General features: G+C 40.3%; 9 protein-coding genes across 38 annotated transcripts; 5 read left to right on the top strand and 4 right to left on the bottom strand.

Annotated features, from left to right (window-relative positions):
- Nucleotides 1-1,542: 1,542 nt before the first annotated feature.
- Nucleotides 1,543-3,826, top strand: LOC1279351 (cyclin-dependent kinase 8). The gene is made up of 6 exons (XM_319061.3): nt 1,543-2,027; nt 2,109-2,360; nt 2,426-2,829; nt 2,904-3,288; nt 3,355-3,393; nt 3,457-3,826. Exons 1-6 carry the CDS (start codon nt 1,806-1,808, stop codon nt 3,700-3,702), a joined length of 1,548 nt encoding a protein of 515 aa, XP_319061.4. The 5' UTR covers nt 1,543-1,805; the 3' UTR covers nt 3,703-3,826.
- A 1,369-nt stretch (nt 3,827-5,195) lies between these two features.
- Nucleotides 5,196-56,865, top strand: LOC1279352 (ankyrin-3). 12 transcript variants are annotated; one of them, XM_061653785.1, is made up of 17 exons: nt 5,196-5,670; nt 7,113-7,509; nt 34,790-34,897; nt 34,967-35,263; nt 35,351-35,506; nt 36,580-37,433; nt 37,500-38,527; nt 39,363-39,470; nt 43,430-43,679; nt 45,191-45,286; nt 46,078-46,302; nt 46,407-48,100; nt 48,161-48,430; nt 50,241-51,395; nt 52,562-52,906; nt 53,887-54,022; nt 54,095-56,865. In XM_061653785.1, exons 2-17 carry the CDS (start codon nt 7,309-7,311, stop codon nt 54,582-54,584), a joined length of 7,413 nt encoding a protein of 2,470 aa, XP_061509769.1. In that variant the 5' UTR covers nt 5,196-5,670; nt 7,113-7,308; the 3' UTR covers nt 54,585-56,865. The 12 variants fall into 12 exon arrangements, with proteins under 12 accessions (XP_061509769.1, XP_061509768.1, XP_061509770.1 ...); XM_061653784.1 differs by having other exon boundaries at nt 5,196-5,354; XM_061653786.1 differs by having other exon boundaries at nt 5,196-5,354; nt 50,244-51,395.
- A 7,381-nt stretch (nt 56,866-64,246) lies between these two features.
- Nucleotides 64,247-68,758, top strand: LOC1279354 (inhibitor of Bruton tyrosine kinase). Its single transcript, XM_061661888.1, has 6 exons — nt 64,247-64,600; nt 64,669-65,214; nt 65,298-65,398; nt 65,473-65,787; nt 65,866-66,741; nt 66,806-68,758. The coding sequence occupies exons 1-6, from the start codon at nt 64,364-64,366 to the stop codon at nt 68,613-68,615; spliced, it is 3,885 nt and encodes a 1,294-aa protein (XP_061517872.1). The 5' UTR covers nt 64,247-64,363; the 3' UTR covers nt 68,616-68,758.
- Nucleotides 68,759-73,168: 4,410 nt separating this feature from the next.
- Nucleotides 73,169-97,099, bottom strand: LOC1279355 (stathmin). 7 transcript variants are annotated; one of them, XM_061661890.1, is made up of 8 exons: nt 90,033-90,120; nt 88,797-88,887; nt 88,577-88,727; nt 82,931-83,014; nt 77,189-77,544; nt 76,956-77,105; nt 75,855-76,010; nt 73,169-74,276 (listed from the first exon to the last, which is right to left on the bottom strand). In XM_061661890.1, exons 3-8 carry the CDS (start codon nt 88,650-88,652, stop codon nt 74,199-74,201), a joined length of 900 nt encoding a protein of 299 aa, XP_061517874.1. In that variant the 5' UTR covers nt 88,653-88,727; nt 88,797-88,887; nt 90,033-90,120; the 3' UTR covers nt 73,169-74,198. The 7 variants fall into 7 exon arrangements, with proteins under 7 accessions (XP_061517874.1, XP_061517873.1, XP_061517876.1 ...); XM_061661889.1 differs by having other exon boundaries at nt 88,577-88,887; XM_061661892.1 differs by lacking the exons at nt 82,931-83,014; nt 88,577-88,727; nt 88,797-88,887; nt 90,033-90,120 and adding exons at nt 94,771-94,973; nt 96,872-97,099.
- Nucleotides 97,100-97,684: 585 nt separating this feature from the next.
- On the bottom strand, nt 97,685-99,695 carry LOC1279357 (prolactin regulatory element-binding protein). The gene is made up of 3 exons (XM_319071.4): nt 99,365-99,695; nt 98,171-99,302; nt 97,685-98,082 (listed from the first exon to the last, which is right to left on the bottom strand). The coding sequence occupies exons 1-3, from the start codon at nt 99,503-99,505 to the stop codon at nt 97,997-97,999; spliced, it is 1,359 nt and encodes a 452-aa protein (XP_319071.4). The 5' UTR covers nt 99,506-99,695; the 3' UTR covers nt 97,685-97,996.
- A 709-nt stretch (nt 99,696-100,404) lies between these two features.
- LOC1279356 (LHFPL tetraspan subfamily member 2 protein) lies at nt 100,405-101,872 on the top strand. The gene is made up of 2 exons (XM_319072.5): nt 100,405-100,774; nt 100,858-101,872. Exons 1-2 carry the CDS (start codon nt 100,416-100,418, stop codon nt 101,345-101,347), a joined length of 849 nt encoding a protein of 282 aa, XP_319072.5. The 5' UTR covers nt 100,405-100,415; the 3' UTR covers nt 101,348-101,872.
- On the bottom strand, nt 101,866-104,029 carry LOC1279358 (dnaJ homolog subfamily C member 21). Its single transcript, XM_061656970.1, has 3 exons — nt 103,700-104,029; nt 103,006-103,623; nt 101,866-102,932 (listed from the first exon to the last, which is right to left on the bottom strand). Exons 1-3 carry the CDS (start codon nt 103,888-103,890, stop codon nt 101,996-101,998), a joined length of 1,746 nt encoding a protein of 581 aa, XP_061512954.1. The 5' UTR covers nt 103,891-104,029; the 3' UTR covers nt 101,866-101,995.
- Nucleotides 104,030-126,538: 22,509 nt separating this feature from the next.
- LOC1279360 (retinal dehydrogenase 2) lies at nt 126,539-128,711 on the bottom strand. Its single transcript, XM_061661956.1, has 3 exons — nt 128,231-128,711; nt 127,368-128,148; nt 126,539-127,293 (listed from the first exon to the last, which is right to left on the bottom strand). Exons 1-3 carry the CDS (start codon nt 128,264-128,266, stop codon nt 126,641-126,643), a joined length of 1,470 nt encoding a protein of 489 aa, XP_061517940.1. The 5' UTR covers nt 128,267-128,711; the 3' UTR covers nt 126,539-126,640.
- LOC1279361 (trans-1,2-dihydrobenzene-1,2-diol dehydrogenase) lies at nt 128,535-131,597 on the top strand. 13 transcript variants are annotated; one of them, XM_061661962.1, is made up of 5 exons: nt 129,020-129,305; nt 129,375-129,427; nt 129,917-130,255; nt 130,323-130,864; nt 131,032-131,597. In XM_061661962.1, exons 3-5 carry the CDS (start codon nt 130,048-130,050, stop codon nt 131,299-131,301), a joined length of 1,020 nt encoding a protein of 339 aa, XP_061517946.1. In that variant the 5' UTR covers nt 129,020-129,305; nt 129,375-129,427; nt 129,917-130,047; the 3' UTR covers nt 131,302-131,597. The 13 variants fall into 13 exon arrangements, with proteins under 13 accessions (XP_061517952.1, XP_061517954.1, XP_061517953.1 ...); XM_061661959.1 differs by having other exon boundaries at nt 129,027-129,305; nt 129,883-130,255; XM_061661963.1 differs by having other exon boundaries at nt 129,027-129,295.
- The last annotated feature ends 12,582 nt before the right edge of the window (nt 131,598-144,179 follow it).

A 144,179-nucleotide genomic window follows, 5' to 3' on the forward strand; every position in this document is an offset into this window, starting at 1 on the left:
CATGCATTCTAAAAATAGCGAAAAAGCTGGTGGCGCTCTCTGTTGGTGGGATATCCCAACCAGTTGAGCTTCATCGCTTGGAGGAGAGCTTTCTCATTTCCTCTATACTGTTGTATGGTTTCGCATTGAAGTTATGCATCGCTAGAACTAGAACGGCGATACGATTGTTTAAATACTAAACTCCAACGGAAACCACCAGCACTGAAGCACGTGAGATTTGAGTAATGGTTGTTGGTGTCGGTACCCACGTATCTGACCACACGACCATTCATATAGATTTTTGCTCGGAAAGTTAGAAGGCTATATAGGTCATGATAAGATGAAACTTGTCGAAACACATTGCAAGAAAAGGATAGCAATATAATGATGAGTTGTAATACGCCATCTATTGATCAAACCAATGAAGCTGTGGAGCTTTCATTTTTTTCTATGGATATTCAATTTTCCAGTCGTTTAAGCTTAATCTGTGGCGCTTGGGTAGCCATTACAGATTTTTTTCCAAGGCCAAAAACGTGAGAGCTCAAATAAAAAAAAATAAAAATTTAGGCTGTAAAGTTATATGTCCCTGGAGTGCGATAATGTGACGCATTGATCCGCAGTCTTGCGATTGACTCACACCGATTCATTGACCCCAAGCGCCACAGATTAAGCTAAAACGACTGGAAAATTGAATATCCATAGAAAAAAAATGAAAGCTCCACAGCTTCATTGGTTTGATCAATAGATGGCGTATTACAACTCATCATTATATTGCTATCTTTTTCTTGCAATGTGTTTCGACAAGTTTCATCTTATCATGACCTATATAGCCTTCTAACTTTCCGAGCAAAAATCTATATGAATGGTCGTGTGGTCAGATACGTGGGTATCAACACCAACGATCATTACTCAAATCTCACTCGCTTCAGTGCTGGTGGTTTCCGTTGGAGTTAAGTATTTAAACAATCGTATCGCCGTTCTAGTTCTAGCGATGCATAACTTCAATACGAAACCATACAACAGTACAGAGGAAATGAGAAAGCTCTCCTTCAAGCGATGAAGCTCAACTGGTTGGGGTATCCCACCAACAGAGAGCGCCACCAGCTTTTTTGCTATTTTTAGAATGAATGAGTCGTTTGCCGTCTGCTAAACGAAGTCTTTCTATATTCCGTTTAGGTAGAGAACTTGAGTCGTTTAGAAGCCGTTTAGTGATCGTTTAGTGGATTTGTGGCACTTGGGACGTGTTCTGTGGTATTGAGTTCTATCGGAAAACCCCGTAAAAAGAAGTATTGTAATTATAGTAACATAAAATATGTTCAATGAGACATTTTTCCACCAATAAAAATACAAATTTTCTTATAAAATGTATTACCTATCCGGGTAGGTGGTCATAAAGACAAGTGAGCATTTTTGGTCATAGAAACGAAGGATGAATGAAACAGAGCTGTAACTGTTGTAAGGCTTTCTCAGCACACCAATTCAGCAAAAAATCTCTCGTCTAACCACAGCTTGAGCGCACAAGCGACGTTGCTTCGTTTTTTGGCCTAGAGATCTTCCATAGTGCAACGATGCTGTCAATTCTTCACAAAGCGGTGAACGTAAACAAATACTGTCTTGACTAGCACCGCAAAACAAACTGAATTTATTATTTTACTTCTCCTAAACTCACGATACGAATCATTTGATAGTAGTTGCTGTGGCATCATTGTATAAATGGTGTTATACATCAACGAGAAATAGATTGATATTCTTCACTACGACCACTGCCCAGATCGTGCCTTGTGTGCCAGTGAATTTGTCTGTGTGTCAGTGCTAAACTCCTTACGATGACTACCGCTGTAATGATGGATTACGAGTTTAAGATGAAAACGCAGCAAGAGCGAGCAAAGGTGGAGGATCTGTTCGAGTACGAGGGCTGCAAGGTGGGCCGTGGTACGTACGGACATGTTTATAAGGCCCGCCGTAAAGAGGGTAACGATGCCAAGGATTACGCACTCAAGCAAATCGAAGGGACCGGTCTATCGATGTCCGCTTGTCGTGAGATTGCGGTAATTGTGAATATGGCTTGAGAGTGGTGCATACATTATTGATAATCAAAATATTTAAAAATTATATACTTCTTTCGACAGTTACTGCGCGAATTGAAACATCCGAATGTGATAAACTTGATCCGCGTGTTTCTGTCGCACACGGATCGCAAAGTATGGCTGCTGTTTGACTATGCCGAGCATGATCTGTGGCACATTATAAAGTTTCACCGTGCGGCCAAAGCGACGAAAAAACCAGTCATGGTACCGAAGGGAATGGTGAAAAGCTTGCTGTATCAAATATTGGACGGAATCCATTATTTGCATAGCAACTGGGTGCTGCACAGGGATTTGGTCAGTACGGTTGGTGCATTATTTATGGGTAAATTTTTAATTATGTTGCAACTGCATCCTTCCAGAAACCGGCCAACATTTTAGTGATGGGTGAAGGAAACGAGCGTGGCCGTGTCAAGATAGCCGATATGGGGTTTGCCCGTCTATTCAACGCGCCGTTGAAACCGTTAGCAGATCTTGATCCGGTGGTCGTCACCTTTTGGTATCGGGCACCGGAGCTACTACTCGGAGCCCGCCATTACACGAAAGCGATCGATATATGGGCGATTGGATGTATTTTTGCAGAGCTGTTAACATCGGAACCAATTTTCCACTGCCGACAGGAGGATATCAAAACCAGCAATCCGTACCATCACGATCAGCTGGACCGCATATTCAACGTGATGGGCTTTCCGCAGGACAAGGACTGGGAGGATATTCGGAAAATGCCGGAACACCACACACTTACGAAGGACTTCAAGCGCTCAAAGTAAATTTGCATATTTTCATGACTGTTTTCATGTGACGCACAACTTAACTCTTGTTTTTTTTTTATCTTTTTAGTTATGCCAGCTGTTCCTTGGTGAAGTACATGGAGCGACACAAAATCAAGCCAGACAGTAAAGCGTTCCATCTTCTGCAGAAGTTACTCTTGATGGATCCGAACAAACGTATAACGTCGGAGCAGGCCATGCAAGATCCATACTTTTCCGAAGATCCCATGCCTACGGCCGACGTATTTGCCGGATGCCCGATACCATACCCTAAACGGGAATTTCTCACTGATGAGGATCAGGATGATAAAGGGGAAAAGCGACAGCAGCAACAGCAGCAGCAACAACAACAACAGCAGCAACAGCAGCAGCAACAACAACAGCAACAGCAACAACAGCAGCAACAGCAGCAGCAACAGCAACAACAGAATAATCAGCAAAATCAGCAAGGAAATGTACGATTGTCGCATTAAATCATTTAGTTTTGTTCACTAACCCAGCTATTGACGTTACATTTTTAGCAACAGCAGCAGCAACAGAATCAACAACAATCTGGCAATGTAATTGAGCAATTGCGAAGTAAGATTGTGCAGCAAATTAACCTAATGCCTTTTCTCTTGTAGCCAATGCAACAAGGCGGCGGCGCAGGAGGTGCAGGTGGCGGCGGCCAAGGAGGTGGTGGAATGGATCACAACAATGCTAAAAGAGTGCGACTTGCGGGACCGAATGGCCATCCGAATAATTCGCAGGGTGGGATGACACAGCAAGAGTATCATCAGCAACAGCAGCAGCAAAATCAGCAACAACAGCAACAAAATCAAATGATGTTTAACAGCGGTCAACAAGGTGGATTCCAGCAGCGGTATTAATATGAACTGGAAAGCAAAGCACATTATAATAGGCAAACAAATGCAATCTCTGTATGGAGAGACCCGAACATAAAATCTAATAAATAAAATTTCAAATTTTTGCTACAATTTTAAACATGACTGATAATACTCTGTTTATTAGATGTACTGATTTAAAAGTCACTTAAATATCAGAATGGTAAGTTGTTTTTTTCTATTGTTCTTGTCCTATGTTATTAAAACTTTTCTAAAGATAACAAAACAACCATGTAATGCATCGCTATTTTTATTTTACCATTAAATCGGTTTAATTAAATGGATTTTGGAAAAATTAAGCAACATTTGTTTAATGTAGCTTGATGATATTAAAACAAACCCAAGAGATTTAAAACAAATATCATCTCGATTGTTGTTTCAACTGGTAACAGGGATAAACAAATTATACGTATTTCGAATACCTACTGTATGTTCATCAAGTTCATATAGACAGTGTGGCCAGATTATTTTGGCGGTTTTCGGTAGGCGCATCAAAATTTTATCGGTAGTTTTCGGTAGGTTAAAACTCAAAACTTAACTGAGTTAAAAAAAGTAAAAGCGAAAGAAGTGTTAAGTGGGATGGGGAGGGGGGGGGGCCTAATGCGCAAAATGAAAGTTCCATCTCACGAGAATATGCATCCTTTATCTAAGATATGGATTAGATTTGGTTCAGCGGTTACACAAATGAGGGTCTTTCTGAAGTGTCGATGTGAAAATTGTACTGCAAATTCTAAGCCAAAGAAGAACTAAGATGCACATTTTTTTCTCAGTGGTGGCAAGTTCTTTTTCTCGGGGCTCTACCCGACCGCTTAGGGCCGCAGCAGTGCTCCATTTGATACAACTTCATCGTACGTGCTGTCATTTGATTTTCGCTGGATTATTTAGATTGATATTATTGTTTAGCTGAGTTTTATAGTTCAATGATTAAAAAAATTGAAATCCTAGATATATATATATATACATCAGTATTTCTGGTCACTCTACAGGGCCTCACTGTGGTTTGACAGGTTACCATGATGATTGTGAGGCTTCGGTCTGATAATCATGCTACACAAACTGACTGTTATACTGCCATACAATTTAAAAGATCTTTTTTCTCATATCATTTAAGTTTTACTGATTTCGCCTTAACGAATATGTTAAATCACTCTCAAGCAACTCACGCTCACAAAATTAAAGTGCGATTTGGACTATCCAAATTGAAACGAAAAAAATGTGATGATTTAGATGATGATACAATCATAATATGAAGAAATTTGATCATTATTTTTTTCTTCATAAAAAAAAAACAAAACATCAATCAGCTCAGATATGTAAATCTGACCGACTCTCTTTACCTGATATGAAACATCTAACCCAAAGATAAACCAGTTTGCTCGATGCACTGTATGTTATGTCTGTCCATCTGAAAGAGCGTTGCCTCACCACATTGGGGGTGTTGTGTATGTTTCCCCCTTGCAGTTGCTTGCAACTTTTGATGTAGCACAGCGTCACTTTTTCGACAGTCGTGAGTGCGGACGGACGCTTACTGCTTGTTCTTCGTAGTCGAGTTTCAGGCAAAAGTGATTTTTGTTTATATTTGTGTCGACCGTGTGCATCGATAACCATCATTGGTTACAAAAAAAGTGTACTTTAAGGTAGATAAAATTTGGAAAAGCCCATTTTCAAGATTTAACTTGCGAAACGCTAAGCTTTTCGGCGCCTCCTGGGCGGTTTCGATCCGTGTTGTGAATTGAAGCCGTGCAGTCAAACACATCCATACCCTGATTTCCCGTACAGAAGGAAAAATAAAGCATGTTTTCTGAAATTGTTTAATGAAATTGAATAACAAACGGTGTTAGAATATTAGAGAAAAGTGTAACCTTGGTCAGCAAGAGCACAAGAGTGCGCTGCGGAGCGTGTTTTCGTGCTACGTTTGTGTGTGTATGTGTGCGTATGTGTGTGCAACCGTAGGTAAGAGAAAAAAGGGGCGTCTGGATCTTTATGTTGCGTTTTTATGTTTGGCGGCGGGCCGTAAAAGGGTGGTAAAGAGTGAGTGAAACAGTGCGCCGAAGTTTTTCACGCTTCGAAACCCCGTAGACCGCTTCGAAAATAGCGGAAAAGACCGTTCACATCCAGTAACCATCCAGCGTGATGGGGCAGTGAGAATTTCCGCCCAAAACTCACGCATGGATGACAGTGAGATAGGATTGGGAAAGGGCACACTCTGCAGTATGGTGCGTTCTATGCTCCGCCATGCTTACAACCTCGATTGAATTCGTTTCCCGAGCAAGTGTGGCTATGTGGAGATACATTTTTGAATCCAAAACAGCAGTTTGGAAAAAGTGCGTTTATGAAAGGTTTTGTGAATTGGGGAATTTATGTGTGTTTGTGTGTGCTATGGAGGTCAAAGAAAATGCGTGAAATATAAATTGGAAACTTCGCTCCGCTTGGTACACATCATCGGCATGGCTTGTGGCTGAGAGTGAGATGAGGTCATCTCCCTTTGACATTTCTTCGGGGGTGTTAGCGGCACGAAAGCCAAATCCTATTCCTTCCAACAACGCAGCAGTGAAACAAAAATCTGATGTGCACATTCAGACCCGTTAGTGGCACCAGGCACAGACACCATGACGGCACGTACATAAATTGGAGTGAGATGGGGGGGGGGGGGGCGGAAATCGTTCGTTAGTCGATTCGATTTTTCCCGTCACCCAGCTTTTCCGGCCACAACATTCGTCCGCTCCCCCTCAGCCCCCCATTGTCAAACATTTGAACTGTTGTTGTTGATATTGATGTAGTGATAGTTTGCGTGTGTATGTGTGTGTGTGTATTGCGGTTGCGTGTATGTGTTGTGTGCTTCGGTAGATATGCAGTGAAATGTAAGTTCGCCCAGCATAAAAAAGAAACCCAGAGCGAGAGAGAAAGGGAGAGACGGTGCACGCCTGTGTGTGTTTGTGAGAAAGAGAGAGGGAGAAAGAGAAAGAGAGAGAGAGCCTTTTACTGTGCTGCGGTTGGAAAAATCGATACGGTCGGTGACTGCTTTGTTGATTTTTGTTGTTGTTGTTGTTGTTGTTGTTGTTGGTTTTGTTAGCTGATTGTCGTCATCGATGTTCTTTCTGCATTTAACCAGAGCATACTGCATACGTACTTACTACATGTTCGTGTGAAAAAGTCTAGTACAGAAGCAAAAACAAAGTGCAGGCTGTGGCTCCAAACTCGGGAAATCCATAGTTGCCCATGCTTTGCCCGGTGAATTGCAGTAAGCGTGTTCAAATGCTACGTATGTGCTCCACGAAAATCTAAATTAAGTCTGATTGTCGTTCCACGTTCGTCCGTTTATTGGTAAAAACTTGATCCTTGCACAGAGTGTGGCAAGTGTTTCAATTGATATGTTTTGTTTTCACCTTTATTAGCTCGATTTAATAGCAATTAATCGCGAGTGTCTGTGAGTGTGTGTGTTTGAGTGTGTGTGTGCTAGTGGTTCCGGTTATTACATTTTGCGAAACTGTATTGTACAGAATATAGAGAGGAAACAGTCGCCGCTACGTATCAAAACACCGCAATACGGAATCTATTGTCGAACGCGGCTCGGCTAGCGGAAATCACAGCATGGCACTTGAGGAGACCCAAAACAATGGGTCCGCGGTGGCGGTAGCTCCCAAGGAAACGGTGCCACCGTCGCTCAAGCAACAGCAGCAACCACCGCAAGGTCAAGCGCAGATACAGCCGTCGACATCCAACGAAAAGCTGAACAATCTTGTCAACGGTGGTGGCACCACGACGGAAAAGTCTCGATCCAACAACAAACAGGTAAGAAAATGCGGGGGCGAGGCGGCTGAGAAGAGAGGGGGGGGGGGGGGGAAGGTAGTAGTGCCCAGGGGTTCACGAAAAGATTCCAATTTTTTCCTGACCATATGATATTTTTCCTAGCCATTTCTTTTGTGCTTTTTTGTTTTCTTCTCCCGTAAAAAGAACTAAACTACGCGATCAATAACAAAAGAAAAGAAGTTTTGTGCGCTCCAATAGGCCAAAAACTCTTTCAATCATTTGTATCTTTGCTTTTCGAATAGTCTTTTCAATAAAATCTTTCGTGAATGAATTCATAAATTCATTCATACCAAAATGTGTAAAATAAAAACATCGGAGAACCACTTTCAACATTATCGATTACATAAACGTACATTAACAGTTTGTTATTAATCGTGCTGTTCGATTCGTTTGAATTGTGCCCTTGGGTGAATGGGTAAATATTTAAATGCTTTAATGCATCGCTACATCGACAATCTTATCAATTGAAGCATGCAACTGTACGTGTCGACTTTACCATTATCAATGAAATTTGTCTCGCGTTTAGCGCTTCGCTTGCACTGTGAAGCAAAACAAACATTATGCGGCACACCATGTGGAATGTTTACCTAACCTTGTCACCCGTACTAAGAAAGGTTCGCTGTTCTTTTTTATGGCGCTTGAACTCGTGGGAACAATTGAGATAAGGCCTAACGAACACCACATTTACCACCAGAGTGTTGACAAAAAGCTAACCCCCTTTAAATAAATAATTTAGTCTATAGAAATTAATATTAAGTTGCTACCAAAAAAATTGAATCATATTAGACGGAAAGTGGCAATTGTTTCACACAATGTGCGCAACCCCTTTTTCGAGATCACACACAAGCTTGCGAATATCTATCTACACTCCCAGCGTTACATACTGCGCGATTTGGGCACCAGTATGAGAATATTTCAAGGTCATCCCAACGATGCTCATCGGAGCTGTTCGCAGTCGCTTCTCTCGCTTTGAATTGAATCGAGCAAAAGTTGGTCGTTTCATAGCATCCACATTCTTAACCACCCTAGTGGTTTTAACTTTCTTGTCTTTTTTTATGCCTCCCCCCTTTTTTCATCCGGTCAACCTGGGGCAGATTATCAGAAGAGAAAAGACCACAGTGAGGAGGGACGCTAGCAAACGAAGCATAGAAACAACGTAGGTTTGCGCAAACACGACGATACCGGCACACCAAATTGTGTCTGATGTCATCGTTGAATTTGATCTCAGACTGTGGACTAGGGACGTTCAGCTAAGGCAAGTGTGAATTGCCATATCTTCAAGCGAATGGTTTTATTTTCTGTTTCTCAAAACGTTGGTGGCTAAACGTAATTGACTAAAATGTTTAAATGTTTATGTATGAAATTTTGCGTTTTAACCTCTGTATGGTTCGTTGGCTAATGTTAATTATTTTCTTATTTACTGAAGAATGTTTATTCTAAAAATAAAAATAAAATGGTGATGATATATATTAATTGAAGCGACCTATTGTTTAAGTTGAACGAATTGCCCAAAAAATTGATTAGAATTCAACAAGTAAAAGTGCCCATCCCAATTTGTTGTTCTCCTTCAGCAAGTTAATCTTTAATGAAATCATGTTCATTAATGAACACTAGCCACAAAAAGTACTTAAAAGGGAGTACCTGCACGCTCTCAATGACCCTAGCTAGCTGAAAAGTGAGCAGATATGTCTTCATTTAGTAAGAATGGTCTCGTAATCTATCATCCTTAATGGGTGACCATTTGTATGCCACAATGAAATGGATCTTACACTGGCGGTATATCAGTCGTCGCTGATACCGCTGATCGCAAGGCCCATCCAATTATGGGTTGGTCGGGTCTTTTACTGGCAACGTTGGATCCGATTTCTTCAGGGATCCCAACAATTGAAAGCGCTTTAAATTGCAGTAAGAAGCAAAACGACCTCGTTTGCGTTCATCATCTTGCAAAAAGGGTGAACGATTTTATCTGTGCAAGTATCAATTCGTCGTCGGCGGTACCCGATACTCGCTACAACCAGGGAAGTAGACATCCCCTGCTGGAGCTCTTTCACGGTTGACTGATGGGCAGAGTGCATCCTTCCCGCATGGTCGCGCATCTTCGACGAAACAAGCGGAATTAATATGTTTATTTTTCGTCGTTAGCTTCGACATTGAAGACGACGCGCTTATGTCATCGCATCGAGCGGAAGCACTCTAAATTGAAACATATCTTCACAGCAGCAGCGGCAACTACCCCAATGGTGGTGGTTTAACTTTTTGGCCAACAATGATGCTGGGTATTCAAATGAAGCGATTGGTTGATAGAAACGGTAATATAACTGTGACCCGTTTTCTAGGCCGCGCTAGATGTTTATAAACATCAATAGGAATCATCTTCAGTGTGCACTATAGCTCTCAAGGGCACGCTGTACGTGGTGATATGTTCGGCCTGTGAATTAAGGAAGATTAAGTCTTACAATTGGTATAAGTCTCGTAGTTTTCGCCAAGTTTATTCGAAGGCGATCTTCTGCGGCAGCATCGTTGTAGAATGATGTTCATTAGTTTAGCTACATTTAATGGCGGAAATGCCGTGGAGCATTTCAATGAATCTCCTTCAAAATTGCACTCTCAAGAGCCAAAATCATGCTGTCAGTGCTTGTCACATCTTTTTTCCTTCCTGCAGTGATTTGAAGCGTTTTCGTGTCATTTGGGCTGTTTTTGAGGCTCAACTAACATGAACTTCAATTTAGCAGGTTTCTGCTACAAAGTATACCGTTCAGGAAGGAAGTATGCCCTTGAGGCTAACGACCATTTTCAAGAGAACGTTAGAATTTTGCACAGTTGAGTCTATTAATACCACTTTATTGCGTCCTGCTCATCACGATCGTCTTCAGCAAAACGTCATCACCTCTGATGGTGGCATACTCTTTGCTTGTTATCGTGATGGTTCGCTGCTCTTCAACATTAGCTAGGAGCGGATATTGATGGCGTTGATTATGTGGTGCTGCCGGGAATTTGACCAAGACGTTTGATGTTGTCGGTCGGCATTGTATACAATGCAGTAGTACCTGTTGGTAAATTTTAATTTCTTGGATATGACGCTTTTGACACCTGACACTTTTGAGCAAATTACCCTTAAAAAATTATCAAATCTATGTGAAAAAGAAAGTTAGATGCTAGCTTAAAATATCGTGTAATAGTCGTTTAGTATATATTATTATGCATAGAGATTCTAAGAAATATGTAACGCCAAATAGTGTCATCAGCATTAACCAATGCTTGTTTAAATTTGACCTCAGCTTACTGAGTCAAACTCAACTCAGTACTCAACTCAAGTTTACTGAGCTTCTTTTTCATATTGTTCGTATTATTTAATGTGTGTAGTTTAGTAAGGGATTATGTGCGGCTTGTTTTGAGAACAGATTGAACTGAAACTGAAACAAACCAAAGGTTATCTAACAACCGTAAAATAGGACTAAATGAGAAACGCATTGCAGCTACACAGTACTAGTTAGTTTGGATGAAATCATTGTTTGGTCTGTTCATACAAGCGTTATTAGCTGGGCGGATGTGTTGGACATAAAACTATAATTACAAACCACTTTCGCCTTTCGGGCGGACGGACGAGTGTAGTCGAAACCTCAAAAAGATGGAATGTTTGTTTGGTTGTTGCATTGCTCGAACTCTTAGTATTTTTTCACTATTTCTAGTTGAGAATATTTTTTAACTCTTTTTTAACCTTAGATCTAAATTTTCCTGTTACTTTATTCCGATTTTACGAATAACCAGGGTTTTTGGCCTTTGGATTAACGATAATCATAAAATTTTTGACCTAAATTACATATTTGAATCGTGCAATAATGAATGTTCAATAAAAAATACGCATATTTTCTATTTTCGAAAAAAATCAGAAATCGGAATCAAATCAAGAAGAATCTTAGCTGTCCTTGTTCGCTTAAGCATATTGTTTGTTTTTAAATTTGATTCTAATTATTGCCAAAATTAGAATTAAATTTAAAATACAAAATATATGCTTAGGCGGAAAAGGATAACGTGGGAGGTTAACCGATTGAGATATTGATCAGAATCAGGTTTTTATAGTGAAAAGAACTCCTCGCTTTGATTCATCCATAATTTCAAGTATTTAGATTGTGCTCAAAACGTTGTGATGAATGGTACGCCATTTTGATTGCACTACACATATTGGGATTGAATGAAATACTTGTTGTCGGAAAAGGCGTTTTTTGTTGTTTAACTTCTTTAGCTAATCTTCTCATTATTTTGAGATTTGTGCGGTAATGCTAAGATGCGTGATGCAAATTTCCGCTTCAATAATATACCACACCATGTACATTACAAACCACAAAACAAACGTCATCATCCAATGAAAGCAAACGCGTCATTCGACTGTCGGTCAGAAGGAGAAATAGAATTAAAACCCGTTTCAAGACGACCCCTCAAACATTTACCCCGCAACTCGTAACAGCCAGGCTCATCGCGAACGAAAACTTTGGATCAGCGTTTCGTGGTTTGGTGGCTTGGAGAAAAAAAGGGAAGACATTAAATCACTGCGACCGCGAGTCCACGGCAAGAGGTGATTTCTTTCCCGTTCGCCTTGGAGCATTTTTTTCCTTGTTTTGTATGTTACGTTATTTTATTTCATTTTCGTTACTTTCCTCGGAGCGACCATCATACGACCATTTTCTGGCCATTTTATATCACCGCTTACTTTTGCCTCATTTTATTCAGTCATTCCAAAAAAGGAGGTACTGGCCGACTTGGAACCGGTTCCGTCCCGCCAGCACAGTAGTACGAGATTCGAGATGATGCTTTCCTTATCATTCGGTCACCACCGAACCGGGTTGATGGTGAAGAGGAAAAAAAGAAGAAGAAAAGCGAAGTGCTCAGCACCAGGCAACAACCTTCACATCAATCGATAGCTCGTGTTGCGTTTGCGTGTGCCGTTTTGTGCTTATTGGACCTGGGAACGATAGTGAGTTGATTACGCAATGCACAATCCGCCCGTGAAAGGGCGGTTCTGAATCGCACTTTTCACCAGCACCCCGAGTATGACCCTGTCGTGTCAATCGATAATGGGTGGCAAATTTGCTATGACCCGTACTCTGGGTCGGGTCGACGCGGATCATAAACGAACTTGGCTATCAATGAAAAAACTGACACTGCAAAATGCGTCATGTATTATTGCAGTGTTTTGATAAAATTTTAATTTTGGGCTATCATACAGTCTTGTGACAGATTTATATTTATAGTTGTTTTTATTTATAGGACAACATAATACTTTACAATGCTCACTGATTTATAAAACTAGAAACATTGTTGTAAGGCATTATAAATAAATGAAATATGCTTCTGCAAAAGGAACCTGCCAAGTGAAACGTAGCCCACCGAAGTACGAAGTAGATAAAACTTCACATTTAGCTGTCAATCTAGCCTACGAACAATTCAATTCCACTTGTAAATATTATCGCTCATGCAAGGGCTTAAGAAAACGTTGCTATCTTATCATCGCTGCTTGCAAAAAAACCACTGCAAGATTGAACTCGGGAACACACGCAAAGGTTTATTTGAATGCTCACCATAACGAGCAGTATAGGACAAGGGCAAACGGTGAGCGCGAATGGTTTATGGTGGCGACAAGGCGTACCGGTTTGACCGTATGCTATGCGAGCTTCAATTGTTGTATTTACCGCATTGGCTGTGCATATTACTTCGATTATCGCTTTAGTGCAGCAAAATCGCATAACATACTTAAGAGCTACTTCACATTTAGTGTAATTGTACTCGCCAAGAAGTCAAATTGGTCACGACCGACAGACAAATGTCCCTCATATTCTGTTTTATGGAGGATGGAAAAGTTTTTGAAACAAAAAACAGATACAAATATATGTTACGGTGCGAGTAATAAAAGCCGCCAGATTCTTGCTATCAACAGCTCCAGTGGTTAAGATGCAAACACCGTGGGGCAAAAGTAATTAAACATAAAACGAAACTTTCGTACCTTCGCAACTCGCCTTTTCAAGGTTCTAGTCTGATGGGCAAAACAAGCTGCAGAAGCTGTTGGGCTAAAGACATTAAATTTAAATCAGTTTTATTATTCCTAAAGTACACGTTGGGCCTGTTTCTTCTGGAAAATAATAAGAATATTATTAAGGTTCAAAATGATTCATATTTCAGCAGCGATGTTAAAGTCGTTTCACAATGTATTTTCTGAACATAATTCAACCCATATCCTGTTGCACGCGTGGGACGTCAAGTCAACTGTTAAAGACGAGTTTAACTAGCCCTATATTCCGTCCCTAGTGGTTGAAGGGACCAACAAAATGCAGCGGACGTCCTGACTACTTGCATCTGAGTCGTATTCGATTGACGTTACTGTTTTTGTCCGTAGCCAATTAAGGTAATTGTAGAGTGTGGCTATTTTATTACCCAATCGAAAGAAAGGTTCAGTGTTCTGTTGGTGCAGTGTGTAAAGATTTTTTTTTCATTTGGGAATGCGACTTCGGCTAGGCTCGTCATTCGCGCCTAGCACGGATTTTGTCGTTGCTCGCGTGACACGAAAGGAGGCCGGCCGTATCTTTTATTGATTTATGACCCTTGATGGTTAAACGTTCAGGAACATGAGCGCAGACTAAAAATACGTATGCGACTACTGGTTGATTTGTTTTCCAATTTCTATTTATATTATTAAAAGTAATAGAGAGTAAAACATCTGCAAACTCCAAAATTAAGTTGAATCTGTTTGGAAAAAATATCAAACTGGAATAAAAATCCCCATATAGTCGCATTTTTTTCTCACTAATTTTGTCAGATATACAATGTGTTAAATTTGGATTTGTTTTTTGTTTGGATTTTTGTACTCAAGAAATCAATAGTGCAATTTACGCAACAAAAGGTGTTAATCGGAGAGCTGTGTTTTTGGTGTTTGGCACTTAAGTGCTAATCTCGTGAAATAGATCTTGTATATACAACATCTTTCAGTCCTCGTTCATATTGCATTTTGAAACAAAGATGATGTATAGTTACAGAAAATATATTCTATGAATAAAACGTTGATTACAACATTATGCAATACCTTGCATGAAATTGTTTGTTCATATTTTTTTTTGTCATGTTAGTTGGCCTTAACTTCGTCAGTCTGTTTTTTCAATTTTCTTTATAGTTTACTTGTATTTTTTATTTATTTACAAAACATTTGCTAAGTTATATATTTTCTTCTTAGTTTTTACACCATAACGATCGCTACAAATGATTTTTCTAAGAAAAATATAATATGAGTATCTCACATGTCAATTATATATAATACTTATTATTTGACGGATGTTCCATATTTTATTGAATTACTCTTAATCGTTGATGCACAAAATAATTTAAAATACAATAGTTCAAAATATAAGTTGAATAAGTGATGAGTTATTCAACAATCTTAACTTAATCGTTTGTTTATGTTGATTTCCATTTGTTATACTTTTTTGCAGCGATGTGTAAATAAAAAAAACCTAACAAAACTTAATACGAGGAATGTACAAAACACTTGCTGTCGGTGCCTCACTCATCGCTCAACTTGTCTGTTCATAGAAGCTCACCACTTCTTGATTCGCCTGTTTTATGCGTCTAACAACGGTTTCATACTTTCGTGCGGATCAATGAATACGGAATTCATTTTGGTTTCTTCATTATTTATCGAAACTCATTGAATTTTACGATTTTATGCCCGAGGTATATTTAGCAGAAACCGCATCAATAAATAGACGACCGTGCTAAGCAGCATAAATCACGGCATAATGCCGGTGGAAAAGCCCAGTAACTGCGTAAAGAGGAAGTCAAGTGAAATTGAAAAGAAATTTTGTTTCTCTTTTTGATCTTGACCTGTCATTTCTGTGGAATCGCTCAAGCACTGAACAGTAAGGCATGTTAATCTTTCGGAGAAAACTGTGCTCATGGCGGAAAAAGGCAGCCATCGATGGTCAGTTTGACCTCCATATTCATATGGGCTTTGCAGGTGTGCAGACAAGCTATCTGTTCGCACGCTTGTTGCTATACTGGTTCGCTATTTTCACGCTCAACAATTTCATCCCCCTTGCCAGTTGTGTGTTTGTTGAGGGTTTTTTTTTTCATTTTTCCCCTTTCTAGTACTATGATAACTATTATCGCCACTAAACGGTCGATTAACTCAAGCAACTGAAATTATCAGATCGTTATTTAATTTCTTGCCTGTATTTGCGACCTGGGTGGAAGGCTCAAATGTGTATAAAAATAAAATAAAACGAAACAAAACTAAAGAAATAATGACAAAAGTATAGCTTATTTTTTTGCCAAAATCCAAAGGAGGATGTCATGCATGCAGTAAATAGAAAAAATTGGCGAAACTATAAGAGGCGATAACACAAAAAAATTTCATCAACAATTATGTGTGATCTTCTACTTGCTCCTATTTTGGTTTGCACACATTAAAGAAAACAATTGGCATGCAAATTTCAGTCAGCTGTGCATAAGCTGTTAATGACCGATTTGCTCGGTGTGGATGTTGCGACCGATCTGTTAAAATTTCTCCCCTTTTCGAATGAAACTGATCTATGTGGGGATCGGTCTAAAAGTGGATGGTAACAGAGATTGGACACGGAATGGGTAGGATACATTTCAAAAACATTTATTCCACTTCAATATTTCCGATTGGTCGAGATTGTTCGTTTTGAAAGAAAAGTGGCAAAAAGAAAGTATGAGAACGTGATGCAGCAATTTCGTAAATGAGCATTTATATTTATTAAATTGAATTGCACTGCAGCAATCAGATCGATAGCACGATCGTGACTAGACTTTTCGTTATTAGATTCTAGAACGCTATTTTGTTTTGACTAGAATAGTCAACCGTGACGGTCTTTGTATCAATGATTTACATATTTCATTGTATGATCATAATTGTAGTTGTTAACTATTATCAAAAAAGTTATTTAAACATAATTTTTGTCTGATCGCCAAGAACAACTAAAAATGTTAACCAAAAGTGCAGAATATACACTATACGTTAGTTTGTAGTGCAGTTGTAAAAGTAGTTTATTATTGTTTGGAGAAACCAGCACACGAAGGCCTAGTTTAGGCACGTCTCATGCACATCTAAAAATAATCTTTTCCGGGGTGATGGTTATGCTTGTTACGCTGACAGTAGCAAATTTGTCTTTGCCAAAAAGAGAAGACAAATTAAACCGTCTCCAAGAAACAGATAAATCATCTGTGCATGAACGTGTACCAGGTTACAGCGGCCCGCTGGTAGGTGATGTAGGGATAACGAGTCTGGAACACTGTACAACCGTTTCACACCCGGCAAACGCTCCTCCGGGTTGAGGAATTTTTTAGGTCATCCTTTGCTTTGAGGGTTTTTTTCTAGCGTATTCTCACTGTTGCATACAAAAATAATCTCTAGTCACATCGGAATCAACGATTCGAAACAAAGGCCGAAGGAAAATAACTCTTGCCTTTTCTAACTGCTATACGCGCGTCGAGATTCGAATGATTCGTCGCTCAGGTTTTGGCTGCCTTAAACGAAGATCGAGAGCCAGCATACAGAGGCTGTTAAAGTTGGGAAACGCATTCTAATGTGGCTTTTGTCAATTGTTGAAAGGTCGTCGTTTCAGTCGTTTGTTAATGTGCGAGACATTCGTCAGGTTGTTGGCCAGCAATGACTTTCAGGAAGCAATGATCGTGTAGGCAGGATAGACAAAGCATTAAAGAAGCATTAAGCTGATATAGCTCCACTTTGTCAACGGAGCGAGTAATATAACTTTGTTTGCTGCTCACGTGGCGTTTAATGTAGTGAACGACGGGGATAAAATGATCACTCAAAATCTGGATTCTATGATTTCAATTAAAACTGTAACAAAGACAATATTTTGTTGGAAAACAAAACTAAAAAACCGTGACGGTTAAAAAATCATGACCCTTTGGTTTCAGATTGGTTAAAATAATGAAAACCATCTCGAAACAAAGACAAACCGAAAGTGTCTGTGCGATATAGCCGTAGTGAAAGTTTCTCGTGCCGGATGAGGAAAAATAAAAGATTCAATAAATGATTATGATCAAAATTAACGCAGGCTGGAGTGGAGATTTGGGTCAAAAGAGGTGTAGTGAGTGAGAGTGAATGGACTCATACCACGCTCCGGTGGAAGACTTCGAAGAAAGAAAAAAAACAAAGGTACAAAACTGTTCGGTCCTTTCCGCAAGGGATTAATGTGTATGTGTAGTTGTGTTGCATTGGAGAAATAAATTTCGACATGCCTGACAAGATGCCAGCGCCAGCGATGCAACGAAAATGTGCATCCGCGGTAACGAAAGTGGCTGCGAAACTGGCTAGATCCAAACATCGTGATCAGCAACGGCGATAAATCTCATCATCAAAAAAGTGCCCTTTTTGTGTGAGGGACCCCTATTTCTCTGACTGCAGTTGCTTCATGAACCGCCCACACACACGTACTCTGGGATCTTGGCAGTTGAGCTGTACTCTACTGTCGTTACTGCTACATTTGTGTTGTGGAAGAGAGTTTGTACGGAACGGAGATCCCTCCCGGTGAAAGGTAGTTCCCCAGAATAGTAGCCCATTGGGGGCAAAACTAGCATCATCGGAATAGGGAGGAAGCAGTGAGTTGTCGAGGCAATGGAACCCCCAACGCAAACTGGTGGTTCAATTTTATTTGCCGACCGAAACGGTGCTTTCCCTTTGGTTGTCTGGTTTTGTCCAGGCAGCGCCGGTGATTGTTTCCGCGGCACCGGAACATGCAACAAGCTGCTGGTGTAAGGGTAGTTGAAAGGTAGTCGTGTGTATACAGGGAACGAACGTCCACAACGTTTCGTAGCCACACTCAACTATCTCGCTACTTTCAACCAACTAAACAGCCACCCACAGCAGCCATCAATCTGTCAAAGTGGTCGATTCTTGTGTTACTGCGTTCATACAGTGAGCTCATACTGAGGAATGAAGAGTAGCGTTCGCAGTTTCCCCTCGTCAGTCCCGAGTCTTAGTATGGAAGTAATCTTTTTTTTTGTCCATATTGCCCGATTCGATGGAAGAGTTTAAACAGTTTTAAATAGACTGCGAACGAAATTGTCGGCGTGGTAAAAACGCGCACACTAACATCGTTGGCGGTCTTTGCAAGCCGTACCAAGACGCGCTGGATTCGTATAAAAACCCCAAACAAAATTACAACAACAAAAACACAGTACAAACCTGTTTAAATTTGGACTCTGACGGAATGGCAAATCTTCGCACCTATTGGATTTGGCTTGTTTCCTGCAGTAACGCTGGATACATTTTTAAAACGTCACCCTTCACGCGGGTACCTTGCACACGAATATGTGCGGGGATAAAAGTAAACTTACCGACCATATTTTCGTGAAATGTCGGCGAAACACCGGTAACGTAAATAAAACCGTAAACCTATTGTGCCACATCGCGCAGTAAATTTAAAATTCCAAGACCATTCGGTACACAACACAATAAAGAAAACGAATTTCTTTATTTAACTCTATACTTACTATAAATTTATACTTTAACTATATTTTACTCAATTCAGGTGGTTCGAGACAACCAAACCAAGCTATAAAGGTTGCAAGATTTGAAGATTAATCTAATAAATTAAATTCGCATGATCAATTATATTTGCTTAGTTTGCGTAAAACGTATCGTTCTAAAAAAGAATTTTAATTAAAAAAAGGGTTTCGAGGGGACTTTTTGATACGCAATCTCAGTTCAGGTTCAAGCTGTCTTTAGTTTTTGTCTCGATCTGTAAGTGGATCGGGATAGTCCCCAGAGAAATGTGTAATTACCGTGGCGTTTGTCTGTAGCCATATACCACTACCATCAGTTTTTTGAGAATGATTCCTATTCAAAATATCCCAAGAGAATTTCGAAATCTTAGGCTAAGTAAATTAGTTTATTTTTAAGTAGCTAACTGCGGAAAAGTAGCATAGAAATCGCTTGTTTGTAACCATAGAATGAGCGTGATTTGGTCTCCAACGAATCTACACTGTAATGATGGGTTAACATATCTTGCTCTACTAACGAATTGAGACAATCGATTTCCTTCAATCGGCGCATAAAACGTTGCACAGGAAAGCGAACCTAAAAATAATCACCGGAATGCACGATGCCACTGAAGCTGTTTGTGTAGTTGTTAACGTTTTCCCTAGCAAGTTGTCTATATGGGTACTGCAGAGTGATCGAAGATCCGATGCCATTTATCTGCCAAAAAAGGGGTTACTCGTACCAACCCTCGACCGTCGCTCTATAATTGTTTCGAAAGCCTTTGGCTACCTTCCGCGGCGATGGTGTCTGAACTTTCTTCTTCGTTCAAGCTATTTATGGCAGACACAACAATTAGCTAACGGTATATTTCCCTTTTTTCTGAACGCTCGAGAGGCGCCATCCAGGTGATGGCGTCTTAGACCGGTATGGACTTTTTACTCTGTATTCGAGTCCGAAATGGGCCAGTAATACGTAGTTAGCTTCAACAGCAGTGTATGTTACTGTACGGGTATCACAATATCTGTACATCGATCAGATCCCAGCTTTCTGTATGGTGCATCCGTCCAAAGGTGTAACTTGTTCCGTACGGCGGTTAAGCGACGGATTCAGTGGCAATGAATTTGACAAAACCCAACGCAAACAAACAATGGCGGTGCTACACGCTTGGGTTGTTGTTATGGGCAGTACCAAGCATCAATGTACACTGATGGCTTCATCTGTAGATATTTTTCCACAATTCGTGCTGTGTTTATAGTCATGATCAAATCGAGCAGAAAACAATAGCTGCCATGCACTATCTACACAAAAAAGGAATGCTTTTAATGTGCTTTCCGCTGTGGCCAACGACACGGAACCGGCATGATCACGTGCGTTGCGCGGTAATCTGTCAACAACCAAACATTTGACGGAATGCATGAAGCTAATGCGTATGATGATGTGTAGTGATGAGGCGAAGTAAAATGAAAAAGTGTGTCGCAAATAATCAAGCAAAAGAACTCACTGGAATATAATACGGATAATATACTTCGTTAAAATAGTGTAAAATGTAAAATAGTGTAAATTAAATTCATTGCTTTAACATGTCCATGTTTGCTTGTGCAAACCGGGCGTCACTTTCCGTAATTGTTATTTTACGACTCTCAATGCACGCTGTGTAATACGCAACAGGGAAGAGGCTTTTCGGATATTCATGGATGGAATCAAATGTAAAACTCCAACAACCATGATACGCAACTGTTACCTAACGGTACAGCGTTTATCCGGCATGCTCATTTAAGGTGGAAGGCCCGTTGAACATTTAACTGTTGTGTTGTCACCCTCTGCGCCCCGGCAACATTTGCCATTTCCTGTGTGCATACATTATGCGTCTAACGAAACGACGTGGACTTTTCTTCTAAGGTGTCAGTGGAGATTTTAGTCCAGCGACCTGCGGGCCATCGTTTTTGCGTTTTCTATTTAACACACGATCAACTTCGACATCCATCGCATATTTACATATGTGAAACATTATAGTAGGTAGAGAAGAGAGGAGGTCCAATCGAGATATGGTGATCTGTGCTTGTCGAAACATCAAATTCGATTCCGAGAAGTGAGAACGATTGCTTGCAAAAACAGATTTTGAGGTTGGTTTTAGGCATTGCGTTTTCGGAGTTGTTATTGGATGTGATACGCAGGGCTTCAGTTTGTTCTCCGATCGCACGATGTCTGGCATCACAGCTTCACTCACTCGCTCTGCCGAATGCTCAACAGCTGGTACTAATTTTAAATTTTAAAACGTTGTTTATTTATTCCACGCGCCGGGTCACCCACCCAATACCTCGTCGGCGTACCGACCACCACGATTGAAGTGGGTATCATCGTCCGATCGAGCGGATGTCGGAAGGAAATACCAACCACTGAGACGGGTGGTCCAGGCAGGTTGAGCAGTGCGGAGGTTATACCAATGTGCTTTGCATTTGGTTTCAATCTGAACACATATTTTCCCAGCCTAACCGTCCTCGGCCGCCTGACGTAATGAGCGAGGAAATACAGTGAGAAACACAAATCGTTTCCAACCGAAAGTTCGAGTGTAAACAAAGCTGTTGCGGTCTAGCTTCAATAGGGGCGTGATGAAGGTGTGGACCCTTCGGGCTTTCAGCGAGACGGTTCACACAAACACGTAAACGCAGCCGCGGGAGAATGTTGCAAAGTGTGGCTGCAACGATTGAAACGCGCTTTCGCACGATCTTTAAGCCAATTGCATATGTTGCGGGAAGTTGTTTTGCGTAAATATGTATGCTTTACTGTCTACCAGTGTGCATGTGTAGCTTTGTTATGGTCATTTTGGGTGACATGATAGTATGCAAAGTGTTGGGAAATAATGTTTTGCGGCAATAGTACAACAATATCTGTGGTGCTCGTGATTCTAAATCCTTTTTTTAATGACAAATTGTACAACGATGACGGTTATGAAGAATTATAATTCTACCATGTGGAGGTATTGTCATGAATGAGTTAGTAAAATTATTATATCAGTTATCTAGTTAATTATCAATCGTTTTAAATAGTTGGTCCTATTAATCAAATAAGCTCGTTAGATCATTTTTTTAAAGGAACGGCCCGGCCGAATTTCGGTCAGATAACATTTTAACATGGTAAGGAAGAGTTTGAAAGGAAAGTGAAACGAACTAAAGCAACATGTACCATGTGCGATAAAACAAATGCTGCTACTCTGTGATGCGTCATCACTGACGATGCTAGTGTATGTGTGCGTGTGAGTTAATTAAGTGGAATACCCTTTTCAATTAAAACACGAACCCTCCTCACGCTGTTCGTGTGTCGCAACGTGCAACCTGCTATGCTCACTCTATTCTCGGCCGTATCATTTACTGCTAGGGAGCGGTAATTGAACGCTATTGAGTGTGTATGTATCGCAAAGCGCTGCGGTGCAGTAGTCGGCTCAGTTACTCTTCATAACATCTTACAGAAAACGGAAGGAGTAAAAGAGCAATGGCAGTGTATCTTTACCGAAGTACAGAGGCGCCTCACTTTGGATATTTTATGTTTACCGGAAATTTATTGTATACACTGTCACAGGTTATTTTTGACGTCAGCAACCGTTCTAATTATCTCTTGCTTTATCATTTGAACTTGAACGGTGCTCTATCTACTATCTATAACAAGCTTTTTTGCCATTCTGGTTTTTTAGATATATTTTACGTAGAACATTATTTGTACCTACCATTCAACATATACAGTATCAATTCAGCAATGAATCACCGTTTCAAATCTATTGCCTGGGATACCATATTTTTATTCATTTTTCATCACAAAGGTCTCATTTCATGCGTTGTAATTAAAAATAGCGCCTGAATTAATGTCAAATATTTGAATGGTAAGGTGAGTTAGCTGGCTCACGTATAAAATTAGCATTTCAGAAATAAAAGTTTAAATCTCTGCACCATCATCATATGAATGACGTTTAAAAGAAATTCAGATTTTTGCAAACAAACGCTACGTATACCTATTATTAAGCACAAAGTTTAGTATTTTTGAATGAGTGTTATTGTAAATGTAGCTTCTTGAACATAGAATATAATATATTTATGATTTAATGGATAGATATCAATAATACTGTATCAATATTGATGTTAAAAAAATAATTAATATTTCTAGTAGTTGAAAGATATTATACAACATCTGTAATATTTATCTGTTGAATATTACAACTCTCCAGACCAGATGGTTTCAACAAATGTAAAATGAAAATGTCACGCTTCCATAAGTAAGCCTCCAGAAATAGTGTCCAATAAAACGTGACCCAGCCAGTGCGACTATGTGACAGACTAATGCATACCTCGTCAAACGTTATGGCTGAGTGGCTAGAACAGTTTAGGAAAGAACCGATAAACAAAACGACAGCTGACATTGAGGCCTAGGAAAAAACAATCTTCCAAGAGAGTACCAATTCCTAAAGATCCACCACCTGTGCCGCATATGTTTTACGGAATGGAAATAAAAGAATCTGGTCCGTTCAGTTGAATGTTTAGTGGAGGTATGGGTTAGGCTTCGCTTCGGTCCTCAGACGTGCACTTGTTGTGGTTTGTCGACGACATGCACGAACTCTTAAGATGTCGCTATACTACAGCAAATTAACGTACCACACTCATCCTCGAGACAGTGGGAGCGACTTTCATGTGTTTGTTTTTTTTTATATTGTAACAGAAGTATTTCTTCTTCAACATGTCTACGTCTCGCATTGCGCTGTTAACGATATGTTTACGAAACACATACTAACACATGCAGCACAATTTTGATGTATTGCAATATTGTCGTTCCTCTCTCATGTTGCTTTTCAACAAATAAAACACAATGGAGAGAGAGGACTTGACAACAGAATGTGCTTATTTCTAGTGTTAAGTTGTAAGAAATAATTAGAATATATCATAGTGCATTGGGTAACACCTGATAGTTCTATATTGGCTAACAATATTCGAACCGATGAAACATATCAAACAATCAAACATGGGAATTGTTCTCATTTTTGAACTCTTTTTCAATGTTTATTAGCCACATAATGTATTATACTCATGCGAATTGTACATTATGTTTCAGGGTACGACATATCGATCGCACTTTTCTTAGTAACTGTGGCATGTGGAAGTAAATAATATTAATATCTAAACCATGTGTGTCACCATGTTCTGGTCAAACATCTAGGGTGAATTGTTGGACGAAATTGGTGAATGGTTGTGGAGGAAATTGGTGTGTTGTATATCTTCTGACTCGTCTTTCGTAGACGCAGTCATAGTGTCTGCTGCTTTAATGGGTTTTCCAAACGTAAATTGGACATTGCGCCGGAACGTTCAAAATTTATACTGTGTGTGCCTGCACACAAAAGAGTATATGAAAAAAGAACAAGGTTTTTTCAATGATAGAATGAAAATGCAGAAAAACGAAAATCAGTTTGCCTCTTTAATGATATTACTGTCAAACATTATTAATATTAGCCACTCTTTTATAAGAAATTTTGTTCGTTATTTTTTAACTTACTTTTCATTTAAAGCGTACGTGGACAAATGGAACTCCCTGATATGAATCCTTTGCTATATTTTCAATTTCACCCTTGCCATCAAGGTCATATTACATTTACTATATTGCAAAGCTTTTTTACTTTTTTTGTGATTAATAATAGTAGTTATCAATATTTTAATGTTAATTTATATATTTTTTGAATGAAATGAATGAAATGAGCGGAACGGGTGAGAAAAGAACAATCATTTTTAGAGTAAAAAATTTCTCGGACATTTGTACTACATTTTAATCGTATTTGAAATAATACAGAACAATTTTAGACTGTGTTGTACTCATTTTGCTACAATTTACAAACAAGCGATACAATTTTCATCATTATCATGTACACTGATTCTCCCATCAGCGGTGCTGTAGATACTAATGCATTTTAAATTGTTTCATTGGACAAAAGTCGTAAAGATTCATTTTTCACTAGCATCTGTTGCTTTGACTGACACTTTGCATGACAAAATATGGTAAAATCAAATGATTGCGTTGCTGCTGAGTGGCAAATGTATGTCCAAAACGGCATCGCGAAATTATGTGCGAAAGTGGCCATCACATTGCCCCTCTCGTAACATTCTTGGAATTAAATACATCATTAACAAGCTAAGTGGCGAAATGTGTGCCATTTCGGAAGCGATAAAACCGCAGTCATGGCACTGGTGTAGCAATAACCCCTTAAAAGGAACGGGATCCTTTTTTCGAACCCCGTTGGTGAAGACCGCAAGGTTCATTTATCATTGGTTCAATCAGACGACTCAATGTTTATGTGTGTGTTTTTGTTTTTTTCAGACGGGTTGATCTCTTGATACTTCCAATTTGACGAATTCTTTGTCATTTTGTAATCATCTTTCCGAATGTAATCATCTTTGCAATGTATTACCAAGGATGTGTCAGAAGCAACAATGTTCACACGACTAGGGAGACAATACTGTTAGGGGGATAAAACATATATTAACAACAAAAATTGCCCCGTTTTGGCTTGCAACGCCCACAAGATGAAGATCTTGTTAATGTGACATCAATTTATACATGATATGTTATATCCTCCATCCTTTGCCGTTGCTGGACAATCAAACAGAACAACATTAAATATTTTATATTATACTCAATTGCTGACAAGAAAATATAACTTATAACATAAATTAGGGGTGGAAAGTCGTCAACTGGTGGGACATAACATGCCCGTCGTGGATTCAAGCCTAGAAAGAACCGTCCACCAGTAGCAAGAACTGACTATCCAGTTGCATGGAACTGAATAAGTCTCTAAAGCCTATATAGGCATGTGCCTAGGACGTTACGCCGAATAAATAAAGATTATTGAACGATATCGCAGCTGGTGTGTTTATTTCATACTCTTGCAAGCAACAAAAAAACCAACTCGACAATCAATGCAAACTACTGACCCAAATGCAGAATATAGTTTTGCACTTACATAACAATCCGTAGTGTATTAGTAGTAACGCTCAAAATAGGGTCTTGATTAACCTTATTCACAACGATCCATCCCTACTAGATGGAGTATCGATACATTCGCTGTGAATGGAAGCCATATTAATCGGCCAATGGCTTCCCGGCCAACTGACACTAATACTGTTCGCTTTCCCTCGGTTTCGATGAATTGTGTCGACACGAAAAGGTAACGGGCAAGAATGTAAGCAGCACAGGCACACACCTTACACGTAGATCGCAAACAAACATGCCCTCCCCCATGCCAGCCCGCGGTGATGTCACTAGTCAGCTGCTTCGTAATGCAGGACTAGGGAGATTCGCGTCGTTCCAAGCTTCAAGGCAACTCTCAATATGGACACTTGACCCTGTGGGGAGCCCTCAAAAAAGGTGTGGACTTGTGCAGTTAGTGTCGTTAGGGGTGGGATATAATCAATTTGAAATCTATTACTCGTGGCTGCGCTCGACCGACTATCAAGCGACATTCCTTTCCGATAAGCAATGGACTGTGTAGAATATTGATGATGTGATCTTGGTGTTTGTCAAAGGTCACACCCGCTAACCGAATTTATTGACTTCTTTTGTGTACCATAGTAAAAAAGACTGTAGCAAAACTACAACCTAGGCAAGTTTGAACCACGGTGAATGATGTCATACGGTCGACAAGAGGGATATCTTGGGGCAGAGATACAACAAAAAAAACTTGTCCGGTCACTTGGTGCTTCAAACCAGCTGGCTAACGTCCATCCATCGTTGCTTATGTATTGGGTTTTCTAACACCCTGACCGTGTGTGTTAGTAAAATCAACCGCACGTCACATCGGTAAACATCGCAGGCAAATGGACATTCATCGGTACAGCTAAACGTAGTTTTACTGCCTTGGAGAATGTTACTTCATGATGACGCCATCTTAGCACAAACTTGTCATCCATAGATACGAAAGTGAGTCACGTATGAATACGTAGCCTTACCGAAGATACGTCAAAGATTGTGTTTACCATTTATTGGTAAATAAGTTTTCATTGTTTTGTTTTGATTGAATCTTTCGCCGGACTGTTGTTTTTGCTTGTTCCTTTCGAAATAGTTCACTGGGGCAGCAGTACGTTTTGGGAGAAGATAGATGATTGATGCCACCTTCTAACTTTTAAACGATGAATAGTATTTTTATTAAAACCTCCATCACGCGTGTCCTTCAATGAATGGTTATTACAAATGTTAAAGACTGCCCACATCTAAGGTATGGATCGTTTACTACTGTAGTGCAATGGAAATAAATCGGTCATTAATATTGGTTACACCTTCGATGTTTGATGGTGTAGGACATACCTTAGTCTTGCTATGTACTTGCATTATTCTCACAGTGAAGGCATATTCCCTCGTCGTAGTTGTCCGATGTTCATTAAGAACACTTACAATAATCTAACCAAATCGAGCCTAGAGATAAATCGTAGAAAGTCCTCCTTCACCAGATGACCTTGATAAACTGTGGAACCGAAGTCTCAACGTTGCCGTTAGTAGCTTTTTTTTTTTGTTTAGCCTAGCTAAAACTGGTTTCTCTCAGCTAAACCTAATCAAGAGAACAGTTCAGCATTCGGTCAGGTGTGTACTTAAATGTATGCTAATTAGTCTTGCATTCAACTGAATCAAATATAGCCTTTATTTTCAATATGATATTTTTGAGCTTAATGAAAAAAACATTACTATATTAGACACCGACGTTTAGAAGTTTCTTATTAATTCATTAGATAAAACGTAATACATAACTTAAAAAAAAACTGAACTTGTTTCAATTTCTTTATTTAAGCATATGTACGAATTTTAAAAATGAAGATCAATAATGATTATGTGAATCGTTTCCCGTACCACAGCCTGTGCATTGCACGGGTGCAATATGTGAATAAATTAAAGAGTAAATGCTAATTGATTGTGCACACAAGACCTTGTCGTACATATATCTTGTGTGACTTATAAACTAAAACTCTGGTCAATATTTGTATATAGCCCAGATTCTTGAATTTTCCTTATATTAGTCTTAGAATAGTTGCACAATAGTTGCATAACAATAATTTATTAATAGCAACGCCTTGGTTTTATAAACAGTGTTTATCGTACATGGTTATTGATTTAATTTTTTTGTAAACTATAAACTGAAATGTTGTTTATTAACTTTTGTTCATTGCGTTATACACCAGACGATTGGCCAACAATATCCATTTTTATTCTATCGTACTGATTATGGTCAGTTTTAGCAACCGTACTATTATTAAAGTATAATGCAGCTATTTCGTTCGCCATTCTAGACTGCCCCATTATTGGTATGAATGACAGTAAACTTCCACAGTTGATTGTTTTGTGGCACAGTCAGATGGCTTCGGGTGGCCACTGCTTTGTTATTAGAGACGGATGGTGATCCTTCTCGACCGGCCCGGAATCCATTTTGACCCGCCATCACACACCACCACCCTTCCGATAGTTACCATCCACTCGGAATCTGGGCCATTATATACCCTCAGGAAGGGGGGCTATTAGTTGACTGTGCAAAATGGAACGTCGCAACACGTCCATCAGCCGCGGGCTGTCTCTCTGCTCCTGTATCCGTAAGCTGAATTATTCATATTCAAATTGTGCGATTGTGACCGCAAGTTTCTAAAAAAAACTGAAGAAGAGCAAAAGGAAACGAACTAAAGAGAACAAAACTGCGATCGGAAGCGTTCGTTCAAGTGCTCCAACCGCTTCGCGTTGGCGTCATTCGACCGGCCACGATTCTGTCCACACGCCAGCTCTCTTTCCCGTCTGACGTGGAGCTGCTACTACTACTCAAGTGTAGGTGGCTAAAAGGGTGGCGTATCAGAGGCCGAGGCATGTTGTGAAACCAAAGCGGTCTAAATTATCGATCGTCTTGATGTGTGGTATCGCACCGAGTCGAGCCTAATACTAATGCCGGAGAGTTTAATTTATGCGCCTTTGTTGTGTTGCCACAAGTATCCAGAACACACGTTCTCGAAACTGAGCCACTTGAAATTTTGGGAAACATGCATGTAAAGATCTGTAAATCGAACATTCCAAAGAATATTATAAATTCAAGGTTACTGTTATATCTCATCAACATGTGTTTTTTTACTCGAATTATTAAAGAGACAAATGAAACAGAAATGCTCAAAGTCTCTATAAGCCAAACAACCAACCAATCAACTCTACTTGTTCTTATAGATTACATTTAAACAATAAGAGCTCTATAATTGGGATTAATTATGTTGGTTTCCGTCTCTTACGCATGAATTTTCTTATTTTTTAGATATATTTAATTTGTTTTAATTACTTTTTGTGTTTCTTTACATCATACATTTTCTAAATCATATAATTAAGTGCATTTTATTTCCAAAACATTTCAACGGAAAAGTAAGTTTGGAACCGAAACTACAAAAACAAAAACTTATCTCCATGTTTAATTATAGCTACGCAGTCCCGGCATAGGGTATTGCTAGTCTTATTTACTCGTAATTACCCGTTATCTTACAGCAAATAATGAGCAAATATTATAGAATCGCTGTTCCTTCACGGCTTCGTTCAAACGCGAATGGACGGCGAATTAAAGCTGTAAACGCCGTTAAAAAATTTCGTTTTGTTTTGTCGCGATCCTTTAAACGCAGACTAATTGGACGTGATCTGTATCGCATTGGAACCTACAGCCATTGCACCAATGCGGGTAATTAGACATGTCTCAACCTCTCTCCAGTTTTTCTTAATATTTGTAGTTTAGTTTAGTTTTTTTTAGTTTAGGAGGATTTAGGATAATTTTGCTTTTAGGAACTAACACGGAAATTAAGTGAGTGTCGTATGTGAAGTTTGAAGTGTTTTTTTTCTGTTAAAAAGTTTGCTCATCTATTGCTCACTATGCCATGCTGTTTTTGTTTTAAAATGAGACATTTATCGCATGTTTTGAAAAAAACACCTAAAAAATAAATGCATAAGTACTTGAGCATTTGCTCTATTCACTCATTTCTCATTATCAGTTTTGTTATTGTCGATGAATTGACGCGCTACTAAAATATTCTCTGGAAAATTGCAGAACCTCTAAATATTAGTATCAATCATCCAAAAGTATGTCTCGTGTGCGATTACATTGAAATTGTCTATTTTATCTATTTAATATTCAATAGAGACGGCATTCAATAGGATTCAAATGATCTAAATGACAAAAAATAGACGACGAAAAGCATACATAATGCTGATTAGAATGCGTTTTGTTTTCATCCAGTGGCGTTATTTTGTGTTGTTTGGCGTGACAAAAATGTGTGTGGCTTTGTGGCTTTATCCAAGTAGTAATATAATTCAACAATGTATCCTAGACGGGTATATACGTGGTTTTGTTTGTTCTCTGATAAGCCGTTATTTTACGGCTTATTGGTGGTTAGCTGGTTAGGCTTGACTGAGTATCATGTGTAAGAGTGTTTATAAAAGGTTGAACTCACATACGGAATCGTTGATTTGGTCACCTTGCTGCTGGTATAGATCTAGATTATGATACATCTATGACTATCTATCCATCCACACGCTTCCACCTTTTCTTCATACATGGCTTTCATGTCCAGCCGACATTAAGCTAACAAAAAAGTATATAATAAAACGAAAACCAAACCAATGCTTTTGTCATATATGTATTCATGTTTCATAAATGAACATGGTTTGTAGGTTTTCAGTCACAATGATGCGATGCGACCGCTGTGTGTCAAACGGCCACCACATGGTCAAAATTCGCTGAACAAATTCATTTCAGAGGTTTCCTTGAAAGCCTACTTCACTGTTTCTTGTTATTCTATATCATGTTCATTAATACTCCCTCTCCCTTTTTCTTTTTGTCATCGTGCGAAAGGACTTCCTGATGGGTGTGTCATTTCCGAAATAACCATCAAACAGAACCTTATCGCATATTACGCTCAAACTTCACTGTGTGAAATTGTTACGGATATTTTACAAATATTAGGGACATTATGTTTTATAATTAAAATTTATGAAATTAAATCCTTCGTTCAATACTTCATAAGTCTAACCTTTTATTTTACATTATTTCACTTTTTCCATATACTAACATGTACAAAAACGTTATGTAAATTCAACAATGTCACAAGTGTAGCATGTGGAAAACCTTTGTGGCTGTTCAAATTCCAGGTTGCTCTTTGTTTATCATTAATTTGTTTATATTAATTTTTGTTCATGATTTAATGATAACTCAGTATAGACGAACCTCTTCACATTCTACCCACGCCTCGTAAACTCATCAGAAAGTTTAATGTTCTTCATGTGAAATGTGGTGATATATACACACAAAAATAGCTGTATATTCCAAGACATAGGTCAAATATGTTAAATTCACCCTAATCGATTATGTCATCAGTAAGATGCTTTACATTACGTCGTGACTTAATTCTTTCCATGAAATTTGTTTCCCTGAATGACACCACATTGAACAATAAAACAAACAACTGCTTGTATCGTTTGTGAAGTAGCTACGGTTTATTTCATCAATAGCAAAATCCAAATCGAACGACAGTTATTTTCAAAATCAAAATCTTTTCTTATAAAAACGACATTTTTATAGCAAACAGCACCATTAGTATCATATAAATATAGTTCATACAAAATATAAACAGACATTGGGGCCCTTCACGATTCTAGTCAGCTTTTTGTATGGAGTTTGACAGTTGGAGGCTGAAATCATGTAAACATTCCATACAAAACTAGCCTGCTATTTTCAGTGTAGATTATTCTAGCCTCAAAGCTAAATTTAGATTCGAATACCTGCTCGAAAACACAGTGTTGTTTACATTAACCCCAAGGTGCATTAAAGAGATCAGGTGATGGAATATAGAATCAAAGTGTATGTAGTCTAGGTGGTTTCATAGCATGTTTTTTATAACCAAATTTGATTTCATTTTTTGACAGAACGGGTGAAAACTTTTGCACAAACAAGCATTCTGGAAGCTTGACGAATACACAAAACACTTGTAAAATCTTTATTCAGAAACTGAAGCGATAAAAATCAGACTTCTAAATTCATACACCTTGGGATAAGCTCACCTGTATATTATACCGACTTAAATAGCTGCTCGAAAACTGCTATATAATGCAAACAGCTGACAGGCTGAAATTTCAGCCTACGAACTTAAAACGGAAAGGGCCCCATTATCTGTTTTATTTTGAAAGTATTTATCGATAAAGCATATTTTGAAAACTATGGGATCAGGCTTTTTCAGTTGTAGTAAATTGATACACCTTGGAATTTGATCTCTAATATAATATTGTATAATATAATAATATGATATTGTACTTTTAAGATGTTTGCAATTACAAATTCGGTTAGAAAACAAATTCCTATTGTCATCACACGACTTAGGAGTGTAAACGTCTCATCACCTAGTTGCTCCATTATGGATCGTCACGCAAACTATTGACAGATTAATTACTTTTTGTTTGAATAGCACATGCAAGCAACGTACTGACGAAACGGTAAATGTTCCCATTTGCTCTATCGGAAGTACTTAATCAAGCTTCACTCTCAGCGGCTGAACAATTGCATAACCAAACCTCCCTAACGGATGACAACCGGTTTCTACAACGGCTACTTACTGACACTGACGCTTAATGTTCTATTTCTGCTCTCTTCAACGTAACGAAAAGAGATTTTTTTTCGAATAGTTGTTTTTTTACATAGTGAAAATATTATTACTATTACTATTACTATTAACTGTATTAACTATATTATTTTACTGCATCTATCACGAACTAAGTTTAATGCTAAGACGAACATAATAACTTTATTACACTTTTTTTTTATTTTAAATCCAAAATTTATGATTACATTTCAGTACAGACTACCAAAGTATTCATCACATTTTAAACTTATTGATTTGTATGTAAGCTATCGATGCATCAAAAGCTAACCAGCAACAAAATAGCCAAGAGATTAATTCACAGCGTAAGGTTTTGAGTGTTTGAGTAAAAAAGTAATTTGTGTAGTGTATTTTTTTTATTACACACAACTGCATGTAACGTAAAGGGTAAAGTCATGAGAATAGTACCTGGAGACATAGTTTATGAAAAACACGTACCAGTGTGATCGTTCATAAAAGGAATGCAAAGGAATGACATGATCCTTGTTTCAGCCCGCACAGTGTATTACGAACCTGGCGAGATAACCTGTTAATCCCCCGGTTCGTCTCAAGAAGGCCAAAGCACGAACGCGATAATTGCTGTCTTGTTATTTGAGAGCAATTATTTTTTCCCCAATTAACAAGCGGTTCCATCGTTGGACGAAAGTGTATTGCCTTGGTGCAATTTCGTAACTGAAAAAAGCTGTGCGAACGTTCATAAGCATTATCAAGCATATATTTTATTATATATATATTCGCAATTTGGGGTTTTATCTTAAACGTTCATCTTTTATAACATTTTTAAGCTTAAAATTCAGCTTCCATCACGAAATAAAGCTGTAGAATTGAAATGGACCCTGCAAAATGATGTTCATTTTATCACAAGTACCTCGATGAATTGAGCAGCACAAACGAACATATAATCGAGGTCACAACTCTGCCTGGTTGCGTCAAACGAACGCTTGAGCATTTCTTCTAAACTTGTCACAATCGTTTTCATACAGTTCTGCTATCACTCATTGGCGAGAATCAGTATGATGAATGATGGGGTTTAGTTTATGTCAAATGTTTTAGTGGTATTCTCAACCATGATTTTAATTATCGGTCAGATTTTATTCGTTGATGCAACAGATTCTCTCAGCTGCTCAACAATTTTGTAAAGCTGCATGTTAGCCACCAAACATGTTGTTTGCTGCCTATTCTTTCTATTCGGCCCTAGCTGATGAATTCCGTAACGGCAAGGTTTGTAAATGAGAGCAAATGCATATCTTTGAACACCAAAATAGGATTATTGCTGTAAATAGAATAAATAATAGTGTACACAAACATGCTTCAGCCCTAGCCAAGCAGTCGTTGATGGAATCCAGATGGCCCACTAACAAGTTGGAAGAATATTGATGCCGTCTCGTGCATCGAGAAACAGGCCCCTAACCTTTGCCCCTCAATCGATGGTTGAATTGCATGAAATGGACAGTGTTGCTCTGTTTCCGATGCACATTGCTGATATACTGGGAATCTACTTTTTTGTTCTCTATAATCATTCATTTTTGGTTTCATAGAAAAGCATATATAAAACCTAGAATTTCGATACCAATTATTAAAAGATGTCGTATTGGGGTCCTACTTCCTTAATACTTATGTGGGGTCCTACTCACTTAACTAATTGAGTATTGCAACTGTTTTTAGACAGTCTAGCCATGTTACAATTGCCATCATCTTTCAATTCAAGCTTAAGGATTAATAAACGTCTTGCATGGTGTAATGGTGACTTGTCCGCCCTTGAAGACAGCTCTCAACACATATTCATGGGCAGATTTTGGTTCCAAAATTAGCTGCATACACAGTAAAGTTGCAAGCCACAAATGCCTAAGGCATTACACATCTTACGTTTGAATTTATTAGTGTCTGTTTTCTTTGTGGTATGAGCCGATTTTGCACTGTTGTAATTAATGGGTTTAAGTACGACAAACAATACGTTTACGTGCAAGTGAGCAAAGGTTAACAGCAATGAGTTTCGTTGCTATTTGTATTTCACAGGTTAAATATGTCAGATCATTAATTTCGCTTTCTATTCCTTTTTTTCATTTACAACTAGAACGACACAAACACAGCGTTCCTGAGAGCAGCGCGGGCAGGGGATCTACAGAAACTGATAGAGTACCTCGAAACCGGTCAAGTGACCGACATCAACACGTGCAATACGGTATGGATGGAAAATTTGGTGCAGATGAAACAATCAGCTCTTATGTCCCTGTGTCTCTTTTCATTGTAGAACGGTCTGAACGCACTGCATCTAGCGGCAAAAGATGGACACTATGACATCGTGAACGAGCTGTTGAAACGCGGTGCGCTCGTCGATAATGCCACCAAGAAGGGTAACACAGCGCTTCACATCGCTTCATTGGCTGGCCAAAAGGAAATCATTCAACTGCTTCTGCAGTACAACGCATCGGTTAATGTGCAGTCTCAGAACGGATTTACGCCGCTCTACATGGCTGCGCAGGAAAACCACGACGAGTGTGTGAATTATCTGCTAGCAAAGGGTGCTAATCCAGCGCTAGCTACTGAGGTAAGCTTCACAGAATAGTTGAATAATGAGTGTAGACAATGCAATACCACTCTTTCAATTATAATAACATTTTTCTATTGTTTTCAGGATGGCTTTACACCGTTGGCGGTAGCCATGCAGCAAGGTCACGATAAAGTAGTTGCAGTGCTCCTTGAAAGCGACACTCGTGGAAAGGTTCGATTACCAGCTCTTCACATAGCAGCTAAAAAGGATGACGTAAAAGCGGCGAAGCTGTTGCTAGAGGTGAATATAAATGAATATAAGAACTTTTAATAAGAAAAGAGCTGTTAAGAACGATAATTAGATAATGGGGGCCTTCACGATTCTAGTTAGTTTTTTGTATGGAGTTTGACAGTTGGAGGCTGAAATCATGTAAACAATCGATACAAAACCACACAAAAAACTAGCCTGCGATTTTCAGTCTAGAAAATTTTAGCCTAAAAGCTAGAATTAGATTCGAGTACCTGCTCGAAAACACGGGTTTGTTTACATTTATCCCAAGGTGCATTAAAGAAACCAGGTGATCGAATCTGGAATCAAAGTGTATGTAGTCCAGGTGGTCTCATAGCATTTTTTATAACCAAATTTGAATAAATCTTTTTGACAGGATGGGTGAACATTTTTGTTCAAACAAGCTTTCTGGAGACTTGACGAATACTCAAAACACTCTTAAACCCTTAATTCAGAAGCAGAAGCGATAAAAATCAGCCTTCTAAATTCATACACCTTGGGATAAGTTTACCTGTATATTATACTCACTTAGATAGCTGCTCGAAAACTGCTATACAATGCAAACAGCTGACAGGCTGAAATTTCAGCCTACGAGCTTCAAACGGAAAGGGCCCCAATGTCAGGTTACCCTTATTCAGTACAAATAGTTCTCTATACCACCATTCATTACTTCATGTGAAATCGAATGATGTAAATATAGATTTTTTTTAATAATCTTTGTGTTAGGTCTAACTTTAATAATATATTTGATCTTCCCGGCTTAAATTAGATTAGACCCCTAATTATACGTTTTATCGATTACTCAATACTTTTTTCGTCGAATGTGGTGTAGTAGAACTACGCGTTTATGTAACAATTCAAAACGAACGTTTTGTAATAACTTTATGCCTTGTAAAATATGCAAGATGTAAGTAAATAGGGCATCTTGAAGATGTTGTTGAACGTCGTCCCGGATGTTTACATAATGTAGCTTGATTGCAATTTGTATCTTCGTAACAAACATGAATTCCTCGTATCCTCATAGCTGAAATGTGTATAATTTAATCAATTAACTAAATTCCATCTTATTTCATCCAAATTTACAGAATGAACACAATCCAGACGTATCATCCAAAAGCGGCTTCACTCCACTACACATCGCTGCTCACTACGGCAATGTAAATGTCGCTCAACTATTGATTGAGAAAGGTGCAGACGTGAACTTTACTGCAAAACACAACATCACACCACTACACGTTGCGTGCAAGTGGGGAAAGCTGAACATGGTAAAGCTGCTGATCGCTAACCATGGTCGCATCGACAGTATCACCCGGGACGGTCTTACGCCTCTTCACTGTGCCGCCCGGTCAGGCCACGATCAGGTGATCGAAGTATTGTTAGAACATGGGGCCGAAATCATTTCCAAGACCAAAAACGGACTTGCCCCGCTGCATATGGCGGCCCAGGGCGAACACGTCAGCGCGGCTCGCATTTTACTAATGAACAAATCACCCGTTGATGATATTACGATCGACTATCTCACTGCGCTCCACGTCGCCGCCCACTGTGGTCACGTGAAGGTAGCAAAGCTGCTGCTCGACCGAAATGCCGATCCGAATGCACGGGCACTGAACGGTTTTACACCGTTGCATATTGCCTGCAAAAAGAATCGTATTAAGGTGGTGGAGCTTCTCCTAAACCATGGTGCAACAATTGGAGCAACAACAGAGAGCGGCCTAACGCCGCTGCACGTGGCCAGCTTTATGGGATGCATGAATATCGTGATCTACCTGCTGCAGCACGATGCAAGTCCGGACATACCGACTGTTCGCGGTGAAACTCCACTTCATCTGGCAGCACGTGCTAAGCAGACGGACATTATACGCATATTACTTCGAAATGGAGCGTACGTAAATGCACAAGCTCGTGAAGATCAGACACCGCTTCATGTCGCTTCAAGGTAACAATTATTTTGTATTGCCTTACTTATTGCTCGAAATTAATCATTCTATTCTTTTGGCAACAGAATTGGTAACATGGAAATTGTGATGCTGCTTTTGCAACACGGCGCAAAGATTGATGCTGTTACGAAGGACAACTACACACCGCTACACATCGCAGCAAAGGAGGGCCAGGATGAAGTGGCAGCATTGTTACTGGACAGTGAAGCCAACGTAGAAGCGGTTACGAAAAAAGGCTTTACACCGTTGCATTTGGCGGCAAAGTACGGTAATCTTAAGTGCGCCGAACTGCTGCTAGAGCGCGGTGCCCAAGTGGACGTACAGGGCAAGAACGGTGTTACCCCGTTGCACGTTGCTAGTCACTACGATCATCAAAAGGTAGCGCTTTTGCTGCTCGAGAAAGGTGCTTCACCGTACTCGCCAGCTAAGAACGGCCATACCCCATTGCACATTGCGTCAAAGAAGAATCAGCTGAACATCGCAACCACGCTGCTGGACTACAAGGCAGACGCAAATGCGGAGAGTAAAACTGGTTTCACACCGCTTCACCTATCTGCCCAAGAAGGTCATGGTGATATGGCCCGTGTTCTGCTGGACAATGGGGCAGATCCAAACCATGCCGCTAAAAATGGGCTAACACCATTGCACTTGTGCGCGCAGGAAGACCATGTAGGCATTGCCGAAACGCTGCTGGAGCACAAGGCTCGCATCGATCCGGTTACAAAGACTGGCTTTACACCGCTGCACGTAGCGGCTCATTTTGGCCAGGCGGGAATGGTGAAGTACCTGATCGAAAACGATGCTAACATCGAAATGAAGACCAATATTGGCCATACACCGTTGCATCAGGCTGCTCAGCAAGGGCACACACTCATTATTAACATTCTTCTAAAGAACAAAGCTAATCCGGAAGCAGTTACTAATGGCGGCCAGACAGCGCTTTCTATTGCGGACAAACTGGGCTACATCACAGTGGTGGAAACGTTAAAGGTAGTCACAGAGACCAGTGTCACACAGACAGTGGATGAAAAGTTTAAGATCGTTGGACCGGAAACTATTCACGAGACGTTCCTGTCGGACTCGGAAGATGAGGGTAAGTTGATACAATGGTTTAAAACTGGACTATATTTACTTTGGGCGAAGCTTGTAAATTATGCTTAGAAATGTATGGGTTCAATTGAGATGAATCTCCCCATTAACTATGTTCTGTTGTTAGCGTCATACGTAAAATGCTTTTTGTAATTTGTAAATATGCTCCCCAGTATAGTATACGAACCATATCAGTATACGAACGTAAACTTGTCGTGGGAGGTCTTTGGTTGGGCTCATGGGGGGAATTGCTGAAAAATCTAGCAGTTGAAGGATCTGTAATTCACAAGATATATCTTTTGTTGTTGTAATTTGCAAAACATAAGTTGCTATGAATCCGCAATCACAAAGGACACTCTTTGACACTCTGCAGTGATCACGATCTTTTCTCTGAAATGCTTACTAAAAAAATCTTGCTGCTTTAAGTGCAATTGCTTTATTTGACCTTTAATCAAACTATCTATCCTTATTTCATATCTCTAACTACTTCTCTCTTTCTATCTCTTTTACTTTCCCTAACCTTCTATGATCCGTTGTATTGTATATTTCCATGTCCTTTATGTTTTCCACCTAATGTTTGACCACTACAATGTCGTTCTCTTACAACGATGTGACGTTGTACTGTCCATTGGAATTCAACAACAATTAAATACCCCGTGATTGGCTATGTCAACTAACTTTTCCTCTGCGTTCTGGCTATTTTGATATGGGCCGGTATGCAAAATTAAATAACTTGTGGTAAACAAACAAATTTTGCCACATAAATCCGCGTATCCCTGCTATTCCTCTCACTAAATATTCCCACGGCGGTTGGCCGTACGTCCCCGGAGGGCCTGAAGGAGGCACACCACCCCCACCGACCGCTATGAAAGCCCTAATGCAAGCGCAGCAGTTGTATGGCGGTAGTGGTGCTATCAAGTACTATCAATCGCAAATGCGTTACACACGTAAGTTTGTCGTGAACTAATCAGCCTGAGTCACACATACACATACACGCAACACGTACAAAACAAAATTATCTCTTTTTCTCTCTCTCTCGCGCCAAATTACATGCATAATCATACATACATAAACTAAGTTACAACAGCACCTCGCGTCTTCGCGCATAATTTAGGTTCTTTGTTTTGGATATTGTATTTTGGTTTTCCATCGACGTCGAAAAAGGGCCGATGGGTTGTTCCCTAGTTGCAAAAGGGTCTGCTTACCTCGTTTCGTACCCATTCATTCAATCACACATAACGCATTGTTTTTACAAACGATCCAACAGCTCTTGACACATGCTTTCTCCTCTGACCCTCCCACGCTTCATTCATCATAAATCGCCGCGTGTTCTAAATCATTCACTCGCTCACCCTTCAACGTACCCACCCTCGCAATATGTTATCCACACATACACACACATACACACACACACAACCATGCACTGTGTGCAAGACCTATTGGAGCAGTTTTAGTATACTGCCAACTAGCGAGCAAACCGAAAAAGAGCGTTTGGAGTCAGCATGCTTCTCTACAAATACGCGAACATCGCTTAAACAGTGCAGCATGGTACAGTGTGAGTGCCGCAGTGCTTTCCACGCTCGGTCCTAACCAAGTTGAGCCGAACGCACGAGAAGCACGTTGTTGTAGTCAATCGTGTTCATCGGTAGTAGCCTCGCGCGTGTCCGGTTAGCGTAAAAAAAAAACGTTTAGTATCCCCTTGAGAATTCAATCCTAGCTAAACACGCCCCAAGTTAGCGACCTAGAATCGAAACGTAGCGGATGTTTTCGGCGGAATTAGCTTCCATCGCAAACTCTCAGGTCAGATACTATATACAAACTGTGACCCACCGAAATCAGATTACGTGTATTACATTCATGGTGGAGAATGATTTGACCCCGCAGCTAAGCATGTTTGTGTTTATTCACGTGGTTGCGGTCAGCGGACCGGCACTGGTCCAAGCAATAAAATAGCACATGCCACTAATTATCGTCCATTTGCCGGTTTGATTGTTTTTCGCAAAGGTGGCGAACGAATCGTGCACGACTATTGTGACATTGTGAGCTGTCCGCATCGTGTCGAGTACGAATAATGGTCCCTGGGGAAGGGAGCTAAGCGGCGAGCGCGGATGTCCAATCAATTCATTTTTCTCCGGATCCGCAGTGGCCACGGCCTACATAGGGCAGTTCGCAGTGTGTGTTGTTTCAAGTTTCAATTTGAAGCATTTAACCAAACAGTTTGGGCGTGTATGAACACAGTCAGACGGTGCGGGATAGTATACGGCATGTTGTGGACGCTTGTAGATGAGTGTGTAGGTTTTTCATATCAGAAACACTCTAGATAGACAGTTCGCTAACGGATCAAGTGGTTCTAAGATGTGTTTGTTGTTGAAGTTCAAAAGTATGGAAATAAAAATATCGTCCTATAAAATAAATTGTCAACAAAAGGGGGCGATCTGAGTCACGTGTACTGTAGAATGACGAACAATTTTACTTACTAGCAATATGGGTCGCCGATTCTGTGAAAACAAAACTTGTGATATATATGTATGTAATACGTTTTTCTCAGGGTATTATACTGCATTTTTTACATGAAGAGAAACTATTTTTCACCTTCTTTGTCTTAAATACCCAGAACCGACACGACAAATTGCCGTTTTATCAACATGTTTGTGGTCAATTTGTGATATCACGTCTCTAGAATCAAGAAAATTATCTTAAATTAAATAATTTTATGTGTGATTTTATTTTTTCGGCAAGATAGATTAAATCCATGTATCAAGCATAAAAAAATAAAAAACGTGTCATAGTTCATTGATCATTGAACTGATACCGAATGTCCCCCTTTAGGGCAAGTGCCTCCTTACTGCCAGGTAAAAGCAGAGAGCTCCGTAATATTTAAACGTTTTTCTTTTGCCGAACAGATTCTCAGCCATCTATTTACCCGTAATGAGAGATCTGGGACATGCGTCATTTATCATAGTCTGACTAAGACGGCACATATTCTAACGCGGCACAGTTTTAACTAATCATTTATGTCACTGCGACACGAACATGCATTGCGTAAATGAGGAAATGCATGCTGCTTGAACTGGCATGGTGGTGCATAGCTTATGTGAATGCATTCGAGTTCATAATTTTGTGGAATGCAGTCGGCAGTTGCGTTCGTTCATTCGTTTTCCATGAACTCTGTGCTGGCGGCTGACCGGTGGGTTGGAATCTTAAGCAGCGCCAGTATGGTCGCGTTTACTGTTCGATTTCGGTCGCTATAAATAAACAGACTATGTACCACTGAGCAACAGAGAGTTCCGACATGAAATTGTCCGTTTAAAAGAGAGAGAACCGTTATTGCACGACTGGTATGGATGGAACCTTAGGAACCACCATCATCCATTCCCCACAACGCGCTGTACCGGAAAAGATGTTCGCTATTCGATCGTCTGAGCTTCGCAGTAAAAGAACCCGACAAACGAATGATTAGTGGGAAAAGTTGCCCGTGCCCCTGTGAATCTCTCGATTGAATAATGAGCGGAAATATGAGGAAACCAGCGGTCTCTCGAGTAGTCCTCACCCTTCCCATGCCTAGAGCGAATAGGATTTTATCCAAGCGAGAGCGGTTTTAGGGAGGTTTTTATTTTGACTCACTTTGGTCCCAAAGTGTTGGCACCTTCTTTACGACACTTTTGGAAGTGGTAGTTGAGAAATGCATCGATACGCGACTCAGCATCCACTTCGCTTTCCGTGCCACGTATATGTCTTCCATCGTTGATGTTTTGGGAGATAAAAATAAACTTTCTCTTTGAACTCGACAAAATCTGGTACGAAATGCTGATGACGTGAGATGGGAAGTAGATCGTTACACGGATACGTACAATTTCCGTACATACGGTTCACGAAGAATGCGGCAAGTTGGTATATAAAGACTAACTTATATATAACACTCTCAGCTTGCACAAACAAATCAGATTCGTGTTGTATAAATGTTTTCATTTAGTGTAAAAGATAATACGATGGAATGGATATGTAATATTATAAGTAAATATCATAACGGTTTGTGGTTCGTTTATTTAGTACAACTGTACTAAACAACAGGTTAACGACAAAATAGAGCACATTTATAGTCCCGCTCTCCCAGTTGTGTATCATCTTTGTCGGCCTGCTGCTCGGTGTGCTCTATATTGAGTACATTACCCGCGTCTCTCATAATATGTGTGTATTTGTAGCATATGGTAGCACGAGTGCGTACATCTGAACGATTGTTTGTGTAGGAGTTTTCACGGCGATCACGCGTTCAGACACGATCACAGTACAGTACCATATCGTTCCTTGCAGAAAACGCTAGTGAGACTCTGCCCTTGGGTATAGAAGGTGGTGCAGCGTTAGAATTTGCTTACAGAGTGACGCATGTTTTGCGATTAATGGGCTAGCACACGATCAGACCGTTAAAACATCAACAATCCTTCATTAAAACAAATATCTTAGCTAACATTTTTACTCGTCATTTTTATACCTTCTAGATAGTAAAGTGCATAGTTTCGGTATCGTCCCAAACCTTTATAAATCCATTATTGCACTTATACACAATGCCAAATTAGTCTATTTGCACGTTGTTTCAATAACAGTGGAAATTCGCGTTTTACGTTACCAGTAAAGCTAATTGTTTAGGTCGTAAATAAGATAAGTGTTTTTGACAACACCAGGGACTCTCGAAAGCGAACTCTACGAACATATCAACTTCCAGTGTTTACGTGTTTCAGTGCATCTTGAGATCATCGAGCATCATGTCGAGTGCGTTCATTGTGCTAGAACGATTGTTCATCCAAAATCAGCCATCATCGTTTCAATCGTTTAACTACATATATCTAGCCACAGTATCTGATTTGTTATCGTATTTTAATGTTCTCTACCCGTTGTCCTCATACGCCAGGTGAAGATCCGATCATGTCCGACCAACAGCAATACAACTACATGACGAGCGATGAAAACAAGCAGTTTGACGATACGAACCTCACCAACATGAGTATTGATCCGTTGAAAGATGACAAATACCTGGAGAAAATCATTTCCCGCGCAGAGAACTACACCGTATCGGCCATGGATCGGTCGCACACGCCCAATCCACTTGACATTACCGTGACTGATAATGTCAACATCACTCGCAAACCGATCCACGTTGGGTAAGTAAGGGGGTGGGAGCGATGAAATTAACGAACAACCGAAACGGTCCCAAATCCTACAAACACTTATTCTCTGGAGCACAATTAATGAACACATTCGGTGAAGCTCATAGCTGCTGGTTGAAACTATTTTGGTCAAGGGATTATACAGCTTGGCTTCATTTTTATGATCCCAACTTAAAAGGCGGATCAAACTTCAAACCAAACAAAACTCGTAAAAAATACTAAATTTGAAACGATCATCGATTAGTCCATTGCTTGAGTTGCCAAAGCTGTTAACTGCTGAGCTTGCTCGGGGAGATGGGTTGGCTTTCATTGGTTCATTATTATTGTATATGGAATTTTATTTTATTTTGCTATGTGCGCATTCCAGGGTGCTTTCTGGTACATTCGATATTTTTAAACAAAATTCCAAACGATTTTACCATTATACGTGTAACGAATCATACATGAACAGGATTATCATTTCCATACCATTTTATATACAGAGGTTTTAACTCAAAATCATAAACTTTCAAGGTATACATAGCACTATCGATGTAGTTGACAAATACTGGTTTTTTATTTAGTTCTTTTCTTATGAAGTACCATGCGGCTCCATCAAATCATTTTAATGCAACTAAAGATCTGAAAAAGAACAGGAATTTGGCAGTGATAGTTTTTATTTAATATTACTTTAAACACAACAAAATAAACGGGTTTAGCAACTTAGGAAGATTTTGTCATGTTGTGCTGTATCATTATAGGTTTTTTGCCTCTAACATCTAACAGGCGGTTTGGTTTGGAGTGCAAATTAAACTCTTCTTAGCTTATAAATATAGAAAAATATAATAATTCAATTTAATTGAGACTAACCTATTGCCAAACCTGTTAGATAGGTCAAATGGTACAAAACATGGGTGGTTCTTACTGTGTTTACACTACAGGCCATATTGTTTTGTATCGTAGCACATGAATAATTAGCACACTCACCATCTCATATCTTAATAATCATATTAAGACAATCTCACAATCTCATATCTCATTATCTTAAAGTAAAAAGCACCAAAAAACGTGCTCGTAACTTTAGCATAATTATCTTATTTAAAAAAATCATATTAGAAAGTATGTTATTTGGGATAGTGAAAACATGTTTTTAATTTTAAATCCATATTTCTCTTTTTCTCTTTTTTTCCTAAACCCATTTATGATCGTGCATCCCGTTTCATATGTTTGTGTTATTTTATAACGGTTTTGCCTTGAACAAAAATACCTTTTCTCTTCATTACCCTATATTATTTACAACATCTTTCCCATCAAATTATCATTCTATTTTGGCAATGTTATGTTTCCTTCGCTTTCGTGTTTAACCATTTGGTTGCAATACTGCCCCATGGAAATAAAATCATATGAAACATCTTCTTTACAAATGGTGTTAAATACAATCATCCCGGTTCCCGAAACTCTGTCCCTATCCACAACTATCCACAACGATGGGCCATAAAACCACACATCCAAAATTTGATCCGTAGGTCACATAGCAACGATGCACTGTCGTTGACAATCGATCGATTGGCCAACATTTATTGTGGTGATCAGATAAAGTTTGTCCCGATGTGTAGGGAAAGGTATACAAAATTTGTTTTGCTTTTTATTTTACTTTTTTTTCTTGTTTGGTTGTTAATGATCGACTGCAACTAACACAGAATAATAATCCGCCCGGTTTGCGTTTGTTATGTGTGAGACCTTCTTTTTTTTTACTTTCTGTAACGTTTTTCTTTATTAAGTTGGATAAATAATCTATATATTCGAATATAAAATGCATGTATATTAGAAAAAATGCTTGTTTCCTTTTTTGTTTGTAATCATTGCTTCCTTAGCCGCCAATTTTAATGACAAATGTTCTATCGATGATCAAAGAGAAATAGTTAATGTATCTAAATGATATGAAATGTAAGAACTCTTCAATAACGGAGTAATTGTTTTTACAATCAAGCGTTATTTTTTAAGTTATTGTTTATAACTAATATTCACGTGATCTAGTGCAAGGGGCATTTGGTGAATATATGAAAAATAATAAATCCTATATTCAACATATTCCCGGTTCTAGTTATCAACCTTTATTAACATTTTTTTCCATTGAACTAAAGACGACTAAATTTGTCTTAAAATCAGCAAAATCGAGTTCAACTCTGTTGTTGGTGGCGGTTAAAATAAATTCATAGTTGGCACTTTATAAAACATCCCTTCCAATCACATTTGGTAGTACTTATCATGTCCATATTTGTAGTAGAATTATAGAAAAGAGTGTAACATTTGCCAGTGCTCTTGCGACATGTATCGCAACGATGTTATGATGATATATTAATACGTTCTTCTTATTTATTTTTCATAAATCTTTGGCTTGTTAATTTTGCAGATTTATGGTATCGTTTTTGGTTGATGCACGTGGCGGCGCAATGCGTGGCTGTCGCCACAGTGGTGTGCGTGTGATCGTACCACCCCGATCAGCCGCACAACCTACAAGAATTACCTGTCGCTACGTGAAGCCTCAACGTATTACCAACGGTCCTCCATTGATGGAAGGAGAGGCCCTGGTAAGCCGTATTCTCGAGTTGGCTCCAGTAGGTGCCAAGTTCCTTGGGTGAGTAGTATGCCATACCGGATATACCGGATAAATATACCAAAACGCGGATTTATGAAGCAAATCGGCTGATCGTTCGTACTTTCTTGTCTTTCATGTTACAGGCCCGTTATTCTTGAGGTTCCACATTTTGCTTCACTGCGCGATAAGGAACGTGAAATCATTATCCTTCGATCTGACAATGGAGAAACTTGGCGTGAACATACCCTATACGATAGTGAAGAAGCTATCCATGAAGTGTTGAACGAGACGTTCAAGGGTGATACGTTAAACTTGCTTGAAGATTTGCATACAAATAGGATTACGCGCATCGTCACCAATGACTTTCCGCACTACTTTGCGATCGTTTCGCGCATCCGTCAGGAGGTTCATGCTATCGGACCGGAGGGTGGCACTGTGTCTGCAACGGCTGTCCCACAAGTACAGGCGATTTTCCCGCAGAACGCGTTGACCAAAAAAATTCGCGTTGGACTGCAGGCTCAGCCGATTGACATGAACACGACGGCCAATTTGCTCGGCCGTAGCGTAGCCGTCTCGCCGGTTGTCACAGTGGAACCACGACGCCGTAAGTTCCACAAGGCAATTACGCTCAGTATGCCGGCACCGAAGGCTTACAACTCAGGCATGATCAACCAGTACTCGGGCAATGCGCCTACGCTGCGTCTGCTCTGCTCGATCACGGGAGGCCAGAACAAAGCCGTCTGGGAAGACGTCACTGGTTCTACGCCCCTAACGTTCGTCAACGATTGTGTTTCGTTCACTACGACAGTGTCAGCCCGTTTCTGGCTGATGGACTGCCGCAACATTGGCGAGGCAACGAAGATGGCCACTGAGCTGTACTCCCAAATGGCGCACGTACCGTTCATGGTGAAGTTTGTCGTGTTTGCCAAACGTGTCGATCAAAGCGAGGCAAAACTAAGCGTATTCTGTATGACAGACGACAAAGAAGACAAAACACTGGAGCACCAGGAGCACTTTACCGAGATTGCAAAGTCTCGGGATATCGAAGTATGCGAAGGGCGCACTGTCTATCTGGAGTTTGCCGGTAATATTGTGCCAGTGATGAAATCGGGAGAACAGCTTTCCCTGCAGTTCAACGCGTTCAAAGAAAACCGGCTCACCTTCACGGTCAAGATCAAGAACAACCTGGACGATTTACTTGGACGTATTTCTTTCATGAACGAACCGAAAGTGGCCAAGGGTGAGCCGATTCAGACCCCGCTGTGCACTCTCAACTTTACCCTTCCCTCCGAGAAGTTTGGTCTTGGTGGGGACGACCTGGAGACAACTTCCGAATTCGATCAGAGCTCCACCGAGGTGCTGAACAGCGAACAGCAAGCCGTCGTCGCAGCCGCCAATCGCGGTAAAACGCTCAACTTCACCTTCCAAAATGGTGACGGTGGGAGCGAAATACACAAGGCAGACATAAAAATCACCGATATTTGCAACCTGCTCGGATCGGATTGGCCTCTGCTAGCTGATGAGCTTGCAATTACACCGTCCGACGTCGAATTGATACGGGCGGAGTACCCGAACGACGAGCCACAGCAAGCAATAGTAATGCTGCGGCTATGGTTACGTCAAGCCGGCAGGGATGCAACTGGAAATGTGCTTGAGCAGGCCCTCATTAAAATCAACCGGCCTGACATTGTGAACAAATCGATTACGAATTTGGAGCCTGTAACGGACGAATACGAGCGACGAGTTGCACAGCGGCAAATCGGTTCGATGAATGGGCTTGACGAAATTGACCCGGCAAGAGTTAACGGAATGCCAGTCGCTAGCAGCTCGATGCACGGTAAGTGAATAATAGCGAATGCACAACGCATCTGCAATTATATGATCGACTCCTTTACAGAATCAGAACATGAACCGACCGAAGAAAAGCAAGAACACGAAGCAGTAGAAAAGGACAAACAATTACCGACGGACAACAATTCGCCGACGGGTTCGGTGTCTCCAGATACTACCGAAGCGTTCCAGCAGATTCGTCGTGAGAGCGAAATTCTCGGAATAGCAGCGATCAAAAAGGAGGACCTTTCCACGCCCCCACCCAGTCCGGCCGATTTCAGTACCCAAGTCAGCCAGAACAGCAGCAAGGCAAGCGCGGATGAGGGACGAAACGATGGTAAGTACCGCGATATCCTCTGCCGTTGAGTGCTTCTCCCTCAATTGTTTCTATTGTTTAAATATATTGCATCGACTTTTAACTTCCACCTCAAGTTGAATCCTTTCCCGTCTTTGAAACTGGTCTCATGCTCCTTAGCTTTACTTTCGATATTCATAACTAAGAATTTTGCGGAGTTTTTTTACCGTTTTTCGATGATATGTGTTGTGGTTTTAAACATTCGTTTTTCTTAACTTAGTTTATTTTTATTTGGATTGCCTGGATTTTCTCATTTTTTAAATTTATTGTTGTTTTGGTGTTGCAGTTTTGTGTTTTGTTTTTGTTTTACAGAATTTGTTCGGTTTGTTTTGTAAAAGATACCATAATCTTCTATCTTTTTTCTGCAGTAACAGTTTTCTGACTGTTTTAACACTTTGGTTAATAATAGTGGATTTAATTATTATTGTTTTTATTATAATTACTTTTATTTTCTTGTCATTTTTCAAACCAGTTGTCATATTATAAATTAATTTTTGACATTTATTAACTAGTTAATCTTTCTCTAAACTATAGAATTTTTGTATAGAAATGAAAGTTTGGGAAATTGTTAGTGACATTTTCATTATCCCATGCTCTAGGTAGAATATTACGTATGATCAAATAATCGTTGATCAATGAAAATCAAGATGTTTTCTTTTACTCACTGTACATTTTATCGAAGAAATTCATTATAATGATGATATTGCATCTGTCTGAGAATCCTATACTGTAAGTAGTTACATTGCGCTACGTAGATAGTAAAATATGGGACAATTTCCTAAATGCGAAATCCCGCGTGTTGGTTAAATTAGTTTATTATAGCGCTGTTGCCAAAGGAGGAATATTCCGGGAAATTAATTTTATTTCCACCATCCTCGATGAAAAAACAATATCGTGATAAAAAGTTTGTGTTTGTGGTTTATTTTATGTATATTTGTGTTGTTCATATCTTGTTAGTGTACTTGTCATGTTTCCATTTTCGTGTATGTAGTATTGCTTTTGTTCGGTTTATGTTTTGTTTTGTGAAAGTCTTCAGAATTCATTCTTATGTTTCATGATGTGTCATTCCGATCTGTACAAAACAGTGATACGATGTGTTTGTGAGCGATTTGAAATTTACTCTACATTTCACGTATCGTGATGTTAATCTAATTGTTTACCTTAGATCAACATGCGTTGATATTCGGAAGTTTTGTTGCGAAAATCAGTTAGGCTTGGAAAATAAGATACATTGTTGATTATGCATACTTACGAGAGTATTGTAAAAAACAACTTCATCTGATACTTCATAAAACATCTGCCCCAAACACCCTGCTCGATTGCTCGATCTTTTGTGCACTTTCACAACCCGTCAAATATGCAAACAACCGCACAAACCAGTGTGTAGCATCGGTATTACCATTTTTACCTCCTGGTTCTATCTCCTATCCGTGCTCTCTTCTATGCGTCAAGTTATTTCCTACCCAAAGAAAAAAAAATCGAATCCGTCATTCCTCTTTCTGTGAATGTTTCGTTTTGCGACATGTCCTTGTCATTTCCCGTCTCATGCCCTTAACAACTTCATTTAAGAATTCACAACATCCGACAGCTAATCATGAATCCGCTCTACGTGTTGTGTCATATTTTTGATAAATCTTTTGCGCCACTGCTTTTCAAAATGAGTTGTTCGAAATTCGGAAAACTCCCAACCAAATTGTACTTGCTTACAAATCATGAAATGAAACACGAACAACCATCTGAACACAACGCTCAACAAACGATCATCCCTTCCAACTCCTTCACTCTTGATCAGCAGTAGCCGAGGATGTGCAAGAAATCATTCAGCAAGCCATCAAAGATCATGACACGCATGACGAAGACGAGGAGGAAGACGCTCCGGTGGCGGTGGGTGCGGTTGGCAGCGATTCGGCTATCAGTGATCGCGAGGAAGATTCCGAAGGATTCGAGCTGGACCTCGAGACGGACAAGAGCGGCAAAGTGAAGACGATCAAGAAACACTCAAAAGTGAACATAAAAATTAACAAAACTGTCGCACAACGTCCGACTGTGGGAGACATCGAATGGGAAGCGCCCGGATCGGAATGCCCGCGGCAGCCACAAATAGAGATTTCGTCAGTAAACTTGGAGGACGTTTCGAACGATCGGCGGTACAGCTTGGATCACATTGATCCGATTGCTGAAGGACTGACTACGGGCGTTAACGCGCGTGCTTACGAGAAGTCTCTCTCCACACCGGGCGAAACTGAACAGAAAAAGTCCGAACAGATCGTTATCATCTCGTCCGATAACAACATCTCGGAGGTGCCGGCCGACTACTCGGGTGACATTGACGAGTTCATTTTCGTGCAAACGTCGCCGGAAAACTTTGCCAAGATGGAGAAAGAGCAAGCCGCTGGTGGCGTTGTGACGGATGAGGACGACAACAGCAATTTAGTGATCATTACAGAGGAGCACTATGACTATGAACTTACGAGCGATGACGATCGACGCTCGTCCAGTGTGCTGGAGGATCCTTCTCCGCCCGAGGAGAAAGATCTCGAAGGATACACAGTTGCGCCGTCTTCGGATTCCAGGCCAGAAGCTCAAAAGCGCTTTATTGTCGGTGGTAGCAGTAGTTCGGAAAGCGACGAAGAAGCCCACCAGCGACAGCACCATCATCAGTCCGGATCGACATCGCTTGGAAGGCGCACGATGCGAACTAAAGCCGTTCCTACGGGTCTGACCATTACCGAGGACGAAACGGTCGTGCTGAAAGGCGATCAGACAAACCAGACCAGTACCACCAGTCCCGCGATAACCGTCTGTCAGCCGACACCGCCACCGGTGCAGCCACCCTCTAGTAGTACCAGCAACAACTTCTCCATCCACACAGGACCGGGATCATCGAGCGGGTCAGACGTCGCCCTGCACGAAACGGCGGGCGAGCTGAGCGATGACGATGAAACAGGTAAATGGCGCTCCCAGCTCAATCCCACTCTTCTCTCTAGTCCCTGGCTGTTCATTAGTTCTAGTCCTGGTTTAACTACTACCACCACCTGTCACTTCCCATCCTCCCATCCTACCCATCCTGTTCTTTTGTATCACATTTCTACCCTGTAACAATCCAAGAACGTTACACACCAACGAACCTATCTTCATTGTTTCCATCCTCCATTCCATTCCTACCACCCACATTCAGTTTCGAAGCCTCTACTATTTATTTGTACACCTACTCATTAGCGCTCATCCGTTTCCGTTTCTTAACTTGTCTCAAGCGCGTTATATGGTGTTGTAAAGATGTATGTGCTAGCGCTTCCCGTAAATGGATCATGTTTTGGCAAGTTCCTTAACGTTGGACGGGAGATTTCGAAATTATTTCCCCGTTGTATCACAACGGCCCTATTTGAGTAAACTTGAGAAAGTATAATCGCTAATCACACATACACTTCACTTTATCATACCTTCGATAAGACACTATTACCACAAATTGCTTGCTAACCCTCCCAAGCAGGGGCTAGTAAAGGATGCATTTTTTAGCCAGGACGCTTATCCGAAGCGTCTCATGGGCATTGCAAACCAAATTTGCTTGAATTGAAAGCTTTCTGTAGTAGTAGCATTAGATTTTATTTATTTACCTGTTTTGTTTACGTATCACTTGACGTCTGTTCCCCCCCGCTGCTAGGTTGTTACGTGAAACGTGTTAGTCTATGTATGATTTAACAATCACTTCATCAATAATTCAGGGTTGTTGTACATCGTGTTGAATGGCACAGGAATTCAATAATTGCTAACCCCTCAACATACTTTTCAAACATTAAGATCGCTTTTTGGTGATGGTTGAATTAGGTGAACAACGCAAACTCTAATACTGGAAATCCCCAGTCCCTGTCTAGAAAAACACAAAAACACAAACTTTGAAGTAGGATTAAAACTGATAGTTTAAAGGTTTGATGTATCCTTCATGTCAGGAAAATCATCGATTGCTCAAAATTATGCATCAGACCCTGTCGAGGTGTACCTTTCTTTTTTATTCCCTTTTCCATTGTTTCTTATCTGCTGCTGCTTCATCGGAAAAAAACGTGCTCAAAATCTCTATCTTCCAAATTGTTTTATCCTCAATTTTCCCATCCCAAGGTAAAGTCAGCAGCAATGCCGCGGTGGCCAATAGTGGTCAAACCGGTACGGTTGAACAGAAAGCGGAGACTTGTTTAGCAGAGGAATCGCAACCTTCTTTCCCTGTTAGCACCTCGGGTGTGGCGGTGATCGTAACCCAAGTATCCAACGATCTGATCGAAGACGAAGAGCCTCCGCAGGTAGCGGAGGAGGACAATGATGATGTGTTGATCGATTTTGGTGGAGGAGACAAACCGAATGATTCTGGCGTCGATAACACTGACGATAATCGTGCCACTGGTACTGGTGGTGGCTCTGTACTTGTTCAAGCAGGATCGGACCTAGCAGAAGACAGTACAGAAATTAGTATGTAGCGATCTTACTACCTATAATAGTCCTTCTTTGCTACTGTGTCCGACGCTTTCTACTGTCACTATCTGCAGCTCCTTGTGTACTTTACGATGTTTAGCACTTCTTCAATGTCGACTTTTATCCCTCTATTTCTATCCAACTGTCTTTTGACCTCTCTCTCTCTCTCTCTTAAACAGTTCGATAGCTTTTTGTTGTTTTTGTTTATATTATTTTACTACGATGTATGAGTTACTGTTTATATATTGTTTTATAATTTATTTCGTTTATTTCGGTTGAAACTTTTGTTTCGATTTTCATTGTTTACGTCTTGTTTGTTACTCCCAAAAATTACCAAAGCGTTTATGCAAACTGTTTCTTTACCTTTCTTTTTCTCCCTAACTAAAACTCTTTCCTGTGTAAACTAATAACATGCAGTTCTGAAACTAAATTGTTAATTGCTAGTAGTACCAGTTTATTAATCAACATCAAGCTTGTTTAGCGAAACATGAACACTAATGCTAAGCGTTATACATGTTTTTCTTTGCACAACTGAAAACATGCATGCATGGTATTTGATGTTTTAATGATTTTGGCAAGTAACATTACCTCAAAAAATACTGTAGACTAATTTTATTGATTCGAGACGATTGGTGATTTGAGAATTTCAAATTCGTTTAATGACATTGTATGTTTCTGTAGATAATTAAGGTAACGAACAGTAGCTAACAATGTGTAGAATATTATTCACACTTACAGGAAAAGTAACGCATGATATAAAACTGAAACTATGCATGCGTTTGAAACGACAACTCACAACAACAAAAAGTATTTTACAAAACAAATCCTTTTTTTCTATACGATACATTTGATACTGATCGTTGGTGCTGCAAAATGATACTATTTCTACTAAAGCAACTTTCTATTTCCATGATTGGTGTAAGCCGACGTGATGGGTGTAGTGTTTCTTAACATTTGTTTCCCTTACAACATTTCAGAAAACTATCTTGTTCAGAACAATGATCAGATGACAGGAATGGAGCCAACCGAACCGCCAATGGAGTCCGCAACTCCGCTGAACGATGGTTCCACTCGAACCGAAACAAATACTATCGTTGACGAATCGGATGATGGGTATGTTTGAAAAGAACAGCACAACGATTATGAAAAAGCGCCTTATGACAATTGTTTCATTGTTCCCCACAGAACTGTTCGTACTACGATTATCACTACAACGACTACGCTGAGTACGACCGGCGACGATATACCGGAGGATTTGGAAGAACAGCTACTAAAACAGCTGCGCGATCAGCAGCTGTTGCAGGAAACCCAGCAGCTGCAGCAGAACCAGCCACAGTCAAACGCACAGGAAGGCAATCAGGTGGTCACAATAACTACAACTACTGCGGAGGAGGATCCGGACACGGGTGTAGAAACGACGTCCACCTCGACCACACGAACCACAACGACGACTAAAACGATCACGCTGACTCCGGACGGAGATTTCCCCGAGGATGAATTGCTGCAAAAGATCACAACGACCACGACGCACACCTCCCAGCAGAATATACCCGAAATGGTAAAGGAAACCACCGTCACCGTAACGGAAATGGTGGACGGCCGGACGCTAGATGGTGCTGCCAAAGCACTCAACAACATAGTCGACGACTTTATGAACCACGAGCGGAAAAACTAAAATGTGCGATTTGATAGTTTTAAACGTTATTATGAAGCACCATCACGAAGAATTGTCGTGCAGCCAAGTCATGTTTCGACACCCAGGTTGAAGGCACAACATCCGTAGGGTACGATGAAATGCGAAATGAACCTTTCTATATTGCACTCACGAGGAGGTCTTTGCGCACAAGCTACAAACTGTTGTAATCTACGAAGGTAGAGGTAAAGGTTTTTTTATTTACTTGTGCCTATAAAGTATCTCGCACACCCTAGCAGCCAGGAGTGGTGCTCTTTTGAGTTCACCCGAAGGACGGGCTTTTTTCTAGTGCCTGTATAAGTTTTTTTTATTACAAGCGTGTGATCGCAATGACAACGAAAAGCTTACAACAAAGATGCGTGTGCATGTTGATGCTCTCGCTTAGCAGCGATCGATGCAGATGCAGCAAATGTGTTTGTCCCTGGACCATTCAACTCTTTCTACAAGAAATAGGAGTTGTAAAATCGCAATCATATACAAAACTGGTCCCCGGTACTACTTATCTTTGCGTCATACGGCATTAGCTAATGTAGTGTGTGTGTGTGTGTGTGTGTGCAGTTTTTTTTTCTTTATAAAAAATCACTTCGCACATAATATGAGCCCGATCATCATCGTGATGCTAGATGGCAGCGAAGGTGTGAAGACAAAATCAGAACTAAAAATCCATGGAATTAAGCTTAACGTACAAATTGTCATGCAAAACATCATTGAGATCCCGAACTATAAAGATTCACTATATTTAATGAAATCGTCGCAAAACAACAAAACATGAAAATACAAAACTCTAGTTAGTCGTGCACACGTAGATGCAGAGCAAAACAGCAAAATTCTTCGAGCCGTATATTCATATACATATTTATCTTAGATGTAAGGAATACCAGTTACAGCACGTAATGCAAACGAAATCAGTAGCTTTACGGCTATGGATGTAAGAAAATGACACATCAAACTGTTTTCTGAGTCACAGTTTCACTGACCATAGATGCAAGCATGAAACGCAAACAACAACGCTTGGGCATTGATGAGCATAAAAGTAAGCAAAAATTCGCATAATTGGAACCATTAGACAGCATTACAAATCGTAGCACAATATTAATTGATGCCGAAATTTAGGGTCCCAATACATAGGCAAATCGAAAAGCTTCTCATAAAAAAGCAAAATCAAACTATTTATCGATTGATGGTAGCAAATCGTACAAAAAAAAAAACAATAATATTCTCGCTTTGCTTATCATACCCAACTAAGCCAGGTCAAATGAGTGCAGACAGCCGATTTTGAAGATATTTGTATTTGTTTATCCTATTTGTTTTGGGAATAATAATTCGTGCTCTGTTCAGACGTATCAATTGTTACGCTACCGCCCTTCTAATCCCATTTTTTACCAGTGATTTCAAATTGAAGGCAACCGCCGGGGCAATCAAATAGTTTTGCTTTTATTTGTAAAGATTTATTGTGTAAGATTACTGTTTTGTTGTATTGATTTATGTATAATTTTATTGCTTTGTGAAAATCAAACACTATTTTGCTTGACGTACTAATGTTATTCAATTTGTATCATCAACATCAGCATAAACTTTAAATGGCAGCTCAAGTTGCGGAAACCGATTGATTGTGAGTGATGCGTTAGTTTTAATCGAATGAAGCTATTTATTAATTCGCTGCGATATATATTACACAAACTCATTGCTTTGTGAAAAGTATGAAAGTATGTTGGCCAATTGCAATGAAAGCAGCGAAGAAAAAAGTGAACTGTTCAGCAGAAAAAGATTTGACAAAGCGTGTGTAATTTTTAAAACAAGTAGAACGATGAAATCCAAAACATAAAGAACAAATGAAACGATCAAGTTTATTGAGAAAAAAATGGGAGAATCAAAACAAAGGATTAATGAAATGAAAGTACGATACTATATTTTTTAAATTGTGTATAGAGTTTATTTACAAACAATTGCAGACAAATGCGCAAACAAAGGCAAATGAGAAATAAGCTTAATGAAATAAAACACTGCACTTGATTGATCGTGCGATCAAACTACATGTGTGCTAAATAGCCGACAAACCGTATCTGTTTTGCATTACACACATAAATGCACCCGAGTGAACGCGCGTCAAAAACGTACATATAATCGATTGGTTGCTGTACGTTATGATGCTAAAGGATGCTCCCAAAATCCTAGCTGCATTAGAAAATATCATTTGAAAAGGAAAACCTTGTGACCTAAACACGAACTCATGATTACGAAATATATTCAATCAATCACCTGACTTGAAATTCTTTTACTTTGCCGTAGTATTATTGGTTGTGATGGTGGTTGCGTTTCAATACACATTCTACTAATTGAACTAATGGTAGCAAGAAAACTATATTTTTCAGGAAGCTGCCGCAACTAATATTCCGATGAATGTTACCGTAACTATTCTAATTTAAATATTTGAACGGTGCCTTAAGTTCTGCCTTTTTTTAAATTTCAGCGTTCTTTAAACATATTTAATCAATCCAATTTATACCCCAATTCAAAATCGATTAATCTGCGAGCTAAACGGTTGAACGGTTTTTTGTACTAAATTTTAAATGCGAATCATATACAAACCTTGGGCGCCCCGCATCCCAAAAACGGATTTCGTGAGCTCGCCAACGCTCCAAATCGGTGCGATTTTCCCTCGCTGGCGATTGTTTTTGTAAGTCGTTGTGCGGGTTTTTGAGTATTAAGATGGCTGCCAAAAATTTGGTGCTGTTGTACGATTGTGTTGGACGGCAAAATTAAATGGCCAAAAAATAAGTACATTCCAGAACCTCCCCCCCCCCCCTTGATTGATCCTACATTTCATGTGTGTGTGTGCCATGCTCATACATGTTCCGGTATGTGGTATTCGGTTTAGGCCTCCAAATTAATTATTTGATGTAATTCTGACTGACTTTAACAGTTTCAAAACTTTTTGAAATGGTTTTTTACTTTCGATCAATAGGGAAATTATTTAGCATTTGACAACCCAAGCGCCACAGATTAAACGTAAACGACTGGAAACTCGATTATCCATAGAAAAAAACGAAAGCTCCAAAGCTTCATTGCTTTGCTCAATAGATGGCGTATTACAACTCACCATTATATTGCTGTCCTTTTCTTGCAATGTGTTTCGACAAGCTTCATCTAATCATGACTTATATATCCTTCTAACTTTCCGAGCAAAAAACTATATGAATGGTCATATATGTGGTCAGATACAGCAATTATCCGCAATACGCGATGATCGATATACGCGAGTTCGCTGTACGCGATTCCTCATAATGTGACAGCTCAATATGTTTTTTCGAAATATATTTATATTTTGAAATATTTTACGCTCTTTTTTAATTTTTAATGTTCAAAAAACCATGTTGCATCAAAATTGTGGAAAAGATTCGGAATTTAAATATTTAATTCAAAATTCTTTTTCGGTATTTTTCGACCCCTGAACCGGTACTATAAACTCTTTTTGCATTGGAATACACTATACGTGAAAACCCGAGATACGCTATTGCACTTCCCAAATAGCCAGCTCGTACTTTATAGCTGATTTAGGGCTGTTTAACGAAAAATCGCTCCGATGTCGTACTTTGTGGCTGATTAAGAGATAGACGGTACTTTGCGGAACTATGGAGCTTTTTAACAGGCACATGGCACTCTTTGAAACTTTGCGGCTGATTAGCACTATGTGTAGGGTTCATGATGGAACTTGAAGGCTTGTTAAGAAAGGGTACTGAACTTGGAGGAACTTTATAGCTTTTTAATGCATGTCATCGGTACTAGGTGGCTCTTGTCAAAGTGTCAAAGACTGACGCCGGCAAAAATCTCATTGCTGCTGCACAAGTTAGATTCGTTAATTGAAGAATGAATATTGATTGAAGTGATTGTGAATTATCAGTAAATTGTGTAAATTTGTTTGTAATTCATCAATACAAAGAAATTAAAAATATACACATGTGTTTAAACGAAAAAAATCTTGTTGTTTATTTCATCGATGACGCTTGCTTGAAAATAAAACACAAAGAAAAATAATCCCTGGCATTGTGGCATAAGGAAGCTGCTTAGGCGCTGTTTGAAAGACCACATAGAACTTTGATGCTGTTTATCTACTGCAAAAGGCGAATTAGAGCAGCGATCTTTAGCGTGCCAAAATGAGCTGCTTAAGCAATTCTGGCTATTTGGGTTGGTCCCGTACGATAGCGTATATCGGATAATGACTGTATATGGGTATCAACACTATCAAAGATTTTGCAAATTTTGCTCCTGCACAAATGGTTCACATTTGAGTTTAGTATTTAAACAATCGTATCGCCGTTCTAGTTCTAGCAAAGCAAAACTTCAATGCGAAACCATATAACAGAACAGTGGGAAGTTCTCATAGTGAGGAAAGCGCTCCACTGGTTGAGTACAACCCACCAACAGAGAGCGCCACCAGCTTTTTTGATATTTTTAGAATGCTTCAGTCGTTTACCGCCTGCTAAACAAAGTATTTCTATATTCCTTTAGGCCCGTGTCTGTGCTCCATCGCATGCAATTTTATCGCACGTGCTGTCAAACGCTTTTTCGTATAATATTGCGATTATTTGGATGATTTTAATAATATAACGAATATGAAAAATTAAGTTGAGATTGTTCCTACAAAACACCACACATTTAGTTTGACAGATAAAATCCCCAAGCGCCACAGATTAAGCTTAAACGACTGGAAAATTGAATATCCATAGAAAAAAAATGAAAGCTCCACAGCTTCGTTGGTTTGATCAATAGATGGCGTATTACAACTCATCATTTTATTGCTATCCTTTTCTTGCAATGTGCTTCGACAAGTTTCATCTTATCATGACCTATATAGCCTTCTGACTTTCCGAGCAAAAATCTATATGAATGGTCGTGTGGTCAGATACGTGGGTATCAACACCAACGACCATTACTCAAATCTCACTTGCTTCAGTACTGGTGGTTTCCGTTGGAGTTTAGTATTTAAACAAGCGTATCGCCGTTCTAGTTCTAGCGATGCATAACTTCAATGCGGAACCATACAACAGTACAGAGGAAATGAGAAAGCTCTCCTCCAAGCGATAAAGCTCAACTGGTTGGGGTATCCCACCAACAGATAGCGCCATCACCTTTTTTGCTATTTTTAGAATGCTCGAGTCGTTTGCCGTCTGCTAAACGAAGTCTTTCTATATTCCGTTTAGGTAGCGAACTTGAGTCGTTTAGAAGCCGTTTAGTGGTCGTTTAGTGGATTTGTGGCACTTGGGTCGGATGCGGCGTCCGACGAAATCAAATTTTTTTGATTCCGTCGTACGACGAAATCGCACGTCCGACGTTATCTGTCAAATCTCATATAAAATTTTGACAGGCCTTCCGATTAAATCGCATCTGATGGAGCACAGACACCCCAAGTGCCACAAATCCACTAAACGACCACTAAACGGCTTCTAAACGACTCAAGTTCTCTACCTAAACGGAATATAGAAAGACTTCGTTTAGCAGACGGCAAACGACTCATGCATTCTAAAAATAGCGAAAAAGCTGGTGGCGCTCTCTGTTGGTGGGATACCCCAACCAGTTGAGCTTCATCGCTTGCAGGAGAGCTTTCTCATTTCCTCTGTACTTGTTGTGGAGACGGACAGCGTCGCGCAACATTGTGGCTCTGGGTTGTTCGCAGAGTGCGACAGCCCTGGACGTCACCCGAGCTGTCCGTCGAGGGCGACCATGTGACGGAGCGAAAGGGCCGCGCCATCGCGGCTAGGGCACCACGGCCGTTCACCCGGGGCATTCGGTTCTCGGGTGATCAACGAGTGCGGTAACCGTTACGCGGCTGCGCCGAGGTTTTTACGTTTCAACAAGTATTTAATGTGTTAGGAATAAAGTTTGCATGTTTTGTTTGTAACCTTTTAATTGTGCTTAGTTCAGTGGTTTATTCAAATAAGTGAACGGACATCCGAACACAACAGTGGCGACGAGAAAAAAAAAGTAGTATAGAGATACATACACATAGACACATAGAACTACAGTGCAGTGCAGTGAAATTCGGACGCCTTGGTGAATTGAAGTGAAAATTAAGCGCAAACGGCGAAGGATGAACAGCCCCGAAAACTCCGCTGCGGATGAGCAGCGTCGAGCATCCCAACATTGGCCAACCGATTTCGGCGCCAGCACCTCGCAGCAGCATCATCCGCCTCCTGGACAAAATGGAACTGGACCGCCATCGCAGAATGTTGCCCCTGCGCCATCATTTTTATTCCCGGGGGCAATGCCATCTAGTAATGAAGCAAACACGGTAGTCCAAGTGTTGCAGCTTCTTAAGCAACAAATGGCACAACAGCAGAAATTAATGGAGCAGCTGATGAGTCAGCAGCAAGTTTCGTTCCAGCCGCAGCAGATTGATCCGCCTCCGCAGCCAACCCCCAGCAACCCCGAACAAATTTTGGACACCATTGCGAACCAAATCGTGGAATTCCGTTTCGAACCCGATTCGGGAATAACATTCGAGGCCTGGTTCGCCCGCTATGAAGATTTGCTGACCAAAGATGCTTCAAGGCTCGAAGATGCTGCCAGAGTTCGCCTTCTGATTCGTAAGTTGGGTCCCACGGAACACGAGAGATTAACAAATTTTCTTTTGCCTAGCTTGCCACGCGATTTCACCTTCGACGCCATCGTGGACAAACTAAAAAAGCTTTTTGGCAAAATGGAGTCGCTTCTCAGCAAACGTTATAAATGTTTCAACATTGCAAAGCACGCTCGGAGGATATGCTGACCTTCGCCTGCCGCGTAAACCGTGCTTGTGTAGATTTTGAGTTGTCGAAAATGACGGAAGATCAACTCAAAAGCCTGGTGTTCGTGTGTGGCCTCAGGGAAGACGAAGACGCTGAAAGCCGTACTCGCCTTTTGTCTCGCATCGAGGAAAAATGTGATATCACTCTCGAGCAGCTGTCTGCCGAATGCCAGCGAGTGGCTAACCTTAAGAAGGACAGTGCGATGATTGCTGATTGCGGTGAACGTGTTCTAGCGGTAAAAAGCAGTCATCAACGACGTTATCCGTACCATCCGCAGTCGAACGGACAGGCGGAAAGATTTGTCGATACGTTCAAGCGAGCTCTGGCCAAGATAAGAAATAGTAGAACGTCTCTGCAAGAATCTCTAGATATATTTTTACAAACATACCGGACGACTCCTAACTTCCAAAACCCGCAACATCAGTCTCCAGCGGATGTAATGTTTGGCAGATCCATTAGAACATGTTTTGAGCTTCTTCGTCCACCTTCCAAAATGCAGTATGAATCGTCTATGAATACCAGCAGAGTTTTTGCGAGGGACGATCTGGTTTACGCGAAGCTTTATCATCGCAATGGTTGGAAATGGGTTCCCGCAGTGGTAGTTCAGAAGCGCGGCAACGTCATGTACAAACTAAACACAGGTCAACGGATGATTATCAGTCATGTGAACCAGTTGAAGCGCCGCGGCAACAGCATCGAGCAGCTTGATACCGAAACTGCATCCGCGTTACCACTTGAAGTGTTGCTAGAGGCATGGAACCCATCGTCATCGTCATCGTCATCGTCATCGTCATCGTCATCGTCATCGTCATCGTCATCGTCATCGTCATCGTCATCGTCATCGTCATCGTCATCGTCATCGTCATCGTCATCGTCATCGTCATCGTCATCGTCATCGTCATCGTCATCGTCATCGTCATCGTCATCGTCATCGTCATCGTCATCGTCATCGTCATCGTCATCGTCATCGTCATCGTCATCGTCATCGTCATCGTCATCGTCATCGTCAGCGTCCGTGTCGCAGCCCATCTCGGCTAACAGTAGGCCGCAATCGTCATCAACAGTACCTTTGAATCCCGTTTTACCAGCACAACCAATGGAACCGGTCCCGCATGCTTCTCGTTCGTCGGAATCTAAGAAGGTACCTCTGCCTCGACGCTCTTCTCGTATAAGAAGAGTTCCGCGAAGGCTCCGCCCGTACTTTCTATCCTAAAGCGGGGAGATGTTGTGGAGACGGACAGCGTCGCGCAACATTGTGGCTCTGGGTTGTTCGCAGAGTGCGACAGCCCTGGACGTCACCCGAGCTGTCCGTCGAGGGCGACCATGTGACGGAGCGAAAGGGCCGCGCCATCGCGGCTAGGGCACGACGGCCGTTCACCCGGGGCATTCGGTTCTCGGGTGATCAACGAGTGCGGTAACCGTTACGCGGCTGCGCCGAGGTTTTTACGTTTCAACAAGTATTTAATGTGTTAGGAATAAAGTTTGCATGTTTTGTTTGTAACCTTTTAATTGTGCTTAGTTCAGTGGTTTATTCAAATAAGTGAACGGACATCCGAACACAACAGTACTGTTGTATGGTTTAGCATTGAAGTTATGCATCACTAGAACTAGAACGGCGATACGATTGTTTAAATGCTAAACTCCAACGGAAATCACCAGCACTGAAGCAAGTGAGATTTGAGTAATGGTCATTGGTGTTGATACCCACGTATCTGACCACACGACCATTCATATAGATTTTTGCTCAGAAAGTTAGAAGGCTATATAGGTCATGATAAGATGAAACTTGCAAGAAAAACACATTGCAAGAAAAGGATAGCAATATAATGATGAGTTGTAATACGCCATCTATTGATCAAACCAATGAAGCTGTGGAGCTTTCATTTTTTTTTTCTATGGATATTCAATTTTCCAGTCGTTTAAGCTTAATCTGTGGCGCTTGGGACGGGCCTTAGCCAGAGAGCTTGAGTCGTTTAGAGCGAGTCCATGTGCGCGAAAGAGATGGTACGACAAATCGAGCGAGAACATACACTCCTCAGTATATGATGCGCGTAGATTGTCACCAACACAACGAAAGGCTTATGGACAAAGCAAGGTGGATTAAAAATATCAGGTGGTGGATTAGGGCCTTTGGGGGGTCGCCATAGTTGAGGGACTTTACGTCATTTTAGAACCGTTGACCATTGGTTTCCGCACACAAAGCATAGCAAATATAACAGATTTCTTTGTTATTATGTGCATTTTAGTGTGTCTATTGATTTTATCGAAAAAACGTAATATATTTACAAAAGATTTGATGATTTTTTTATGCACGAAATTTAAAATCATGCTAGCATGAGTTCTAATCTCAAGTAAATTGTCCATGCGGCTCGTAGATAATGAGGAATTAATGTAAAAATTGAAAAAAAAATAGTGATTTCTTAATTTTTATCATCAAAAATGTCGAAAACACAAAGAATTCTAGAATAAATTTACAGAATAACACAAAATAACACACTTTAATGTATGTTTCAATGTTAAATAAGAACTCACAAAGTCCAAAATATATTTTTAAAGAATATTGATTCGAAAAAATGGGGTAGATAAATTATATGAACAAATTTAATTAATGTAAACAAAGTTTGAATCCTGGGAACCTTACGTCAAGTGACGAATTGTCAAAATGCACTAGAGTCCACCACCTGATATTTTTAAATTCACCTTGGGACAAAGGTTGACGAAGTGTTTGGAGTGAAATGGGAGAAGGGGGCACAGAAGCTCATCTCGAAACGAGCACTGTAAGCGAGTAAAGGATGGCTAGAGAAAATAAACGAGATGCAGCAATTTTTGAACGTCAAAAACACTCGCCTTGCCCAACGGGATTCAATTTTTTGACGGTTCCAGGGTAGCTGTTGGGGGCTTCGAGTTGGCATCTTTTGCGGTGTTTGTTATGATTTTGTGTAGAGTAGAAAATAAAAGTTTGTATTCGTTCTTTCAATGTTTACCATCACCGACTATGATTATGATTGCACGAAAAAGTGTCGTCTAGTGAGACATGGTAACGCCATCACGGCGGCCCTTACCAAGCGCGCTGTTTCGGACGAGTTGCTGGCTGCATACATCGCCAAAACATGTCGCAACTTTACCCACGTCCTCGACGAATATGGTCGATCGGCACTGCATATGGCCGCTTCGGTCGGTCGTTCGGCCATCGTCGAATGGTTAATAAACCAGGTAGGATAGCAATTACAAGCAACCTGAGAGCAGAATGTTTACACACGCCCTGTGGAATTGTGTTTCAGGGAGCCAGTATAACGCAAAAGGATCTAGAGTCCGGTCATACGCCGCTGCACCGTGCCATGTACTATGGCAACGTCGGAGCGGCTGTTGCGCTTGTTAAGCATGGTGCGGCACTCGATGCGCCGGATGAAGACTTCGTTAATCCGATGCAGCTGTGCAGCAATGTGTCTGAGCAGCGGGCCAGCAAGGACAGTGGTGAGCGTATTGCAATCGGATCCGAGCTGATGATCTGGGGACAGAACAAAAATTACAACCTAGGCATTGGAAACGCACAGGATAAAGGCAATCCCGAGAGCATGGAGTATTTCCGCAAAACGCGTACCACCATCCGGAAGCTAGAGATCAGCTCGTACCATAGCGTGTTTTTGACACACAAAATGGGAGAGTTGTATGCCGCAGGTCATGGCGTCGGAGGACGGCTGGGTCTCGGAATGGAGGACACCATCGCCTACCCGATGAAGGTCCCGGTGCCGCTGAGAGATAACGAGCGTATTACGGACATTGCCGCGGCGAAGCATCATACCCTCATCCTGACAGATAATAATCACGTAGGCGCTTGCACGCAGATTTGCGATTGGATCTAAGCAGAAGAAGAAAAAAAAACGTTGAAGTTTTCTTTCCCGCATTGCAGATTTATTCTTGTGGCGAGAACAAGCACTGCCAACTGGGACTAAAGCCACCGCCAGCAAATCTGCTTAGCTTCAAGGAGATTACGGGTCATTCCAGCTTATCGTAAGTTCACTCGTTTCAGCGGCAATTTTACAGTAGAACTTAAACCTGGTGGCTTTACATTTACATCTTTACAGAGGGAAAACAATCAAGCGTGTCATTGCGATGGACTACCATTCGATCGCCGTCCTGGAGGCGGACATTTATGTGTGGGGTCTTAACGGCGGTCAGTTTGGCTTGAAGCGAGATTCTCGCAGTGACATGATCGTGCTGCCGAAACCGATCCCGCTAATACCGGAGGGAACGATGCTCAAGGATGATGGTAGCGCCATAAAGCGTGACACCACCATCAAGCTGATCGAGTCAAGCAATGGAGCCATCGTTGTGTATACGATGAAAAACTTTCTGCACATTTTCAGTGGCTTCAAGGTGAAAACCTACAAAAAGCCCTTGTAAGTGTGTTTGTGGTGCGGCGGAAATGCTTTTTGCATATTATTTTTCTGATCATTTCCTTTATCGATCGTTTCTAGAATGGAGAAAATAGAATGCCTCTCGGTGGCGGGTGGCGAGCTGCAAACCGAACAGGAGGACGTTGTGAAACGTTCAGGGGATCTGCGTGTGCTAGTCTTTACAACGTCCCGTAACATCTACATCTGGTACGAAGATTGCCAACAGTTTGTGCGGTGCGTGTTTGCCCAGTCGCGCAATCTGGAGGTGGAAAAGATTCGCTGGTGCTCACAGAACGCCCTGGTGCTGCTGCTTGGCAATCTGTACCAGGGCATCATCACCAACAAGCTGCCCCGTTCGGCAAAGCACCAGTTCAGCGAGTTCAAGGAAACGTGCACACGCAAGGAGCTGTGCGAAACAATGCAAAGCCGCATAGAGCTTCGGCGCATACGCAATTTGTGCAACGTGGTGGATTTTGCTTGCGATGCGGATGGTGAGAACTACGCCGCATTGGTGGAGAATACGCGACGCTGCTTTTGCGTGCCGGAGTTGGTAGAATCGAACTACGATTACGGCACATTGTTAGCCGACACCACCGAAATGGACGGTGTGCACGATGTGGTGTTCTACGTCGAAGGTGAACCGTTTCCTAGCCACCGTTTCATCCTGTATCATCGTTCGGAAGCGCTGCGTACACTGTTGCAGCAGCACCCAGCACAGAAAGAATACGATCTACAGGACTACGGGTTCGCGGGCATGACGACGGGAGCGTTTCGACTAATCATGCGTTATCTCTACACCAATCAACTTATCGCACGGGCGGACGTCGAACGATTACTGATAAAACCAGGCACAGATCCGACCGAGGTACGAACTTCTGAACTAAGTGGCATGTGTCGCAAACTAAAGGAACAGTTCGACAAGCTCCAACTGGATGTCTTATCACAATCGGTTAAAACGTGAGTATAAATGATGATAACGCCGCGAATTGTTTTCAACTTGCCATTGTATACGTGCTTTCAGCTTACAAGTCGAGCCTCCTATCGAACCGTTTCCGAAGCTGCGGCACGATTCCTACCCGGAGCTGTACGACATTGCCATTGAGCTGCAGGACGACAAGAAGCTTCGTGCGCACAAATGTGTGTTGGTCGCACGGCTCGACTATTTCAACATGATGTTTGCCCACAGCTGGATGGAAAAGCGCACAACGGTCGACCTGCGGACGGTGCCGCGTGAGTATATGGACGTTATCGTACCCTTCCTGTACGATAATGATTATGGGCGCGTTCGAAGGCAACGTTACTCGGAGAATTTTATTCTGAGCATGATCATCATATGCGATCAGTTTCTGATCGAAGAGCTTAAAAGCATCTTCGAGACGATCCTCGGCCAACGTGTGCACCTGCGCAACGTGGGCGAATTGCTCGAGTTTGCCTACCAGTACAACTGCGAAGTGCTAAAGAGCGTGTGTATGCAGTATGTCAGTGTAAACTTTGCCCGGCTGCTCGAGTGGCATTTACTGGACGGGCTAGATCCCACCATGCTGGCACAGATCGATCGGTTTTATAAGGAATTCTTCCGCCTGTCCGATTGCCGTACGATCACTCCCTTTGCGGATGCGATAGGCGACGAGGAGCTGGAACAGTTTGTGAGCGACTTCCGGATCGATCTCGAACAGAAGGCGACAGACCACCCACCGAATGCGTCCGAACGCTCCGCCAAACTAACTCCGAAGGGTAAACAGAACAATATGCCCGCTCTCTCGAAGCTGCAGCGCGAGAAAAGAAACTATGAAAAGGAAGCGATGGCGTACCTGGAACGGTTGGTGCTGGAAGAAGCCGCTGCCGTGAAGGAACGAAAGACTTCGGCCAGCAAGACAACCAACAACGCTTCTTCCATCTACAGTCCACCCTCGTACAAGGACGATAAATCTCCCGATCGCCCGGTGCCGGAGGAACGATCGGCGAACAAATCGTGGCAAACGGTGTCGGCCGATGCGAAACGGAAAGCTGCCCTTACTGCCGCCCTGCGTGCGAACGAACTCATGAAGGAGGAAGCGAAACAGCCGGCTAACGAAAGCTTCGCCAGCCTTCGAACGGTGCTGGAGCGTAGTCCTACAGCTCCGCAGCTGATACCGGTCCGGTCGCCCGATGAAGGGTACGAATCGGCTAGCAACGTGCCGCGAGCGGCTACACTCAATCTGAGTGACTTTACCCTTCAAAACGGGCGATTGTCGCAAAAGCAGCGCAAGCGACTCAATTCGGAAAAGTCCAGGTTGGCCAAATCGGCCAGCCAGGAGGCAAACGGACAACCGCAAACGCCTGAAATGCCAGTAGTGAACCCGTGGAAAAATGTCGCGAGTCCACCGGCAGCGGATCTGTTTAAATCCGGTGCCGATCCAGTCCTGGGTTCCGATACGGCATTATCCGCCCGTAGACAGCGGAAGAGCAGCACAAACGAGCAGAGCAAAGCTGTCGGATTGCAGCAGCCGGACGACGACATGTTTCCTGCAATTAATTCGACGGAAGACCAAACCACCGGTACAACGGCCGTTAGCGTGCATCCTCAGCGGCATCGGCAGCGAAGCTCTCGGTACAGCGAGGGAGAGACCGATTTTAACGTGATTCTAGAAGACGAACGACGGCAAAAGCGCTACTTTGAGAAGATCAAATCGAAGTCCCTCGTTGATACGCAAATCGAGGAGCAGGCTATCGAAGAGCTGCGCGCATTCTACAACGTGGACCATGTGTTCGATGAAACCATCACTATCGAACGCTATCGACCGCCGTTGTTGGAGAATGGGCCGAACTTAGCGGTGTGGCAATATCGGTAAAGTTACCGGGGGTGACGGGGTATCCCAACCCAACCATGATACTATGAGCTCACTTGCAAAACCTGTATTTTGATATCAGGGGGTTTCTACTGTAATTTTCTGTGTATTTATGTGAATAGAGTGACATTATGCGCAGCATCAAAGTAAATTTGTTCGTATATTTAAGGTTGGAAAGAAATGGGCGAGTAGCGTCTGTTCCCGACGCGGTAGTGCGTCAAATCGATACTATTTTCTGCAAGAATTGTCTAAAGCAAAATAAATTAATATTTTGCTAAAAAAAATTACAGAAACAGTATAAAAGACACGGTATATTTCAGCATGAATCGTGTTACTCAGATAATCAAATAAATAACATTAAATCAAAATAACCATTTAAAAATGATATTCGATTTACGCGAATGTCTTAGGAATACATAAACCGCGTAAATTGAAAATAGACTGTACTAGTTAATTAGATCCGGTTACAGAGCTAAGAAACGTAATTCCGAAGTGCTCCATCAATCTAATGGGCATCGCAAGAGAAACCGATTCGGAACCCATACTGCTGCTGAAACTGATCATGATCCCATACCGGTTTTGAAACTGATTCTGACCCCATCCCGGTACTGGAACCGAACTCATCCTGAAACTAAGTCCTCAAGCTGGTACTGAACCCACATTAGACTCACAAAACCCGTAGCGGTCTGTTAACGGAATACAGTCTGAACTCACTGGTTGAACTTCGATTCCCTTCCAACTATTGAACATGTACTTTTTAGTTGGCACGTTTTTCCATACCGTTTCATTCCATTGACGATGGAGAGCTAAAATTTTGAGTTATCGTTATCAGTCTTTGAGGCAGTTTCCAATGACCGATCGATGACGACCGATAGTTCATTCTGTGCAATGATTCACCGATGAACAGGTTTTTGGTTCATTTTTAGCCTAAAATTGTCCACTGGGAGACCGTTGAAATTCATTTTTGTTCATTTCAGAGTTTTTATAGTTCATTTTGGTTCATTTTTTATTCATTTCATGAATTTTTTGTTTCCTGGATCGTGTTATACATATAACTGAAGTTCATTTTTGTTCATCAAGTTCATCGTAAACTATCGATCATCAACGATCGTTGGTCAGAAAGGGTCTCTACGTATCGCGAATGATAACGATAATGATAACGTGTACGAAACGAATTCGACAGCAAGACTTGCACTGGTGAACTAACAGGTTGTTAAACCTTAAACATAGATCAATATAAATAACAATACAGAAAGAAAGTCCAACTTCTTGTTATTTTCTCGTTTTTGTTCCGTTGTCTTTATTGTTGAAATCAATGTTTTATATGCGTTTTGCTCTTTCTCTCCTTCCTCTTTCATCGTTTCTTTACCGTTGTTGTTCTTGTTGTTGATGTGTGTCGCCGTGTGTGGTTGGATTAATTATGTTTTAAGTGTGTTGTTGTTTGCATTTCTAGCTTGCATGCTGCTTTGATTTGTTTTCTTCTCCTACTTCTTTGTTAAATGTGTTTTGTGTGTGTTTTAATTATGTTCTTTCAGATTATTTGCTCCTTCTCAAATAGGGTGCGCTAATAGCGGCGACCGAGACTTTTCACACCTTTTTTCTTCCCTTTCTTCATCCTCTGCTGTGTTGTTATCGGAGTTTCAGCTCAGTGCATTGACGCTACGATATTCATAAGCGATCACACCTCTCACCTATATTATATTTACTTGTTTGTTTTTTTTTTAATTTGCAAATCTTATACTGTTTTAACTGGTGCTTTTCACAAGGTTTTATGTTTAACCAGTTGATGCGCGACAGCTGCGCATGTATCTTTATAGTGATTCTAGCTAACACTTCCGCTGCTGCTACGTCTGTTTGCTTTATATATGCTAGTTGTGTGTTTTTATGCTTGCGTGTAACATTGTGCCTTGTTCGCTTGCATCTGTTTCACTGCATTTTTTTTTCTTCTTTTGTTGAGTATTATTGTTTTTGCTGTAGCTGTGTTATGTGTGTTATTGTTTATCCATCTTTCCATTGCCATTTACCATTCCTCCATCATTCCATTGCACCACACCACTTCGCGGACGTTTCGCTTCTCGAGAGGCCGTGTGCACGACCACACCGAGATGATATAAGTTTGCTAATGCGTGTTTAATTATAAAAATATAACATTTTTAGACAAATGTTGTAATCAATCCCTTTCGGACGATATATTGTTCTGCTCTGTACTCTTTTTCTTAAATGAAAGAAGAGAAACGAACATATCATTCTTTCCAACTTATTTGTGAGCATGTTGAGTGAAATATTTAATTTCTTTGCTTGGTGGGAAATAAGACGCAAATGCGGATATTTCCCTCACATCACCAGTGAATATAGTAGCGATGTAAAGCGCACTGCCCATTGAAACGTTGCGATGAAGGTGGCCAATTTTAAAAGAAGTTCAACCGGTAAACGCGATCACTTTCCACTGGTACACGGATGCGTGAGAAAGATTGAAGGAGATTGGCGAGAAAAAGCAAAATATAATAAAAAAATACATTAATAACTCGTGCCCAAATATATTTAGCACCAGCAGTAGCTCACTAAAGCATTTATTTCCTCACGTCGAAGAACAAAGACGTTTTGTTTTCTTTTTATTTAAAAAAAACATGCACGAAAAGCTCCTACGCGCACACCAGCAGTAGTTGTAAAGGTAGAGTTAATGTTTAAATATGGTCGTAAATCCGCCAACGGCATTTTGTTTAATTTTTGTTCACTTTCGCTTTTCCTCTCTCTCTCTCTCTCTCTCTCTCTCTCTCTCTCTCTCTCTCTTTCTCTCTCTCTCTCTCTCTTTATCTTTCTCTCTTTCTCTCTCTCGCTCTCTTTTTTTCTCTCTTTCTCGCTTTTTTTGCTATATAAGTAGCTGTTGTAGTGCAGCGCAGCAACCAGCCGTTTGATGCAAGCGTGAAGGATAGATTCGGGTCGATCAACGCAGGAATCATACGGTTATGTATCACAAAGACACGCACACAGAAACACATACTTCTCTCCTTTACCCTTTACCCAAGATGCGCTGATTATTATTTTATATTACACAAAAGGCGATTCTCAATCGGATGCACAGTTCTATGCCCTCCCACTCATACACTGTTTTATTATCAGCTAATCCAGCAGCAACGAACAATAAGGGCGAAACTGTTACTAAAATGAAACGTAGAACGCAAGGAAAATTTACAACAAAAAAGCAGCAACAGCAGCAGCAGCCTTTTCTCTTGCAAACTGGGGCAAAAGCTATCTTCTCACTGTTGTGTGCATTTTACACTCACGACAACAGCAAACCCGAGAGATCCTTTTCCTGTAGCATTTGGTTGTGGCATCATTTCGTTTATGGCAAAGCACTTAACATCAGCAAATACGGTACACTCTTAGCATCCCACACACTCGCTGTTTCCTATCTCATTACTTCCTACTTCCCCACCTCCCCGTTTGCTCGTTTAATACGGTCCTTAATTCCTGTCCTTCTTTACTACTTATCATAACCGGGCACTCTCTCTCCTCTTCCTCACAAAAGCGTAAAGAAACTTGTAAATATATGTATTTTTATATATGTGGGTGTACTTATATATGTGTCAGTATATGTGTGTGTGTGTAATGTTTTGCGTTCTTCTCTTAACGTTCTTTTGAACTCATGTGCACTTGCATTGTCGAAAGCGGCTCGAAAAGGAGAATCAAAACACGCTCAAGTCGTTAGGATGTAGCGCTCTGTTTAGCTAGCCTGCTTGATGATAGGGCGCGTATGTTTCCTCCCCCTGGTTTGAGTCCACTTGCACTGTTCTCGTGTTTCCCTTGTGTGTTTTTAGTTTTGTTAGAATAAATGTATAAATAGCGGCACAGAGGCGATATATGTATAATGCGTTTTGCTTGCTGTTTTTTTGCGCTTTCTTCTTCCATTCGATTTGTTTCATTTTCTCTCTCTTTTGTGTAGCATAGATTACGCTGCGTAAGTACGCACCTGTGTTTTGTTGCGCTTTTTAACTATCATTACGTCTTGTTTGCTTCTCTATCCTTTGCACTGCTCTGCATAATTCTGAACCTGTTTAGATAGGCTCGTCTTCATTTGTCATTTCTTTTATTCTCCCACTCCAACAACATTGTTGCCATCGGTCATTCCCATTCCAATCGCTTTCTATTGCCATTGTTTGCAGTGACGAATGTTTTCGTTCTTCCAACTCATTTTGCCAGTGTAATCGAAAATCACACTATTGCACCCATTTTGTTGTTGTTGGTGTGCAAAAACAGGGTGAATTCTTGAATTCTTTCAAACTTCCTTCTAGAGCAACACACCACATCACATTGGACAACCATCATATGCAGCATCAACAGGTGCCAAAAGCAAATGCATTCACATGTAAGTTCATCAATCAACCCAGATCGATGTTTTGCACGTTATTTTCTCTCGTTGAAGCTGCATCCGAGCACATCCATATCCTTGGCCCTTTTACATGTCTAATATATCAGCATACATATGTGTGTGTGTTTTTTCTTCTATAGCGACTTCTTTATGTAGTGAAAAAAGAAAGGATTGGATTGGGTAAATATTTGTTTCATTTAAATGTTGTGTTTATTTAGCTTCCTTTTTGCTTGCTCTATTATTACTACGCTTCCGGTTAGTATCGTTTTTAACTGCTTATGTAAGTGCTTGTAGGTGTTAGTTGCGCTCCAGTTCCTCTGCGAATTTAGAAGGTTTAAAAAAATGAAATTCAACATATTCAAACACGATTGATTTTATTCTTTGTATCATAAAAAGCTTTAGATGGAAAATATTGTTCACTCAAATGCATGCAATTCTTAGAAATTCTGATTCCAGATCATGATTTCTTTTCCTTTCTGAAACAATCTTCTTTATACGTCGATCTTTTTAAAAAATAATCCCGCGCACACATGCAAAAGCAATTGTAAATCCATCTTTAGATAGTCTGTTTTCACTGTTTTGTGCTCATTTTTTAGTACCTTTTAGTGTACCTATTCACTTCCGGTTGCGCTAGCGCTTATCTTTCACACACATCTTATAAATGGGCTCACTTTTGTAAAAGTATAATACATTTAAGAAAAATTAAAAAAAATGCAGCATTGTGGCTGTGGGTTTTATCATTCCTCCTGCATACATATCATAAAGATGATGATGTTCGTTATCTAACTATCTACCTGGGTCAATGCGCAACGGTTAGTACAATAGCAGATTTGCGTTACACTTGTTTTATATGCTAAGTGTTAGACACGGCTATCTGATAATCTTGTTCAGTTGGTTCTTGTTTCCACCCATCATTGGCATTTCGTAATTGGTTGCCACTATTTTATCATCATCACACACTCGGGGGATAGCATCTTTATTTCATTTTGCATTTGCTTTTTAAATTTAATTTGGTCTTCTATCAACAAAAATTTAAAATCAATCACGAATCGCTTTAGAATGGAAAACAAAACTGGAATATAGGGTAAGACATTTTATGACATGCTATTTCTTCTTGCACTCCTCCTTTACACACACACACACAATTCATGCAAAACTTCTTATCCTTGTCCGTTTAGCTCTTGGAGTTTTTTTCGCTTTTTAGTTCACTCCATAACTTAACCGGACGAAGCCGTGACATCGGTCTTTTGAGCGAGAGCCGCCTTATTTTGACGGACCAATTCCGCACGTCTTTCCTGGAATTAAACAGAAACAAGTAATCAAAAATTGAGTATTGCGGCAATATTATAACGTTGTTAAAACATGTATGTGTTTGAGAAAGTAACGTTGCAATGACGTGGCAAACAATGACGTGTTTCTCACTGATTATTTAATCATCAAGCAATGTAGTCGACAAACTTACAGCGCCATATGACATAAGCCGAATATGGGCTATAATTGGTTGTGGTACTACAGCAGCATGTTTAATTTGGCATGATTTTCAATTTTAATTTGATTATACTGAATAATGAAACATTTTAATTTAAATTTTCTTCTTACAGGGTTTTCCAAATCAGTTTCGAATGTTATTAAACATGTTATTAAAAATTGTTATACATCGCGTGTCAAATGTTATTCTACATCGATCTGATATTTCATTTCCATCGTAATAATTTTTAATTTTTTCAGCATGATTTTCAACACTTCAACCCGTTGTTTTTTCACCGGGGTTTGAATCCGGTTCTCATCATCCGTTGACAGATGAAGTGTTGAAAATCAAGTTCGAAAAATTAAAAATTATTATGATGAAAATGAAATATTAGAGTGATGTTGAATAACTTTTTAAACGCGGTCAGAACATTGTTTACATACATTACATTAAAACAAAGTGACTTGGAAAACCCTGAAACCCTGGACATTTCATTTCCATCATAATAATTTTTAATTTCTTCAGCATGATGTTCAACGTGTCTAAAGCTGAATTGAGTTTGACAGTTCTTTGTGATGTGTTGAAAATCTTGTGTAAAAACTGAAATTTTATTATGAAGCAAATACACCATTTGACAGCTGTTGAAAAAAATCTTGCAGGCGATGAATAATGATATGCACATTCGAAAATGACTTGGAAAACCATGTATAATGAAATAAAATGTCAGAGTGATGTGGAATAACATTTTGCACGCGGTGAATAACAATGTTTACATTCGAAACTGACTTGGAGAACTCTGTGTTAGATTATCTGCTGTCTTTGTTAAAAAGTATTCAATGGAACTTTTCTGCTCTTCAAATCTTTAAATTGTTTATTGATTCACTCAACAGAAATTCATTTGATTTTTTTCTCAGTTCAACAGAATACCAATTCAGACAGAAATGAAAATAATGAAGTTGCAGAATTTCCTACCTATTATTGTTTTGCCTATTTATTTATTTTTTGTGCCAAAATTTTACCCACATCCTACCCTGGTGTATTCGAAATGTTTCTAGTTCTTATTAAAAATTAGCTTTGCAAGCGCAAACTAACAAATATGGTAGTTAGGTCAAAGAAGAAGCAGGATGATTGCATTATTGTAACTCGACTAGTCGATTAGTCGAATTCGCCTGATTTGAACAAATTTTACCAGATACAAGTGTTTTGTTGCAAACTGAGAGACCTTCGAACTGAATAGTCTCGCTAATTGTATTACATTTTAAACTGATAGTGCAATAACATAAATAAATCAAATGAATACACGCCATTAAACGAAATACAACTGCATATGAAATAATTTCTCAAATAAATCTCAAATAAATGTTGTGAAAAGCATATGAAAGTACAACAACTGAAGGAAACCTACGTGCTTGCGAATGTTTTCCAATTTCTTCTGGAGCTCCTTTTCGCGGTTTTGCTCGGCAGTGGACAGCTTGTTTTCGATGATACGCGTCTTTGCGGTGGTTTTTAGTGCTTCGATCTGGTCGATGGTTGCGCGGACTTCGTTCAACTTATCAGTGTTCTGTACGTGTTGTGTGATGATGTGGATGATTGTGATGATGATCAATGAGATGAAAAATTAATTTATTATGAGAAAGTATCATTCAACAAAAGATTGCATCGTTTAAGACAAAAATGTAAAAAAAATAAGTAGATAAAATATCAATAGACAAATAATAAATTACATTGTGAAGGAATTACATTGCATTTTGTGATAAATTACACACAAAAACATTGATATCAGTTTAAGAGCAGCCAGTCAACAGTCAAATAAATCCACGGTCGAAACACAGAATGATACATTCCGTTCCATGTTTAGTCCAGCAATCCAATCAAGCATTCAAATAAAGAATAATTTCACGAAAGTAGAACGACAAGGAAACAATTCCAAATATAGTTTAGAGGCATTCCAACAGAGGAGACATAACATTGGTAGGGGTTGACACGAATGTATGATGATGATATTGAATGACATGTGTGTAACAGTATTATGAACGCGTTAATCCACCAGAATTCAATGTGCGAAAAGAATACGCGTTAAGGTCGTGTGAAATAGTTGCAACCAGAAAGTACGACATTGTGTGTACATAAAAAAGATATATAAATATCACAGTTGTTCAGTGTATGCGAGTTGTTACGAGATGTAAATGTATGGCATTGTGTCGATGGGGAAATTGTTACATGAAATTAAAAAAAACAAGAAAATGAGAAAAAACAAGACAAATGTAAGGAAAAGAAAATAATTGTACAGTTAATATAAAACTCAGATAGACAACTACCGACCAAACAAGTATGTGTAAAATGCAATTAGACAAGTATGACGGTGGTCTTGATCAACTAATCAAGTAAACATGTTGATCGATCTTACTCCGATTACTCAAAACAGATTGATTTAAAACAGCATACGCTCGATTGGTATCGGGATGTGACATATTGGGTGGTCATGTAACAATTACGCGATACATACGTGTTCCTTTAGTCGATCCAAAATTTTCTTGATGTTATCGTCACGCAGTGTGGCAGCATTTCGTAGCTTATCCTCGAGATGCTTCTGCAACTCCTCAACCTTCTGTTGCTCCAAGCTCTGTCGCGTTTTCTCGATATCGGCTGCGTGAGTCTAAAATTTTGCATTAAATTTGTTGTTTAAAAATACGTTAGAGATGCATCCTTTCAAATGATTTAATGACCATAACACTTTACCTTTAGTTTTTCCTTAATTTCTGATAGTTGCTGTACCCGCTTTTCCTCGTACTGTTCCATTTTGGTATGCAGCACCTCCTTGGCGTGTGTTTTGAATTCCTTGTCCAGCTCATCCTTTTTGCGAGATGCCTCCTCGATTTTGGCCATCTTTGCCGACCAGTCAGCCATCTTTTTTGCCTCCAGCGACAGTCTGCGCTCCTCTGCAGCCTTTAGCTTCTCCTCAATTTCCTCAGCGGAAACATTTTTTCCCTGCGTTGGCGGCAGTTTTGGAAGTGCCACGTTTACGGCCGGTTCCGCAAGAATGACCTCGTAGCACAGGCCACCTTTCGATTTTTCCTGGCAACGGATTTCAGTAGCTAAAAATAAATGGTAGGAAAAAAAGAGAGGTGCGTTAATTTAGGCCTTTTTGATGTGCCGATATATTACAACCCGATAACATAAAAATAACGATGATTTTGTGATGGAACTGCGCGAGAACAGGGTACGAAAATTAGAATCGCTTGGACACAGAATGAAGTGACGTTTTACATTTCGTTTTGCATTTGAGCGGGACTATTTTGGGCCTTGTCTACGCCACCGGGGTTACGAACAACATCTTTTAGTTTGACAAGGATACACACTACACCGGGTCGATATCGATGTTTCTTCGTCAAGACGTGCTATGCATTATTTATTTTGACGCAGCAGCAGCAACCACGCTTTTCGTAAACCTTTGTCGAGAATTTGGTACATACCATCGAGCGTGTTGTAAATTTTATTTTAATTTCTTATCCTTGTTTACATCCCAATTTTGGTAGAGATCAAAAGTCACGAGCATTCGGACAGCCCGTGGTGTTATATTTCTTTTGTTCGGCAACATTTTGCCTCGTAAGGGATTACTCAAAAGCTTTGTCAATAAAATAAAGCAACCCGGCCAAAATGAGAAAACCTTCAACCGCTGAACAAAAAAATGTATTGAACACCCATTAAAAGAGGATCCAAAAGCTAACACGTTGCTAAAACACGGTAAAAACAACGTCGAAAGACACGAATGTGGAGGATATATACATATTTTGTTTACTTTGCGGTTTAGTTAAACCTTTACGATGGCTATACGGCCCGTGTTTCGCCCTTCATGTCGGCAGTCATCATTCGCTTTTGAGTCTTTTAACCCGTATTTCATTTATTGTGTAGTAGTGCAGTTTGGCTTCATGTCGCAAGAAGCCTAATCGAGCAAAATAGTATTACCTCCTCTCTATGTTTTTTTCTTACTTTTGATACCGCATTACACCAAATTTTGATGGTTGCATGAAACATTATTTAATCCAATTAGCAAGACACACGTTCTACTAAAAACAGTTAAAAACTACCACAACGCTTCTTTCTCCGCTGGGATTTTGAATTTGAACTGTAGTTGAACAAATACATACTAATAGGAAATTTAGTTTTGAGTAGTGCTACATTAAACGTATTGGAGCCTGGATGAATGGACAATAATATGCATATCACAAAGTTCATAGAAACTTGAATAGAATCCTAACAATAGCAAAGATATATATATTAAACCAACAAATTTAATCCCAAGTATGAAAACCCAAAATGAGCAATTTTCATGTGTTCGTGCCACTAACGACACATGCAGTGAGATAGGATGATACTTTATCGATTTTCCCCTGCTCCAGCAGTAGGAGATGCTGTAATACGCTCGACACAGCTCGACTGTACTTTTTTTTCTTGACAGTCTGTCTCAAATGAGCTTTTCCGCGAAGCCTGTATCCAGGAAACCGCGGGTAAACCCCCTAATCGAAATCAGACGGCCGACTATGAAAGCTATGAAACAGCCTTCTCGCACGCAGCAGCATCCTGGCGCGTCTGCTGTTTGAAAGAAATTGCCTTATTCTCATTCAATGGGGGAATTGGGGCGCGACATATGGGACACTCTCAACTCTGAGCCATACATAGATAAAAATCCTATGGGCCAGCTAAAGCCTTATTAAACCAACGTATTGTTGTTTGTTGGAAACGATAGAAGGATGTGCTTGCTTTGTTGGAAACTTATTAGTTACAAATAGTCTAATCTTATAACATAAAATATGTGAGCTGCTCTAATGATAGACGCGTTAGCTCTTACAAGACCGAAAGAGGATCGTTTCCTAGTCGTGCCATCTCTTTTCATAGTAAAAGTTGATTATCCTTTTCTTTTTTATTCAGGAAGAACAAATTCAGTAGTTAAAAAATCATATCCTTAAAATCAATCAACGTCATTGCAAGAAATATTATTTTCCATTTTGGCCAGGGCATCATGCTTTCCTTTGTTTCAATCTCATCATGTCACCTGCAAACCAGGGCAATATGGAAAATACAATTGTTGATTGATTTAAATTTAAATCTTGCACCTTTGACAGAACAAATTGTTGAACCATTTTTACCCAATGGCAACATCAGTGCACCATGGAATACATACACCATGGAGTACACACCAAGCATAAAAGTGATCAGATTCAAAAAAGCAGAGCGAGTAATTAACTTAAGCTTAACAATTGTTTTCATGCAGACAGTCAGATCCGTCTCTCTTTTGCCGCACTTTCAAACAATTATTTGCACGGCGGATTATCGTTGAATCCCCAGTAGTAAAGGTTTCTGAATGAAGCTCACCGTTCGGCCTTCGTTACTGCGCAATTAAATCCTGAAAACAATTCTAGTCCCACAAACGATGCCGCGTTCTGTCCCTCCCGCTACACTCCTTAATGAATCCGTTGACAGGGGCAGCACAAAAACATCTGCCTTTCCGGAAAATGCCGGGCGTTTTCTTTCACAAGCTTAACGTTGCTATTTGCTCCTGATTCACGCATACAATCCCAAGTTCAGTCCGTTTAAATGGACTATGCAGGACACCAGAAAACTTGTGCGAAAATTTCAAAGCAACGACGGAAGAGGCAATAGACTTTTCATTAAATAATAAGCGCATCAAGCACATTCCCGGCGGGGGAGACCCAAAGAAACAACAGACAACAGAAAGTGAAAGATGATTTCCCTTTGGTCCCTTCGCAATTCATTTAAATTTTTTTTGCCGGGAGACGCTGATGTGTTTAGCCTCACCTTTGTGGATTTATAAAACTATTTTTCTCTTTATTGTCTATGAAATTTTTCTTGTTTTAATGAACTGATTCTATGAAGCTTTTTTCTCTCAGCAAAATTGTAAACCCCATTAAGAATCTGTTACAATGAGTGCGTAACACACAAACAGAAGATGTGTCTGCTTAATAGCATTGTAGCTATGCCTTGTGCATCACATCACAGCTAGGCTTTGACATTTTCCGTGTTATCTTGATAGATTCAGGTAATAAGGTATAAAGCCGAATCTAATCGTAGAAGTGCAAATTCCTTGAAATTTCGGAACGTGATTGGTTTCCCAACTGGTCAAATGAGTCTATTAAGCGAAGCGTTGCATATACATAATATCAATATGGTATTTTTGGTACGCCATTGCATCATTGTTAACGTAAAGAAGATAATACAAACATTTAAAGTAAAACTCTACGAAAAAAATGTACACCTAACAAGCACTTGAAAATCGCCGCAACAGCAAAGAAATACGATTCTGTGGCAGAGCATATTTAAAACAGCTATACGAACAGCCCGTAGTTATGCAGTTGATCACAAATACGTATTCATACTAGTGTTGGGTTTCATGAATCTTTCGTTCAGATTCATTCATTTGAATCTTGGGTGATGAGTGATTCGATTCTCGAATCGACTCTTCAAAAATTCATGAATCTTCAAACATTTATGAATCTCCAAGGATTAATGATTCCAAGGATTCATGTATCTCGAAAGATTTATGAATGTATAGGATTCATAAATCCATTAAAATCCATATATCTCGAAAGCCAATATAGGCTAGTATGATCACGTAGGTTGTTACTCCAAGAAGAAGAATAATGAAAAGCTCATGTGCTATGAATCTCTGGAGATTTATGAATTCTTTGAAATTCATAAATCCCTTGAGATTCGTGAATCTTTTGAGATATATACATCTTTCGAGATCCAGAATCTTAGGAGATCCTAGAATCTTTGGAGATTCATGAATCTTTGAGTTTGACGATTTTTTAAGATTCATGAATAATTAAAATCGAGGTTCAGAATCATTCAATCATTTAAAAGATTCATTTAGATTCATGAATCTGCATCAGATTTACCCAACACTAATTCATACCTGCCTATATTCCTGCCTTCCTATGCTGAATACTACTCCATGGGCGGAAGCTAGAAGAGCTTTATGAAGATCAAACTATTGTTAACATTCAAGACACATACACAACCATAAACCAACAAACAAAATAGACTAGACAATGCTCAGAAGAAAAACAATTCAAATCGCTTTCACGAATGATTCTTCTTCTTCTTCTTTGGCTCAACAACCGATGTCGGTCAAGGCCTGCCTGTACCCACTTGTGGGCTTGGCTTTCAGTGACTAATTGATTCCCCCCCCCCCCCCATAGCAGGATAGTCAATCCTACGTATGGCGGCGCGGTCTATTTGGGGATTGAACCCATGACGGGCATGTTGTTAAGTCGTACGAGTCACGAATGATTAAAGCCCCAAAAATTCGATCAAAGAGGTCCTCCAAGGAGTACACTAGCTACAATTCAAGGACATGTATCTGACTTGAAAACCCTTTTTAGTCATGATCAGTGTTAGCAAAACACAATCAGCAAATCAAATCAGAGCCGTCGACCCGTCCGCGAGTATATTTTTCAATTTGATTTTCATCGATCCAACGACGTAACAAAATTTTTTGTTGCAATTCTTTAGATTTGAACATCGTCGGGCATTTTGCAAAGTCGTGCGAGTAGACAACTGTCCCACGGGTCCGCCTTAATTTACATTAAATTGTCACACTGTTTGCTGTTTAAGCCACCTGTGAAAACAAAACAAATACTTCGACCGAAGTTACAACTGTTGCTGTTTATATACTATTACCAGTTCATTAAATATTATAGCTTATTGAAAATATTAAATTAGAAGCAATACGGCAAAGCTGTTTCTCCTGAATAAAGATAGGACTAAATTTGAAAATTAAAATTAATTTAAATAATATCGATGCACTATCAATCATTCATACCTCACAAATATCAATCAATAAGAAGAGAAAAAAATCACAAACCCATTGCTCGTGGAACTGGATGTGAAGAGGCAGTGAGTAAGTGTTTCGATCGATTTTCATCAGATAAGAACAACCGACAATACGTCGTGTTGACGACTGTAGCAAAACTAGCAGTTCGCTTGCGTGACCAGACATATTGGCTAGACACTTTGGTTCTATTCTCGGGCCTTTTCCTCTGTATGCCATTCATTTGACGACGACAATCGATCAAGGCAATAAACAAAACAATGCGATGGCGTCAATTTGCCAAGTAATATTAGGGAATTTCCTCCTTCAACGTTGGTAGTTTTCGAACTATTTTATTTTATTGTATTTCTTATCTTATGTTTTATACACATTTATCGTTTTATTACTTTTTTATACTTTTTAGTTAATTTTTATAATTGTCATGTTGTATTTCTGAATAACAAGTATATTTATTATAAAATATGCTATCAATATGAAAATTAGCATGGAAGTTATTAAGATTATCATCAAACGTTTAACCAAGCAAAAAGAATAAATAATGTACATTTTACCGAGAAATTTAGTATGAAAATTATATCTGCAAACGTAAAGGAACTTACACATGAACAGCAACATTCATATATACTTACTTATGAACTTTACTTTTTTGGACGCTTTTGGCTGTTTGGTGCGAGTTTTGGTCGGCTTTTTTGTTGGAGCAGATCGTCGATTGACTATCGGTTCGCGTATTTGACGGTGTCATGAGTGATAGGCGAAAGAGTTAACATTTTAGTATCTGCCTTTATGCAAATTTAGAGACAGAACAATACGTAAAGATTTGTTTGGCGGAACGAGGAAATTCTCTTTTTCTCTTTGAGTTCTTAATGAAAATAAAGAAAATACAGGGTTTTCCAAGTCGCTTTCGAATGTGAACATTGTTATTCACCGCGTGCAAGAACCTGTTCTACATCACTCTGATATTTCATTTTTATTATAATAATTTTTATTTTCTTCAGCATGATTTTCAACACTTCAATGATTTCTTGCCATCGTTTTTTCACCTGGGTTTGAGTGTTGAAAATTATGCTGAAGAAATTAAAAATTCTTACGAAAAAATGGAATATCAGATTGATGTGGATTAACATCTTGTACGCGGTGAATAATCTAAACTGTTGGAAAATTTAAAGTTTGGTTTGGTTTTGTCGTTTTGTCGTCTGATTGTAATTGTTGTCCATGCCATGTCCTGCTCCCTCGCCGTTGTTATATTCCACAAATAATTTTCCATTACGATCATTAGTTTCACCACCATGTTTACAGTTTCACCATAAACAACTACGTTTATCCATCCCGATTTCATCCTACCTTTTCATCTAATAACCCTGCTATGAAATGACTGCAACCATAAAGAGGCACCTGAGATTTTTGGCTTAATTTTGAGCAACGAATACTACTCGTTCTTCCCCCACACTCACAGAAACGAGTTATAGCAAACTCTGCTCGACTGTGACTTCTCCCATAAACACCTCTAAACTAACCGCTAACGTCCATCCAAGAAAGGTCCTGCAGATGAACGCTGTGAGAGTTTCTGTTCAGATAAGAATCATTCAGAGCAAGCTAATTCGATTTGACCATCATTTCCCCTCTGTGACAATCTAGGGAATAGTACGCTCATTAATTTCATTTCCTCTTTAACGCCAACGGCAACCAGTTCGACCAACGGGAAGCACGGTTATACGTACGACCACTAACAGAGGCTGGCTCATCGAGCTACAACAGTATAGCAAGCAGGAAACAAGTCGGCCTGGCGATGAAACGATGGAAAATTCGCTGACAACAGTATTCAGTACGGATGGTGCCACATAATTGCAATGGTTTCTCAAATCGCATCTGTTTTTATCTGTTGGCCGACGTCACAAAAAAAAATCATCTTCCATTAGATGCCACAGTACCGCACAAACTATGACATATAATATTGTCTTCTGGGAGAAAGACACAGATGACGAACGTCAAAAAAGTGTATGTGTGTGTATTAAGCTCGTGTATTATTCTGATTTTGTTTTTTCCAGTTCCCACTTGACTTTATGATTCAATATCTGAATCTATAAAATGATTCAAATCCTATTCAATTGTTTTCAAAATTGTTAACATGTTACCATGTATCGTTTTAAATATTCACTTTTTGTCATATAAACTTATTCAAACTTATGAAATCAATTTAACAAATAAAATTCAATTGCCGCTTCACAATCATACACACATATATAATCTTTTTATTCGACGCAACAACTATCTTAGACTTAAGCCTGCTATAGACCACTAGTGGCGTAGGTTAGCTTCTTGGTTCACCAATAGTAAATAGTTATTCCTACGACTGCGGAGGGGGGAGGTCGCTCCATACGAGTATTGAACCCATGACGACTGTGTTAGGCAACTACTCGTAGATATATCAAGAGTATCAAAACATTATTTTCCACCTGAGATGAATGTTCAGGTAAATGTCACACGACTAAAGCATTCACATAATTATTGTGTTTGCAAAGAATGTTAATCTTTTGCTGTCATCCCATAAAAACGCCATCAAATCTGCAAAATTTCCATCAATGCTTTCGGATGTGTACCAAACTGAGCAATTCCGTTCGTGACCAAGTACGTGATGTGCTTTCCATTGAATCTTAGTTATCTGATTTAGCTGAATTTCTCTTTACCACCAGCTATTGCGATTGCCAAATTTCGCCATTGTCGATAACATAATGCTAAATTTATACAGTTGTTATGATTGGATCAAAACATTCTATTCAATTCTCATTACGCAAGCTAATCAGAGCACTGTGTTATAATTCCACAAGATACGAATCTACACAAAATTATCGTTTGTAATAATGATAATAGAGTTCGGAGTTGTTGTTTTTTTTGCTCCAATTTTTTTGTTTTGTTTCATGACCCACAGATCGTTTCATGTTCATGTATAAAGAACGGTGAGTTCGTCTTTAGATATTCAATCTAAAGTTGGTCACATAGTGTATGGCACACAGTTTTCAATTTCCTTAAACAATCATTTGAGTGATCCTAATGAAGCATGATGGTCTCATATAGGTTATTTTTGGTATCTAAATCTCCATCCAAAGTACAGCACTCCGAAAATTTAGTACTTCGTTCTAAAGTAATACTTCATTTATTATTTTTTCGTTACCGCAAAGGAGTGACTGTTTTGCTCTGCGAACGATGAGTCACATACATTATCAAATGCAGCCGTAAGTTGCTGCACTCTTGATAGGGGCTCAAGTATTTTCTTGTTTTCCGCAACTCCCTCTCCTCCACCCATGTTTGGATTGCTTTTTCTTTCAGCCTCAATTGTGCCCTTCAAGCGTGATGGTTAGATGCCAGCCTGAAAAGGGTTGTTGGCTCCCATTGCAACTCCAACAGTAGTGGCTCCAATTCTGCGTCAAAAACTTGATTCTCCCCTCGTATAGGTGACTGCTTACTAATTTCTCCCCGTAGGCTAGCCACATTGGAGTCGAAAGGCTTGCGCAGGAGAAAAAAAACTCAACCCCCTTTTACGCCAATGAGCTCACTAACTCGAATCCCCAGCTTTCTAGGTAGACGGAAGAAAAAGTTGAAACAAAAAACTGCAGTGGATGGAAATTGCATTCCAGGTACGATGCCCAAATGTTTGTTGCCAGCAAAAGCAAGCGAAAGAAAAGGAAAGGGGGAATCAAGGATTAAAGCATGTGAGAATCATAGCTTTTAATGTTCGTGCAACATGAAATCCAACCCCACACACACTTGCGTATGACGTATTTGTTAGTTCGTTAGTCACATGCCGTATACCTTGCACCAAGGCTGGCTGCTTAGGCCAACGGATTGAAAACATGCTAGATGCATCGTGCGGCAGATCCATCAAGGGAAACAGGAATCCTTATTAAAACATACAACCGCTTCCTCACTATGGGGAAGGAAACACGATTGCAGATATTCATTATAAAACTAACGTCACTGCTCCTATAGAACCACGCCGCGACCTACCACCACTTTCTTATGCAATAGGACACTAACCAATTCATTTTTTTCTGTTGAGTTAAAATTACGAATCTTTATAGTGACTGTTGATGTTCACAATCTTTATAACGAGCATGAAGGGTGTTAATCGTGTTTAAGTATCCGTTTTAAAAAGTGTTATACAACTCATAACATTAGCCTATACCACACGGATCCTAGGACTGACGTATCTAACATATGCAAGTTGATTTTTCCGTGACGAAAAATATCAAATTCTCAAGCGAAATTCTCACAAAAAAAGGTAAAACCCTTGCTCTGGTTTCCTGACGCTGCAGTCTATACATACATAAGCCCAATTTATGCATTTGTTTTTTGGCAGCATGCCATCCGTTCCGCAAGCTCACACCCTAATTTGAACTCAGGATAATTTTAGATGGATCGATCCATGTGAACTTTGCGATTTAGGAACACATTCTTATGCATGGTGCATCAATTAAATTTTCCAATGATTCATAGAGATTGATTCATTCTTACATAACCTTCTGTCCGATAAATGCATCGCCAATCAGTCCTATAATCCACAACTTTTCAATGTTGATTGATATTGACCTGATGACACGACGAATAACATATGCAAAGTCTGCTCTAATTCAAACCTATAATTGTGAAGCCTACCTAAACATCTTAAAGTAGAGGAAGAAACAGCATGCAAATTTTCTATTTTAGACTTATACATCTGTACTCAAACATCAATCCCACCCGAGTTCAAATAAAGGAATGTAGAGCTCTTATGAAGAGAAAAGGGCTGCACAATCATTAACGAAGTGAAGACAATACAGCAGGAAAATTGAGGCGAAACATTTATTTCTTTCTCCGTCAGCTGCGTGTACGTGGCCGGCATCACTGAGTACATTCTTCATTTCTCGTGATGATGATGATATTCCAAGAATCAAAATTGAAGGTGACTTTCGGTAGCTTGCGGTAAAGTACAATCCTTACATATTTGTATTGTAGCCATTGGTTATCGTGACTAAAACAACTTATTTTAGGCAAAACGATTTGAAAATTATTTCAGCACAAAACAAAAGAAAAAACTGAACGTATTCCTTTTCAAAAACATATTTCATTATAGTTTTTTTACAAACTTTATAAATTTCACGACAAAACCTTTCCTAATGATAATGGTGAAAACGTAACACATACAGTAAGTACAATAATGCTAAAGAGAGTTTCAACATTTAAAAGTTGTGCCAAACGAACCCACCATATCTCCAAGAAGTAAAATTATAAAGATGCCGGCTACGGCAACGAGCAGGAAAAATCGAATTCACCGAATCAAGGGGAAAACAGTCTATGGAGACGACGCAGTCGAAGGCGATAAAACGGCTGCGACCGACCGTCGTCTACTGTAGGATGAGTCATCCACAGGCTCGCACACCAGACTCTTCCAAGGACCTAAAAGCAAGAACCCCGCACACGGACCAACAGCGACGACTCTGGGGCTTTTCTTATTTATTTTGTGCACATAAAGTTATATAATCCTTCGAGCGACGTTTCCCCCCAACGCCTGGCATCTTGTTTCGTGATTCACCTTCACGAAACCGGTGGCTAATGGGAGGAACTTACAGAAAAAAATCTTCTGTTTCATTCTCGTTCTCCATAAAGTTTCTTCCCTTTCCGCAATACCCTACTGCAGACAGAGTGAAAATTGCGAACGGATGCGTGCTTTTCTGGACAAACTCGTACCTTTTGCAGACGCGGAGCCATATTACTTATTCATGGCCACCGGTGACCGCTGGGGCCAGCATGCGTCTCTACCTTTCTGCCGTCATCATTTCCAATGCTGGATAAGTTTCACCTCGATGCCCAATTCGTAAGAAACCAAATGATGGAGCGGTTTTTAACAGTCGCTAATAATGGAATACATTCTGTGGTTCAACTATTGATCGCTCAAAGACATAAACTTCATTGAATCGAAGAGTAACATAGCTTTAAAGTCGAGTGAGTCATAGTCATCGGTCAACAAAAGTTTTATGTCGTAACAATTTCAAATCAAAGTTTTGTTCCAGAAGAATACTTCCCGGGAGCCAAACAAAGCTTTACATATGTATATAAGTATTTGGAAAAGGATCTGCGCAAACATTAAAGGAAGCTGACACGGCGTCTGTGAAGCATTTCCATCGCCAATTGCTTCTTCGTCTGATGTTGCTTATCAATGGTAGAATCGCAACATCTCGACCATTTCGCATCCTGCCTGGCATTTCCTTTTCCAGCATTTGATCGTATAAATCTTCCCTTACCTGCCGGCAGCACAGGGGCTCGACACGTGTGGCAGAAGCACTGCATCACGGAGTCTCGTACTAATCCAATCAACATTTTGTCGAGCGAAAATGTGTCTTACAACAATCGAGAGAAAATTTATCACCAAATAATGCACGTACACACTGGATCCTAGGGACGATTGACACTTCAAGTTTGCCACCTGTAGTTTTTTTTATGAACTGTTGGATATGATATTACCCACTGTTATAAATCACACTGATCAATAGTAGCAGAGCTTTTGCTTTGACGATGACAAGCCGCCGATACTCGATAGACTTAAGGATAATTCCTGGTCGAAGGAAGTCAGAGTTAGAGCTTTTTCTGTTTACTAAGACAATTAACATCAATTTTGACCACTATTAAGCAATAGGCTGCATCAAAATTTGATGATACGGTGAAAGATTGAGATTTTACTATACTACATTTCCTTACTATATTTTGGCGAGGTCCTATGCTCTTCAACAGCTGTGATAGAATAATGAATTTAGTTGTACTATTTTTTAAGATTGACAACTTAAGCATATCATTCGATATATTCCATACACGGAAAACGCCAAGAATTATAATGAATATCCAATCATTTCATTTGATACCTGATACACCTGGACTGAAGCCGCATTAAACCATCAAATCAAAAGCTGAACCAACGAAAACTCCATCCATGCACTAAGTCATTTGGCAACCTCCTTCAGCCAGCAGTGGTGGTTCGATTCTGTCGCCAATATATGTGTATATATTGGTAGACTTTTCCGGCACCTGTGTGTCTGTGTTCCGGCTATAAAATGAACTCTGCTTTTCACACCGGCGCTAAGCTTATTTCAAACCCACCATGCACACGCACACTTCTTGACTTGTACAGCTCTGCGAACCGAAAGAAAAGCGAAAGGATAATTCGAGATTCGTGTCCAACCAGCGACCTGCTGTAAGCTTAGCAAGGCTGTCAGTGGCATGTACTGTATACGCATGCACTAACAAACGCGCTGCACTACGCGTTCACAGACACACACAAACCAATAAGCATCAGGGCGGGGCATTCTATGTTAAGGAAACTCTAACAGACAGTGACCAGCTTGGTTCTTTTTTATCCTCCAAATTGGTTCAAAAATAGGAATATAGAATTACACCTTGGTAAGTAACAGAATTGTAGTATAAAACAAATCTCAAACATGTGTAACGGATTGTAATTATTATCAAACTAGTAATATTTCTGTCCCATGATTGTTTCCAATTCCATCCTGTTGAAAATGCTGGTAATCTTACAACGATACGCCACAAACTTTTTTTCTACATACATATACATATAGTCACAATCATTCACTTAAACAAACATTCGTCTATACGGTACACAAAATACTCATTTTGATCGTCCATATATTTTTTCAAGTTTCTAGTAATTTCTTAAATAAAACGTTTTGTAATTTTCTCTTCACTCACGCTACTACACACCCCCCACTTTACGGAAAACGTCACGCAGTTTACTACACACGGTCTTATTACAATACAGCCACCAAACAGAGCGATGTCTAAAACAGGACTGAGCTATTCGCCACCATGATACACATACGGCGATGGAATCTTAAAGCAGTGCGAGGGGGCTCTCGAACGGAAAACTGACAGCATTCCCATTCGTCCGCGTTCGGGAAAGCGGTACGAAATAGGATCTCTTGAATATTGCCGTCGCAGTCTAGAGTTTCCATTCTCCCTACCCTACACCACCCTACAAGAACGCACACACGCTTTGCTTTTTTCCGCAAGCGAGGAGTTTTTTTTTACCTTTTGTTGCGACACACGAAGGACATCTGTGTGATGGAAAATCGATCGATAACACAGGTCCGGCGTGAGTATCTGTCACCAATACAAGCGCATACCAGAAAAGCCAAACTGCACACTCGCACACACAATCGAGCCGATGTATTTTCTGCGCAGGACGAGCTTTTTCCTGTCGGTGTTTGCAGGAAATGCTGCCGTCCCCATGACCCACACACAAACACATACATACCGGCAAATACACACTCAATCATGCGACTCCTATGTTGAGGGTAAATGCTCGTAAACAACCTAAAAAGCCTCTAAAGCGGCCGGTTTTTTTATTGTATTGGTGCTCCAGCCAACCTGAACAGCTAGTCAGACGGTCCCTTCTTAGTGGGGGTGTGATTGTAAAGAAGAAGTAAAACGTTTCGTTTCATCATCCTTTTAGCTTATCCGTTGGAAAGACATTCCATTTGCAATACTTACACGGTCGCTGCCGGGAATCCATGGATGAGCATTTACCGAAGATATTTTACAGGTTTTTTTTTTTAAACAAAGTCATATTACTTACATTTCTTATCAATAACAATTAATTTTTATTTTAAATTGATACAACACCTAGGCCGACTCGCAACATGTTTGATGGGTCTCTAATAAAGGCTCTAAAATCTAAAGCTGAGTCAGCAAAACAATCAGACTATAGGAAAAAGACAGTTCTAGTCATTGGTGCCAGTCGGCCACACACAAATCACCCGGGAGTGGGGGACGTTGTCGGCAAGTTGAACGGATATCATACTATATTATTAGAACATTGCTCTCTCCGCTCCCTGTGCCACTCGTCGACCCGTTTCCGATTCTGTCAGACCTTTCATAAAAAGGACAATGTCCTGATGCATCGAGTGCATTTATGGCACATTCTTGTTTAAAAAGAAGTTATTCATTTCTATTTTAATTCTTATATTTTAATAATGTCAAAAAGTGTAAACAATTGCAGTTTACAAAAGATATACAAACATATTACACACACACACATATGTTGCATATTCCTGCGATAATTGTATTTCAGGCACAACTAATGCGTTGCATGCAGATAAGTGTCTCGAAACGCACCATGTCGTCGCCAGCATAAGGTTCAAAATACACACATATACACGAGTAAAGCGTGTGAGGTTCAGGCAAAAAGGTATGTCCGGTGGCAATGGATAGACACGCCGGCTCCTGCTCGTACGAGTATCAATTCCCATCTGAACTAACCCTCCGCTACTCCTCCTCTTACGACTGGAACTACCTATATGGCTGCGTTGGCGTTGGTAACATAAATCTCGTTACATTTACATTGGGGTGGCATAACCGTGCAGGTCAGTTTGATAGACAAAGAGTGTAACATTAACTATGTACATCGAATTGCGATTCTTAATACGAGCAATAATACACTTGTTAAAAATTATATTAACATTGTTTCGAAGGTCATATACAATGGACAGCTATTTGTTAGAACGTTCGTTTTTAGAAATCAGCGAAGGACCATATTATATATATTATATATATATATTTTTTGATTAACTAATAAATATTTGGGCTTTAATATAAAAAAGGTCTACTATTGATCGTTATTTATCACTCTTTTCCAAAACCAAATAAACAAATAAACAAACAATGTAATTCACACCAAAATTGTACTTTGGCTATAGCATTTTAAAAGAGTACAACCATAATAATATCGCAACAACCATAGTCAAATCCGGCAGAATAGTTGTTGCAAAACCAAAAAACCTGATTTAAGTTTTAAAACAAGACAAGAAATATAAAAAAATAATCACGAATAGAATACGATATACAGGAAAATCAATTCTATAATTCTTTTCCCTAAAAAACTTCCCTAAAAAAATACACCTCTGTTCAGGTGTTTCAATTTTCAATCAATAAATACAGCTGCTATTTTACGAACACGTTCTTTTTTCGTAATAAAAATCTGTTTTTTTTTTAAAGTTTTTTTTTTTGTGACGAGAAAAGTAAAAATACGTCCAACTTTATTATGCTCAACGTCTGTGACCCGTTTCGAATGATGTTCATTTTACGACCTACGACATAGTTACTGGAACAATACGGTCCCAGCCTGTCTTCACGAATGTTAAACACAAAGTTGTTTTTTTTCTGATTATTGCTGCCTCGATCCTGCGAGCACACAATATGAATTTCATATCGTACTTTCCAAGAGATTCTAACTGTGCTGGACAAATCATATGAAACCTCCACGGTTCAAAATAATGTTTCGAATCTAATTGAATAGAAGTATTCTTCACAAAGGATACAGACGACAATTAATTTCTATATATAGATTGTCGTAAATATTAAGATGAAAAGAATAATAAACCTTTCGGGCGGGCGCGTTGTCAAATGATACGTAACAATTGAAGTTGTACATAGACGTTGTATGCATGGGGCTATTATTTGGGCTTGGGCCACACCAGTCAGAAGGCAGTATGCATCCCAGAATACGTGGAATAATATGGCTGAAGTCATCTACTACTGTTAAAGGGTGCAGTCGTTCACCGCGAAAAGAAGCTGCTCAAGCTGCAACGCGAACAGCAGAAAGTGCGTCGACGATCTGGGTGCACCGCACGCTCCTTCTGCAAGAAGTAATACGCAACACAGCGAATCGATAAAGATCGAGGAGTGGTTTAGTGCGCTTGCATCGGATTTTCAAACCGCTTCTCGGGTTTAAGATCACGATTATTATTTTATTATATTATTGATCCATTATTATTTTATGTGTTTTTGACTAACTTTAGGCTAAGAACTAATAATCACATGATTCGTGGCAGTGGTCTATTGCAGTCATCAGCATGTTTTCCAGGCGAAAAGCAAACATCTTTTTTTAAACCACGTAGATTTCCACGCAGTACGTATAGTCGAATTGACGAACCCAAAACCAAAATGTGTTTTGTCGTGGAAGACTTTAAGGACGGAAAAGAGCCACTATCTAAACATAAAAGGGAAAGATACGGGCGGTAGATCATTATCAAAAGAAAAACACTATCCTATGTAAACGTTTGCAGAGATTGTAAAAGAAAATTTCTTATAATAAATAAGAAAGTATGGGAAACATGAAAACCATACTAATAGTATCGAAATGTCTTGCGAATGTTACGAATAATCAACCGCAATTCCACATGCAGATAGATAGTCGTTATTTACAGCAAAACAATTTATTAGATCGCATATCGCTGTTACCTTGTATATGTGCATGTACACACATAATGATTATATTACAAAAAGTGTATTGTTAGTGTGTTGCTATTGCCATTACTAAATTGGCATTTGCCCAATGAACTTAACCTAATCAATATCTTAGATATTTTTTTATGCAAAAATCCTTTGGTTTTGAGTTAAAAAAGACTTTTTTTTACAAAATTTTATGCGGCTGAACTAATATCATTGCTTAAACTATCAACTATTTATTGTTTGTCATGTTTTGCCATTGGCATACGATTCTAGATAATCGAAGCTGAAATAAAAGAACGTAAATCGCTGAATATGAGGAATAACATCTCAGAATAAGACAAAGCTTTTTTAAACAACATTCGTATTGGATAAATACATCGAATCCAACTCCCTGTTTCAAAAGTCATGTAAAACGATGCTGCCATATTAAGTTGTACAATTAATTCCACACTCTTTTTTAACTTTCTTTTTAACTAGCTCAACCATCCCACATACATCCTATACTCCCAAAATTATGGCATAAACAACTTCTTGCCAGCTTAAGCTATCGTTGACTGTATCGGGGGGGTACGTATTAAGAGCACGGGAAAAAAGGTCAAGACTGCACGACAGTAATGCAAAACGTGGGTAAACGCGAAAGTTGCTGGAAAGTGAAGTGTTCCGTGGGTTTCACATCACCACTGCCTACACATTCTACTTTCCCATATACTCGACAGAAATGGAAGAAACGCAAAATCCTAACTGAACGTTCGAAATCAATCAAAATTGACATCTGGCACCATGATAGAAAAGGAGAACATTATATCCAAAATGTTTTTGAAACATCAATAACGGGATAGGTTGGCGATTTTGACCGTTCGCACGCAAGATGCAAGGCAAGCTTTTGCTAGACACCTCTCTTTCTCCTTGTGTGTATCTGCAAAATCTTTAACAGTAGACACACATTATGTCAATATCATAACCCAGTGATGCGGAAGAAGTGGTACAAAAGAAAAGTAAAACAGTCTTTTTATTTGCACTTCACGCCGTCACTTTGCAAAAGAGAACCGCGCAGTCAGATCAATGATGTCCTTTGTACAACTCCACTTGGAGGAAGGATTTGCGATAATTACTGCGAATAAATTTTGTCTTCTTGCGCGCAAAAATTAATCGCTGCTAAATGTAATTCACCATGAAGTGCAATGTCTAGCGGACTTACCCTCGGCACTGGATTGGATTGCCTGTTCGGTCGACATAGTGGACGCGTAGGCGGCGAATGAAGAAATGCAGCTGGAAACTGAAGTTGTTCGAAATACAATGAAGACGTACTGCGCGCACTCCCTGCTATCTACTACTGTCCGCTTCGATATATCCTTTCAGCTTGATTGTATTCTCGTGCGGTAAACTACGCCTATTTGAAGCCTGAAACAAATAGGTGAAAGATGACATTTAATGAAATTGATCAACAGTTTACACGCATTATTTTGTTATTAATATCGTCGAAACACAAAAAGACACCAAGACATTTAAGCACAATGACCTTTTTTGCTGCTTACAGAAATTGAAGAGATCAAAGCCTATAAAGCGCAAAAATATGCTTCCTCTCTCAATAAGTTATCTTCCTTCACTGCAGCAATCGAACGACCCCGACCGCACATCGCGAGGTAAGGCCGTGAAGGCGGAAGAGGGAAATATTCTGCCCAAATATGGAGCGGGTTTATGGGCACGCTGAAGAGGTTGATTGGATGGTAAGGTTCTCTGTTGGCGCACGCTTCCTTTGTAGAGCTCAAGATGAATTGCCCTGCAACGGAACACGGCTCCGTGCACGGCGGCAGATAATCGACCCTCGGGTGTATATTACGAGCGCAAAATTAAAGATAGCCGCGCTGGCCGGTAGGCTGTCTGTGCGTGGGCCAATACCTTGCACGGATGTCATGTGTGTTGGGCTAACCGGTCCTACGCTCCCGACAAGGAAAACCAACAAGGAAAGAAACACAGCCGAGCACGCAAGATCCAATGTCGATCTTCCGTACTCGTTGTAGCGACCACGGCGACCAACAAAAAAAAACAACAGCAAAAACGGTGATCAGAGACATAAAGCTAACAATTGAGACTTTAGCGATGCATCTACGGGAAACTGGAGAAGCTCTCGATCGGAAACTGAAACTGCTTTCTATCGAGGGGTGCTTGGCCCTTTGGCGGATGCAGAGAGAGAGACGTTTACGATGCGACCACGCCAACGTAAAACGTGATTCATAAACTGTGCGCATCCAACCAGACAGACAGACAGGCAGACGCGCGTAGACGGCATTGAAGGGGGGTTGAGTTCTGCTTTACTTTATACTCCCCCCCTCCGATTCGCTGTTGCTATTATTATTATTGCTCCTAGTACATACATAATGAAGAGCTGATCAAACATGGTGGAGGTGTCGACGACTTCTGTCTCGTCAGCTTCCTTTTATGCGCGCAAAACCAGAATTTCCAGCCTGACTGCAAAAGAAAGTGCAAGTTTAGCAGTGGCAATGCCATCTTTGATGGACAGAGCGCACGTTAGACTGGTGCTGTTTGCTTCAGTAAGAGTAAAAGTGGCTGCAAAGTGCAGGAAGCTTAAGAGGACTAGGATTGGATCGTTTGAAACGCAAGAGCCAGTATCGATGATAAGAGTAATGTTTGTACTTTCTCCCATTACGGAGGATGTAATAGATATCTACCGGATTGATTGGCGATGTTTGGAATACATTTTACAGCTTTTCTCATCATGAAAAAAAACCGTTAAAAATGAGTTTCTTTTCAGGCTGACTTAGATGTATCAATTAAATTTAATTTTCTGTAATCTTCGTGTATTCTATAGAAGCATATTACGCGGAAATATGGACGATTTGCAGGACAGCTGGCTAAACTGCGCTCAAAAACACAGGCACACTTCTTTGTATGCGGTTGTAACCCCTCGCGGAAACCAATGAACCGACCCGCACACACGCCATATGCATCCGTCTACTGTGTGCGAACGGAACAAAGCAACCATTGCGCTCGCTACCGACGATACCACCGCAGGGAGCGAGCGGGCGGGATTCCATGGACCGAGAACAAGGGAAAATTTTGGTAGCAACGAGCCTACGAAACTACGACGTCATTTTCGTTCCCTCGCACACAACGAAACGACGTTCTCGAACGAACCGGGGGTAACGAACGGCACCACCAGGCACCAAAATCAACGATACACATAATCGTATCCCCTTTGCCTTACTCCTTTTCCTAACAAAACGACGATGCACGCAGCAATGGAATGAAAGCGATGGAACAACCGTGTGTACACTTACCTACCGAGAATGCCAGTTCTGCAAATGAGTGCACCAACACCAAAAACGACTGTTAAAATTTGATTGTAAAACAATTACCACTTCGTTTTAGTGTTAAAAAAAAGACAACTACATGTAATAACGTTCACAGGACACGAGAACAACGGGCTACACTTGCGCTCGGGGTGCGATTTCAAATTGAATTGAATCCAGCGCAACTCGATTGAATCAGTTTTACAGTTGCCGTTTGGGAGAGAACGCGTTTCCATGCAGCGCTCTCGCAGAGACGCACTCTCTCTCTCTCTCTCTCTTCTGCGCTCGCGTGAAGGGTGCAGAATGATTCGCTATCTCGCTCTCTCTGCTGCAGCTCTATGCAGCACAAGTTAATTTGAAAGAGCTGTTGCAGTAAGTAGTATTAGCCATGTTTCTTTCGCAAGCGCGACATTGTATATAGAATTGTGAAGGTAATACCATAATATAGTGCGACAAGCAACTGAGACGACTGAAGGAATCGAAGAAGAACAAAGAATAAGGAACTAAAAATTTCCCACTTTCAGTAGTTCCGGATTCTTCCACATTAACTTTCAATTGTTTTAGGCGTTGTATGTCAGTTTCTTTGTTTTGTTGGTAAATAACAACAAAAGTTCAATAAAGTTTAAAGAGCCGCCATGGGTTAAACAAAGTCATTGAGAATGACCCAAGTAATGGCCAAACCAGACTGACCATAGTTTACAGCAACTGATCAGCAATTGAACCACATTTATCGGATTCATAAGTATTAAAGACCACCAACTGTATATAAAATAAATGCCTCAATAGTGAAATACTACGTGCTTTGCTCCTATAGCCACAAATAACAATATATTTATTAATTGCCTAACTCTGTACAGTGCTGTATGTCAAATAAATTAGAACCTACGCCAACGTTGAGGCTTCCGAAACGAACAAAAAATACCCCGAAACGAAACACTCACACACACACAATCGTAATACGTCGTTGGTACGTCGGGTGCTTGGCTTTGTGATTGAAAGATTGCTAACTCCCTGTCTCCGCTATCATAGTTTCACCTAAGGTGCACAGAAAATGCTTTGTGTAGTGTATTTGCTCCTGCTGAACAAGCGCCTCTCCAAGGGCAGGTTGCGAGCTCACAGTCCAACGTACGAGCAGAAGCAGAATGTTAAAAACAATATACAGATGATCGCTATGATGGCCACCCATGCTGGTAGTGAATCTAAAAAACAAAAAGGATTTCAGGATAACCGCACGATGAACATTAACTTACGAGTGTACGAAATGCCCAAATGGGTTTTCTTACTTACGTCGATAGGGTAGGCTGTGAACGCAGATGCGATTGTCGACAGAGATGGAAAGCACAGCCGCCTCCGTGTCGCCCGTGATGGCGGGACCATCGAAGTTGGTGACGGGCAGAAACTCCAGCCCGGTGACAAACATCGCGTGTGCATTGGGCACGTGCAGCACGCGCTGCATGCTGAACGCGATGTAGATCGACACCGAGCCGCTGAACATTGTGCCGATCGCCACGAACCGCCCGTCGTCCCGTACCGCCAGCGCGGCCAACGATTCGTCGATCTCGACCACCCCCGTCAGGCGGCCCGCGTCCGGGTCCCACTGCTGCAGCAGACCCTTCGCCTTGCCCGCCTTCGCGAACGGGTTGGCCAGCGTGAACAGTCGAAACTTGTCCTTCTGGCCCTCGACCAGCCCGTACCGGCAGCGCTTCATCAGATAGCGACAGTTGGCTGGCGGACTCCAGACCAGCTTCCTCGACTCTTTGTCCGGGTTGATGGACCAGATGACGCCGAGCCCGTCCTTCGCGATCGACACCACGTGCTTGCTGTCCGGGCTAAAGTCCAGATCGTCGATCTCCTTCGTGTGCGCCGCAATGTCGGACGCGATCGTCATCTTCGGGAAGTTCCACACCCGCAGATGGCCATCCATGCCGCCCGTCGCCATTAACCGCCCGTTCGGGCTGATGCGCACCACTCGCTGCAGCGGTTCCGCCTCGGTAAAGTCGGTCTGCACCGAGTCGGCCGTCTTGATTTCGAACCGTATCTGCTTCCGGTTGCCCGTTGGCTGCTTTCCATCGTCCGATTTCTTCGCATCGCCAGCAGCCGCCGGTGGTGATGGCGTCGTCGCCGTCGCACCCGCTGCATTCAACGGGACGGAGCGTTGTTGTGAGATGCTTCTTCGCTTGCGCAGCCCCTCGGAGTCGGGCTTGCTGCCGGTCGTGGAGGCGGACGGGCTGTACTCGCCAGAATCAATAATCGTATTTACGAGGTACATCTGGCAGTGGCTCTCCTGGCCAGCCATCAGCAGCGTTCGCTTTTCGTCGTTCTTCACCGCACAGTTCATCACAACGGTCGGGCCCGTTTCGTGCCGTATCACCTCGTCCGCCACGTACTTTTCGCCGTCGTGGTAAATTTCATAAATTTCCTAAAACGAACCCCAACCCGTGTTAGCTCCTATGGTAAAATAAAGTCTGCCCGCTCACTTACAAATCCATTTGCAACACCCGTTTTCGAGGCACCACCGCCACCAGCGACCAGAACGTGTCGGCTGGTGAGCATTTCGATCGCGTACAGTGGGAAGTTGACGCGCGCCAGCAGGCCGTCCGTGGGTTTTCGGGCCGCGGACATGGTTGCACTTTGCGCTGCGCTGCTACTTGCCAGCCGATGGGAATGTTTTCATGGAATAGAGAGCGCTACAATTAAACAAAACACAAAATGCGAGCTGCACCGATCTATTTTCACTTCCACGTATTATTGGTTGCTGTCATACGCTTTGCTGTCAGCCGTTCGCTGACAGCTGTTCCGCCGCTGTCAGTTGCATACAGATCAGCTGGCGGTCAATGGTGACGGTGCGCACCGCGAGCATTAAAATATTTTACTTTCGCTTTCATTTGCATTATTAGCTCGGGGAGCAATATATACTAGACACAGTGTCAGAGCAGATTCAGCGAAGTGATGGACTGAGTCATTTTTATAGAGCATGAACGTAAAAATTGCGTTCAATGGTTTGTGTCAACGTATTTTTCAAAACGCTCCCTGTTCACGAACCATCTAAAAAGGCTTTTCGAAATTGTCCTTAGCGCCATTCTGCATACAATCGGTATATTTTGCAAACCACCCAGCCAGCGAGCCATAATTGTACATTTCGGACAGCTTTCCATAATATTCAAGCAAGCCATAATTTTCTGGCATGCAGTCAAAACTGAGGACGCAGCCATTGTTAAGTTTATGGAAAACTAAATTAGTTGCACTATTCAGCGCTTCTATGCAACTTGGCGCTAGTATAAATCGTTTTTAGAACACATTTTAAATCGACCAGTGTGCTGCATTGGCAGTTATTGCTGGTTAAAATATAAATAATTTGCTAATATTGATACACTCAGTACTTTATTTAAGAGCATTAATAAGGTTGAGGTGAAATGATTGCTTATGATATTAGCAAGTTAAGAAAAAAACAATCAATTTTCAAAGGTTATTTCAATTAAAATTTACATCGAGTTTTATTGAAAAAAAAACAAATGCTTCGTTGCACAACGGGATGCGCAACTTGCACGCGCTTGCACTTGACAGCTGCTGCATTCATCTGTTTTGCCGACACAAACAACACAATTTCAGTTTCTGCTGCACCACACAGAAGCGCACACACATATTTTCCTCTTGGTGGCTTTGCAAAGCTGGTCTGGTTTTATCTTGCAAATCCCGAGCGATGTGTACCGGCGGATTACTCATCACGAGCCGGAGCCTTCTCTGGTTCCTGGTTACACTGATCGCGTGTATGACCCTGTTCGGCGCCATCGTACTACCGAAATGGCTGATCGGACCGGAAGTGATACAGATCCGCAACGAGGAAGGCAACTTTACCGTTCTGCGCCATCCCTCGGTGGGCATCTACAACAGGTAAGGGTGCGATGGCGGCTATTGGCCGACTATTCGGTTCGGTTCGCTCATTGCCTGTGCCTGTTTTGTGTGCCACTGTACAGATGCAAACGCATGGGACGGATAGAGTACAACTGTGGCAACTTCGATCTTAACGGGCTGCTGACGGACTCGACTGTCTTTCCGGTGCCGTGGAAGTTCACCATGACCCTGATGTGTGTCGGGACGATGCTGTTGGGCCTAACGCTGGTCAGCACGCTCGTTACCTGCTGCCGGCTGCACTCCGTGTACGGTTTCAGCATGCACAAGCTGCTGTGCATCTTCCAGGGCGTCTCGGCCATGCTGGTGCTGTGCGGCTATCTCGTCTATCCGCTCGCCTGGGACGCACCGCGCGTGAGGACGCTCTGCGGACCGGACTCGGAAGCGTACTCGCCGGCCGATTGTACGCTGGGCGTTTCGATCTATCTCGGGGCGGCGGGTGTGCTGCTCACCTTTCTCTCAACCGTTCTCAGCCGGAAGGCCGAGGCGGCGTACTACAGCTCGAAGGCACAGCGCCGCGTCATCGACGGGCAGGTGCTGGTGTGCGTCATGTGAATCGTGGCCTGCTTTCTGCCCAACCACTTACGAATCTCTTCAAACCTGTAACGAGGCAGCTCTGCACGTGCGTCATCACCAAGGCAACTAACTGCCCGGTGCGCGGAGCAACCGGTACCAAGAAAGGCAGTCCGGCCAGTCAATCTTCTTAGCGCTCGGTGCAAGGACATCGAGTGACGTCGTTCGTCCAGACGAATACGTTCATCCTATAAGTAGGTCGGGAGTCAAAATTAAACCAAAGTCCGCACACAATGCTCCAGTGAACGAAACCCGAAACGAAGGAAAGCGCACACAAAAGAAGACTTTTAGCAACAACGTGCCTCTCTAGCGAGATTATTACACTCTACATGCTCTCTCTATCGTACGAACCTCCAGTGCCTTGCAATGCATAGGGCACGCAGCTTTTATACACCTATTGTTAAGCCGTCAGAACATTCTTATCTCACAAACATCCCTCAAGTGCCAAGTATTGTTTTGTAAGCCATATTTTCTTTCTCGAAATAAATATACAACTTCACTTTTGTAGCTCTCTCTCGCTCTATCTCACTTTACTTAAGAAAGTCGGTTCGGTGTGAGTCTGTTTTGTTGTATCATTTCCATTTCTCAAAAGCGAGATCAGATCCGGCCGGCGGGTGGCACGTTTTCACTTCACTTTCCTTTTCGCTTACCACCACTCTTCACGCCATCAGCCCCCTTCGCAACCGCTTTCGCTGCCTTCAGCTTGTCGATGTACACACTGTGGCCAGTTTTCTTCAGATGCTCAAACAGCTTATTCTTGGAGGTAAACTTCTCCTTGCACGTCACACATGCGTTCTCCGTGCTCGACTGGCTAGTGCTCTCGTCGTCCGAGACGGGGCCCGACTCTTTGCTCGATCCAGTAGCAGCAGGCACGGAGGAGGGCTCCGCCTCACCTTTGGCTTGTGCTTTGGCCGCTTTGCCCTTTGGGCCCGAGTCAGCAGCTTTTCCCTTGGTTTTTGCTTTTCGGTTCGATTTCTTGCTGCCACCGGTCCAATCGTCATCATCGTCACTCGGTGCGGCAGTTGTCGCGCGTCCCAGCCGTAAACCGATCATATCACCCGCCTCGGTTGCAGAATCGTGTTCCTCATCGTCGGACGACTTTATCACAGGTATGGTAGTGCTGCTAAGTGCCTTCTTTTTGCCCTTGTTTTTCTTTTGCTTGCTTTTTGTCGGCTTCGCCTCTTGCTGCACTTCCGATTCGGGCTGCTCATCGCAATCAGTTCCGTTGGCAATTTCCAGCTCATCGTCGTTCGATAAGCTGCCCCCTTCCGGGTCCAGCGTGTGTTCTTTACACTCATTTTCCTCCATCTCCTTGCGCATTTCCTTGCGCAGCAGCTCAACGTTTTGCTTGTGTTTTTTCGATGCTTCGTGGTTTTCGTACGAACTACGGTTGGTGAACATCTTGTCGCAGGCGACACAGTACAGATCGTCCACGTAGAAGCTTTCCTCCCCATTTTCGTTCTGGCTAACGTTTAGGCCGGCCATTGCGTCTTCCAGCCCGTTCACCTGCCCGTCCTCGTCGTCTGACTCTTCTTCCGATGCTTCAGCATAGGTTGCTTCCAGTTTCCTGCAATAAGGACAGTTTAAAACGCTTGCAACCAATTTCAACACACCCGTTACTCGAAGCTTATCCTCTTCACCTTAACTGTTCTTCGTACGCGTCGTTGAAAAAGCTCGACGAGTTGCGCTGTTGCTCCTCGATCTCCTGCTGATTGCGGCGTATCTGCTCCAACCGCTTCTGTTCCGACTTCAGCCGGTTCTGGGTTGCGCGCTCCTCTAGCAGCTTCTTGTACGCCTGCACCCGTTTGTCGCGCTTCTTCACAAACATTACCAAGCTGCGAATCTCGTCGTTTCGTTCCTTGCGCGCCTTTTGCTGCACCTTCTTGTTATCCTTCTCGATAGCCTTCAATATCCGACGGTCGCGAATCTCGGCCACATTGTGCGGATTGAGCCAGGCGTAGCTTTTCTTGGTACAGAACCCTTCCCAGTAGCCGTAAAACTGGCGCACGATCGTTTCGTAATCGGATTGCGAGTTACCGAACTTGGGTATCTCGTCGAACTCTTCCTCGGTGTCGAGGAATTCCACCTCCTCCGTGGCCAGCTTATTGAACACTTCTGCATACACGGCGTAGAACCCTCCCGGATCGTCCCCGAAGCCCTTGTAGCAGGAGGCGGTAAAGTAAGGGAACACATCCAAAGAACTATCTTCATAGTCGGTATGTCCGCCTCGCAGTATCTGTTCGCGATGGTTGTCGTACCTAGGAGAAGAGGGGAGCGATGGTGTCATTTATTTTTGTGATGTTTTTTTTCCAGCCTACACAATTCTTGCCGTACCATGCTCTTTCCTGCGGATCAGAAAGCACATCATACGCCGCCTGTACGAGAAGAAACTGTTGGTTTGCCTCCTCTGCGTTGTCGAGGTTTTTGTCCGGATGCCAGCGGAGAGCAAGCTTGCGGTACGATTTCTTGATTTCGTCAGAGTCGGCCGTGCGCGTAACTCCGAGCACCTCGTAGTGGCACTTCATTTTGCACCGTACGATACAAGTTTCTGTTATTATTTCCACCGAATAACTACCGAAACGGAACGGAGGAGAAATTTGCCAACGGAACGAAAAAAAGGACTCCGTGTGACAGCCGTGCCAGGCGCGTGCAGTGAAAATAACAACAAACGTTGCAATGTGGCAGCTTCGCCGGTCATCGGTTTGACATTTGATAGATGAGCAAAAAATGTGTAGCCATATGTACTGTGGTGTTTGTGGCTAGGAAATAATTCAAAACATACGTTGATGGTTCGTATTTCCTCACGCTTGGATCAGACGAGCGCTCATAGACAACTGCAATTCCTAGTAAAAAAGCTTTCTTGCATCGCTGGTAGGTTTTTTTTTGTCCCGAAACGATCGTCGCATATATTGTCAGCCAGTTGATATCTCTGCGGAATGTATTGGTCATGTGATGTTCTCTCTGGTGCGCACTGCTTCGATGTGACTCGATTCCGATTAGATTCCGATTCCGGGCGACTCTGGCCGATTTCAACCGACGACTCCCGACGATTCCGGAAGGTTCCGAAATTTTCGGAGTCGAATGGGAGTCGAATCCAAACTTCTGCCAACTTTACTCATCGCTCCACATTATAGCGCCGCAAAAGAAAACGCAACAAAATGTAAAGAAACATTCTACTGGGAAGGAAAAATGGCGATTTGCAAGGATCCAGATCTATTGTACAAAGTTAAGATGCATTGTTGTTTTAAAAGGGTGATTTAGATTGCTCTCTTCTAATCCCCAGTCTCGTCGAGGGTCAACTTTCTTGGTCATTTTAGAGTGCATCTGAGCTCACTGATCCTACACAGAAAACTTCTTTTACTTACCTTTAGTAAAATTTTACTGATTTTTTTTAACTGAAGTTTCAGTAATCCTTTCAGTAAAAAGAATGTTTACTGAATCATTCAGTACTGTCCGGTGCTCACCAAAATGACAGCTCGTTTACTGAAATCCCAGTAAAGCCATTCTCATATTACTGATTTTTCAGTAGTTGGTAGCGATTAAAAAATGACGAAATATTTATTTTAAATTGAGATTTTATTGATGCGCAGATATTGCCAGTCCCTCAGTTCATATTCATACATGTTTTGTATTGTTTTATACAGTTTTTATACTGTATTTTGCCGCCGCAAGTGTAGATGGTACAGTAAGCGCTCACAGACACCACGCAATTTCAGCAAGCACAGTGGATTGTAGCAAGCATTTCACACACCAACATGGCTGCCAATTGTTTTAAATTAATCCCGTAAGCCGAAATCTCACCTGAAATTTCACCAGGGTGCCTGTAAGCGCCTACAAAATCAACTTTTTGCACATCACGAGCAAGTGGCTACCGCATTGTTTTGTTTTGATGATCTGACTGACAGGTCGATTTGACAGAATGAATTGCTGCATTTTCAGTAATTTGTTTTACTGATATCCAGTGAAACGACCAATTTGACACTTATTTTACTGATTTTCAGTAAAATGCGTATTACTGAAATGAATTCAGTAAATTACTTTGCTGAAAGTCAGTAAAAACATGACATTCATGCTGAAAATCAGTAAAATATTCTATTACTGAACCGTTTCAGTAAAAAACTTTACTGAAGCAGGATGAGAAAATTTGCTGTGTAGTGTGACGTTGTATTATCCCATTGAAATGTTGTTTTAAAGATTTGCAGCTAGAAGGTTGTGGTATTCAATTTTGTCAGTTGTTGGTTATAAAAATGGATAGAATAGAATGGAAATCACAGCAATTCGGTTAAGGAGAAGTCAGCGCATCTATTATAAAGTCCATAAGATAATGTCAAACTTTTAATAAAACTAATGTTTTTACACAGTTTGTAATTAATATTTAAAACGATTGTAAAGCACTAATGGGACCATACAGGACCAAATCCATACAATAAAAGATTATGCTTATGTAAAAAAACGAACATCAATGTCAGCTTCTTTTTCAAACTATTACGAAAAAGGAAATATTTAGAAAAAATAAACTAAAGTACTCAATATTGAAATAAGGTTGGTTTATTCAGCTTTACAAAACTGAAGGGTATCCAAGTATTTAGTAACAATAAAGGAAAAATCAATAATATACAATAAGCGATAAAAGTACAACGTTCAGGAAAGGGTTTTTTCAGCTGTCGAATTGGACAAACCGCTTCATGCACGAAAGTCTACAAAGTTTTCTGGAGTATAAGCCTGCAATGATAAGCAATGTAACAACTAAATCCTGCATCCACAGGCATAAGGTTTTTGGTCGCAAGTTTTGGATTCAACATATTTGAAACCTGCAATGGTAACCAAAAAAAAACTTTATACGGCTTAATACTTTTGAAACACCAAGTATAGGATCGATCGGTAAAGCTTGATTTGATTTTAGCTTGATTCACTGAATACACTATTTTATTATTATTATTATTATTATTATTATTATTAATATTATTATTAATATTATAATTATTATTATTGTTATTGTTATTATTATTTTTATTATTTTTATTAATATTAATAATAATAATAATAATAATAATAATAATAATAATAATATTTATTATTATTATTATTTTTATTTTTGTTATTTTTATTATTATTGCTGATCGCAAAACTTTACAATTAATTAAATAAATAAGAGTTTCACACGTAAGCTGCGTAACGTTTGCTTTACAACAGGGGTCTACAAACTTTTCAGTTCGCGGGCCGCATTGCTTCACAATCAACCTTGTTCAGGGCCATTTTGACACTACCTTTACAATGAGTGGAAGTTCAAATCTCGTTTTAATAAGAAAATACTATCGAAATATATCAAATTTCTGCAGCTTTATTAAATTGAATCTTGATTTTCATCTTTCAGGAGTAAAAAAAATCAGTTAGAAAAGAAAGCTATTTAATTTAACCTTAACCCAGTCCTCGCGGGGCGGATTAAAGGCGCTGAGGGACGCATGCGGCCCGCTGGCCGTAGTTTGAAGACCCCTGGTTTAGAACATTAACTGTACTACGAATCGACCATTCTTAGAAGTGGATCATGAAAACGAAAGACAAATTAGCCAAAACTTATGTTTGTGTGTGCTAAACTGTGGTTTGGAGTTACACGTTTCGGATCACCCTAAATAACAAGTTAAAAAACATAAAAATCTAGAAATCATATACAGGTTATAATCGACAGCAAAGCTTACACCAAAGAAGAAGCTATTTCAAACAGTATTCAAACGTAACTTATAAGATCTCTCCAGCTTTTGATTAAAAAAAAAACAAAACATCAACCAACCAAGAACCGGTTGTGAACTCTTCATCTTCGTCATTCAACCTACTTGTAGTTGCAAAATTATTGTAGAAGCTTCTAAAACCCATACTGTGTTTTTTATTTTATTTTTCTACTTCCCGACCTAGTGTTTTGAGTTACCTTTTCACTCATACCGGTCATCGAGTGCCGTCTGCCTGTGGATCAAATCGGCTTTCACTTCAAGCGCTCGCATAAACCCTCAAAAAGCCCTTTGACGCTGATTCCGTCGCTGCACTTTGATCCGTTAGTAGTTGTTGTGGTCTTTGTCCTACACGCTACACTGCACCATTTTTGTGCCATTTTGTACGACTCGTTAGGTTGAAGGTTTTTCGTCATGCTGTGTCATTCCCTCCCACAAAAGAAATGAAATGTTTCTCGGTCGGCTTTTTTTATTTTTGATGGTCGTACTGCGACATTTCGTGACACTTTGTAGAGAACATCTATCGAGTAGTGTCTACTTTAGAAGACGGTTCAGTTCGGTGTATAATAAAAGAAAAATAACTAAAAAATGATACAAATATGAGGATGGCCTTTTCTCCTCCACCCTTTCGCTTCACATGCTATGCAGCAAATGAGATTCATTAGTTGATCTATGTTGCTTTGATGTAGAAAAATGAGATAGCAAAAGCAGGCTACGACAGCGCTGGCTCTACCTGTCTGCAAGAAGCTAGCAAACGAATTGGGAGTGGGCTTCTTTGGCTCCTTAGTTTTGGACATGTTCAATGCATCGGTTGCTTCCGCTCACATGCACCTACATACACGATCAAAAAAGGCCACACAGGGTGCACTGAATCGTATGTGCACCGTACAGATCTAATAATGTATCAATTTTTGCAAGATGAGCAGATGCCTTCGGTATGGCTATTTTCCCACCAGCGTACAAAGCCAAGTAGCATAATGCGTGCCGAAAAATCTACCCCGTACCGCATGGCCAATGTCGATAGCACTGACAGTGAAGAAATAAAGTTTTTCCAGTGGCTTGTACAAACTGCTTGAGTGAGATGAAGCAGAGGGATGAGTGTACTGAGGAAAATATGAAAAGTGTCCGTTTCGATGATTTCGTTGCATTTGATGTGTAGTGAACGTGAGCGCAATATAATGATGCAAACAGGCTTCGATTTTTTTAAACATGTGCAGATGCCCGTCTCGAGAGCTTGCAATGCCGTGAATGCTGTTATATCTTGAATTTTCATTAGAAATTTCTCCTTCTCGACTATTTTTCTTTGATGGCCATCTATTCGCCTTTGCTCGCTATTTCAATAGCGAGCTTTCATCGCTTCACCTTTTCAATTTAATATAGTTTATTCTTTTGAATGCATAGTTTTGCAACAAGCGCTAGTAAAATTAAGAAAATGAAATAATCCTCGAAAAGTTTTGTCCATGCTCGCTTTTCAATTCGATAAGAGAACTGCAATGTAATAAAAATAGAAGCTAACTGCCCTAAATAGTTTCGTCTGGCAAGCGTACAGCAAAACTAAAGAACAACAAACAACACAGAATCAATGAATTGGCCCTGTTTTGAGGGTCGTTTCGCTAAGAGATGCGAACTCAAAAACAACAACAAGCAAAACTTGTAGGGTTTGGGTTGTTCCATCATCATCCCGCAGCTGCAGCGAATTGGCTAGCGAAAGTTGTAAGTAGCTTCACTGTTGCAGAAGTGGCTGCAATTAAAATGGAAATTAAGGAATGAGAAAATTATATAGTTTCTTCTGCTGGCAGAAGAGTATCGTGCCTGAATGTGAATGTTTCTTTGAGTCCGAAGGTATCGTTGGAGATGTTTTATGAGGTGCTGTAGAGTTTGTTTGCCCTGCTTTCGAGTTTGTGATGTCTAAGCCCAGACTTAACTGATAATATGTTTGATCGGATGAGCTTGAATATTATTAGACAAAAATAAATGTTTAGCTTGAAATAGTTAAAAGTCAATTAGCCGCATATCATAACAAACAACTCAAAAACACACCGTAAAAACCGAAAGATACTACTATTTCGATGAAAATCTATTCACAACGACCATATGTGAGGTACATAGACGAGATGGCGGATAAATCAAGTTACGACATTGCAGATCATTAGGCTACAACATTAAGCAGGTGCGTTAGGGTGTGTCCCTGTAGCGTTTTATATCCTTTTTAGATCGATCTAAAAAGAGCTGGGAAAATCATATCACACAGCTGTGTAATCTCCTTTCCGAGGCACTTTTGCCGAACCGCAGAGGCCATCCATTAAAAATAACCAAACAGTAGAAGAGCAACAGTAGCCACAATAGTACCGTTTCTGTTATGCGTGTGTATGGAAACATGGGGATAAATTTCGTTCGAATTACCTTTTTCCCTCAATGCTCGAACGTCAAGAACGTAACGGAACAGGTAAGAACAGAACGGAAATGTGGCCATAAAACAAAGTTCTACGATCAAGGTGCGGTTTTTTTTTATTATTTCGATTTCGCCGCTTGCATTGGCCTCAAGGATGGCCTTGATTGAACGAATCTGTTTAGTCAGCTGCTGTTTATATGAGCACAAGGAAACGGAAGTGATGGAATAGCGCATAAATGTAGTCATCAAAATCCCTTCAGGAAAGGACAGTGCCCGGTAAGAAATAGTAAGCCATTTGCAGGTTTATGGGAGTATTTTATCTAAAAATCGATCCGCAACTTCAGTCATGTGCTTATGTACTGAGGAACCGGGTCAAGAAGCCAAGAGGACCTTTGTTGTTCACATGGTGGAAAAAATGGGGTTGTGTAGTATATTTAGATAAATTTAGAAGTTGTTCGTTACTTGATATTTGAATGGAACTAACAAATTAAATACGTAATGAAAATATAGCTCCAACCAGAAACAAGGATAATGTAAAACACGAAAACACACCAAAAACACATTAAAACCCTCATCTAAATGAAAAATTTAAAATGTGAATGTAAGAATAAGTATCACACATATTTTACGCTTTTATTGTCGTTTATACCAAGCCCTGCTAGTAGGTAATAAAAGGTAAACCGCGAAATTGATAGACGATTAGTTGACCCGGGACGTACGATGCGTTGACAAAAATCAATTTCCTACCAACGAAAGATAACGCAGACACTCTTCGCAGAGTCCAAGATGCTCAACTTCGGTGGAGCTGATAGACGACATCCAGTAAACATCTATTAAAGCTTATGATGCCACCAAAAGGTCCTGAAAGCTTGTGAATAAAGAAAGAAAACACATTTGCTTGATTTTTTTTTTATCTCTGCATAGGATAGGTCCCTCGGTCTGTCTTCCCTGTGGGCAAGGCAGCCGTGCCGTATGATGTTGGTAGCCAACACCTTAACTTGTATGATTTTTTTTGGTGGTATTTTTTTACATCCTTCAGCTATAAGCGAACGGTCTATGAATATGAAAAAACGAGTGACGGGAAGATAATCAAGAAGGGCAATATTTTTCAGATGTTCCGCGTAACGCCACGACGATGGTCGATAAAAAGTTGGTGGAGGGAGATAGCGCTTTATTCATATGTAAATCGCATTGTGCGTACATTTTTAGTGGGCTGGCTTGTATGAAGTGGTGTTCTGTGTTGCTTGTTTCTATTTTGCCCAGCTGTCAATGAGTGGCCGTCGACTTACCTTTTCAAGTGTTCTCTAGCGAGGGACGAAATGAGGAACGATCCATGCAATTTATTTTCCTCATCGGATTCACACACAACTGCTAAAGTGCGTTTCTAAAATTACCTTTCAAAGTGATTGACACGAGCAGGCTCAAGGATATGCACGCTGAGAGGCGCACGCATACCAACAAGTGGACACGGGTCGTAGTGATGGATCTGGTACAACAGCTGGTGTCGAGAAGAGCAGCAAAAAAATCTCACGAAGCAAGAGCTATTTTCAGTATTCACCATGGCCACGTCTGTTGGAATTGATTTTACGAAGGATACTTCACACTACCCACTCTAGGACAAAAAGACCCACAAGGAACCCAGCGTGCAGAACAGGAAAGCGTGCGGAGTACGTCCTCGTTAAGGAGTGCGAGATTAGCGAGTAAATTTTGCACGTGAATAGAGCTAGAGAGGTAATTGGAAGTTCAAAGAGACGGATCCAAATATACGTTTCCAAGACTTTCTCGGGTGAAATGAACAAAACATACATATACAACAACAACAACGACAAAAAAAAACATTGTGAAATCTTGAGACCCGTGATCGGTCAAGATATCATCTTGAAGAATTCTCTTGCATTTGATAACCGTTAATCGTATTGCGTTAAGGTTTGTTTTTTTTTGTTTATTCCGTTGCCGTGTCCGTTCGTGTTATTCCTGTGTCCTTGCAATAAAATTTGAAAGTTAAGGCAATTTTCTTTGATGAGGAAGAAAATTCGGGTGAAAAACTGTGGCAACAGTAAAAAAAATCACGCCTATGAAGGCTAGACGTGATTTGCGTTAGCAAGTTCCAGAAAAGAAACGTGTTTGCAAATCAGAATGTCTTTTCATCTACCTATTGAAGGTTAGGAGCTGTTAGCTGTTTTCCATACGAAAATTGCATGAGATGTATGCATGGTAGAAAATTCAATTACGCACTGCAAAGTGAAAAACAAAAATTTACTTTGGACTGCAAGACGAGTCCTAAATCAGATCTTAAATTGTATTTATTGTATCGATGAAAGTGAAAGAGATGAATATTTTTTTTAATACGTTCATGTACCAAAATAAAAAAAACTGAATACATACACTAATAGTCTACATACTTTACATACATGTAATACTTAATATTACACGGGCGGTCCCATGGTACAGTCATCAAATCGCACGACTCAATAACATGCCCGTCATGGGTTCCAGTCTCGACATGACCTCCCCCCGTAGCCAGGTACTGACTATATTTATTCGGTTGCGTGGTACTGAACAAGTCTCGAAAGCTTATATAGACCGGGCATGTTTGCGTAGGACGTTACGCCACATATAAAAAAATACAATTAATAATAATACTTATTATAATCAACGTTATTTCGACTCAAATTTGTTCCCTTTCAATTGATCACTACATGATCTGTTAAAGTATGAGGAGATCAGTTAACATGAAATAGCAAATTAAATTTAGGTTTATCGATTAAATTTACTTTAAGTACATACTAAAATTTAAGTTTAATGATCGTTCAATAATCTTTCTTTGTACAATGTATCTCGATAATCTCATTCATTGCTTGTTTTGAAGCTAATCCAACAAACCCCAATTTTTATTTAAAAGTACACGCTATCAACGCGTTATAACAAGTCCGACAATATGGCAAGGCCGTGATGATAGACTAAATGAATAAATAAATAAATAAACTATATCGCTTGTAACTGTTATAAATGTTACAAGTAATTTATGACTAATAAAATGATCTTATTGTATAAGGATTTTTATGAGATATGTTTATAATTGTAAATGACTAAAATAATTGGAGTATTTTTGGTAGAGTATTAACAATAAATAGAGAAGGAGTTAGTTTTATATCATCTGAGTGTCATATGTATTGCATTACATTTAATAACACACCTACTACTGAAGGAGTATCGCTTACGAAGTTGGTCCTAACCTTTATTGCGGATGCCTGCTGGCCAGCTTGCCACAACAGCTTATTTATTCCAGTGAAATTGTAGTTGTACACCTTCCGCACATACGAGATAAAAACTCATTATTTTATTTTCAAATATATCATATTTCCGATTTTCAACAATGCTGCAATCGCAACTGCCTGAGTCTCTACATTGAAAAATGTCGAGTCATTACGGTTTACCAATAGAACGCACTAACGCAATTAGGAACCTTGGTGTCATACTTCATTCAAAGCTGTCCTTTGATCAGCAAGCGGAGGAGGTAGTTACTCATGTGAACAGATGCTAGTCCTGTTGTCTTGGTTAACGAAGGATCTCAAAGACCCAATCTGCATCAAGATATTATATTGTGGGATTATTCACCTGGTACTCGAATACGTTTGTTTTGTCAGGAAGTCTTCATCCCAAAGACTTTCAGAGATAATGGAATCGATACAGCGTCGTTTATGCCGGTTTATGACACGCCTGTTACCTTGGCCTCCTGGTAGTCAGTAAGCACCTTATGATTTTGTTCCTCTGACTGCAACCGCTTCAAATCAGACGCCGACGCGACAGCTTTTTGTGGCTGGTTTACTGCAAAGTAACAATGATTGTCCATCCCTGCTTAAGGATCAGTGTAGAATCCCTCTTCTGCCCCATGCCTAGTAACATTAAATGTGTCATGTATGCTGATGATATAGTTCTTGTCTCAGCATCCAAAAATAGAACCGAATCACGCACAACTTTACAAGAAGGAGTCAATATAGTTCAGAAATGGTCACGTTGGACAGGTTACACAATTTCACACTCCAAATCCAAAATACTTCAAATCTGCAATAGGAAATATCATACTCTAAAACCCATAACATCCAATAACTCAGTAATGCCAAACATACGCACAGCCGATGTCCTGTGACTTTTGATCGTCCAGGAGTGACTTTTGATCGTCACTTAACCTATAAAGCACACATTACACGGGTTAAAAGAGAAGCGAAGAACCGTATTAATTTTTTGAGAATGTTTGGTACCGGTCAACATAGCGCCTTCCGCCAAACACAGCATTTCGGTTAGCAGCGGCCGCTCTTTCCTGAGAACCATCATGACCACAACACAACCTTCGAGAGACCATCCATCACACCAAGACCAGAGAATTCTATCACGACTTCGCATTGCACACTCTTCGGATGACACACCCGGCTCATCCACACCTTTTTATTGCAAAAATTCAGCCCACCACTGCAGTCTCTGTGGCGTCGACATCACCGTCCGTCACATGTTAACCGAATGCTATGGATATACTGCGGAACGCATCACCTGCAAATTGGACCACACCATCGACACCATCCTCTCACCAGACAGCGACTGCAATTTGTATTACTAACCTTTAAAAAGAACTCTAACTAAAACCAACATTGGTAACAGACACTTTTTAAATAAAATCAACAGATAATAGCTTTAAGTAATCCGAGACTATCCTGTATAAGGTAATACAAAGGGAACAAAGAAGAATGTTAGATATTAAGAATAGATTTAATTCAATTATTAAAAGAGGCGAATGAGGCCAATAGGCTCAAAGTCTCTCGAAAAACAAACAAAAAAATCCCTGCTTTAGAAATTAAACTTGTAAGCGCCCACAGTTCAGATTCGTTCTCGTCCGCTGCTTGCATTGAACTGAAGTCGAACAGGATATGGCTCTATAGAACCCCTCAATTCTATGTTTTGGGTAGTTAATCAAGCATATCATCTTTTCGATTTTGGAACCTCGTTACATTAAAAAAAAACACCTTCAAATCGAGTTCTTAGGATGGTCCATTACAATTACAATTACAACACATTAACGAAATAACTGAAAGATTTAACATAATTCCTCGAATTTTTATGAAGTTCAATATTGTAATAGATTGATTTCGCTTTATTATATTATACATGTCATTCAAGTAAAAACTTACGTATATATCAATGAAAATGTTCTAGGTACTGTTATGTTACCACAAAAAGCTGGCAGATGCAGCCGGAAGATCGTGCAACAAATCGCTTTCATCCTCTCAAACTGACATCTATACAAACTAAATCTAGGATTCCTTACATACCACTCGATATTGTTATCGATAGTGATAGAATGAAAACTCTTTTATCTCATCCCATTGCTACGCATTGCCATGACGCACCATCGTGTAATAGTTTCTGCTTCCTTTAAAATCTGACAAACATATGCAGCGTAATACGGCAAACAATTCCCAATCAACACGTAACGACCATCACATGCATCAATTGCAATCGTATAAAAAGGTTACGGTAGCCTACAATCTATAGATCTTTCATCGGATGGTGCCATATCCTATTTGCTTTCGATGCACATGCATAATTGGGTTGGGTAAGCAGAATTTGCATAAATCCTCATCGTCTTCATCTTTGCCATTCTAGAAAAGTTAAAATCAATTAAGCAGATTTGAGCATCGATGAAACCAAATCATATCCTATGTATAAAGATAGGAGTAAATGCAAGGGAGAGCCCTAATTGGAGGAATGCATTTTGAATGCGTAATCAATTTCATAAATCGTTGTTAAATGTACTTAAGGTGGTTTTGATGAATTTGAACCTCTTGATTACTCGACGAGAAAAGCAAAATGTAAATATCAATATACTTGGAATGGTAAAAATGGTATTGTGCTATTAAATTTTAATCCACATCCATTGACGTTTGTTAAAGTGTATGTTTGTATGTGTATATAGGTGAAAATGCACTTTGTGTGTATATAAAGGATCCATATAAAATAAAACTTAAATATTTAAAGGAATGATTGAAATGTTATCTCCTTTTTTGTTCTATACAAACTATCGGCCTTTTGAGTGACATTCGCCTCTTTGTTTTAATTCTTATTTACTAACTGTGGCTTTAATAATAACGTTATAAAGATATAAATTTCTTTTAATATATTTATAAATTTAAATCGCTTTAAGGAAATTCAGTAGGTCATTCTCATGTTCTTCCTTGGTTGCTAAAACTTCAACGATATTGTTTCCAAAATTGAAAATTTCAATTTCTTTATCTTATTCTGTACATTCTATTAGTACGTGTCTTATTGTTAGCCCAATTCCACAATAGCAGCATTTTTCAGGATCACTTTAACTGTGTTAGACTGTGTGTCCTATCCGAATGCTAGTCAGAATTTGCTTGCTCGTGGTGATTTTTGTTTTTAAATTTGTATGGTGTTACTGTCCTGTTCACTAATCTAAGTTTGTTTTCTTTTAAGCTAAACAATTCATTTTGCCAGATCTGATAGAGTTTTCTCTGTCCAATTTACCATGGCCTTTCTCAGTGTTTATCTACAAATATATATTAACTATATGTGTTGCGAAACGATTAAAAGAAGGTGAAAAGTGTAGATATTTTGAAGTTAAAGAAATCACAAATTTAGTTATTATTCCTCCTTCTTAATCTGTGGCGCAAATAAGAGGCCGAAGGCGTTTCCTTCGGCTCTATTTATACCGCTTCGTTTTCTCCTGCCATCGCCCTTTCCGTTAGCAATGGAGGGCACTGTAGCCCTACGTTGACCTTTGCCGCGGAACCCTTTGCCTTTGCCAACCGTTGACCTTTGCGCGGACCTTTGCCAACGTAAATAAACGACGTTGTCACAACAATATGTGTAATTCGCTAATCATTAGTAAATTTATGTAAATTGAAAATATATCTACAGGAAGAGTTTATAAGAGGAGATGAGTATGTGCATAATTTACGATAAAATAACAAATAAACTACTACTCAAGAAACTTTTCAAACTTCTGATTGCGTTCTTATATCTTGTACACAATGCATTGAAGAGTGCAATGCATCTTGCCCCAATTGGCACTACCAAAATAGAACTATCGTAATATGCCATATACGCTTCAGCTATCAACGTCAACACACCGGGCTACCGTTTTTTCCCCAATTGACATGATGAAGCCAATCGTTTGAGCACTTTAAACTGGGGGCATTTTACCCTAAAACATACAATTCCACGCGTCGCGTTCAGAATTATGGTATTTCAATATAGAGGCTGCTCACATTGTGTCGTAACGTAAAATATCTGATGCGAGATAAAAAAAAGTTATAAAAAAAGTAAATGGAAACGATAGAATAACATGTCAAACTACCGGCACTGTCCGTATGCCTTCTGTTTTAGAACAGGGAGGGAAAAATCTTTCCCCCCAGCACCAAATTGAAACAAAACACTGCCCACGCTATGTGAGTCTACGGGGCACAAGGATTCAATTTCAAACATTGGGTGCAGTGCCGTGATAAAATTGAAGCAACGAAAACGTTGTATTTTTTGCCTGGTAACTGGTGGAATTATACACATGTCGTGATCGGCCAATACATTCACGTTTATGTTGAATAATTTACTTGAGCAGGAATAAAAATGAGATTTATGAGCTGATGTACCGCATTGATACAGAATAGAAAATATTTAATTGGATTGAAAATGAACGTCATGAATGAAAATGCTTCAAATTTATAATCATACACGTATGAACAAGTTCAATAATGTCGTATTTAACTACATCCATTTTCGACGATCATTTACGTCGTCACATCAATCACTTGTTTAACTTCTTAATGCGTTTATGTAGGTAAACAATTCTTTTCTTATCACACCATTAGCATCGGGCAACCAATTAAATGAACTACTGTCCCCCGTATGGGAATCTAATAATTGGCTTTATTTAAAAGCTAAATGTGTCCATAATCCAACTGCACTACGCTGTAAGAGTCGATGGAAATAGTTAAATCGCCACAGTTCATCTGCTCCTAGCTCACTGAAGTACAGTAACAGCCCAAAAATCGGCAGTTGACAACTCTCGTAACGATAGCTAACATTTCTTGGTTGTAGTTTCAACAAGCGATGGCTTAATTCGAACAAATTTAGCCAATTTGCGATTGCGGCTAGTTGTGGGCATCCGAAACACTTCCGAAAACTCGACCTCACAACACTCATTGTAATGGCGTATGCTCTGGTTTGGAATGCGATCTAACTTTGGCTTCAGTTGTCTGCTCAGTGCACCAAAATAGTTTACAAAATGACTGCGATTCAGATTCCACTAGTACAACAACTCGAAACGAACATGAGTTTGAGAAAAGGAAAAATAAAAGCATTTCAGTGCTGAAGCATAGTACATTCGACTGGTGCTTCCGGTTTAATCCAACGTGAAAGAATACGCGTTGAATATACAAAAATAGAAAAAAAAATCAACCAACCGTGTACTTCACTTCTCCATTTGGTGTTGATTGCATTTTAGCTGGCTTAAGGCATGTATGCTTGTGAGTTTCACGAATGCGGTTAGGAGCAACCACAGAAGCAGCTGAACGAGTGGATAAGAACTTTAATTGAACAGTAAATGTTTCGCAGCACATGAACGGAATGTTGTGATTTTAATGTTATCCGCCAACCCTTTTTGTCCGAGCAATAGGAGATCGACTGTAGAGCTAATGCAAGAAAAAGTTTTAAAGCAGATACTGCAGTATGTCATTGACTAATTTCGATTATCGATTAAAATAAATTAGTAGATTATTCATCGAACAGATTTTTTTTAAAACATGTGAAGAGAAGTATCTAGAGAAAGAGAGAGAGAGAGGGAGAGATAGAGATAATGAGAGAGAGATAGAAATAGATAGAGAGAGAGAGACAAAGAATAAGATAGATAGTATTTAAATACAAATTCATTAACTTTCTTTTTGTGTTTAGTGAAACATTTTGTGTTCGAGCTCACTCTTGGTAAGTATAAGACTCGCAAACCCATAGACACGACTGATCATCCTTCTATAGGTTTATCAGTCAGTCACAGCTAGCCAAGTCCTGCCTTAGTGATACTTTATGTTTACATTTTTGTGGCTATCATATATGAATGATAGCCATGGTCCCCAGGTCAGTGTAATTGAATATAATCAAATTAAAAAGTGATGAAAATAGTGTATTTCAATATATTTTTGGGTTTTTTGTCTCCTGTTTTTTTTTTAATTTCGGTTTTAACTATATTCTTCTTATTCTTATTTTGAACCCATGACGGGTATGTTGTTAGGGCCGGTCTGGTGGTACAGTCGTCAACTCGTACGACGTAACAACATGCCCGTCATGGGTTCAAGTCCCGAATAGACCGTGCCCCCATACGTAGGACTGATTCTCCTGCTATGGTAACAATAAGTCACTGAAAGCCAAGCTCACTTCACTAAGTGGGTACAGGCAGGCAGGCCTTGACCGACAGTGGTTGTTGTGCCAAAGAAGAAGATGGGTATGTTGTTAAGTCGTATGAGTTGACGACTATACCACGAGATCGGCTTTTTTATCTAGTCAGTTATAAAACAGTTATATTTTTTTTTATTTAGGAGGAACGGCTTTGCCGAACTGCAAAACAGTATTATGTTGTACATGGATTTCTTTTCTATAAGATTGATGAAATGGAAACACCGATCATGTAACAAAGTAGGTTGATATTTAGTAGATATTTTAAGTAATAGTTGCTATATATTAGAAAGTTTGAAAACTCATGTTATATCTATAAAATTTGTGGCAACAATATCATCATGAAAAAAATGTTATTTTCGAATGATATACACAATTTTTGACTATTTTTGGTTATTAATGAATTATTTAATAAAAAGAAGGCAAATTATTAATTGCAACAAATTTGTTCTTAAAAAGGTCATTATACATTTGTCTTGTCGTGATAATGTTACTTACATATTAGACGAAATTAAGACTAAAAATCAGATGATAACTTAAAATGATATCCATGGCCTCCATAACTGGCTATCATGTATGACATCCATGGCACTCAAAATGCTAAAGCTTTATCTTACTTTTCATAAGTGGAATGGTTACATACACATATATTTGCTATATATGTGAACTATGTGAAATTAATTGAAAATGCTTCCGATACTTGTTGTTTCGATACCCATTTGGACCTTTATAAACTATAAATCCTCTAGTTTTGTTAACGATCTTTTCATTTTTTTTTTTATTCTACCGTATGAAAATCCTCAACTACCTCTGTGTTGGCAAGTTTTGAACAAATATTCAAAGTTTGAGCGTTTTGTTAATTGGAAAAGGATAATTTTTGTACCGAAATATTTGGCAGAAGAATGTCCCATCAAAGCCAAGATGAGTAAAATGACAATGTTAGTTCGAGCAGTTTCAACGTTTGAACCAAAGATGTGGAGCACGGTGGGAAAGCTTCAATCAAAACCCATCGATATCCCCCAGTTCGTAGCAGCAGAATGTCACCGCTGACAGGACTGACTTTGAATGAGCGAGGAATCTCGCAAAGAAATACCCTTCCTACAGAAGCGCACAGTCCAATGGCTTCTTGCCGGTGGCATACTGTGCAATTATGGAGGCACGTTTTTGTCGGCAACTTTCAAATTCCGTCCCATAACGGACGGTGAGGAGGCTGATTGCAGCAGAATCGTTTAAGCTTTGCTTCACTTTGGAATGCCATCTTCTAACTAGGCCGCCCTGAAATGACTTAGTTCTAGGGCTTGTTCAGTTCAGCTGCCAAACGGAGCATGTTTCTGACCGGTAGAAAAAAGCTTTGAAATTACTACGCTACGCTCCAGCAGGTTTCGAAGCGGCTGAAAGGTGTTTCTATGGAAATGATCGTCACGACAAGCGTAGACCTTTTTTCGTGTGACGCATGATGGCTGGAATGAATAAAAACAAGTGCAGCATCGGTCCGAGAAGTTGCTTACATTCTTCGGCACGAAGTCAACCAGGAATGTGTCGTTATTGACACGTTTTCAGATTGGAAATTCCTTTCGCACGTTTTAAAACGAATGGCAGGGACAGTTCTGCATGTTTGGCCTGCACAGCTCGACCGGTAAATTGAGCGGGTGAAAAATAGCATCAAAAGTGGAGCTTGGGTTGAGATTCAGCGAATCTTGTAAACGATTTGATACTTTTGTGCCCGCGTAGCGGCTACCTTGGGACAAAAGCCTTCATATTGAGACAATTTTTAAACATTCACAGCAAAAGTTTTAAATCCCATCTTAAGCAAGAGAAAATGAAACCAAAGCCCCTATGACACCAAACTGGTTGAATATATTCAGGTCGAATATTTTGAGGATACATTTTAAAAGCATTGTACCAATAAAAAAATGTCATAAAGAAAGAACAAAGAACAAAGAACATAAAGAGTACTGAAAGTAGACAGACCAAAAGAATAAGTATATTTTGTATTGATATGCAACAGTTTTACCTTCTTGCAATATATAATGTTTACTAATTTTACGACGTTTAGTGACTGAGTTATATAAGTCATTGGCGCTATGCTATGTTACTATCGCAAAACGTATAGAGGAAAAGCGTCGTATCCAATGGTCAGCTATTTGTTTTCATATTTAAATTTGGGAAAAAACGGTGAGACCATCAAACATGATGATAACAATGTAGCAATGTTTCAACACTCAATATGAATTAAAAAAGCACAGATGATACATCGATTACTTTCAGGATACAACTCATAACGTTCTCAAAACATATAAGACGTTATTGTTATGCCATCCCAAACATCCTTTTAATGTTTTCGAACTAACATCGTTTCCACAACCTGTTATCCATAAACTCTTTTTTTGCCTTCTCTGCAACTCGTTGTCGTGTGATCCCGAGACACTCAAAGACTTCCCACGATTTTATTTAATTGTCCCGACAGACCTTATCGCTAAAAGGTTCCATAAAATTGCCATCAGTAACGGTGCGCGTCTAATTAGTGACGCATTGTCGCGGTTGTTCCGCGTGTTTCATGATCCCAAGCACAACACTTCACGTCCTACTTCCGTGAGGCAACGCACAAGCAAAAAGGAAATGATAGCGTTTTGTAGAGAAGCATTTCTTTTCTTTTACTCCTGCGCACCAGCTGGTACTTGCTTCGTGTGAGTTGTAATAAAACTTCTTAGATGTTTTTTTCGTCGTGTAATTTATACCTCCCACAGCAGATTTAGTTAAGTTGTCCTTTGGGCTAAAAAGAGACCAAGAACAATCAAACACATACACACAGCTATTTCGTAGGATAAAGGATAACAGAAAGCTCAAATGCATGAGGAGATTTTACAGAGGCTTCATTAAAAATACCTTTAACCACGGAATATCCTATGGTGTTAATTAGCGGTTATAACTTTCGGGTGACAGGTCGTAAAACAGGCGCAAGATGGGTTACAACCAAAACAATTACGTTTGGTATGATTGCTTTAATGAAAAGACGTACAAAAATAACTTCGTTTTATGTTGAATTGAGCTTGAAAGTGTTTAAAGGTGCGTAAGGTGCGTAAATAATGTATGTGTAAAACACACATAGCAAAAATGTGAGTTTTAAAGATCTGCAAATGACGTTTTATTTTTGTGAAATGGTACTTCAATAGCATGTTAACAGACGCGATGTTTCTTTGAATACTTTTTTTCTCCATTCATAAGGATTATTATCATACGACTTAACAACATACGACTCGTACGACTTTACAACATGCTCGTCATGGGTTCAAGCCCAAAATAGACCGTGCCGCCATACGTAGGACTGATTATCCTGCTATAGGGGGTAAGTATTAACTGGTAATTACCGTGATCTACCAGACACATACGAAATAAATCTTACACTTACTTAAGCAAAAACGTTACTCAATTAAAAAAACAGATGAACAATTCAATCTCAAGAACTCTATAAATATGAGCAATACGGCCTTTTTGGACCGTTCCTCATGAAAAAAAACTTTATAAATGATATAATAAGCAAATAAATACTCACTCCCATGCAGTTTGTTATCTACATCCTACGCTTCAAAATAGCCATAAATGGATAACTGTGCCCATTCCACGGGGAAGAGGAATACATCTTTACACCCCGCGAGGGAAAACATGATTTATGCTTCCCTACCAGAACACCATTCCAAGCATTTCACACCTTTGAGGTAATGGGAGGTCGGAAAACAGTGAGTGCAGTGAGTTTGGAGCATCACATTTGCATTATAGTACCATTATGGTGCAGCTCAATGTAATAGTCGCACCATTTCCCACGGTGGTTACAAAGCGCAAATGCAAATGAAAACGAAGACGAAACGCTCCCGTTAACGCTGAATGAGATAGTGGCTGTAAGTACTGTTCTTGAAGTGGTTCCAGTAGCACTCTCTTGCACTCCCTCCCCTCAGCCTCATTGCCTAGTTTCAAATGCAAATACTCAAACAACCCGTTTCCGGATTAGGCGATGCTCTACGTTCTTGCGCTCAATGTTGTCCCCTCGTTAACCCACGCAGAAGCAATGTGACAATAAATCTACTCTGCTAACCGACATCGATCGATGGCTAGATGAGTTAGATACCACCACCTCGTAATCAAATAACCAACACCACAGGCCAGATCAAGCGTGTTGTGTAAATGGTGATAATATTATGGAAATAGAAGCTCTTCCCCCCGATCTAGCGAATATGATTAATGTCACAGTATGCACAGTTTAGCCGACATTTGCATCTTCAAAATACCAGGGGGAGAGCAGTTTGCACGCGTGAAATATACAATTTCTGAGTTCTTGAAGACATGGTCCGTGATACCACTACTGGCACTTGTTAACCTGTTGATAAAACATCGATTATTAGCTATGTGACACCAGCAATCATTTACGTACACATCACGAAGAATTGCATTGATTCATTGTTGACGACTTTTAGGAGCGCCCAGAGGAAATGTGAAGAATTTGGCGTAAATTATTATTGCTTCCACAGTGCAAAAAATAAACATTAAAAATGTAATAAAGCCGAAATTGAACGTCAAAGGTTCCACGATGTTAAAACAGAAAAGACCTTCCTTTCCACGAACGACATCGCCAAGTGACCAAATGTACCCAGGAGAGAAACTTTTAGAATGCCAACGAGAATATCGTTTCTCGTGTCTCTTTCACTCAATCCTAGGCAGAATGGAATGAGCCATCGCTTGGGATGGAATGGTTTATTTCGAGCGCAAAAAATGGCATCCCTAGCGGTGAGCCTTTGTGTCTAGTCGAGGAATAATTTAAAAATTATCAGATTTTCGTCGGCTGTATTTTGAAATTATGCAAATGCAAGCTTGCGTGCCCAAAGCTCGTGCCGGATCGGCAAAGGTAACTGGTTGGCCTGGTTGGTTGAAAAGTGCACCAAAGAAGACTGGAAAGATGGAAAAGATTGCAAGAAATGAAGCTCAGCAAGTAAGAAGCTACTGAGTGGGTGAATACATACTGAATGGAAGCAACAAAAAAACACGAAAAAAAGATCATGAAGTTTTAGAAGAAAAGTGTGATTAAAGCATGTTGCTAGATTTTGTCATTTTTTACACGCGTTCAATTTAACACCACGCTCCTTCCATTCTTCTACGCAAAAAAATGCATATTTTAGGCGAACAGAATGAAATGAGGTTAATCTTCTGTTTTGCTTTGCTTTCTTATTTTGAGTGGTAGTTGAGGTAGATATTTTCTAAGCGAAGACTTACGAGCTAATACAAACCGGATCATGTTTTATTAAAGTATGTGCCTTCAAACATGAGGTTCCCGAGGTGCTCAGAAAGTTGATTTAAACTTTGCCAGATATTTATCCTTTATTCTTCTTCTTACTCTTTAATAATATGATAACCTGAAAACCTCTTTAACTAATTTAACCCTAGATCAACCAATAGTTTATCGATCTCTTCTAACCAGGCAGGTTCTGGCATCCAGTTTTTCGGCTTTCAGCACGTTTGGCCGCCTTTCATTGAAGATTTCGTGGAATAACTTGTACAATAGTGTTTTTGTGAGTGGTACCGGAGAAAGTAACAACCGACATTGCGATCGTTGCTGACATTCATACTGCACTCCATTCACGAGGATTCCCATTTTGCTTGCCAATGCAAAACAGACTTCCACTTCTCGGGCTGAAAAATGTCTTACAATTTTACGTTTCAACCTACTCCCTCGTGTTCCACCGACATTCTTTCCACTGTACACGAGCTCATCCAGCAAGACAGCATTTCTTTCCGTGTCTCCAATACTATCAACGTTTGATAGAAATATGCTTTGAAGTAAAGTTCAAACGGGACGAAAACTTACTGGAAACCGACATTCGACTGCTGCATTCTATCGTTCTTTCTTTCTCTCTCTCTCTCCCTCTCTCTATGCACTTTCTTCCTGTGGAATGATGCTTCAGTTGTTGCCTACTTTGACTTTAGATTTCTTCGAATCGTTGGATTCCTATTTCTTCCTTGCCAAAGTCAAGTGGAGTCGTTGCTGAGTTGGACAATGGCGTGCTGCATTGCTATCATCATTGATGCCATTTCGGCGTTCAATTGAGCACACTTCAGCCGATTGATGCAAGTGGGTACCAATGATGGGTACGTCAAAACGAACGATTGGGTTAGCATTACATGGAAATGGCATCTGAGAGCACAAGATGTGAAGAGGCAAATGATTGTATCGATAAGTAGGCAATTGTTGAAGCTAGTTTCAAACTTCTGTCTTCGTGGGTTGGGAAGAAGAATATGCAATAAAAAGCTCAGCATCGAATAAAGGTGCAGCGTTCAGTGGCATCTTGCAGCACGTGTCGTGTCGCTTAGTCTAAGAATTGTTCGCATTCTCAACATCAATCCAATCTCAAGCATCAGCTTTAAACGAATACCTTTTCTCTGGGAAATTTTACAGGATTGTTCTGCAACAAAATGCTGTCTGGTGTAAAAATAGCATTACATTATTTAATCTAATGCTCCCATCGCTATCGTTCGCATTAAGCATTAGACGCCTCATTGCGCTCGGAGCGTCACCTGGTCTAATTTTCATGCATCAATGCACCGACAATCTTTCGAGTCTTTGCGTTTCCTTTATATACCCGTTTCTGTCTATTTCATCCTTTTGCACATCGTATGGCATTCCATGGAACAGCCCAGTGTACATTTTTCGCACCATTTTGATGGTGAATAATTGGATGGCATTAAGCTTTAATGTAAAGCACGTGGCTGGTGAAATCGCACCAACCGGAACCAACCGATGTAATTTGAGAAGTCAATTCGTTTGCACAGGGCTTTGTGATTGTGTTGTAGAAGATTTTATCCAAGAAATGGGTGTTTTTTATGCGTACATCGAGTTCGTGTTTGTAACGCTCCTTGAACGTTGGAAAAATACTCATGTAAACGAAAAGTTTTGGGTTTGGGATGAATTTTTGCAGGATCAACAAGGTTTTTAAATTCTATTATGTAATGTATACTATACACATATAATATTGGGTCCTATGGTACCGTCGTCAACTCGTACGACTTTACAACATGCTCGTCATGGGTACAAGCCCCAAATAGACCGTACCCCCATACGTAGGAGTGACTATCCTGTTATGGTAACCAATATGTCACTGAAAGCCAAGCCCACTAGTGGGTGGTACAGCCAGGCCTTAACCGACAGTGGTTGTTGTGCCAGTAGAAAAAGAAGAAGGAGATAATGAAAAATGTTACACAGAAAATGTGTAAAATTAAATATTTAGTTTAATGACAACTATTCATTTAGTTGCTGGAAATTGAGCTTAAAATGAGTTCAAAAGATGAAGTGTATTAGTCAACATGTAAGCACAGACCACCTTCTCTTACCATGTTCATCTGTCCCTTTTTTGGCAATACGTAATGTTATCAATGTCTCTTATCGAACAGCTGGCGCTGGCAGCCGTTTTCTCCCAGCGTCTTCTTTGTCGACTGAAGATTTATCGCATCGCTTTAGCGCTGCCGTTTCCCAAAAATACATGTCGAGGGCTTGTTTTCGACCGCACTTAACGGCTCCACAGCGATGAGCGACTTGAGATAAGAGCACAAAAATAAAGCTACAGGTAAAGATGAAGATGTATTTGTTTTGAATAACAACAGAGCACGACAAAGCAACAATCGTAAATCTTGATAACTGTAATCGCTGAAAAGCAGACCCTTTTAAATTTTAGCTGGAAGTCGGATGGAGACGGATTTTGTCTCCAGGTAACCTTCGAGCGAGTCTTTGCCCAGCTCACGCCCAATGCCGGACTGCTTGTAACCGCCGAACGGAGCCTGGTTTACTACGGCCAGGTAAGTGTTGACCCAAACGGACCCAGCTTCCACCGCATGGCTGAAAGTGAGAGCCTTGTTGATGTCATTCGTGACAATACCAGCGGCCAATCCAAACGAGGTATTGTTGGCGCGTTCGATCGCCTCATCCAGTGTGCGATATTTGATAATGCTCTGCACCGGGCCGAATATTTCTTCCTTCGCGATTGTCATGTCGTCCGTGACGTTGGCAAAAATCGTAGGCTCAATGAAGTAGCCCTCGTTGCCGACCGTCTTGCCTCCAGTGACCAGTTTCGCACCCTCCTTCTGACCGACCTCGATGTAGCCGAGGATTTTCTTGTACTGCGTATCATCGATCTGTGGCCCGTGAACAGTTCCTTCCGTGAACGGGTTGCCAACTTTGCGCGCCTTTGCCAGTTCGCTCGCTTTCTGGACGAACTGATCGTAGATGCTCTCGTGTACAAAGGTACGCGTAGCCGCAATACAACACTGTCCCTGGTTCTCGAACACTGCCATGTAGGCAATCATAGCCGCCTGGTCAACTGTGGATATGAAAAAGGTGCGAATGCAATGGAAATTTTTATGACTGATCAAACACGTGAACCACCACGCTTACCATTAGCATCTTCGCAGATGACGAGCGGACTCTTGCCACCCAGCTCCAGAGAAACCTTCTTCAGATTGCTAGTGGCTGCTGCTGCCATAATTTTCTTTCCTACTTCAACCGAACCAGTGAAGGCAACCTTACGAATCTCCGGATGAGAGCTGATGGCTCCACCAGCCGTCGGACCGTAGCCAGGCACAACATTGATAACACCATCCGGGAAGCCAGCTTCCTTCGATAACGCCGCCATGTACAGAGCGGTCAGCGGCGTTTGTTCGGCCGGCTTCATGACAATCGTGCAGCCAGCGGCCAGAGCCGGTCCCCATTTCCATGCCAACATAGCTAGCGGATAGTTCCAGGGAATAATTTGTCCCACCACACCGACGGGTTCTTTGCGCGTGTACGTGAAATGAGGTCCATCCGATGGGATCGTATCACCCCCGACCTTGTCAGCCAGCCCGGCATAGTATCGGAACGTTTTGATCGAACCCTGCACATCGTACATGGCATTTGGGAATGGTTTTCCATTGTCCAGCGATTCAAGCGAAGCGAGCACATTAGCGTCACGTTCCATCAGGGTAGACAGCTTCCAGAGCAGAGCACCCCTGGCAGAGGCATCCATCTGGCGCCAAGTGGACGTGCGTACAAAGGCAGTCTTGGCTGCTTTCACTGCCAATTCAACATCGGCCTTATCACCTTCGGCAATGTCGGCCAGTTTCTTGCCAGTGGACGGATTCACCGTGGGAAAGGTCTTTCCACTTACTGCATCCACAAACTGGTTGTTGATGAAGATCTGTGTACCGGAGAAACCATACCATTAGCGCCGTCCATTTTTTGATCATAAAATACAATTTACTACAAGAGATTAAGCTAACCTTGGTGTACTTAATTTCCTGATTCGGGTTCGCCATTGTATACAAGGTATATAAATAGTTTTCACAACACCAAAGAAACAAACAAATCACACTTTGTGCCGAACAAAAACGCTCAAGGTCAACCTGGAGTCAAAACCGCGGTATCAACCAGCACGACCGATGTCTGCGCGAAGAAGATGATGGAAACCGCCGTCCGCGAGGTGTGGCTTTCAATTTTTATACACAACTCGTTCAAACAGCGCGGCTTTAGTGTGCGTGCAATCCAACCGCGACCGAGAGATACGAAGGGCCTAACGCAACCAGCAATACACAATCACCAACCTAGCAGAGCGAATGAAGCCGGCCGGTAAAATTGGAATGTGTGCCGCCTAGGGGATGAAGCTGGTGTGTGAGCCGCTGTTTGTATTAGTACGATCGCTAATCAGCATTCCGTACAGTGCATTACTTGCGTTTTTGTACACAATATTCCAGATGGTTCGTATCGAATGATGGGAGAGATGAATGTGTCAGATGCTTGGTTTAAAAAAATCATTGCATGTTAAAATTCCATCCTAGATGTGTGAGTTACAGAATTATAAACAAAGTGATCGTTAATCGTACTACATGAGCTATAAAATGTTTTAATTGTTCAACGAACATAAACTATCCTGCAAGAGCTGTAAGAGCGAGTGACATCATTTGTAAACCTGGTTTCAATTACATTGCCTTTTTCAAATCTAATCTTTGTCACTTAGTGTCTACCACATTGACCTCTGGCGTATAGAATCAACATACGTTGAGATATAGTTACTGGGGAACAAATGGGGTGCACAAATACAGATCCAGTGGTTTATCACATAATTGTGCAGGGCATGAACAAAAATGATAACGCGATAGAAATCCATTATTATTTGTTGAGTTTGTGTGTTGGTGATACCTTTGCAGTTGCCATCGTTTGTTTTGGCACTTCTCTGTGGTGAAATTCTGTGTTTTGAATAAACAACTATAGGCTAGATATAAGAAGATGGCTTGATAATAGTTATTCTACGGTACTTCTGTGTGTGTTTGTCGTAGAAAGATGTACCGGTATACCTGTGTAATATAAAAAATATTTAATATGTATTTTTTTGCAATAAAATTCTAATTTATTTATTTTTTGTTCTAGTTTCTAGTTCTAGTAAAATCACACCAGAAAATCGTTCAATGAAATTCCTGCTGGTAGGAAAATGATGCAATCTTTACCGTTAAATAGCAAATTTCTGCTCTATCATTCTGTTTGTGTTCAGTTGACCGTATATCTGGGCTTTTGTTTGACTGGTGATAACAACTTCCCTACTTGAACAGATTTCTACCAATGCAGATGTACACAGAGTTTTTTTATTCTGATTAAACAGCCACCTCACTTCTATTAAACTGATAGGCCTGTGATAGTAAATAGTAAATAGTAATAGTAAATATAGCATTGTAGTAGTCATAAAATAGCAATCGATTTTTTTTTTGTAGTTATAAGTTTCTTATAATTTGGATAATTTGGCACAATAATTTGGATATCTGACGTTTTCTTATTGTTATTTTTTTTACACAATATGTACATCGATAAACATAAACTTGTGTTCTACACTGTAACTGAGCTAGTTGACAGCATATATTGTTTGTATTTTTTGTGTATTCAGACAAGTGGTTTCCCATTACCGCCTTCTATTTTAGTTTTACGGCATAAATACGGTGGCCTTTATCGGTTGCAGTTAGCCTCTTGTCCGTCTAATCAAAGTGCATCGGTGTATCATTACGTGACAGTTACACTATCAACTGTGTTGTAATCTAACTACAGAACAACGATGGGATCGCCACTTCGATGGGGAATTGCTAGCGCCGGCAAGATCTCGCACGATTTCGTGAATGCTGTCGGAACGTTGCCAGCGGCGGACCATCAGGTAGTAGCTGTAGCTGCCCGAAAGCTGCTGGATGCTGAAAAATTTGCCACTCTCCATGGTATTGAACGGGCATACGAAGGCTATCAGGCGTTGGCGAAAGATCCAAACGTAGGTAGGTAGAACTGTCGTTTCTCACCTCAACAAGCATGGGATAAAGTTGTCCATACGGCCTTTCGCAGATGTCGTTTACATTGGGGCAGTTAATAACGCACACTACGAGCTCGGAGTGCTGATGTTACAGCACGGCAAGCATGTGCTGTGCGAAAAACCGCTCTGTCTGAACGAAGGCCAATCAAAGCGGCTCGTCAAGATGGCAAGTGAACGGAATCTCTTCCTCATGGAAGCTATCTGGTCCCGATTTTTCCCGTTTTATCGTCAACTCCGCGAGCGCATTGACCGTGGGGAGCTGGGAGAGATTCGCGAGGTGGAGGTAGAGTTTGGGTTCGTACTGTCCGATGTCGATCGCTTGCGGCTCAAGAGTCTCGGCGGAGGCACCGTACTGGATCTGGGAGTATACACGATACAGATGTGTCTGTGGGGGTTCGGTGGAAAAGCACCGGAAAAAGTGGTGTCGTCTGGTGTGACCAATGACGAGGGCGTTGATTTGGAGGTAACGGCTGAGCTGCATTTTCCCGGCGGAGGTATTGGGCGTATGAAAACGAGCGCTCTGCGGCAGCTAAAAAATACCGCCGTAGTTCGTGGCAGTAAAGGCAGTGTAACGGTAAGTTGATATGATCATCAGCATGGTTAAAACTACGTATTCGAGTTGTCATCATCTTCAGTACATCCATTTGTATTGAATTTCTATGGAATACATCATCAATTCTATATAAATCTATCAAAATTAAATATTGTTCCACATTAACATAATTTACGCAATTCTTACAGCTACACGACTTCTGGTGTCCACAGTTATTCACCGATGTTGACGGCAAGGAACTAGTAGACACGCTTCCCAACGCTCGGCATCCGTTCAATTTTACTAACAGTTGTGGTTTACGGTACGAGGCAGAGGAAGTGCGCCAGTGCATTGTAGCTGGCCGATTGCAATCGGCGTCTGTATCACATGTGGACAGTTTGCTAATTGCCCGCATCCAGGACCAAATTCGAAAGCAGGTTGGCGTAGTTTTCGCGGAAGATGAGCAGTTTGCTGTTTAAAATTCGTTATCATCTTCCGTAAACACATTTAAGCTGCTGCTTCATTTCAGGGGGGTTTCAGTTGAGGTGTATTATTACTTTCATATAATGGTGAAAAGTCGTTTGGAGATTATCAGATTAAATCAAACTTATGACAATCATACTGGATATAATTAACAAGTTACTGATAGTCTGTTCAACATTCTATCAGAAAAAAAGAAAAGGAAAAATTTGATAAAAAAGGAAGGATTATTATTTTACTAAATACAAGTTTGCTTGGTAATAACCATTAAATAAATATTCAACTAAAACATAAATTTTGAACGATTTTTTGTGATAATACTAAGGGAAATTTGACGTGTTGTTATTGTGTTGTTATATCATTTCTAGCACCATTACATTTTAGTACACGTTAGTATTGGCAGTGGAGCACACCGTAAAAAATCGGATAGTATCGAGTTTGGTTAATTTCATTCACTATTTTCCAGTGAACGTTAAATTGAGGTGAGCTGATTTATTGAATCATGTCATTGCCATGGTAGGGGAAAGCGGGGCAAAATGGGCATGTGGGGCAAAATGGACACCCTCTATTTAAGCATTATTTGACTACAAAGATACTTTCCAATGCTCAAAATGTATTCATTAGAGTGTTCTATGAACACCATGTAAGTTTCATAACCCTTACATAACAAATAACTAAGAAAAATGCAATATAAGGTTTAGCAGCATATTGATGTAATTTTTGCCACTTCGAAAATAAGCTTAAACGTGTGTCACAGGGATGCGTTGAAGTTTTTAATGATATATTTTTAAAGATATGATATTTCTTTACAATTTGTCTGAAGCAATCAAGGCGATTGAATTCGTATTTTTACTAATATAACAAAAAAATACAAAAATGCTACACGTGGGGCAAAATGGGCAGTTACTCTTGGGGCAAAATGGGCAGATGCTTTTGAGATACGGCGCTTGGTGAGGCTTTGGTGTTGTATTTGTCGCCTCAATAATGATAACAGGCACAGCTTCAAAACATTCGATTTTGTAGATTTAAACGTGTAAAAACTGTTATAATTTTGATAACATATTTTTGGAAGAATTTTAAGGGCTTTTCTGACCAGCAAATCAAAAGAAAGAACGAAAAATACATTTCACGAAACGTGCGCAAAAGCATAGACCATTACCTAAGCGCAGTTGTTGTGGCCCATATTGCCCCAGTGTTTTGACGTTTCACAGTTTGTTTACATATGCCCATTTTGCCCCAGGGCTATGCCCATTTTACCCCGTGTGTCAAAATAGCTTCTCGTAAAACATCAACTTTTATTTTACATTATTTTATTGTTTTTAAGTTGTTTTCATTCTATGTGGCAATTTTAATCCATAGATAAATAGTGGAGGCATACAATAATGAAAGAAAAATTGTGTTTTGTGGCATATTCAAAGGAATATTCAGTAAACTGCTTAACATGCCCATTTTGCCCCGCTTTCCCCTAATAGTTCGTTCCGTTCCCTTTTACATCGCGTTCAAAGCATACCTGAATCGAACGATTAGAGTCGAGCGAGGTAACTTGACATCATTCTATTCCCACCTTGTTCATGCAAATGACGCAAACGGCACTAAATGTTGACTGTTTTCGTTCCCACCCTACTAACTAGCCGTTCGGCTTGAATAAATTTGACCCAAAAGACTGATCCTTAAAGACGTTGAAAATAAAGACGTTCCATGTACACCATGCGGTGTACAGCATGGATCGGTGATTCGCGTTGTTACCTTCGTTACCTTCAACGTGTGCGGGCGAATAGGAGAATGGTGTCCGTGGAAGTTGGGCGGAATGCACCGCGGATAGATGAGATTGCTGGCAAAGGCATTGACCCAGCTCACGAGAAACCAGCGTACCAAGCATACTACTGCTTGACGCCGTGCTCCTCTTCATGCTCTTCTATCAAGCACCTTGCCAATCAAGCACCTTCGTCTTGATGGAGAGGTTCGGTATTCGATGGCAACCGAAAGCAACCCAAGATAAAGATATCGCTTACCGATCCTTGTGGAGTGAACCTGTATCTGCTAATGCCATAAATTTATCCCTAAGCACCTTTCCTTGCATCGCTGCCTGCGACAGGATGGGGTTACCACATGCTTTTCCTTTCGCATTCCACGCATTCGGGGTGCGTGGTACGTGTAACTCTTTCACTTCGTACGAAATTAGATTGGAAATGATAGCCTTCCATTTGGCTTTTACCTAGCGCTAGAAGCCTTCACACGATAACAAGAAAACCGACACACATATACAATCATTGCCGGTTGTTGTGTCTGTGTTTGTGTGGTTTGTGTTAGAATGACTGGCTGTTTGTAAGTAGGAATCGGAGGAACATTCGGCGCCAGTGGCCCGTCGAAAGTGGCATGCGGGGTTGGCTTGCCCAGCTAATGGCCATCCCGTGCACCAGCGACGGATCGACCGGAAGCTGTCGGTGTTGTCGTCGTTACAAGTGAACGGTAAATTCAATCAACCCGAACCACAAGGCACCGGAGTCTGTTCGTTCAAAGGAAATGATCCCTGTTTTCGGGGCCCTGTGCAATAGAGCACAAAATACAGGAGCGCTGCCAGCAAAGATTGGTACGTATTAAATCACTGGAATAGAGAATGCATACACTCGCCAAAGGTGATAGAGAATCTTACTAATGAATGTTGATGATGTTGATGGTTGTGATGAGCTGGGAAGGTACATAGATCAGAGTACAAAAACTCATTGAACATCAAGCTGTGCAACAGTTGCCGGGATTATTGAAAAGCTAGCATGGAGACAAATAAATTGAAAATACATATTTTAAACGGGTGTGCTTTATATGTAGTGTTATTTGCAAAAGCCACCAACACTATTTATTCATTATTTTGTTGCAGTTACATTTTTTTTTGTGGACTGGACATAATTGTTACCAAATATCGTTGAATTAATCGAGTTTATGTTGTGGGACCAACCACAGGATATTCGTTATAACAAATGCATTAAATCTAAATGATACGCAAAAAATACAAAACAACTGCAAAACCTAAGCTACTATTCTTTTAAAAGTATACTGCATTCCAAAGAAGAGCCACCCAAAACATTAACACCTGTTATCCAATCGCTTTCAAATGTGGTAGCGCAAAAAGATGCTGCACGTGTGCTAATGAAGCAATTTGGACAATGCCATTAGCGAACTTTCTCCCTGATCACGTAGACGTGTTTGAGTTAAACTTGACTGACAGCTGGTCTGGTTGGGTTTTAGAGCCAACAGATGGATATAGATTGTCAACATCTCTCACATAAAAGTTTTAGCTTACGTGTGTTTGTGGTTAGCGAATGAAGAAAACATTAAAAGAAAGAGAAAAAAACCAAACAAAATTGTGAAGGAAACATAACCATAGAACATTTGCGAACATTCGACTGATCAGTTGCAATTGAAGGTAGCGGAACAGGCTACATAAACTTGCTACCTTGCAGAGAGTTTCCGTAGGCAGAAAGCTGCAGAAAATCACACCATGATGTGCAATGAGGGCATTGCGGTGGGTTGCTAAAGAAATTTAACAAATTCAATTTCCGGCCTCACCAACCATTGTGTTTGTGTAAAAGCTTTGCTGCTTCTCGCATAGCGCTGCGTAAGGTAAGTCATGACAGAAAACAATCCTACAGTTTACACAGTGCTCGACATAATGTCACACTTCCTTCTCCCATTGCCATTTGGCACAGCGGCAGAAGATAGTTAGTTTGCTTTCCTACGTGCTGAAGCGATATCAGAGAGAGCGAGAGAGAGAAAGAAAACACCGAGAGAGAGAGAGAGAGGGAGAGAAAGAGAGAGAGAGAGAGATCGTTATTTGCCAGTACCTTCATTTTCTGGAGATCGTTTTGGTAGAAGCTACTCGGTTGCATTTCCCGACGTTGAGATGAACCTACGAGGGAACGAACTGCGGCAGATTGGCTCGCATAAGAGTAAGCATAAGACACCGGAAGCCTTCAGCAAACCAGCAAGCTTTTTCTCTTTCCGTACTACAACAGTAAGAAAATAAAAGGTGGCGATGCTTTTAAATAAATTACTTCCACCGACTTCAGAGTGCGTACCGTTTCGTTCTGGGTTGAGTGTTTGCGTCAGTGCCTCAGAGGCTCAAACGCAATGCTTTTTGTCCTTTTGTCCTTGTTCACTCGGAACAGGTAGAGTTTGCTACAGTTCCAAAAACATATTACCGAAAAATTCCCCCCTTCCACCCCTTGCGAGGTAGGTGCAAAGGCCGTGATTAAAAGTAATTAATTTTATCGCAATGCAGATTGTTGTGGAGCTACGAAAGCACCAGCCTTCGAACTCGTTGAACTAATCTAAGAAAAGTCATTTCGCGGGCCAGAAACTTAAACTATGCACTTCTTACAGAGAGAATGTCGTAGCCTGCCGTAGCCTTCAATTCGCTAATGGGTTTTTGCCAAACGGATTTTGTCGGCCGGATCACCCTGGATGCACTGAGACATTTTCAATCAAATTAGAACGCATTCGAGTGCAATTATGTAGCGCCGTTTCAGGTTGGAATATTTGGGGGTTTCTGGACCCGGTTGGCAAGTACTGGTACGGAGGACAGGTGAAAGAAAAGTTAAACTCCAAATGAAATAAATCTGTTCCGGCAGTTGTGTTTCCATTAATTAGGTACAAAACAAAAAGTCGACAATGTGCTTGGCGCTTAGTAGATATTGCATAAGAGCTTCGTTATGGTAATACCATCAAATTGGGTCGGTAATGAGATAAGCGTTTTAACAAGGTAGTTGTTCTTGCAATTGCTGGTGTTGTGGAGATTCACTGTTGATAAATAGTATTTTGAATCGTTTTTTATATCTTCTCATTAAGTTATTGTAGTATAAATTCTCGTATAGTATATGCCGATTTCAACAGGTTGTAAATTATTAAAAGACACCTTTCACTGAAAGCATAAAAAAATCAATACATATATCACCAAGAACAACCAAAAAGGGAAAAGGAAGTTAGTACATGAAACTCTTTCGTCAATAGAAGAATATCCGCACCAGTTTGGTACGGTCGCGTACAGGAAAGTAATCGAAACTAATTGGCAGGTGGCAGTGTCATGTGCCATCGGACCGGAAGTGTGCTATAGCCGTACTTTGTCTGTGCTTCTTGCTTGCTTTGTGCAAATGGCATTCTCTTTGCCATTGCTTCCAAAGTGTCTAATAATTAGTAAATCCCCATCACGTAGGATTCGAAGCGGAAAACGGTGAAACCGACGCCTAATTTGCCGCCCCCAAATTAGTGACAGTGTTATCGATGCGATCGATTTGAGAAACCCCACCACCAATTGGCGCAGTGTACTATACGTCGTACTATTTCAATGCAATGTATGTACACTGATCTCACACTCTAATATCAGCCACACATACACACATTGAATTATTTTTTAATGTGTCTTCGGATTTGCTTCCGAAGGGTCGATACCTGGTGGCAAAATAATTAATAACAACATCGCTAATTCGACCGCTCCAACTTAGTGCAAAGCTGCTCAAGGCTTCCCGGTCAGTCTGGCGGCTACGGACGTGGAACATTTGCGCGACCAATTCGTGCTCCAGAATGCACAAAATCCTACAGAAAGAGGCATGTGCAGAGTGATTAAAATTCAATTGTCAGACGCTGGCACAGAATCTCAATTTAATGTGGCTGCTTTTGACTCGGTGGCGAACAACGGCACTGGTGTGAAATGATTTCACAGCCAGTTCGCCATTTCCACCGATTGACTGCTACCGAATTGCTTCAAAGCGCACATTCCGACAGACAAGCGGACAAGCGAAACAAACAATAAATTTTCGCTCTCTAAAGCGGATGAAAATATTGAATTAATTCATCTGAGCCAATAGTGGCAGGAGCAAAGCGGCTCGGTACACGCTTCGGTATGCATAGCAGGATGGTGTCCTATACATGGACGTTAAGGGCAGAGTATTTTGTTCGAATGTTGCGGAACTCATATTATCTAGCCTGAAGGAAACGTTCTACCAGCGTAAAGTGAAATCTTCTAAAGTGAGTCCAATGGTTTTCCATTTTATTGGCATTGTTAAACGGAAACGGTGCAGATCACGTCCATGCCAGCCTATACAGGCTTTCGAGACTTATTTACTACCACACAGCCGGATAGTTAGTCCTCGCTAAGAGGGAACTTTTCAATCTAGATTTGAACGCATGCCGGGCATATTGTTAAGTCGTACGAATTGACCACTATACCACAGGACCGCCCACTATACATAAATAATAACTAGTTGGCCCAATAAACCTAGTTATTTCCAAATAACTAAAATATATACAATGACTGTTTTATTACATAGAATATTTGAGACAGCATCGTAAACCGCTAGGCACTTTGCATCGAGTGTAAACCTTTAGGCACCTTACATCGAGTGTCAAAGTGCTCCCCCCGTAGCAAGAATTGCCCAAAGTCCCCCCGAAGCAAGGATTGACTATCCGGCTGCGTGATAATGAATGAAGTCTCGAAAGCCTGGATAGGCCGGTATGTCCGTGTTTGACGTTACGCCAAATAGAAGAAGAAGTGTAACATCTGAAAATGTTGTAGATCTAAAACCTATTATCATACCACCATAAGGTGTGCGCAAAGTTTCGTTGAAAATGGACCAGTCGGTTTCGGAAATGTCAAACATACGGCCCGCGAAGGCTCTCAATCCGGCCCGCGAAGATCTTTGGAAGTTATTTGAATGAAGCAGAAATAGATTGTAAATTATAAGATAAGAAAAATGGGTGTATTAATGTCTATCCACTGAGGAAGAAGCTTTCAACATTCAGTTCGATTATCGAAAAATGAAATAAGTTATACTTAATTACTTATTTGAGAATGTTTTCGCGAGGATTGCATGTAGCAAGTGTTTAAGCAGTTGTTTCCTGAGAGCACTCTTAAGTCGGACTATCAATATTTTCACCCATTTTCCAATATTGAGTTCGAAAAGTTCGGAAATCAAGTATTGGAATACCACTTTCTTTACTTTATTGATGAGGGTACTTTTTAGATATCTACTAACTCATGAAAAACCAAGCTCTCAAAAAAGGTAAGAACTGTATGAGGTCGACTGTATGCTGGTAATCCCTTTTCCTCAACAAAATGTCAACATATCTAGTCAATATTTGCCGATGTAGTGATACATTTTGATTCGTCGTTATTAGTCATTACCGTTGTCAAAATACACCATTTGTACTTCGTGTGTATACGAGGCAATATACGAGGTTTAAAGAACTGTCCAGGTAGCCTAAAAGTTAGCATATATCTGAAGCAATTAAATATGAATTATGAAATTTCCGAGTAGGCACGACCGTCATTGTCATGAGTAAATTCATGAATTTCATGGACTGTTTATTGGAGGTTACGAAAAAAATGTAAATAAGATTCTAGGATAAGTCCTTAATGATTTTTGCCGACTGAAAGCACTCCCATCCCACCGCCGCCCAACTGCGGCCCGCGAGGATATTTTGTACTGTAATCTGGCCCGCGACCCAAAACGAGTTTGATATCACTGATCTACAAAATGTTAGTTTGCGAATTTTTGTTAATCAATCCTTCACTGCAAAGCAAAAATATAGTTATTTTTTTGTAAAAAATAATTTTAAAAAATAAACATACTTCGGGGTTGCTGTGCATACTGATATATTGTGGAAATGATTACACAGTAGACATCTTATACTTATGCGGAGGAACTTTCTTTTAAACTCATTGATAATAAAATGAAAACATTACACAAAAGCCTATGAACTGCACCGAGAGTGAGCACAAATAGACACACATCAACATTGTCGCTTGCTCTTAAATGTCAATAGCATAGAACTGTATACAACAACCTTCAGTGTTCACTGGCTATCGTCGAAAGACAGTGCCGCACGATTTGAAGCTCGATTACATATTCATACGAATCATCCCGTCCGCGAATGTATTCTCCAGGGTAATAAATCTAATCGAAATTCCGCGCACATGCTCCTCGGGCATCAAGCCCTGCTGAATGATGATTTATCGGTGTGAATGATCGCGTGTGTGCGTGCAAGCAAGATGTGTTTTGTGAGCCATTTTCTCTTGGATTCTATAGTCGCTGGAAGGCTAGTTTAATCGGCTTTAATTTAGCAGCACTCGAACGTACAACGCCGCAAACTTGCGCTTTTGGTGCGTAGTATTGTGTGAAACACAAAGAGCTTTAAAGTTTAGCTTCCAAATACAATGCTTGGGTACACACCTGAGTATGGTGGAGCTGTTGTTAATTTATGTTTCCCCAACGGTCGACGGCATTTGAGTTACGCATGAAACTTGTACTAAGATTTATACATTTAATTATATCTTATCAAATTACTTGTAGTTTACCTGATCTTGTTTCGTTTTTTTTATATAACTTTGTATTCTTTTTGCGTTTGCTACGTGTGAAATCAATAATTTGTTAAAACAAAAAGATATTTATTAAAAAAATGCTTTTATAACTTTTAAAGGATTTAGTTTGGTCCGCAGGTAGATACTTTAATTAACATTTTATGAAATCAAATAAAGTTTTGGTGTTAAACGAACATTGTTGTATAATTGTAATTTATAGCCATATTGTATTTTTTCTATTTTTGTATTCGAATCCATGGAATATTATAGTAACAATATTACAAATTGTTTAAAATACGATGTCTTATGTATAAATTTCAAAAACTAAGTTAACATATACAAAATTACATTTCACATTTTACATTACAATTTAACATTTTTACATAACATTTTAACAATTTGTGTCTACAATGCACATTATCAATTGTGAAAGATAAAACATTCAATAGCAATTATGCTTAATGAAACGTATCAAATACGTAGTTTGTTCAGTAGCATACAATTTTATGCATTTTCCCTCGATTTTGAAGATCAGAGACCAAAATCAGTTAAAAAGATGAGTTTTATTTATTTACGCTCTAAAATAGGAACTCACAGAAGACAAAATATTTGTAGGAAAATTTATCTCACAGTATGAAATTGTACGAGAGAAGTTTCGTTGAGCAATAATTTTGATCTGCATTCTTGATGTATCTCTTATTGTGTTTTCACTGTTTAATATATTGCAATTTGATCCTGGTATATTAAATCCTCCTGGTAAATTACACAAATATTAAGATCGTGAGTAAACATAAAAATACAAAAACAAACAATGAAACAGATAGCACTTTTGGACATATTAGTCATCCCATCTTTGCCAAACAGATCCTGCCGACGGATTTAGGTCAACAAACAAAAGGATTCATCAATGCAGGAGGATTTTCTGACACTTTTCTTGGAACAGCAACCCTTGAGCAGGAATTGGGACACCTCCAAGGGTGCTAAAGGATTATAGCGCTCGTCACGTAAATCAGATTAAACAAACACCACTGACATCGGTCGATTAAATTGAAAGAGCGTTGCTTGACGAACGACTTTCTACCCTTACCTTATTCTCCCTCGGGGAGGATCAGTGCCGCCTAGAAGAAAAACAAACCGAGCAGGGAAAACGATTTTGCTTCCATTCGTCGCTTTCGTCCTGCGAGTACGTGTGACATGTGGCAGGCGTGGATATGACATTGAACGGTAGAAGCAAAATCAATAGAGAAACACTGGAACAGTGTTCCAGTGACAAAAGATCCGCTTCCGGTTGTCAACGGTATCCTCTGCGCCGCGTCTGTGCCCCAAAGCTTTATCACTAAGTCGATGCCCAGGATTCCGATGACGATGATGGTGATTAGAACATGCCTTGTTACTATCTCGCGGTCGCTATAGTCATGTGTAAGGATATGTTCAACACCAGGAGCGTATCTGACGAATCTGCAAAGCGAATGCGGGGCAGGGTCGTGATTTCATGTCGTTCTTAGTACAGCGGACTGTTGAGGTTGATTTCCGGCTCAAAGGATTCGGGGAGCCGATACGACGACGTTTGATTGACTTACAATAAGACCCGGCTTCCGGTACCATTTGACATTTGATGGTGTGGGCGACCTTCCGAAGTCATATCGGTTCGCATCAATCAATCAAATTTCCCCGACCCCTACAGCGATTGTTTGGGAGGTAAAAATCAAATTCGGTCCTTAATCAGGGTGCGATTGTTTTTGTTAATTGTGCAAAGGGAGTAGGTCAACAATGTGTGCTCTGAGCTGAGTGTGCGTCGAGTAGGGAAGTGTTTCGTATCCTAGACACATGCTTGTGGCAACTTATTCAATGGTTTTGTACAATTTCATCACTGATTAGAATTGTCAGTAATTAATTTAATACATTATAATTACATGAACAAGAACTATATCCTGTCTTATGCTCAAGATAGGTTCTTACAAAAGTTTCCATTAAAGTAATATTTAAAACTGTTCACCCAGCACACACTGACTGAAGATTACAAACATATAGGTCGAGTCGTATGTATATTTGGTTGATAGAATAATTGAATATGAAATTATTGATGATTTTCCTCTACTTCGTTGGCACAGCAGCCGTTGTCAGTCAAGGCCTGCCTGTACCACTGGTTGGCTTGGTTATTGTAGATTTATTGATTACCCATAACAAGATAGTCTTTTCAACCTATGCACAGTGGAAGAGCCCATACAAACATCGGGATAAAAATATGTTGTTAGTAGATCTGAATATTTTATATTGAAGGAGAATGTTATATTCTCTTTTGCCTTGAAAATTATTAAAATTTCACATAATTAGCTACATTTAGGTAGTTTAACGCTATTTTAACAGTTTCCTTATGGTGGTACCGTAAATTAGCTGCCTTATACGTACATTACGTATATTAAACTTTTTCCAGTTATCAGGTCAATCGATGACTGTTTCGCACTCCAGAACAATCTCAACCTATTCAGCAATTGGTGTGTGGCAAACCAACTAAGCCTCTGTGTGGATAAATGCAGCGCGATTACATTCAGCAGGAAACGAAACCCTTTAAACTTTTGTTACTCATTGCACAATTACAATTTGTCTCGCGCATCATCAGTCAGGGATCTTGGTGTGATCCTTGATTCATCACTATCCTTTCGCGAGCATTACCATTCTATGATTAGTAAGGCCAATAGGATGTTAGGATTTGTAATCAGGCAAACTCTTGAGATAAAAGATCCAATATGTCTGAAAGCATTATATACCGCATTAGTACGTTCCATCATAGAGTCTAATTCAGTTCTTTTCTCCCCACACTGTCACGTGTGGACGGCTAGGATAGAAAGCATACAAAAAAGATTCTCCAGAATAGCAATACACCGATTACAATGGGCTTCATCACAACATTTAGATTACCTGTCACGGTGCATGCTACTTGGTCTACAAACCTTAGAACATAGACGTCGGGCATTGCAAGCTACTTTTGTCGCGAAGTTAATCAGTGGGGACATAGACTCTCCCTACCTGCTTGAAAAGCTGAATCTTTACGCTTTTGAACGACCTCTCAGGATACGTGAGCTGTTAAGACCTACGTTCTCAAGATCTGCACATTCCTACAATGCGCCTATTAACCAAATGATACATAGCTTCAACAAATACCAAAGATTCTTCGACTTCAATATTAGTATAGCTCAGATTAAAACCAATTGTCTCTCGTTTCCTTATTGATAGCGCTGTAGCTAAGTTTGTAGAGGAATTAAGGATTTATTATATAAGTACGTGTCCCAGCAAATCTATGCAAGATACTGAGAAATAAATAAATAAATAACGACATAAATGTAAAGTATTTACATGTTGTAAGACCTTGCAAAAACTAATATGTTTTAAAATTAGTTGCAAACAAAATCATAAGCAAAATAAAAACACAAAAAACAAACTCGTATTACTGTAAAAACGAACGAAGGTATTGAAATTAAAGCGGTATCACTAGTATTTCATGATTTATGGCAGGTCGTGCTTCACTTACGTTTAAACTTAATCTAAAATATCATCTACGACTGTATAATTCTTTTAATATTTACATCTATGGAAAAGCTACGAAATAATGTTAACATCCCAGCTGTGATTTACACTTCACATTCATAATCGTTTTCATGAAAATTTGCTAAAATGCATTTTCACCGTCCTGTAAATATGATTACAGAACTAAAAACTCATAATTCAAATGCTGTTTAAATTAACCTTGTTCTTTATTATCCCTTCCAAAATAACACTATTAGAAGAAGTACTATGACCTATACTTCTTACAAACTGATGATTACAAAATATGATGTAACTTCTAAAGTTGCGAAAAGTTAATCTTGAAGCATCTTGAATTTTGGACACAAGCTATACGATAATTCATTCTACAATGTATAAAACTAGGGAAAACATGAATATACTAAACTCTATTATTTTTACTACGTTGAAGACAAACATTTTATATATTTTCTTCTTATAACAAGTTTTATTGTTGTAGTTATTCCTATAACTTTCATAAAAATTTAATAGTAAGGCATAATTTGAAAGGTTATTTAGGGTATCTTTCTAAACCACTATTAACTTTCAAAATCAAAACAGTACTTTGTGCAATATTATGGTTGACAGATGCTCCATTTCTTCTTCTTCTTCTGTTTAGGTTGATGGGTTACATCCTCCTATACTCTCTTTTTGGGAGGTATAATCAGAGGCGTACCATCTGAGCAAGGTGTATGGATATTAGGAGGTGAAGTGCTTCAGAGCAAATTGACATTTCACGACTTGACATAACAATACTGGGGGCTCCGGTATTAAAATCGGGGAGGGCTGGAGGGGGGTATAGAAAATTGTATGCGATTTGACATAACAATACTCAATGATGGCGCCCGGAAAACGCGCTAACAATTCACCTCCTTAATAAAGACACCTTGCATCTGAGTTTGGGAGTGGACTGTCATCCATGTCTCCTTTTTTTCCAGGTTGGTTTATATTGTGTCGTTAGATACT

This window comes from Anopheles gambiae, chromosome 3, assembly GCF_943734735.2.
Source record: "Anopheles gambiae chromosome 3, idAnoGambNW_F1_1, whole genome shotgun sequence".
Taxonomy (NCBI): Eukaryota; Metazoa; Arthropoda; class Insecta; order Diptera; family Culicidae; genus Anopheles; species Anopheles gambiae.

Excerpts from the sequence above, each read along its gene's own strand:
- LOC1279358 (XM_061656970.1), bottom strand. The coding sequence starts at position 103,890 with ATGAAGTGCCACTACGAGGTGCTCGGAGTTACGCGCACGGCCGACTCT. Across the intron at positions 103,624-103,699 it reads GATCCGCAGGAAAGAGCATG|GTACGACAACCATCGCGAAC; the intron begins GTACGGCAAGAA and ends CTCTTCTCCTAG. Across the intron at positions 102,933-103,005 it reads GCGTACGAAGAACAGTTAAG|GAAACTGGAAGCAACCTATG; the intron begins GTGAAGAGGATA and ends TCCTTATTGCAG.
- LOC1279351 (XM_319061.3), top strand. The coding sequence starts at position 1,806 with ATGACTACCGCTGTAATGATGGATTACGAGTTTAAGATGAAAACGCAG. Across the intron at positions 2,361-2,425 it reads GGGTGCTGCACAGGGATTTG|AAACCGGCCAACATTTTAGT; the intron begins GTCAGTACGGTT and ends GCATCCTTCCAG. Across the intron at positions 3,394-3,456 it reads ATCAACAACAATCTGGCAAT|CCAATGCAACAAGGCGGCGG; the intron begins GTAATTGAGCAA and ends TTTCTCTTGTAG.
- LOC1279361 (XM_061661968.1), top strand. The coding sequence starts at position 130,048 with ATGGGATCGCCACTTCGATGGGGAATTGCTAGCGCCGGCAAGATCTCG. Across the intron at positions 130,256-130,322 it reads GGCGAAAGATCCAAACGTAG|ATGTCGTTTACATTGGGGCA; the intron begins GTAGGTAGAACT and ends GGCCTTTCGCAG. Across the intron at positions 130,865-131,031 it reads GCAGTAAAGGCAGTGTAACG|CTACACGACTTCTGGTGTCC; the intron begins GTAAGTTGATAT and ends CAATTCTTACAG.
- LOC1279352 (XM_061653785.1), top strand. The coding sequence starts at position 7,309 with ATGGCACTTGAGGAGACCCAAAACAATGGGTCCGCGGTGGCGGTAGCT. Across the intron at positions 48,101-48,160 it reads CGCTAGCAGCTCGATGCACG|AATCAGAACATGAACCGACC; the intron begins GTAAGTGAATAA and ends ACTCCTTTACAG. Across the intron at positions 54,023-54,094 it reads GTTGACGAATCGGATGATGG|AACTGTTCGTACTACGATTA; the intron begins GTATGTTTGAAA and ends TGTTCCCCACAG.
- LOC1279360 (XM_061661956.1), bottom strand. The coding sequence starts at position 128,266 with ATGGCGAACCCGAATCAGGAAATTAAGTACACCAAG. Across the intron at positions 128,149-128,230 it reads AGGAAATTAAGTACACCAAG|ATCTTCATCAACAACCAGTT; the intron begins GTTAGCTTAATC and ends TCCGGTACACAG. Across the intron at positions 127,294-127,367 it reads CATCTGCGAAGATGCTAATG|TTGACCAGGCGGCTATGATT; the intron begins GTAAGCGTGGTG and ends TCATATCCACAG.
- LOC1279355 (XM_061661890.1), bottom strand. The coding sequence starts at position 88,652 with ATGTTGATTGGATTAGTACGAGACTCCGTGATGCAGTGCTTCTGCCAC. Across the intron at positions 83,015-88,576 it reads AGCCCCTGTGCTGCCGGCAG|TCAATCGACGATCTGCTCCA; the intron begins GTAAGGGAAGAT and ends GCGAACCGATAG. Across the intron at positions 74,277-75,854 it reads TGGAAAACATTCGCAAGCAC|GAAAGACGTGCGGAATTGGT; the intron begins GTAGGTTTCCTT and ends GTTTAATTCCAG.
- LOC1279356 (XM_319072.5), top strand. The coding sequence starts at position 100,416 with ATGCGCAACTTGCACGCGCTTGCACTTGACAGCTGCTGCATTCATCTG. Across the intron at positions 100,775-100,857 it reads TCGGTGGGCATCTACAACAG|ATGCAAACGCATGGGACGGA; the intron begins GTAAGGGTGCGA and ends GCCACTGTACAG.
- LOC1279357 (XM_319071.4), bottom strand. The coding sequence starts at position 99,505 with ATGTCCGCGGCCCGAAAACCCACGGACGGCCTGCTGGCGCGCGTCAAC. Across the intron at positions 99,303-99,364 it reads CGGGTGTTGCAAATGGATTT|GAAATTTATGAAATTTACCA; the intron begins GTAAGTGAGCGG and ends GGTTCGTTTTAG. Across the intron at positions 98,083-98,170 it reads TCACAGCCTACCCTATCGAC|ATTCACTACCAGCATGGGTG; the intron begins GTAAGTAAGAAA and ends TTTGTTTTTTAG.
- LOC1279354 (XM_061661888.1), top strand. The coding sequence starts at position 64,364 with ATGTTTACCATCACCGACTATGATTATGATTGCACGAAAAAGTGTCGT. Across the intron at positions 64,601-64,668 it reads TCGAATGGTTAATAAACCAG|GGAGCCAGTATAACGCAAAA; the intron begins GTAGGATAGCAA and ends ATTGTGTTTCAG. Across the intron at positions 65,788-65,865 it reads AAAACCTACAAAAAGCCCTT|AATGGAGAAAATAGAATGCC; the intron begins GTAAGTGTGTTT and ends GATCGTTTCTAG.